The sequence below is a fragment of the Lagenorhynchus albirostris genome, chromosome 7 (assembly GCF_949774975.1).
Source record: "Lagenorhynchus albirostris chromosome 7, mLagAlb1.1, whole genome shotgun sequence".
NCBI classification, from domain to species: domain Eukaryota; kingdom Metazoa; phylum Chordata; class Mammalia; order Artiodactyla; family Delphinidae; genus Lagenorhynchus; species Lagenorhynchus albirostris.
Window position 1 is genome coordinate 89799102 of NC_083101.1, and position 121896 is coordinate 89920997.

Here is a 121896-nt window from a genome sequence, read left to right on the forward strand (position 1 = left end):
ATTTTGAGTGGCAAGAAAAGCCACAGTCATTTTGTCTTTGCACTTTGGATACTGAAATCTTACTGTGTAACATAGCTACATCTAGATAAATGTGAGCTTTTTCTTCTATGAAAATTATTTCCAATGTCTATCAAAATGCTTTCTTTTATAGAATGTTTCTGACCCATAGTGGCCTATAAAACATGTATTTGGAATAATATTTGGAAAAAAGTAAATAGTTTTTTTTCAAAATGAAAAAAAAAAGTAACAAGGGAAAAACAACAAATACCATACCAGGGAATCCCATAAGGTTAACAGCTGATCTTTCAGCAGAAACCCTGCAAGCCAGAAGGGAGTGGCAAGACATATTTAAAGTGATGGAAGGGAAAAACCTACAGCCAAGATTACTCCACCCACAAGAATCTCATTCAGATTTGACGGAGAAATTAAAACCTTTACAGGCAAGCAAAAGTTAAGAGAATTCAGTACCACAAAACCAGTTTTACAACAAATGCTAAAGGAACTTCTCTAGGCAGGAAATACAAGAGAAGGAAAAGACCTACAATAACAAACCCAAAGCAATTGAGAAAATGGTAATAGGGACACACATATCGAGAACTACCTTAAATGGATTAAATGCTCCAACCAAAAGACATAGACTGGCTGAATGGATACAGAAACAAGAACAGTATATATGCTGTCTACAAGAGACCCACTTCAGACCTAGGGACACAGACAGACTGAAAGTGAGGGCATGGAAAAAGATATTCCATGCAAATGGAAACCAAAAAAAAAATGGAGTAGCAATTCTCATATCAGAGAAAATAGACTTTAAAATAAAGATGAGGGCATCCTTGGTGGCACAGTAGTTGAGGGTCTGCCTGCCAATGAAGTGTACATGGGTTTATGCCCCAGTCTGGGGGGATCCCACATGCTGCGGAGTGGCTGGGCCCGTGAGCCATGGCCACTGAGCCTGTGCGTCCGGAGCCTGTGCTCTGCAACGGGAGAGGCCACAACAGTGAGAGGCCTGTGTACCACAAAAAAGAAAAAAAATTAACAAATAAAGCTGATTACGAGAGACAAAGAAGGACACTACATAATGATCAAGGGATCAATCCAAGAAGAAGATATAAAAATTGCAAATATTTATGCACCCAACATAGGAGCATCTCAATACATAACGCAAATGCTAACAGCCATAAAAGGGGAAATTGACAGTAACACAATCACACAAGGGGACTTTAACACCCCACGTTCACCAATGGACAGGTCATCCAAAATGAAAATAAATAAGGAACACAAGCTTTAAATGACACATTAAACAAGATGGACTTAATTGATATTTATAGGACTTTCCTTCTAAAAAACAACAGAATACACTTTCTTCTCAAGTGCTCATAGAACATTCTCCAGGATAGATCATATCTTGGGTCACAAATCAAGCCTTGGTAAATTTAGAAAATTGAAATCATATCAGGTATCTTTTCTTACCACAACGCTATGAGAATAGATATCAATTCAGAAAAAATCTGTAAAAAATACAAATACATGGAGGCTAAACAGTACCTACTAAATAACAAAGAAATCACTGAAGAAATCAAAGAGGAAATCAAAAACACTTAGAAACAAATGACAATGAAAACATGATGACCCAAAACTTATGGGATGCTGCAAAAGCAGTTCTAAGTGGGAAGTATATAGCAATACAATCCTACCTCAAGAAACAAGAAACATCTCAAATAAACAACCTAACCTAAAGCAATTAGAGAAAGAAGAACAAAAAACCCCAAAGTTAGCAGAAGAAAATAAATCATAAAGATCAGAACAGAAATAAATGAAAAAGAAAGGAAGGAAACAATAGCAAAGGTCAATAAAACTAAAAGGTGGTTCTTTGAGAAGATAAACAAAATTGTTAAACCATTAGCCAGACTAATCAAGAAAAAAAGGGAGAAGACTCAAATCAATAGAATTACAAATGAAAAAGGAGAATTAACAACAGACACTGCAGAAATACAAAGAATCATGAGAGATTACTACAAGCAACCATATGCCAATAAAATGGACAGCCTGGAAGAAATGGGCAAATTCTTAGAAAAGCACAACCTTCTGAGACTGAACCAGGAAGAAAGAGAAAGTATAAACAGACAAATCACAAGCACTGAAATTGAGACTATGATTAAAAATGTTCCAACAAACAGAAGCCTAGACCCAGATGGCTTCAAAGGCAAATTCTATCAAACATTGAGAGAAGAGCTAACATTTATACTTCACAAATTCTTCCAAAATACAGCAGAGGGAGGAACACTCCCAAACTCATTCTATGAGGCCACCATCACCCTAATACCAAAAACAGACAAAGATGTCACAAAAAAAGAAAACTAGAGGCCAATGTCACTGATGAACATAGATGCAAAAATCCTCAACAAAATATAGCAAGCAGAATCCAACAGCACATTAAAAAGATCATACACCATGACCAAGTGGGGTTTATCCCAGGAATGCAAGTATTCTTCAATATACACAAGTCAATCAATGTGATAAACCATATTAACAAGCTGAAGGATAAAAACCATATGATCATCTCAATAGATGCAGAAAAAGCTTTCGACAAAATTCAACACCTATTTATGATAAAAACCCTCTAGAAAGTAGACACAGAGAAAACTTATCTCAACATAATAAAGGTATATATGACAAACCCAGAGACAACATTTTTCTCAATGGTGAAAAACTGAAACCATTTCCTGTAAGATCAGGAACAAGACAAGGTTGTCCACTCTCACCACTATTATTCAACATAGTTTTGGAAGTTTTAGCTACAGCAATCAGAGAAGAAAAGGAAATAAAAGGAATCCAAATTGAAAAAGAACTAAAGCTGTCACTTTTTGCAGTTGACATGCTACTATACAGAGGGAACCCTAAAGATGCTACCAGAAAATTGCTAGAGGTAATCAATGAATTTGGAAATGTAGCAGGATACAAAATTAATGCAGAGGAATCTCTTGCATTCCTACACACTAAAGATAAAAAATCTGAAAGAGGAATTAAGGAAACACTCCCAGTTACCATTGTAACAAAAAGAATAAAATACCTAGGAATAAACCTACCTAAGGAGACAAAAGACCTGTATGTAGAAAACTATAAGACACTGATGAAAGAAATTAAAGATGATACAAAGAGATAGAGAGATATACCGTGTTCTTGGATTGGAAGAATCAACATTATGAAAATGACTATACTACCCAAAGCAATCTACAGATTCAATGCAATCCCTTTCAAACTACCAATGGTATTTTTCACAGAACTAGAACAAGAATTTTCACAATTTGTATGGAAACACAGAGGACCCCAAATAGCCAAAGGAATCTTGAGAAGGAAAACGGAGCTGGAGGAATCAGGCGCCCTGACTTCAGACTATGCTACAAAGCTATAGTAATCAAGACACTATGGTACTGATACAGAAATAGAAATATACATCAATGGAACAGGATAGAAAGCCCAGAGGTAAATCACGCACATGTGGTCACCTTATCTTTGATAAATGAGGCAAGAATATACAATGGAGAAAAGACAGCCGCTTCAATAAGTGGTGTTGGGAAAACCAGACAGCTACATGTAAAAGAATGAAATTAGAACACTCCCTAACACCATGCACAAAAATAAACTAAAAATGGATTAAAGACCTAAATGTAAGGCCAGAAACTATAAAACTCTTAGAGGAAAACATAGGCAGAACATTCTGTGACATAAATCATAGCAAGATCCTTTTTGACCCACCTCCTAGAGAAATGGAAATAAAAACAAAAATAAACAAATGGGACCTAATGAAACTTAAAAGCTTTTGCACAGCAAAGGAAACCATAAACAAGACGAAAAGTCAACCCTAAGAATGGGAGAAAATATTTGCAAATGATGCGACTGCCAAAGGGTTAATCTCCAAAATATACAAACAGCTCATGCAGCTCAATATCAAGAAAACAAAAAACGCAATCCAAAAATGGTCAGAATATCTAAACAGACAATTCTCCAAAGAAGATATACAGAATGCCAACAAATACATGAAAGGATGCTCAACATCACAAATCATTAGAGAAATGCAAGTCAAAACTACAATGAGGTATCACCTCACACCAATCAGAATAGCCATCATCAAAAAATCTACAAACAATAAATGCTGGAGAGGGTGTGGAGAAAAGGGAACCCTCTTGCACTGTTGGTGGGAATGTAAATTGATACAGCCACTATGGAGAACAGTATGGAGGTTCATTAGAAAACTAAAAATAGAACTACCATACAATCCAGCAATCCCACTATTGGGCATATACCCTGAGAAAACCATAAATCAAAAAGAGTCATGTACCACAATATTCATTGCAGCTCTATTTACATTAGCCAGGACATGGAAGCAACCTAAGTGTCCATCAACAGATGAATGGATAAAGAAGATGTGGCACATATATACAATGGAATATTCCTCAGCCATAAAAGAAACGAAGTTGAGTTATTTGTAGTGAGGTGGATGGACCTAGAGTCTGTCATACAGAGTGAAGTAAGTCAGAAAGAGAAAAACAAATACCGTATGCTAACACATATATATCTAATCTTAAAAAAAAATTAAATGGTTCTGAAGAAACTAGGGGCAGGACAGGAATAAAGATGCAGACATAGAGAATGGACTTGAGGACACATGGAGGGGGAAGGGTAAACTGGGACAAAGTGAGAGAGTAGCATTGACATATATACACTACCAAATAGCTAGTGGGAAGAAGCTGCATCGCACAGGGAGATCAACTCGGTGCTTTGTGACCACCTAGAGGGGTGGGATAGGGAGGGTGGGAGGGAGACACAAGAGGGAGGGCATATGGGGATATACGTATATATGTATAACTGATTCCCTTTGTTATACAGCAGAAACTAACACAACATTGTAAAGCAATTATACTCCAAAAAAGATGTTTAAAAACATGTGTTGGATGAAGGTAGAATAGTGTTAATGTGGAAATTTATAGCATTGAATGGTTATGTTTGAAAAGAAGAAATGTCTGAAATCCATCATCTGATCTCCAACCTTGAGAAACTAGATTAAGAAGAACAAAATAATTCTAAAACAAGGAGAAAGTAAACAATAAAGATAACAACAGAGGGACCATAACTCAATATTTTGTAATAACCTATAAGGGAAAAGAATCTGAAAAGGAATATGTGAATCACTTTGCTGACCACCTGAAACTAACACAACATTGTAAATCAACTATTTCAGTTTTAAAAAAGAAAAAAAAGATACAGCAGAATTCAAAGAGATTGAAAACAAAAACATTAGAGAAACTTGATAAAACCAATAGCTCGCTCTTTAAAAATATTAACAAAATTTTGAAAAATTTAGGAAGACTGGCAGAGAGAGACAGGAGATGTAAACAACCAACATCAGGGATGAAAGTGGGACTATAACTACAGAACCTACAGACATTGAAAGAGGAGTCAGAAAAATATTATCTTTTCTTTTGAAGTATAGTTGCTTTACAGTGTTGTGTTAGTTTATACTGTACAGCAAAGTGAATCAGCTATATGTACACATATATCTCCCCTTTCATGGATTTCCTTCCCATTTAGGTCACCACAGAGCACAGAGTAGAGTTCCCTGTGCTATACATTAGGTTCTCATTAGTTATCTGTTATATACATAGTATCAATAGTGTATGTATGTCAATCCCGATCTCCCAGTTCATCCCACCCACTCTTCCCCCTTGCTATCCCTACTTCTGTTCTCTATGTCTGTGTCTCTATTTCTACATTGCAAATAAGATCATCTATACCATTTTATTAGATTCCATATATATGCATTAGTATTTTTTTTTCTCTTTCTGACTTACTTCTCTCTGTGTGACAGTCTCTAGGTCCATCCACATCTCTACAAATGACCCAGTTTCATTCCTTTTGATGGCTGAGCAATATTCCATTGCAAATATGTACTTCGTCTTCTTTATCCATTCCTCTGTTGATGGATATTTAGGTTGCTTCCATGTCTTGGCTATTGTAAATAGTGCTGCAATGAACATTGTGGTGTATGTGTCTTTTTGAATTATGGTTTTCTCTGGGTATATGATTAGTAGTGGGGTTGCTGAGTCACATGGTAGTTCTACTTTTAGTTGTTTAAGGTACCTCCATATTGTTCTTCATAGTGGTTGTATCAATTTACATTCCCACCAACACTGCAAGAGGGTTCCCTTTTCTCCACACCCTCTCCAGCATTTATTGTTGGTAGATTTTTTGATGATGGCCATTCTGGCCAATGTGAGGTGATACCTCATTGTATTTTTTATTTGCATTTCTCTAATAATTAATGATGTTGAGCATTTTTTCATGCATTTGTTGCCATCCATGTGTCTTCTTTGGAGAAATGTCTATTTAGGTCTTCTGCCCATATTTGGGTTGGGTTTTTTGGTTTTTTGATGTTGAGCTGCATGAGCTGTTTGTATATTTTGAGATTAATCCTTTATCCATTGCTTCATTTGTAAATACTTTCTCCCATTCTGAGGGTTGTCTTTTCGTCTTGTTTATGGTTTCCCTTGCTGTGAAAAAGCTTTTAAGTTTCATTAGGTCCCATTTGTTTATTTTTGTTTTTATTTTCATTACTCTTAGCGGTGGGTCAAAAAAGATCTTGCTGCGATTTAAGTCAAAGAGTGTTCTTCCTATGTTTTCCTCTAAGAGTTTGATAGTGTCTGGCCTTAACATTTAGGTCTTTAATCCATTTTTAGTTTATTTTTGTGTATGATGTTAAGGAGTGTTCTAATTTCATTCTTTTACATGTACCTGTCCAGTTTTCCCAGCAACACTTATTGAAGAGACTCTTTTCTCCATTGTATATTCTTGCCTCCTTTGTCATAGATTAGGTGACCATAGGTGTGTAGGTTTATCTCTGGGCTTTCTATCCTGTTCCATTGATCTATATTTCTGTTTTTGTGCCCATACCATACTGTCTTGATTAATGTAGCTTTGTAGTATAGTCTGAAGTCAGGGGGCCTGATTCCTCCAGCTCCATTTTTCTTTCTCAAGATTGCTTTAGCTATTCGTGGTGTTTTGTGTTTCCATACAAATTGTGAAATTTTTTGTTCCAGTTCTGTGAAAAATGCCAGTGGTAGTTTGATAGGGATTGCATTGAATCTGTAGATTGCTTTGGGTAGTATAGTCATTTTCACAATATTGATTCTTCCAATCCAAGAACATGGTATATCACTCCAGCTGTTTGTGTCATTTTTGATTTCTTTCATCAGTGTCTTATAGTTTTCTGTATACAGGTCTTTTACCTCCTTAGGTAGATTTATTCCTAGTATTTTATTCTTTTTGTTGCAAAGGTGAATGAGATTGTTTCCTTAATTTCTCTTTCTGATCAGAAAAATATTATCTTAAAGACAGACAGCAATAGAGAACCTCAAAGGACTAATGAACTCCTATCCACCCCACAAATTCAGGGGGAAAAGCTGTCTGTCCTCTAAAGCTTTCCTTCAATACAACAGCATTTCATTCTTCAATACAACAGCATTTCATTTCATTCTGACCCCCCAAAATATGTTTTATCTATCCTACTTTTTAGCAACTTAACTACCAATACAAGGCACTGCTGTGAGCAAACAAGTCTTAGGTTCCAAAATGGCTTTTATTGTTCTTTTCTGTATACCTGTATCTCCAACAGAAACTGTTTAAAACAATGTTTCTCAGATATTGGGGACCAAAAGTGATTTTAGTTGAGTAGAGGGAGGTGGCACTTCAGTAACATCAAATCATTTCTCATTTATCCTTCTGATTAAGGGGAAAACCCTCATGTTAGTGTGAACTTTTAACACCTAACACTTGTCAATCACCCCTTCTTATTTTAATTAACATCAAGCTTGAGACCCACCACCTTCAGCAGACAGTACTAGTTAGCAAGAATAAAACCATTACTTTGCTTCATTTATATATTCTTTCTCTCACTTCTATTTGTGGAAGTGATATTAGTTTTTCATTTCACTGTTGGGATATAGCTATATAGCTTCTTTTTCTTTCTTTCTTTCTTTTTTTTTTTTTTTTTTTTTTTTTTGGATATGTTGGGCCTTCATTGTTATGCACAGGCTTTCTCTAGTTGCAGTGAGTGGGCTGCAACTAGAGCACTCTAGTTGTTGTGGTGCATGGGCTTCTCCCTGTGGTGGCTTCTCTGGTTGCAGAGCATGGGCTGTAGGTGCAGGGGCTTCAGTAGCTGCAGCATGTGGGCTCAGTAGTTGTCGCACACAGGCCATAGAGCCTGCAGGCTTCAGTAGTTGTGACTCACAAGCTCTAGAGCACAGGCTCCATAGTTGAGGCACATGGGCTTAGTTGCTCTGCTGCATGTGGGATCTTCCCAGACCAGGGATCTAACATATGTCCCCTGCATAGGCAGGTGGATTCTTTTTTTTTTTTTTAACATCTTTACCGGAGTATAATTCCTTTACAATGGTGTGTTAGCTTCTGCTGTATAACAAAGGGAATCAGCTATTCATATACATATATCCCCATATACCCTTCCTCTTGTGTCTCCCTCCCACCCTCCCTATCCCACCCCTCTAGGTGGTCACAAATCACAAAGCTGATCTCCCTGTGCTATGTGGCTGCTTCCCACTAGCTATTTATTCAACATTTGTTAGTATATATAAGTCCATGACACTCTCTTTGTCACTTTGTCCCAGCTTACTGTTCCCACTCCCCATGTCAGCAAGTCCATTCTCTACGTCTGCATCTTTATTCCTGTCCTGTCCCTAGTTTCTTCAGAACATTTTGTTTTCTTTTTTTGTTTTTTTAGATTTCATATATATGTGTTAGCATATGGTAATAGTTTTTCTCTTTCTGACTTACTTCACTCTGTGTGACAGACTCTAGGTCCATCCACCTCAATACAAATAACTCAATTTCGTTTCTTTTTATGGATGAATAATATTCCATTGTATATATGTGCCACATCTTCTTTAGGCAGGCAGATTCTTAACCACTGCACCACCAGGGAAGTCCCTACTTTCTTTTTAAAATATGTTGAAGTAAAAAACAGAGAAACATTTAAAAAAATCATCCCATTTCCGTACAAATAGTACTTGGATATGGCAAAATTATAAAGGTACTTGAAGAAAAGTTGGTGTAAGGAAATAATTGAAGTCTGTGGAAAATTGAATTAAATAATATTATCAATATGTCAATTTTACCTAACAGATATTTAAGTCAATTAAAAGGAAAGTAATATTTAATAGTAGGGCTTCTTTCTTTGTCTCCCCATTAAGTTGGAATAAAAATCAAACGTACTTGCTGAGTCTTTAGCATTTCATTAAAAGACACTGGAGCAATAGTGAAAATAAGTGATTTTAAATGTCATTCCAAAGAATTCTGGAGAATCTGTGTTAATTTGCTATCTTGATAGCTTATAAAGCCACTTGACATTATCCACAGTTTTAGTAATCAATCTCTCTAGGTAATCTATCCTAGATCAAAAACCTAACAAAATTTCTTTTTGAATTTTATTTTATTTATTTTTTTATACAGCATGTTCTTATCAGTTATCCATTTTGTGCATATTAGTGTATATATGTCAATACCAACCACCCAATTCATCACACCCCCACCCCCACCGGCTGCTGCTTTCCCCCCTTTGTGTCCATACGTTTGTTGTCTACATCTGGGTCTCAATTTCTGCCCTGCAAACCGGTACATCTGTACCATTTTTCTAGGTTCCACATATATGCATTAATATACGATATTTGTTTTTCCCTTTCTGACTTACTTCACTCTGTATGACAGTCTCTAGATTCATCCACGTCTCTACAAATGACCCAATTTCATTCCTTTTTATGGCTGAGTAATATTTCATTGTATATATGTACCACAACTTCTTTATCCATTCGTCTGTCAATGGGCATTTAGGTTGCTTCCATAACCAGGCTATTGTAAATAGTGCTGCAATGATCATTGGGGTGCATGTGTCTTTTTGAACAGTTTTCTCTAGGTATATGCCCAGCAGTGCGATTGCTGGGTCATATGGTAATTCTATTTTTAGTTTTTTAAGGAACCTTCATACTGTTCTCCATAGTGGCTGTATCAATTTACATTCCCACCACCAGTGCAAGAGGGTTCCCTTTTCTCCACATCCTCTCCAGCATTTGTTGTTTGTAGATTTTCTGATGATGCCCATTCTAACTGGTGTGAGGTGATACCTCACTGTAGTTTTGATTTTCATTTCTCTAATAATTACTGATGTTTAGCAGATTTCATATGCTTCTTAGCCATCTGAATGTCCTCTTTGGAGAAATGTCTACTTAGGTCATCTGCTCATTTTTGGATTGGGTTGTTTGTTTTCTTAATATTGAGCTGCAAGACCTGTTAATATATTTTCGAGGCTAATCCTTTGTCTGTTGATTCGTTTGAAAATAATTTTTTCCCATTCTGAGGGTTGTCTTGTCATCTTGTTTATAGTTTCCTTTGCTTTTCAAAAGCTATTGTTTCATTAGGTCCCATTTGTTTATTTTTGTTTTTATTTCCATTACTCTAGGAGGTGGATCAAAAAAGATCTTGCTGTGATTTATGTCAAAGAGTGTTCTTTCTATGTTTTCCTCTAAGAATTTCATAGTGTCTGGCTTTACATTTAGGTCTCAAATCCATTTTGAGTTTATTTTTGTGTATGGTGTTAGGGAGTGTTCTAATTTCATTCTTTTACATGTAGCTGTCCAGTTTTCCCAGCAACACTTATTGAAGAGGCTGTCTTTTCTCCATTGTATATTCTTGCCTCCTTTGTAATAGATTAGGTGACCATAGGTGCATGGGTTTATCTCTGGGCTTTCTATCATGTTCCATTGATCTATATTTCTGTTTTTGTGCCCATACCATATTGTCTTGATTGCTGTAGCTTTGTAGTGTAGTCTGAAATCAGGGAGTCTGATTCCTCCACCTCCATTTTTTTCCCTCAAGACTGATTTGGCTATTCGGGGTCTTTTTTGTCTCCATACAAATTTTGAGATGATTTGTTCTAGTTCCATAAAAAATGCCATTGGTTATTTGATAGGGATTGCAATGAATCTGTAGATTGCTTTGGGTGGTATAGTCATTTTCACAATATTGATTCTTCCAATCCAAGAACATGATATATCTCTCCATCTTTTGGTATCATCTTTAATTTCTTTCAACAGTGTCTTATCGTTTTCTTCATATACCTCTTTTGTCTCCCTAGGTAGGTTTATTCCTAGGTATTTTATTCTTTTTGTTGCAGTGGTAAATGGGAGTGTTTCCTTAATTCCTCTTTCAGATTTTCCATCATTATTGTATAGGAATGCCAGAGATTTCTGTGTATTAATTTTGTAAACTGCAACTTTACCAAATTCATTGATTAGTTCTAGTAGTTTTCTGGTGGCATGTTTAGGATTCTCTATGTATAGTATCATGCCATCTGCAAACAGTGAGAGCTTTACTTCTTCTTTTCCAATTTGGATTCCTTTTTTTTTTTCTTTTTCTTCTGTGATAGCCATGGCTAGGACTTCCAAAACTATGTTGAATAATAGTGGCAAGAGTGGACATCCTTGTCTTGTTCCTGATCTTAGAGGAAATGCTTCCAATTTTTCATCATTAAGGATGATGTTCGCTGTGGGTTTGTCATATATGGCCTTTATTATGTTGAGGTAGGTTCCCTCTGTGCCCACTTCCTGGAGAGTTTTTATCATAAAAGGGTGTTGAATTTTGTCAAATCTTTTTCTGCATGTATTCAGATGATCATATGGTTTTTATTCTTCGCTTTGTTAATATGGTGTATCACATTGATTGATTTGTGTATATTGAAGAATCCTGGCATCCCTGGGATAAATCCCACTTGATCATGGTGTATGATCCTTTTAATGTGTTGTTGGATTCTGTTTGCTAGTATCTTGTTGAGGATTTTGGCATCCATATTCATCAGTGACATTGGTCTGTAGTTTTCTTTTTTTGTAGTATCCTTGTCTGGTTTTGGTGTCAGGGTGATGGTGGCCTCGTAGAATGAATTTGGCTGTGTTCCTTCCTCTGCAGTTTTTTGGAAGAGTTTGAGAAGGGTTGGTGTTAGGTCTTCTCTAAATGTTTGATAGAATTCACCTGTGAAGCCATCTGATCCTGGACTTTTGTTTGTTGGAAGATTTTTAATCACAGTTTCAATTTCATTACTTGTGAGTGGTCTGTTCACATTTTCTATTTCTTCCTGGTTCAGTCTGGGAAGGTTATACCTGTCTAAGAATTTGTCCATTTCTTCCAGGTTGTCCATTTTATTGGCACAGAGTTACTTGTAGTAGTCTCTTAGGATTCTTTGTATTTCTGCAGTGTCTGTTGTAACTTCTCCTTTTTCATTTCTAATTTTATTGATTTGAGTCCTCTCCCTCTTTTTCTTGATGAGTCTGGCTAATGGTGTATCAATTTTATCTTCTCAAAGAACCAGCTTTTAGCTTTATTGATCTTTGCTATTGTTTTCTTTGTTTCTATTTCATTTATTTCTGCTCTGATCCTTATGATTTCTTTCCTTCTGCTAACTTTGGGTTTTGTTTGTTCTTCTTTTTCTAGCTTCTTTAGGTGTAAGGTTAGATTGTTTATTTGAGATTTTTCTTGTTTCTTGAGGTAGGCTTGTATAGCTATAAACTTCCCTCTTAGAACTGCTTTTGCTACATCCCATAGGTTTTGGATCATCATGTTTTCATTATCATTAGTCTCTAGGTATTGTTTGATTTCCTCTTTGATTTCTTCAGTGATCTCTTGTTTATTTAGTAATGTATTGTTTAGCCTCCATGTGTTTGTGTTTTTTACGTTATTTTCCCTGTAATTCATTTCTAATCTCATAGCATTGTGTTCAGAAAAGATGCTTGATATGATTTTAATTTTCTTAAATTTACTGAGGCTTGATTTGTGACCCAAGATGTGATCTATCCTGGAGAGTGTTCCATGTGCACTTGAGAAGAATGTGTATCCTGCTGTTTTGGTTTGGAATGTCCTATAAATATCAATTAAATCTCTCTGGTCTATTGTGTCATTTAAAGCTTGTGTTTCCTTTTTAGTTTTCTGTTTGGATGATCTGTCCATTCGTGTAAGTGAGGTGTTAAAGTCCTCCACTATTATTGTGCTACTGTTGATTTCCTCTTTTATAGCTGTGAGCAGTTGCCTTATGTATTGAGGTGCTCCCATGTTGGGTGCATATATATTTATAATTGTTATATCTTCTTCTTGGATTGATCCCTCAACCATTATGTAGTGTCCTTCTTTTTCTCTTGTAACATTCTTTATTTAAAGTCTATTTTATCTGATATGAGTATTGCTACTCCAGCCCTCTTTTGATTTCCATTTGCATAGAATATCTTTTTCCATCCCCTCACTTTCAGTCTGTATGTGTCCCTATGTCTGAAGTGGGTCTCTTTTAGACAACATATATATGGGTCTTGTTTTTGTATCCATTCAGAAAGCCTGTGTCTTTTGGTTGGAGCATTTAATCCATTCACGTTTAAGGGAATTCTTTCCAAAGAATTCTGGAGAATCTGTGTTAATTTGCTATTTTGATAGCTTATAAAGCCACTTGACATTAGCCACAGTTTTAGTAATCAATTCTCTCTAGGTAATCTCTCCTAGATTAAAAACCTAACTAATTTTTTTAAATAAAAAATAAATTCAGTAGCTGAGACACATGTATTAGAAATAATACATGCTCAAAAATCACAAAAGTTTTCTACAATATAGAGAAATCAGTACACTTATTGAGCCTTCCTGAATATTATAATTTCAATCCAATGAAAATTTCACACATTAAAAGGTAAGTAGAGGGCTTCCCTGGTGGTGCAGTGGTTGAGAGTCTGCCTGTTGATGCAGGGGACACAAGTTCGTACCCGGTCTGGGTGGATCCCACATGCCACAGAGCGGCTGGGCCCGTGAGCCATGGCCACTGAGCCTGCACGTCCAGAGCCTGTGCTCCGCAACGGGAGAGGCCACAACAGTGAGAGGCCCATGTACTGCAAAAACAAACAAACAAAAAAAGGTAAGTGGAAATGAAACAGACTTACACAAATTATTTATCCCTGAATTTCTTGATCATTTCCCCCAAATAAATAAGATTTGATTCACATTATAGTATTATTTTGAGTTGCATACCAGAATTTATTGAACAGATATTTATTAAAACTAGAGTTATTTGTAAGTAGAGTTCTCAAAATTAATCTATTAGTTGATGAACTTATTTATCAGTAAATTATGCGAAAAATTAAAAATGCCCACTGCTAAATTCTCTGCATGGCTCATGACTGAGCCCCCCTTCATATCAGTGTCTGTTATTCTTCCCACCTATTAAGTGGAGGAGAAAGGTAATAAGCCAATAGAAAAGACAGACAGAAAAAAGGAAAATGTGACTGAGAAGAGAATGACACCAGAAACTTCATGTCTCCTAGAAGATCTCCTTTAACGCCTCAGTTCAAATCCTTCTTTTTAGAAACCTCTTAAATGTAGGGGACCCTGGACTTTGAACTAAATTAGATCCTAACTTCTTATTTTTTAGTTATATATTTACTTGTTTTTACATCATAAAAATGTAAAAACTCCATTACCACACATAAAAATAAAAAAATGTAAAAACTCCATTACCACACATAAAATATAAAAATGTAAAAACTCCAAAATGTAAAAACTCCAAAATGTAAAAACTGTAAAAACTCCAAAATGTAAAAACTCCAAAATGTAAAAACTCCAAAAATGTAAAAACTCCATTACCACACATAAAAATATAAAAATGTAAAAACTCCATTACCACACACTTCAAACATCATTTTTTTTAATTTTCAAAAAGATATAAATTGAAAAATATTCTCATTGGCTTTGCTGATAATTTACTGACAAATAAGTTTATCAACTAGCAGATTAATTTTTCCCACCCACAATACAAATTTTAAAATCACCTTAAATAGTTAAAAACAACTACTACTACAAATATTCCTAATGACATTTTTATTTGAGTTGAGTTTAATCTAGGAAATTACCAGAGAAGTTTAGTATTTTTATTATTTTGAATCTCCCTATTCAAGAGCTTAGTAACTTTCCAATTGTACAAGTATTTGTTCTTTTTTTCAAGTCTGCTTAACAGTTTTCTTTATAGGTCTTTGTGTTGGGGGGGTCCCCACGACCACGCTCAGGTTAATGATTCACTAGAATGACTCACAGGACCCAGGAAAGCTGTTATACTCATGGTTACTGTTTATTACAGCAAGAAGATACAGATTAAAATCAGCAAAGGAGCACAAAATAAGTCTTAATAAATTTTAAAAGACTAAAATCATACAGATATAATTTCTGTTCAAAATGAAATAAAACTAAAAATTAATAAGCATAAAGAAAACTGAAATTTTCAAAACCATGTGAAAATTATAAAACACACCTGTAAATAAACAGTGAATCAAAGAAGAAATCACAAGGGAAATCAGAAAATACCTTGAGACAAGTGAAAAACCCAAAAAACGCAGCATAACAAAACATATGGTATGCAGTGAAAGCAATGTTAAAGGAAATATATGGCTCTAAATGTGTACATTAAAAAAGAATAATCTAAAAAAATCAATAAACTAACAGTATATTTTAAAGAAAAAGAATAAACACAAAGCTAGGAGAAGGAAGGATATAATAAAGAATAGAATGGAGCTAAACAAAACAGAGAGTATGATAGGATATCATATGATATTGCTTATATGTGGAATCTAAAAAAATGATACAAATGAACTTATATACAAAACAGAAATAGAACCATAGACATAGAAAACAAACTTATGGTTACCAAAGGGGAGTGAGGGGGAAGGACAAATTAGGAGTTTGGGATTAACATACACACTACTATATATAAAATAACAAACAAGGACCTACTGTATAGCACAGGGAACTATACTCTCTCTCTCTCACTCTCTCTCTCTCTCTATATATATATATATATTTTTTTTTTTTTTTTTTTTTTTTTGCAGTACATGGGCCTCTCACTGTTGTGGCCTCTCCCGTTGTGGAGCACAGGCTTCAGACGTGCAGGCTCAGTGGTCATGGCTCACGGGCCCAGTCATTCCACACTGTGTGAGATCTTCCTGGACTGGGGCACAAACCTGCATCCCCTGCATCGGCAGGTGGACTCTCAACCACTGCACCACCAGGGAAGCCCTATACTCAATATTTTGCAATAACCTAGAAGAGAAAAGAATCTGGAAAAAAAATATATATATATATACATATATATATGAATCACTTTTTTGTACACCTGAAACTAACACAACATTGTAAATCAACTACACTTCAATTTAAAAAATAAAAGGGGGCTTCCCTGGTGACCCAGTGGTTAAGAATCCATTTTGCAATACAAGGGACACTGGTTCAATCCCTGATCGGAGAGCTAAGATCCCATATTCTGCAGTGCAACTAAGCCCGCGTGCCACAACTACAGAGCCTGAGTTCTGCAACTACAGACCCCATGATCTCTGGAGCCCATGCACCACAACTAGAGAGAAGCCCGCCTGCCACAACGAAGAGCCCATGAACCACAACAAAAGATCCCCAATGCAGCAACTAAGATACAGTGCAGCCAATAAATAAATAAATAACTATTTAAAAAATTAAAAATGAAAGGATATGGTTAGCCCTAAAAGAATAAACCACTGACAGAATCAACAAAGTTGAAATTTGGTTCTTTAAAAGATCAACAGAATTGACAAATTGACAGAATCAACAAATGTTTAGCTAGACTGACAAAGAAAAAAGAGAGAAGACAAATTACTAAAATCAGAAATGAAAGTGAGGACATTACTACTGACCTTACAGAAATAAAAAGGATTATAAGAGAATATTATGAACAATTTTACAAACAACAAAGTGAATAACCCAGATGAAATGGATAAATTCCTAGAAAGAACTATGAAAACTGACTCAAGAAAAAATAGAAAATCTAAATAGACCTACAACTAGTAAGGAGATTGAATCAGTTATCGAAAACTTCCCAGAAAGAAAAGCCCTGGACATAATGGTATCACTGGTGAATTCTATCAAACACTTAAAGAAGAACTAATACCAATCCCTTTCAAACTCTTAAAAATAAAAAAGGAGGACACACTTCTTAACTCATTCTATGAGTCTAGCATTACACTGATATTAAAGCCAGAAAAAACACTACAAGAAAATTACAGGCCAATATCCTTTATAAATATAAATGCAAGGGAAGAGATATGGGAATATATGTATATGTATAACTGATTCACTTTGTTATAAAGCAGAAATTAACACACCATTGTAAAGCAATTATACCCCAATAAAGATGTTAAAAATAAAATAAAATAAAATAATTCATGAAAAAAATATATATAGATGCAAAGATCCTCAATAAAATACTATCACGTTAAATTAAGCCGGACTTCCCTCGTAGCACAGTGGTTAAGAATCTGCCTGTCAATGCAGGGGACATGGGTTCAATCCCTGGTCCAGGAATATCCCACATGCCAAGGAACAACTACGCCCATGCACCACAACTACTGAGCCTGTGCTCTAGAGCCCGCAAGCCACAACTACTGAGCCCATGCACTGCAACTACTGAATCCTGCGTGCTCTAGACCCACGTGCCACAACTACTGAGCCCGCATGCTACAACTACTGAAACCCATGTGCTTCGTGCCTGTGCTCCACAACAGAAGAAGCCACTGCAATGAGAAGTCCACACACCACAAGGGAGAGTAGCCCCCACTCGCTGCAACTAGAGAAAAGCCCGTGTGCAACAACAAAACCCAATGCAGCCAAAAATTAAATTAAAAATTAAAAAAACCTAAATTAAGTCACATTTTAAAAGGATTATATACCATGTCAAGTGCAGTTTATCCCCAGAATGCAAGGGTGGATCAAAACATGAAACCCAATCAATGTAATACACCACTTTAATAGAATGAAGGGAGGAAAAAACACTTTATCATCTCCATTGATGCAGAAAAAGCATAGAAAAAAATCCAACACCCTTTCATGATTTAAAAAAAAAAACCCTCAACAAACTAGAAAGAAACATCCTCAACATACATGAAAAACCTACATTATACACAATGGTGAAAGACTGAAAGCTTTTCCTCTAAGATCAGGAACAAGACACAGATTCTTATTCTCACCAGTTCTATTCAACATAGTACTGGAACTTCCAGCCAGAGCAATTAGGCAATATAAAGAAATAAGAGACTCCCTCTTGCGAGAACACCAGAATCACAACTAGCTGCTGGACAGTCATCGACAGGAAGACACTGGAACTCACCAAAAAAGATACCCCACATCCAAAGACAAAGGAGAAGCCACAGTGAGATGGTAGGAGGGCACAATCACAGTAAAATCAAATCCCATAACTGCTGGGTTGGTGACTCACAGACTGAAGAACACTGATACCACAGAAGTCCACCCACTGGGGTGAAGGTTCTGAGCCCCACCTCAGACTTCCCAACTTGGGGGTCTGGCAACGGGAGGAGGAATTCCTAGAGAATCAGACTTTGAAGCCTAATGGGAATTGATTGCAGTACTTCGACAGGACTGAGGGAAACAGACTTCACTCTTGGAGGGCACACAAAAAGTAGTGTGCACATCGGGACCCAGGGGAAGGAACAGTGACCCCAGGGGAGACTGAACCAGACCTACCTGCTAGTGTTGGAGGGTCTCCTGCAGGGGCGGGGGGGAGGGCTGTAGCTCTCAGTGGGGACAAGGACACTGACAGCAGAAGTTCTGGGAAGTACTCCTTGGCATGAGCCCTCCCAGAGTCTGTCATCAGCCCCACCAATGAGCCCAGGTAGGCTCCAGTGTTGAGTTGCCTCAGGCCAAACAACCAACAGGGAGGGAACCCAACCCCACCCATCAAGAGTCAAGTGGATTAAAGTTTTACTGAGCTCTGCCTACCAGAGCAACAGTCAGCTCTATCTACCACCAGTCCCTCATATCAAGGCCCTTAGATAGCCTCATCCACCAGATGGCAGAGAGCAGAAGCAAGAAGAACTACAATCCTGCAGCCTGTGGAACAAAAACCACATTCACAGAAAGATAGACAACATGTAAAGGCAGAGGGCTATGTACCAGATGAAGGAACAAGATAAAACCCCAGAAAAACAACTAAATGAAGTGGAGATAGGCAATCTTCCAGAAAAAGAATTTAGAATAATGATAGTGAAGATGATCCAGGACCTTGGAAAAACAATGGAGGCAAAGATCAAGAAGATGCAAGAAACATTTAACAAAGACCTAGAAGAATTAAAGAACAAACAAACAGAGATGAACAATACAATAACTGAAATGAAAACTACATTAGAAGGAATCAATAGCAGAATAACTGAGGCAGAAGAATGGATAAGTGACCTGAAAGACAGAATGGTAGAATTCACTGCTGCAGAACAGATTAAAGAAAAAAGAATGAAAAGAAATGAAGACAGCTTAAGAGACCTCTGGGACAACATTAAACGCAACAACATTCGCATTATAGGGGTCCCAGAAGGAGAAGAGAGAGAGAAAGGACCAGAGAAAATATTTGAAGACATTATAGTCGAAGACTTCCCTAACATGAGAAAGGAAATAGCCACCCAAGTCAAGGAAGCACAGGGAGTCCCATACAGAATAAACCCAAGACACATAGTAATCAAGTAGGCAAAAATTAAAGACAAAGAAAAATTATTGAAAGCAGCAAGGGGAAAATGAAAAATAACATACAAGGGAACTCCCATAAGGTTAACAGCTGATTTCTCGGCAGAAACTCTACAAGCCAGAAGGGAGTGGCATGATATACTTAAAGTGATGAAAGGGAAGAACCTACAACCAAGTTTACTCTACCCAGCAAGGATCTCAATCAGATTTGATGGAGAAATCCAAAGCTTTACAGACAAGCAAAGGCTAAGAGAATTCAGCACTACCAAGCCAGCTCTACAACAAATGCTAAGGAACTTCTCTAAGTGGGAAACACAAGAGAAGAAAATGATCTACAAAAACAAAGCCAAAACAATTAAGAAAATGGTCATAGGAACATACATATCAATAATTACCTTCAACGTGAATGGATTAAATGCTCCAACCAAAAGACACAGGCTTGCTGAACAGATACAAAAACAAGATCCATATATATGCTGTCTACAAGAGACCCACTTCAGACATAGGGACACATACAGACTGAAAGTAGGGGATGGAAAAAGATATTCCATGCAAATGGAAATCAAAAGAGAGCTGGAATAGCAACACTCATATCAGATAAAATAGACTTTAAAATAAAGAATGTTACAAGAGACAAGGAAGGACACTACATAATGATCAAGGGATCAATCCAAGAAGAGGATATAACAATTATAAACATATATGCACCCAACATGGGAGCACCCCAATACATAACACAACTGCTCACAGCTATAAAAGAGGAAATCGACAGTAACACAATAATAGTGGGGGACTTTAACACCTCACTTACACCAATGGACAGATCATCCAAAATGAAGATAAATAAGGAAACAGAACCTTTAAATGACACAATAAACCAGATAGATTAAATTGATATTTATAGGACATTCCATCCCAAAACAGCAGATTACACATTCTTCTCAAGTGCGCATGGAACATTCTCCAGGATAGATCACATCTTGGGTCACAAATCAAGCCTCAGTAAATTTAAGAAAATTGAAATCATGTCAAGCATCTTTTCTGATCACAACGCTATGAGATTAGAAATGAATTACAGGAAAAATAATGTAAACACAAACACATGGAGGCTAAACAATACATTACTAAATAACCAAGTGATCACTGAAGAAATCAAAGAGGAAATCAAACAATACCTAGAGACTAATGATAATGAAAACATGATGATCCAAAACCTATGGGATGTAGCAAAAGCAGTTCTAAGAGGGAAGTTTATAGTTATACAAGCCTACCTCAAGAAACAAGAAAAATCTCAAATAAACAATCTAACTTTACATCTAAAGGAGCTAGAAAAAGAAGAACAAACAAAACCCAAAGTTAGCAGAAGGAAAGAAATCATAAGGATCAGAGCAGAAATAAATGAAATAGAAACAAAGAAAACAATAGCAAAGATCAATAAAGCTAAAAGCTGGTTCTTTGAGAAGATAAACAAAATTGATAAACCATTAGCCAGACTCATCAAGAAAAAGAGGGAGAGGACTCAAATCAATAGAATTACAAATGAAAAAGGAGAAGTAACAACTGACACTGCAGAAATAAAAAAGATCATGAGAGATTACTGCAAGCAACTCTATGCCAATAAAATGGACAACCTGGAAGAAATGGACAAATTCTTAGGAAAGCACAACCTGCCAAGACTGAATCAGGAAGAAATAGAAAATATGAACAGACCAATCACAAGCACTGAAATTGAAACTGTGATTAAAAATCTTCCAACAAACAAAAGCCCAGGACCAGATGGCTTCACAGGCGAATTCTATCAAACATTTAGAGAAGAGCTGTCACCTATCCTTCTCAAACTCTTCCAAAATATAGCAGAGGGAGGAACACTCCCCAACCCATTCTACGAGGCCACCATCACCCTGATACCAAAACCAGACAAGGATGTCACAAAGAAAGAAAACTACAGGCCAATATCACTGATGAACATAGATGCAAAAATCTTCAACAAAATACTAGCAAACAGAATCCAACAGCACATTAAACGGATCATACACCATGATCAAGTGGGGTTTATTCCAGGAATGCAAGGATTCTTCAATATATGCAAATCAATCAACGTGATACACCATATTAACAAATTGAAGGAGAAAAACAACATGATCATCTCAATAGATGCAGAGAAAGCTTTTGACAAAATTCAACACCCATTTATGATAAAAACCCTGCAGAAAGTAGGCATAGAGAGAACTTTCCTCAACATAATAAAGGCCATATATGACAAACCCACAGCCAACATCATCCTCAATGGTGAAAAACTGAAAGCATTTCCAGTAAGATCAGGAACAAGACAAGGTTGCCCACTCTCACCACTCTTATTCAACATAGTTTTGGAAGTTTTAGCCACAGCAATCAGAGAAGAAAAGGAAATAAAAGGAATCCAAATCGGAAAAGAAGATGTAAAGCTGTCACTATTTGCAGATGACATGATACTATACATAGAGAATCCTAAAGATGCTACCAGAAAACTACTATAGCTAATCAATGAATATGGTAAAGTAGCAGGATACAAAATTAATGCACAGAAATCTCTGGCATTCCTATAGACTAAGGATGAAAAATCTGAAAGTGAAATCAAGAAAACACTCCCATTTACCATTGCAACAAAAAGAATAAAATATCTAGGAATAAACCTACCTAAGGAGACAAAAGACCTGTATGCAGAAAATTATAAGACACTGATGAAAGAAATGAAAGATAATACAAATAGATGGAGAGATATACCATGTTCTTGGATTGGAAGAATCAACATTGTGAAAATGACTCTACTACCCAAAGCAATCTACAAATTCAATGCAATCCCTATCAAACTACCACTGGCATTTTTCACAGAACTAGAACAAAAAATTTCACAAGTTGTATGGAAACACAAAGACCCCGAATAGCCAAAGCAATCTTGAGAACGAAAAACGGAGCTGGAGGAATCAGGCTTCCTGATTTCAGACTATACTACAAAGCTACAGTAATCAAGACAGTTTGGTACTGGAACAAAAACAGAAATATAGATCAATGGAACAGGATAGAAAGCCCAGAGATAAACCCACGCACATATGGTCACCTTATCTTTGATAAAGGAGGCAGGAATGTACAGTGGAGAAAGGACAGCCTCTTCAATAAGTGGTGCTGGGAAAACTGGACAGCTACATGTAAAAGTATGAGATTGGATCACTCCCTAACATCATGCACAAAGATAAGCTCAAGGTGGATTAAAGATCTAAATATAAGGCCAGAAACTATCAAACTCTTAGAGGAAAACATAGGCTGGACACTCTATGACATAAATCACAGCAAGGTCCTTTTTGACCCACCTGCTAGAGAAATGGAAATAAAAACAAAAATAAACAAATGGGACCTAATGAAACTTAAAAGCTTTTGTACAACAAAGGAAACCATAAACAAGACCAAAAGACAACCCTCAGAATGGGAGAAAATATTTGCAAATGAAGCAACGGACAAAGGATTAATCTCCAAAATTTATAAGCAGCTCATGCAGCTTAATAACAAAAAAACAAACAACCCAATCCAAAAATGGGCAGAAGACCTAAATAGACATTTCTCCAAAGAAGATATACAGACTGCCAACAAACACATGAAAGAATGCTCAACATCACTAATCATTAGAGAAATGCAAATCAAAACTACAATGAGATTTCACCTCACACCGGTCAGAATGGGCATCATCAAAAAATCTAGAAACAATAAATGCTGGAGAGGGTGTGGAGAAAAGGGAACACTCTTACACTGTTGGTGGGAATGTAAATTGATACAGCCACTGTGGAGAACAGTATGGGGGTTCCTTAAAAAACTACAAATAGAACTACCATATGACCCAGCAATCCCACTACTGGGCATATACCCTGAGAAAACCATAATTCAAAAAGAGTCATGTACCAAAATGTTCATTGCAGCTCTATTTACAATAGCCCGGAGATGGAAACAACCTGAGTGTCCATCATCGGATGAATGGATAAAGAAGATGTGGCACATATATACAATGGAATATTACTCAGCCATAAAAAGAAACAAAATTGAGCTATTTGTAATGAGATGGATAGACCTAGAGTCTGTCATACAGAGTGAAGTAAGTCAGAAAGAGAGAGACAAATACCGTATGCTAACACATATATATGGAATTTAAGAAAAAAAATGTCATGAAGAACCTAGGGGTGAAACAGGAATAAAGACACAGACTTACTAGAGAATGGACTTGAGGATATGGGGAGGGGGAAGGGTGAGCTGTGACAAAGTGAGAGAGAGGCATGGACATATATACACTACCAAACGTAAGGTAGATAGCTAGTGGGAAGCAGCCGCATAGCACAGGGAGATCAGCTCGGTGCTTTGTGACCACCTGGAGGGGTGGGATAGGGAGGGTGGGAGGGAGGGAGACACAAGCGGGAAGAGATATTGGAACATATGTATATATATAACTGATTCATTTTGTTGTGAAGCTGAAACTAACATACCATTGTAAAGCAATTATACTCCAATAAAGATGTTAAAATGAAAAAAATAAAAGAAAAAGAAAAGCTGTTACAGTGGAGGATTACTGGACTGAATGTCAATATTATGACATAGTATGAGTGTGTTTCGTGTTTGATAATTGCAATCATTGTTGCTTTTGTTGTGGTCATCCATTTACAATGCTTGGTGTCTGTTTATTTATCTCTTGTAAAAATAAAATACAGTGTGTGTGTGTATGTGTGAAAAAAAAATAAAAATAAAGCCAAAAAATAAATAAATAAATAAAAGCCACCCAAATTGGAAAGGAAGAAGTAAAATGATCTGTGTTGATGATATGATCTTATATGTAGGAAACCACAAAGATTAAATAAAATCAGAAAAGTTTTAGGAATCAAAACCAGGAGTGAATCAGGGCTGATCCAAACTCTGGGATACTCAGAGTTTGAGTATCCCAACCCCACTGAGTTAATCCTTTACTGCACAGGCCATCCCCTGACATTTAGCCTAGATTCTCTTACAACAAAATGATCATATTTGTCTGAGCATCTGTATCTAGTATAGCATTTATGAACCAGATAGCAGAAGTCTCAATACAAATATGCCGAACATTTGGGGGAGTCAGTGTGGGGTAGGGGTAGATTGAAAGAACAACTAACTTATTCTAGAAAGCCATTACATACATTTTCAAATTTCTGTACTAATTTACTGACATTTCTCCCCTTGATCCACCAGTATTTGCACCTTAAGATCATCTGAAATAGACATTTAGCATAGAAATTAGCTTATAGCTAACTAAATCCAGTTCTTCCTCAAGCCCATCATTTTTCATTGGTATTACATCTTGAGGAGGTTTTAACTCAATTTCCCAATACTTTTGATCATCAATATGAGGATTATCACATGATTTATCTGAGTACAGTTGTTGAATCTTACCAACAATGCCAGTGTGACACCTTATTGCAGTGTGGATGTAGTACCATTCAGTTTCACTAAAGAACAAACAGAGTAAGAATTTCAGTGGCATTTACTAAGCCTTCTCAACAAAATAGGCCCATGCCCGCATACCAGATAACATTATGGACAGGCGTCATTACAACTGGCCATGACTCAATTATTTCTGGGTCCCAAATCAACGAGGATGTTGTGGGTCACTCTGCCTCCGTTGACAGACTAGACTGAGACTGGTTTCCATTGCGTGCTTTTATTACTTCTTTTCTTCTTTTGAGACTAGTGTGATCTTTTTCTTCTTACTGAGGTATACCTGATTTACAATATTATATAAGTTTCAGGTGTACAACAAAGTGATTCACAATTTTTAAAGGTTATACCCTATTTAAGTTTTTGTAAAATATTGGTTATATTCCCTGGGCTGTACAATATATCCTTGTAGCATATGTATTTTACACATAGTCGTTTGTAGCTCTTAATTCCCTACATCTATCTTGCCCCTCCCCCTTCCTTCTCCCCACTGGTGACCGCTACTTTGTTCTCTATATCTGTGCTCTATATCTGTGGATGAAGACGGTTTTACTACTTTTTCTTTTACTCTTCCTACTATCTTTGTGCATAGATGGTTTTCTACCTTTTACTGTATATTTGCCTTTACCAATGAGTTTTTTCCCTTTCATAGTTTTCACGTTTCTAGTTGTGGCCTCTCCTTTTTCACTTAGAGAATTCCCTTTAACTTTCTTGCAAAGCTGATTTAGTGATGCTGAATTCTTTTAACTTTTGCTTGCCTATAAAACTTTTGATCTCTCCATCAGACCTAAACAAGAGCCTTGCCAAGTAGAGTATTCTTGATGGTAGGTTCTTCCCTTTCATCACATCCCACTCCCTTCTGGCCTGTTGAATTTCTGCTGAAAAGTCAGCTGAGAGACTTATGGGAGTTCCATTGTATGTAACTTATTGCTTTTCCCTTGCTGCTTTTAATATTGTCTCTTTAGCTTTAATTTTTGCCATTTTAATTACAATGTGTCTTGGTATGTTCCTCTTTGGGTTAATCCTATATGGGACTCTCTGTCCTTCCTGGACTTGGATGTCTGTTTCCTGTCCCTGGTTAGGGAAGTTTTCAGTTATTATGTCTTCAGGTATGTTCTCAGCACCTTGCCCTCTCTCTTTTCCTTCTGGGACCTCCATAATGTGAATAGTAGTGTGCTTGATCTTGTCCCAGAAGTCTCTTAAACTGTCCTCATTTCTTTTTTTCTTTTTCTGTTCAGTGTCAGTGATTTCTACTACTCTGTCTTCCAGCTCAGGGGTCTGTTCCTCTGTATCATTTAATCTACTGTTAACTCCTTCTACTGTATTTTTTATTTCAGTTATTGTATTCTTCATCTCTGTTTGATTGTTCTTTATATTTTCTAATTCTTTGTTTAAAACTTCTAACTTCTTGTTCTGTGTATCCATTCTTCTCCTGAGTTCTTTGATCATCTTTGTGATTATTACCCTGAACTCTTTCTTGGGTAGATTGCCTATCTCCACTTCACTTCTTCTTCTGTGATTTTATCTTGCTCCTTTGTTTAGAGCATGTTCCTCTGTCACCACATTTTGCCTAACATGCTGTTTTTATTTCTATATATCTGGAAGGGTCGGTTATGTTTCCTGACCTTGGAGAAGTAGCCTCTTGTAGGGGACATCTTATGCATCCCAGCAGCACACTCCCCTCTCATCACCAGAGCCATATGTTCTAGAGGTGCCCCTTATGTGGGCTGCATGGGTCCTTTTGTTGTGGTGAGCTGACTACTGTGGGCAGTCTGGTAGGCTTTGTTGGCCCTTGGTCTAGTTGGTTGCCAGGCCTTGCCTTATGTGGAGGCTGCCAGCTGCTGTTTGGCAGGGGCAGGTCACAAGGCAGCTGACTGCAGAACCCCAGGGGAGTCTGGGGCTAGTGCTGGCTCACTGGTGGGTGGAGCTGGGATCCAGGAGATCCTGGTGCTGGTTCCCACCCACTGGTGGATGAAGCCTGGAGCTAGTGCCTGCCCACTGGCAGGCAGAGCCAAGTCCTGGGATCTGGCTGCAAGGCTCAGGGGTCCCAGCACTGGTGTCACACTGCTGTGGGTGTGGCTGGTTTCTGACACAGCTGGTTGTGGGGTCCAGTGTGTCCTGAAGCTTGTGTTGGCCTGCTAGTAGGCAGGGTCAGGGCTCAGCCAGTCCCAGGGCTGGTGCTGGCCTGCTGGTGAGTACACTGGGTCCATAGGTTGTGGGGCCATGTTTGTCCTGTGGCTGGTGTCTGCCTGATGCTGGGTGAGGCTGGCCCTGAGACTAGAACAGGTTTGCTTATTGGGTGGAGTCTGTGCCCAGCTGGTCCCAGAACAGTCCCAGAGCAGGATTTGGCCTGTTGGTGGGTGGGCTTGGTCCACAGGTTACGGGACCGTGTTTGTCCTGCAGTGAGTGTCTGCCCACTGTTAAATGAGGCTGGTTCAGAGGCTAGAAGAGGCTTATTGGTGGGGGCAGGGATCTGGAGCTGGTACCTGCCCACTGATGGGTAGAGCTGGGTCCTAAGTTCTCTGGCTGCAGGTCCCTGAAGGTCCCAGTTCTAATGCCTGTGCACTGGTGTGTGGGGTCAGATCCCGGGCCCTCTGGTAGCCGAGGCTGTGTCCAGGGACAGCTGTGGGCTCAGAGAGTCTTCAGGCAGCCTGTTTGCTGGTTGGTGGAGCTGTGTCACCACCCAGTTAGTTGCTTGTCCTGAGGCATCCTGGTACTGGTGCCTACAGGCTGTAGGGCAAGGGTGGGGCTTGGTCTGAGGCTGCTAAGCCAGAGGGAAGATCCAAAATGGCACTTGGCAGCAGCAGTGTCCCAACAGAATAAGCTCCAAAAAGGGGCTTCCACTGGTGCCTATGTCCTCAGAGTGAGCTGCAGTTGCCTCCTGCCTCTCTAAGAGACTCTCCAGATCAGCAGGCAGGTCTGGCCCAGGCTCCTTTCAAATTACTGCATCTGCCCTGTGTCCTGGGGCATATGAGATTTCGTGTGCACCCTTTAAGTGTGGAGTCTCTATTTCCCCCAACTCTCTGGGACTCTTGAAAGTAATCTCCACTGGTCTTCAAAGCCAAACATTCTGGGGGCTCATCTTCCCAGTGCAGGACCCCCAGGCTGGCCCCTCTCACTCTTTTGGGAGGACGTTTGCAATTGTAATCATTCTCCTGTTTGTGAGTCACCCACCCAGGGGTATGGGACCTGACTATATAGCAACTCTGCCCCTCCTACTTGTCTTGTTGTGGTTCCTTCTTTATATCTTATATCTTCTTTATATATTGTCTGATAGGTTGTGGTCTTTTTCATCAATTGTTTGTCTATAAATAGTTGTAATTTTGGTGTGCCCATGAGAGAAGGTAAGCTCAACGTCTTTCTATTCTGCCCTCTTGGCCAATCCCTCTTGTGTGTTTTTAAATACCAGGGCTTTTCCCTCCTACAGGAACAAAGAACTATCAATTCGCTATTAAACCGCTGTTCTGAGGATTGTATGCAACATTACATGTCCACTTCTTGAGGTGTCTCTTTGCTTATGTGGGTCGTAAAGTGAGTTCCTTGGTCTGAAAAATGTGACTTGGCAGTCAAAATGGATACAGTATCTTCTGTTTGGTCCCTTTATGGTATTTTGAGCATTTGCATCTACCAAAAGGTAAGCAAAGCCCAGTCCAGAGTCAGTGTCTATTCCTGCCTGGACCCATTTATACCCCCTGAGAATACTGGCAGTGATCTCATATAGTCCACTTACAGCTGCATGTGGGATCTCCAAATGGGCATCAACATGTTCTACTTTAATGTGCCCCTTTAGTTCCTAGAGTGGTTTCATAGGGCCATGCCCTACATTAACATACATTTAATAGTCCAATTTTCCATGGCCCTTCTGCCTAGTTATATGTCAAGTTTATTGGCCACTGCCCATGAGTCAGTAAAAACCCACACTGAAGGGCTTTTATCATTTGTGTTTCAATTATTTCATTACAACAAGAGAACAGCATGCGGTTCAGCCCATTGAGCTGATTTGTTCTCCAACTAGAGTTTTTCCATCAGTCAATCGTAGTGCACTGACCTTCCAGCCACTATGCTGTCTGTCTACCTTGGCACTGCCATTTGTAAACTAAATGGCTCTTTATTAGTCAATAGAGAGCTGTGGAGCCAGCAGGTGCTCAGGTGGTTCCAAAGCTGCCTTAAAGGAAAGAAGGCCACCTGCCCATGAATATGATGAGTACTTCCTTCCCTTCCCCCACAGCACATTCCTGTATAAACCATTTCCATATTATTTTGGAACTCTTCTGGGCACTGCCTTTCTTGTATTAGAGTGTGTCTCTAATATCACCCAACATATTATGGGTATTTCAGGTTTCAAAATTATTTTATACCTTCACTCATAGGGGTAGTGTCAATTAATAACAAATCACATGCTAGTAATTGTGTCTCAAACAGAATACATGGTACCACCATGTCTGGAAATTTTCCAGTCCAAAATCCCAGTGGTTGCCACTGGGTGGCACTCATGGGCTTTTGCCATGAGCTCCAGTCTGTGTAAATGCTCCCATGAGCAAGCAAGCCATCCTCCTTCTCCATGGGCCACACAGGGCTATTGGACAGAGAATTTTTAGGTTACCAGGACTCCAACTTATAATACGTCACTAAAGTGGTCATCTCTTTGTCCACCAGACATCCAATACTGTTTCAAATTAACAACCTGTATGGGCTCAGACAATTCCATATTTCCCATTAATACAGTTTTATGTCTTCTGTTTTACAATACTAGGTAGGGGAAATGACTTCCAGTCAGACATATTATCCATTGATAAATGCATTTAGGTAAAAGAGATGCAACCACTTCACATAAAGTCCATTCAAACGTTCCAATTTTCCTCCAAATTTTCATCTATCAAACTATCAATCATTTCTTCCTCTATCCTCCCAATCTAACTGTAGCCCCCATCAGGACCTCACCACCAAGTTTTGAATCACAGTGCACAGGGGTCCCAATGTCAGGATGTCCCAGAAAAGTTTCTTCTCCAATGCCCGGCCAATTTTCCCCCATATATCTGCATGGCCTTGAGACCCTAAGTGGGGACTGGGTCAGAAGACACTGATCAATACTGATCCAGAATAATTTGCTGGACCATCACCTCCAGTGACTCAAGATTAGATTTCTCATAGTCATCTTTGCCTTCTGGTTTTTAATTCCTCCAAAGTAGAGTAAATAGAGCATATTTGTTTAGGTCTCTTCAATGTTGGGGGAGTAGCAGGGGTTCCTGTTGGTCCATCCAACCTCCATTAGTGTTGCATTAAGACTTTTGTTTCAACTCCATCAATGTTCATTTTATTCATTCTATTTCTTAACTGTTTAAAGATTTCCATGCTTCTGGGAAAAATCCCTTGACTATCCCCAAATTACTGGTTTCAATAATTTCTCTGTGTTGTCTCCCTGCCACCTGGACTACCTTCTTGGTTGTCAGGATTCTTAGAAGTGCTTGTTATTTTTTGTTCCAAAATAATTTTTCCCTTTGGTCATGTCCCTGAGGCTAGTAGCCATAGCTCAGATCAGCTGAAATACAAGCTTGACAAACAGCATCAGGTTCCCCATTCAACACTTTCCTTTAATTTCATTTTAGCTATTCAGACAATTGTATAATTAACTTGTTTTTCTCATTATTTTGCATTTTCTTATATATTTAGTAAGCCAACTTCTCAGGCATTGGGTCTATCAGTTCTAAATTCCATTGGTAACTTTTACCTCCAGTAATTGATCACAGCACAGCTACTGCTTCATACCATGGGTATCCAAGTTTCATCAACACCACTCCTTCAGCCTTCCTCTTCCAAAAGGATGCTTTCATAGTGTTTCAGTAAGTCAGGATCACTACAGCCCAAACCCCACTTCTGATACCGAGTGTGTCAGGGATTTCCCAAGGCCACCCTCAGGTTTGGTGATTTGCTAGATGATCTTACAGGACATAGAAAAGTTGCTATACTCACAGTTATAAATTATTATAGCAAATAGATACAGATTAAAATCAGCAAAGGAAATAGGTACATAGGTAGAGTCCAGGAGAAACCAGGTGCAAGCTTCCAGTTGTCCTCTCTCAGAGGAGCTGCACAGACAGCACTTAACTATTCCTGCAATAATGAGTGACAACATGTGTGAAGTGTTACTAATCAGGGAAGTTCACCAGAGCCTTGGTGTCCAGGAATTTTATTGAATGTCTGTCATGTAGGCAGGGAGCACCTTAGTCTTCAGCCCATCCGGATATCAGACTGACATAGCATATCCCAGAGCCCCAGGCAAACAAAAATAGGCATTCACTATAAACCACACTGTTAGCATAAATTATCTAGCATGGCCCAAGATCCTGGGTAAACAAAGACATTCTTATCAGACAGGATAGTCCAAGGGCTTAGAAGTTATCTGCCAAGATCCAGTCAAGGGCTACTCATTTCCTTGGAATGTGCCAAGTTTAAGCATCCCAAGATTTCTGAGTTAACCCCTTACTACACAGTCTTGAATACTTGTGGTTAGCTTCCTACTAGGTATTATATATTTTTATTTGCTAATTCTATTATTTATATTATTAAAGCTATTTGTGCATATATATTAATATACCACACTACTTTCTGAATTCCCTTACTAGTTGTTAAATCTGGTTTTCATGGGTTTCCCAGGTACACAATTCTGTCACTTCCAAACACTTATAGTACAAGTTTTCTGATTGCTGCCATAGGCTAAAGTAAAAAATCAAGAAAGTATAGTTCCTGATATTTATGTTACAAATTCTTATCATAAGATTATTTTATAATCATTGATATTCTATTAATTTCTAGAATGCCAGATATCACTTTCATTCTTTAAAAGTACAGGAAGGCATTGAGACCAACACAGTTCATGAGTTTTCACTACCTTTAGCTCCTGTGTGAATAACATTTTTGCTGCTTTCAAGTTCAACCAGAGTCTGTATATTTAATGTTAGATGGATAAAAATAAGCCTCTAGAAAGGTTACCTTGAAAATAATAAAATCTAAACCTACAGAAGAACATTTTAAATACACAGATGATTTGACCATGCCATCTGCATCCTTGTCTCCTTCTCCAATGTCTTGGCTCACCCCCTTTCTAGGAAATCAAATCATAGCCTTAGCCGGCCTCTATTTCTCTGGGCCTTTACATCTAAATAATACTCCTTTATGCTGTATCCTATATGTATTGCCAGAGCATCATTCTAAAACACAAGTCTGATTATGCTCCAAATTCTCTATTTCTTATGTAAAATTTAAATCTTAGCACAGTACAGAACTTTACAACCTGACACTAGCTTTGTCCTATCCAGTACCTACTCTTATCATACCAACCTACTCGATATTCCCCAAACATTTCATGCATGTTGCTATGGACTGGATTGTGCCCTCCCCCATATTCATATATTGAAACCCTAACCTCCAAAGTGATGGTTTTGGAGATGGGGCCTTTGGGAGATAATTAAATTTAGATGAGATCATAAGTGTGACCCTCACAATGGGATTAGTGTTTTTACAAGAAGAGACACCAGAGCATTCTCTCTCTCTCTTCCATGTGAGGACACAGTGAAAAGACAGCCATCTATAAGCCAGGAACAAAGGCTTCACCAGAGAGTAACCATGCTAATACTTTGATCTTGGGCTTCTAGCCTTCAGAACTGTGAAGAAATAAATTTCTGCTGTTTAAGTCACCTAGTCTATGGTAATTTTTTATGACATCCTAACAATTTTCTACCAATTCCAATGTGTGTGTGTGTGGAGGGAGAAGAGTGGTTTCACCACCAACAAGCAACTCTTGGACACCAGCTGAAAGTCCTACAGTTTAACCCAATTCTGACACTATTTACTTGGAGATAGCAGCAGATTCCACAGGGTAAGAGCTCAGTCCCACATGACCGCCCTCTAGTTCAGTGTCAATTGCAAGCCCGTGTTGTCACCTGCACTTCTAACCATCTGGCTACAGAATGGAGGTTCCCATGACTCCCTCCTAAGATTTGATTAACTTGCTAGAGTGGCTCATAGAGCTCCAAAAACCTGCTTATTCACTGGATTACCAGTCTATTACAAAGGATATAAATCAACAGCCAAATGAAGAGATACATAATGTGAGGTCCTGAACAAGGAAGCTTCTGTCCCCGTGGAGTTTGGGATCCAGCGTGGTGGCGTGTGGAACCATTCTGGTTCTCCAACCCAGTTCTCCAAAGCCCCTCTTTTTGGGTTTATGTGGAGCCTTCATTATATAGGCATGATTGATTAAATTGTTGGCCATTGGGTTTTTCTTATAAATCACAATAGTGCACAGCTGAAGCTGACCAAGAAACATGTTTATATCCCCCAGAAGGAGTGTTTGCTGTTCCTCCTGTTTATTTCTGCCTAGAGGTCCCTACTCATTTTCAAGACCCAGGTCAAATGTTACCTCCATGATGTAGCTTTCCTGACTTTATTTTTCCTCCCACACATACAGGACCTGCAACATAACTGTGGCCCAGTACAAATGAAAATTCATGACCTCATATTCAGCAAGCAGCAAAAAAGTGCTGTGAAAGGTACCAATACAGAAAGTGCTTTTCTTTCTTCTGCTTTCTCTCGCTTGTTTTTATTTGCTACCTAATGTCATTCTAAGTAAAGAAAAAATAAATTTTAAAATTATAGTATGAATTTTACCATTTGTCTTTATATTATGTGATGCCAGTTTTAAATGCAAATATAAGAACATTCAGCTCATATGTAGAATCACTGAAATTACACAATCCATTGCTCATACGTGCGTACAGATTCCACTCTTACCTGGGCAGAGGAAATGCTACACAAACTTAGGTCAACTGTTTCTATTTCACTTCTTGATACACTCTCATTCTGCCAACTCTTTCATCTTTCTAGTGAGTGAGGGAAAACTAAAAGAAAAGCATCCGTGAGCAGCCCTGTCTTCCCCTTTCCTTCCATGGCATCATTTTCAGCTAAGTGGTTGGCCAACGTGGGGGAAGAAACACAGATAAGAAAGAATAATGATAGGTCATTGATGTTTCCTTGAAGCCACTGTCTTCTTTCTGTGTTTGAAGCAAGTTCTGTATTTAAAGAAAGTTCTGCTTGAAGTAGCTCTCAGGCAGTCCCCTCAAAACCCAGTTCACCCAGCTGTAACCTTCACAGGCTTATCTCATACTTCTCCACTTGGCTCCTTTGGCTGTACACCCAAGCCCTCTCCATGCACGACTACACCAGACTTGTTCTGTTGGGCAAGAGATGCGTCTTTCACTGGGCTTCTCTGAGGGCCTGGCCCTGTCCTTCCCTTCATGTGCCAGGCACTGTGCTAGGTATGGGCATGCAGCTGTCAGCAGCATGACCAAGGCCCTGCTCTCATGGGACTTGTGTTCTATAAGGACAAGCTGGAGGTCGATGGAAAGGAGAAGAGAGAGAAAATAGATAAACAAAAAAGCATGGTAAGTGCAGTACCACTGCTCCCCAAACCATGCAGGGTGTCGGGAGGACAAGGCAGCAGCAAGAGGTCCCATGAAGCTCGGACAGGAAGGCAGAGAGGAGGAGCCATCAGAAAGGTTGAGATGAGCATCCTGCTGGAGGAACACAGCACCCATATCCCTAAGTGAGTGGCAGCTGGTGAAGTGGAGCATGCAGGAGGAGAGGGGTCCGTCCAGGCCAGGCAGGACCTCTGAATAAGGATAGGACCCTCGAGCTCCTTCTCAGAGCAGTGAGGGCACTGAGGGATGTAAGCTTCAGGCCTTCCACCTGCCTTATTTTTTGTGGATCACGGTAACTCCTGGTGGGGAAAGCATGGAGAGTCAGCTCAGGAGATCTTGATGGTGAGCTGGCTGAAGAGGTGGCAGTGGAGATTAGAGAAGGGGAAGGAATCCTGTAGTCAGCACACTGTGGGCACCACAAATACTCTGAGTGCATCGCAGTAAGGTCAGAGCTGTCAAGCACTTCTCTCTGGGTAGACTTTCTAAGTTGGGCAGGTAGTTATATACTCCTGTCTTCAGTCCTCCCTCAGATGCTTCTTCCTCCAAAATAGGGCCAGAGCCAGCCTGCCACCTGTTTTGGTTCTACCTGTGATATAAAATGATTTTTACGTTTTAAAATTGTTGGAAAAAATTAAAAGAAGAATATTTCATGAGGTGGGAATTATATGAAATTTAAATTTCAGTGCCTTTAAACAGTTTTATTGGAACACAGTCACACCCATTCATGGACGTACCGCCTATGCCGCTTCGTGCTAAAAGGACAAGTTGAGTAGTTTGTGGTCCACAAGGCCTAAATATTTACTCCCTGGCTCTTTACAGAAAGTTTGTCAATGCCGCTCTAAAACCCTGGGAGAAGGCAAATCTTTCCTTCTCACTTAGTAACGACCAGAGATGAACATAAGGAAAGAACACAGTGGTACAGAGGACGGCATGCACTAAGGCATGGAGATAGGAATGAGGTCAGTATCCACACACACCAAGAGCTCACTCTGTAAGAAAGACCCTATGGGGACTTCCTTGGCAGTCCAGTGGTTAAGACTCCATGCTTCCAAAGCAGGGGGCACAGGTTCAATCCCTGGTCAGAGAACTAAGATCCCACATGCCACAGGGCATGGCAAAAAAGAAAGAAAGAAAGACAAAAAAAGATAGGCCTTGTGGAGGAGGGAATGAGAGTAGATGGGGTGAGTGGGCCATGTCTTTTCAGGAAGGGGCAGAAGAAGGTGGTGTTGTGGTACCATTTGCAATCTGAACCATGGGCTTAATGTGGAAGCCAAGCCACAGAAGGTCTCAGGAGGCCACTATGTCATTCCAGCAAGATGTGAGATCCTAAAGGGGCAGATGAAAGATGTATCCAAAAGTGGAAGCAATAAGAATTGGTTCATCTTCAAGGAATTCATGGAAAAGACTCTGACAAGTACAGGTTTCTGGTAACTGACTATACTGCTGAACTGAATGAATAAGCATTTTCAGAACTCTAATGGAAAACTGATGAATTCATAAAAGTGCTAACAGAAGATCAAGATGAAAAAAAAAATTAATTACATGAGACTGAGTGAACTGATGAGGATGATTATAATTTTTGTGACTTTCTGTTTGAATAAAAAAAAAAATCCCACAAGGACTCAGAGGCAAAAACTATACAAATCAATTTTCACTGCAAAGTAAAGGCGCTGTTACAGTGGAGGGTTACTGGACTGAATGTCAATATTATGACATAGTATGAGTGTGTTTCGTGTTTGGTAATTGCAATCATTGTTGCTTTTGTTGTGGTCATCCATTTACAATGTTTGGTGTCAGTTTATTTATCTCTTGCAAAAAATAAAATACAGTGTGTGTGTATGAGTTGTGGAAAAAAATTTTTAAAAGGTTAAAAAAAAAGAATTGGTAACTGACTGCTTAAAGGGAAAGAGAAAGAATTGAGTCAAAATTGACTCTAGTTTCTAGCCAAGTTTGAACTGGGGAAAAAGGATTCGCCACAGAGAGAAGAAATAAAACTGGTTTAGGTACAATGGAGGTGAGGTAACAGTGAGACAATTAAAAATATCCTTTAAGCAGACATGAACTAGAAGTCAGGACAAAGAGTCTAGATAAAATTCTAGGCAGCCATCAATTAAGAAACAAATGCAGTCTCCAGGGCAAGAACTTGAAGCAAGGAAAGCCACAGAATAAGCCCTGGTTTCTATTAGAAGGTTAGAGGGGAAATCCATAGGAGGAAAGAGAAGAAGCAGAGACCAGAGAATCTGGATATTATCACAGCACAGAGGCAGAGGGAAAAGACCCTCAAGAAAGGGCCATCACTGTAGGGGTCAGAAGGCATCCTGCAAGGAAGACTTCCTGTCAACACCTTGCAGTTAAGTGTGAGAAGGAAGGTGGAGCAGACAATATGGAGGTAGATAGTCGTGACCAATGATGGCACATGGAGAAGAATAAGGGGGAAATCACCAACACGAATGCATGTGTGTGAAAAGAATATTAAAGTTAAATTACTAAGTGAAAAGTTAAAATTGTAGTCTAATATCTCACAGTAGAGGAGAAAAGCAAAACAGATTAGAGTTTTTGTTTTTTGTTACTAAGAAAAAGATTAAAGTCACACTATAACAAATTTTAGACTTCCATAAGAAAATAACTGACAGAGATGAAGGTTGAATTGAACATTACATAATTAAGAATCCAATTTTACTGGACCTGATACGAATAAATAAAACATATACCAGGTTTATTACTTTTTTCCCTTAAGTTTTCAAATTGAACAGGGTAATCTTAAGTTATATCCCACATTAAACTAAAGAATTTAGGTTTAAAAGCTGGAAAATAAATTAACAAGTGATAAGGGATAGGACAGAGGTCAAAGACAAAGAGAGAACACTGATATCACATAGAGAGATGGAGAGGGATCACTCACATGGAAAGCAGAGTATTTGCATAATGCTTACTTGCTCTCAACACACATTCACTGAATGTGAACTACACACAATGTACAAATTAAATGAGATATTGCTCTTCCTTCAATAGATTTACTGTCTAAAATGCTGTATTTATAAAACAGAACCTATTTTCTTAGTGAATCTGAGAGAGAACTCTAGTAACCTGATTTACTTTATAATCATTCAACCTAGGTTTTTGTTGACTCCATAATAGCAAATCTACTGGTTGGAACCAAGGGGGTAAAAAAAGCACAGTCTAAAACGTAAATTCCATAATGATTTTAACTCTCAGCCGTGTATGAAGAAAAAATCTTCGTTTTGTGCCAGGAAAAGCCTAAACTCCTAAAGTTCTTACATCTGAATTGTGGAAGACAGAAGCCCTGATGTTATCCATATTCAGCAAGAGGAACATCTTGAGAGCTCCTTCCCAGTTAGAAGCTTTGCTCTTCTCTCTACTTCTCAAATACAGGCAGAAAAGATAACTTGTAAAATGTAAAAACTAAGTAATTGGAAGAGAGAGAGAGAGAGGAAGGGAAAAGGGAAAGAAGGGGGAGGAGGAAGAGAAGGAGAAAAGAAGAGAGAACACTACCTAACACCCTAAAATGATCTGACGAGGACTTTTCCTTAGATTTATTTTTGTTTCCTTACCATTTCTGTGGTCTTCAAAAATGAGTCATAATTCAGCTGCACACATTAAAACCCCCACAAAAACACTACATTTTATTTCAGCTTGAAAGTAGACATGTGATTTGGAGTTTTAAAGTAATATAGAACCAAGTCATACTTTCTCCCTTCAAGATCCACTTCAAAGCTATTTATGATGTGTCAGCTCTGGTGTGAGGTCAGCCATTTGCACATCATATGACACAAGTTTAATTATGGGAATGTTAGAGAAATATAAGTAAATTAAAACTGTGCATCTCAGAAAGAAGGTGCACATTCCCACAGAATTCATTTATGATTCTTTTATGGAAGTTATGTCACTGAGTCCAAGCTCACACTGCACGCTGCATGACAGGCCGATAAATCGGGAGATGAGGTGTTGAGGCAAGGAATAGGACTTTATTTGGAAAGCCAGCAGACCGAGAAGATGGCAGACTAGGGTCCCCCACAAAAAAATCTTACGGGTTCTGGATGCCAGTTTCTTTTATAGAATCACAGAGAGAGAGGCGATGAATAAGTTAAATAAAAAGGGCCATCAGTCTTGCAAAACATCTCCTGGAACGGCCAGCCTTGGGGAGGGGATGTGTTAATTTCTTCCTTTCCGCAGCCATTCACAGGTGGGCAGGGTCAGATTGTCTCCCTGTGAGCTGAACAAAGGCACTTTAGTTTCATACTCAGGCAGAGGGGCAGGGTTCCCTGAGGCAGACCATTATGTATGATTATAATAACAAAAGGAATGAAAAGCAAAGGTTAAAGTCAAAGAAACAGATCCAACATGGGGTCGAAATTGGCTCATCCCTGTTACAGTTAGACATTGAAAATGGGATATATTAATCTGTAGAAAGATAATTGTCCAATCTATGAATAGTCACAATTTATTTCCTATACTAAGGAATGCCAAATCCTAATTAGATGCTCCCCTTTTGCTGTTTTTAGGCATTTATACAAAAATACTAAAACTGTCAGATTTTTTTTAAATGGAACATAATTTTTAAACTGTGCTTAGCAGCTAGATCTCTGAAAACACCTTTCAAAATAGAAATAGGACATTTTTGAAAAGTGATATAGAAATTAAAATTAGCTGTTTAAAGAATTATTTCTGCTTCTAAAATGGAGTAACACAACAACAGATGAAGTATATGAAACAATTATTTTTCTGACATTGGCTCTCAAAGGTGAAGGAAAATGACCCTGAGAGAGGGGAGGCAAATAAGGAGAGACTTATGACTGCCCACAGTTCACTGCCTGGAGAGACCATCCAGGGTGCAGCAGGAGGAGGTGACTCCAGGGGGCACAGGTGGTCCACCTGAGTTGAGGAGAAGGAACTGAGAGTCTGGGGAGAACCAAGCCACTAGAGTTTACAGAGCACAGTGCACAAGAGGAGAGAACTACATGGAGAAAGAGCTCTGAAGAATTCCAGAAGGTTCCCTTAGAATACTGAGAACTGAGCAGTGTGTGAGTGTGGGGATGCCAGCCAAGGCTAGGGAAAGAAGCACGAGTGAGGAGTGAGAGAACAATCACCAGAGATTTGCAAGCCTGGGAATAGTTCCTGCTCCACCAGTCAGAAGAGAAAACATTGCAATTCTCAGGCTATTAGATAGGGTACTCAGGAGGGTACTTCCTTGGTGGTATAGTGGAATCAGCCCTAGAACAAAGGTTGCTCCGGTTGTTACCGAATGCAATTCATGTGCCTGACTCACAGTGAGGCCAAATATACCAATACATCAGGATTTAGAGCAGAGAAAAGTTTATTGCAAGGCCAAGCAAGAAGAATGTGTGGCTCATGCTCAAAATCCCTGAACTCTCTGATGGTTTTTAGGGAGAAGTTTTTATAGGCAAAATTTGGAGTGAGGGCTGCAGGGTGTGTGACTTTCTTCTGACTGGCTGGTGGTGAGGTAACAGGGCAGTGTTCCAGGAATCTTATGTTTAGCCTGAAGTTACCATCCTCTACCTGGGTGAGGGCCTTAGTTCCTACAGAAGAACTCAAAGATATTGTTATGTATATTCCTTGAGGAGGAACCAGGACACTTCCTCAAGGTTACACTATTGTTTCTTGACTGCTCCTCCTTTCTTTCTGCATTCCCTCCCTTCCCTAATTAGCAACAATTTGAATCTTCCCTTTGGAACTCAGGGAAAGTCAAGGAGGCTGAAGCCTTTTGCCTGCAAATAAGAAACGGGGGACACAGAAGGGATTTGTACCAGGGAAGGTCCCACAGGGTCTTGCTCCATTTCATGGTCTTACATAACATCTCTCAAGAGCAAACCTTGAAAGATCAAACTGTTACCAAGTGACTTAGCTGCATCTCTAAACAATGTTCACTAATGTTCACAGGAACCCAAAATTAGCCAGCATTCAGCAAGGTAAAACTCACAGTGTCTGGCATGCAAAGAGTTAGGAAAATATGACCCATAATGAGAAGAAAAAACCCAATTAATAAAAATAAGCCCAGAGATGATACAGTTATTAGGATTAGCAGATAAGGACATTGAAATAATTATCGTAGCTGTATTCCATGTTCAATGTTCAAGAAAGATTGCACAGGTTATTAGGGATAGGAAAAATATGAAAAATACCAAAATCAAGCTACCTAAAATGAAAATACAATCTCTGAGATGAAAAATACTGGATGGGACTAACAGCAGATTAGACAATAAAGAAGAAAAAATGAGTGAACATGAAGAAATAGGAGCAGAAACTATCCAAAGTGAAACACAAAGAAAAAAGATTGAAAAAAATTAATGGAGCATCAGTGAGCTGTGGGGCACATTCAGTCAGATTAATACACATATAATCGGAATGAAACAGGAGGGAAGGGGGCAGGGCACAAACTTTAAAGGAATGACATAGCCCAAGGACATGACATAAACTGATTAGAACAAAATGGGTCCAAGATGGCCGACAAGTTGACTTCCATTAGACCTGAGCCTCAGTATATGCTCACTGTAACACATCAGCAAGCTAAATGACACACCCACAGGCACCATGACAGTTCCAAGGCCGACCATAAGGATAAAAAAGTGGGCAGTGCCCCATTTGCTGGAAATCCCCACCCCTTCCCAAAATGGCTGGAATACTCCTCCCATTTATTAGCCAATGAAATTATCCACCCCTATAAAAACTGAAAACCCCATACCCTAGTGCCTTTCTCACCTTCTGAGATGGCCCACATTCTGTCTGTGGAGTGTGTTTCTCTCTAAATAAATCCACTTCTTACCTATCACTTTGTCTCTCACTGAATACTTTCTGAGATGAGACATCAAGAACCTGAGCTTCATTAACTCCTGAAACCAGGTGTGTGATTTCGGTTGGCAGACTGTGGGTTTTGGCCGGGTTCGAGCCCCAGTCAGGGTTTTGGCCAGGTTTGCGTCCTGGCCACATGGGTTTGAGTCCCAATCAGGGTTCTGGCCGGGTTAGAGTCCTGGCCTCGTGGGTTCAAGTCCCAATCTGAGGTGCACAGTTTCAGGAGTCCCTGTAGGAAAAAAGAGGTAAGGGGAACATTATTGGAAACAATAACATCCCCCAAATTTCCAAATCTGATAAAAACTCTAAACCAGTGGTGCTCAACTGGGGGTGACTTTGCCCTTGAGGACATTGGCAATGTCTGGAGTCATTTTTGGTTGTCACAGAGGAGAATAATACTGGAATCTAGTGGGTAGAAGCCAGGAATGCTAAACATCCTATAATGCACAGACAGCCTCCACCAGGCCCCATAGTGCTGAGACTGAGAAACTCAGCTCTAAATCCGCAGGTCCAAGAAGCCCAATCAGCCCCAAGCACAGAGAGAGAGTTGGGGAAAGAGAGAGAAGAGAACAACATGAAGGCATGTCATAATTGGATTGCCTTAATCTGTGATAAAGAGAAATCTTAAAAGTAGCCAGAACAAAAAGGCATATTATGTCACAAAATCAAAGATAAGAATGATAATGAACTTCTCTTCACAAGCAATGAAAGCCAGAAGATAGTGCAGCAACATCTTTAAAGGACTGGGGTCTAAATGTGGGGCTGTAAACCTACATTTCTATAATCAGCAAAAATATTTAGAAAACTTAGGCAAAACAAAGACTTTTTATGATATAGTGAAACTGAAAGAATTCATCTCCAGCAGATTTGTAGTATAGGACATAATTTTTAAAGTTCTTCAGGAAGAAGAAAATCATACCAGGTTGAAATCTGTGAGGAGAAATAGACAAATCACAATTGTAACAAGAGATTCCAACACCCCTCTCTGAACAACTGAAAGAATGAGTAGGCAGAAAATCAGGAAAGGCATAGAAGACTTGAACAAGACTTGAACAATATTATCAATCAGCTTGACCTAGTTGACATTTATAAAATACTCCACCCAACAACAGCAGAATACGTATTTTTCCAAGTGCACATGGGATGTTTACTGAGACAGGCTACATCTGGGCTATAAAACAAGTCTTGATAAATTTAAAATAATTTAAATCATACAAAGTATGTTCTCTGATCACAATAGAATTACCTTAGAAATAAATATTAGAAAGATATCTAGAAAATCACCAAATACTTATGAAACCAAGCAGGACCCTGTGGGACTCCTGGGCACAAAAGACTTTCTATGTCCCCCATTTCTTGTAGGGAATAGACTCCAGCCTCCATGACCTTACCTGAGTTCCAAAGGGCAGATTCGAACAGTTGCTAATCTGGGAAGGGAGGGGATGCAGAGACAAGGGAGGAGCAGCCAAGAAACAATAGTGCAGCCTTGGGGCAGGGTCCTGGTTCTGCCTCAAGGGACACACATAACAACACCTTTGAGCTATTTACAGAGCTAAAACCCCCAACAGGTAAAAGATGTTAGCATTCTTCATTCCAGAGAAGACCACCTGAGGCCAGATTAAAGGAACCAGAGAAGTTCATCAGGAGACTACTTGAGACCAGATTAGAGTGCAGGCCCTGCACACACCCTAATCCTTATCAGCAACCCTGCCCTTGAACCGTTACTATAAAACTCCTCACCAAATCCTCCTGGGTTGGGACACACAGTTTTGAGAGGCATGAACCCACTGTGTCCCCCTTTTCCTGGCAAAGCAATAAAGCCATTCTTTTCTACTTCACCCAAAACTCTGCCTCTGAGATTTGATTCGGCACTGGTGCACAGATGCCGAGTTTTCAGCAGCAGTTCTAAGTCAAGGTTAATTTTTTCCTATGGATATCTGATTGCTCTAACACCATTTGTTGGAAAGACTATTTTTCCTTCATTGAATTGCCTTTGAATCTGCATTAAGAATCAGCTACCCATACTTGTGGGGTTATTTCTGGAGAATCTCTTCTGTTCCATTGACCTATGTGTTTATTCTTGCACCAGTACCACATGGTCTTGGTTACCATAGCTATGTAAAAATCTTAAGATTGCTTCCCAATTTATTCTCCTTTTTCAAAATTTTATTAGATATTCTAGTTCCTTTGACTTTCCAAATACATTTAGAATAATATCATCTATATTGACAAAATCTTGCTGGGATTTTGATAGAAATTGCCATAAATCTGTATATCACTTTAGAGGCAATTGACATCTTTACTATGTTGAGTCTTCCAAACATGAACATATTATATCTCCATTTATTTAGATGTAGTTTGATTTCTTTCTTCAGAATTTTTTAGTTTTGAGCATTGAAGTTCTGTGCATGTTTTCTTATATTTACACCTAAATATTTCACCTCATCTTGAGCTATTGTAAATGCATCCTTAAGTATGATCCTGTCTGTAGGTTTTGTAGATAACTTTTATGAGGTTGAAGAAGTTCCTTTTACTCCTACATTGCTGAAAGTTTTTATCATGAATCTGTATTGGGTTTTCTCAAATGTTTTATTTTTTGCATGAATTGAGATGAACTTATGATTATATATTATTCTATTACATGAATTGATTTTTAGATATTAAAATCACTTTAGAATAAATCTCACTTGGTCCTGGTGTATAACCCTTTTTATGTATTGCTGAATTTGACTTGGGAATATTCTGGCTGTGATAAGACTGGATATTGTACTAAATTTTTTTCTTATGATTTCTTTGTCTGGCTTTGGTATCAGGGTAATAATGCCCTCATTGAAGAAGTAGGGAGTCTCCCTCCTCCTCAACTCTCTGAAGAATTTGTGATATACTATTATTATTCTTTAAATATTTGATAAAATTCATCAGTGATGCCATCTGGGCCATGCTTTTCTTTGTGGAATTTTTTTATTCCTAATTAAATAATTCCTACTTTCCTTGTTATAGGTCTATTCAGATATTCTATTTGTTCTTTTTTTAAAAATATTTTTCACCTCCTTTATTTTAGCATTGGTGTTTTGACTATAGGTTTTTTTTTCTTTTTTTAAGAATTGGGGACTTCCCTGGTGGTCCAATGGTTAAAAATCTGCCTTCCAATGCAGGGGACGTGGGTTCAATACCTGGTCGAGGAACTAAGATTCTACATGCCATGGGGCAACTAAACCCATGCACCACAACTAGAGAGCCTGCATGCTGCAACTACTGAGCCCATGCACTCTGGAGCCCGTGAGCCACAACTAGAGAGAAGCCCACTCGCCACAGTAAAGAGCCCACTCGCCACAGAGAGTGGTCTGTGTGCCACAATGAAAGATCCTGCATGCTGCAAGGAAGATCCGGCACACCACAACTAAGACCCAATGCAGCCAAATAAATAAATAATTGAAGTACAGTTGAATTACAATCTTGTGTTAATTTCTGCTGTACAGCAAAGTGATTCAGTCATATATATATATATATATATATACACATACATATATATTCTTTTCCATATTCTTTTCCATTATGGTTTATCACAGGATATTGAATATAGTTCCCTGTGCTATACAGTAGGACCTTGTTGTTTGTCCATCCTATATATAACGGTTTGCATCTACTAACCCCAACCTCCCACTCCATCCCTCCCTACTGCCGTTGGCAACCACAGGTCTGTTCTCTATGTCTGTGGGTCTGTTTCTGTTTCGTAGGTAGGTTCATTTGTGTCATATTTTAGATTCCACATATAAGTGATATCATATGGTATTTATCTCTCTCTTTGTGACTTACTTCACTTAGTATGATAATCTCTAGTTCCATCCATGTTGCTGCAAATGGCATTATTTCATTTTTTTTAATAGCTGAGTAGTATTGCATTGTATATATGTACCACATTTTCTTTATCCATTCTTCTGTCAATGGACATTTAGGTTTTTCAGATATTCTATTTCTTCTTGACTCAATTTTGGTTATTTGCATCTTTCTAGGAACTTGTCTATTTTAACAACGTTGTCTATTTGTAGTTATAATTAGTTCAGAATATTCTCTCATAATTGTTTTGATTTCTGTAAGGTCAGTTGTGAAGTCCACTCTTTCATTTCTGGTTTTGGTAATTTGTGTCTTGTCTCTTATTTTTTTGGTTAATATAACTAAGTTTTGTCAATTTTGTTGGCCTTTTCCTAGCATCAAATTTGGTTTCCTTGATTATCTCTATTAATTTTTTTCTGTGTCATTGATTTCTGCTTTTAATATTTATCATTTCTTTCCTTCTATTTGCTTTATAATTGTTTGCTCATTTTTTCTAGTTTCCTATGGTGAATGCTTGAGTTGTTGGGTTGAGATACCTTCTTTCTTTTTTGACTTAAGGCAGTAAATTCCCCTTTAAGCACTGCTTTCACTGAATCCCCTATATTTTGATTTGTTGTGTTTCTGTTTTAATTGAGTTAAATCTTTAAATTTTAATCTTCTGCTATCTTTTTTGGGGCCATGAATTATTTAGAAGTTTAATTTACAAATACTTGAAGTTTTCCCAGATTCTTTCAGTTATTGGTCTCCATTTTAATTCCATTGTGTTCAGAGAACATACTTTGCATAATCTTTATCTTTTTCAACTTAGTGAGGCTTGTTTTGTGTCTCAACATATGATCTATGCTGGAGAATGTTCCATGAATTCTTGAAAAGAATATATATTCAGCAGTCATTGGTGTATGTTCTGTAAATGCTACTTAAGTCAAGTTGGTTGATAGTGTTGTTAAAGTCTTCTTCATCCTTTCTGATTTGCTGCCTGGTTGTTCTTTCAATTGCTGAGAGTAGAGTACTGAAATTTCCAACTATTATTTTTGAATTGTGTATTTCTCCTTTCAGTTCTGTCGAGATTTGATTCATGTAAATGGGGACTCTGTCATTAGGTGTGTGTATTTTAAAATTTTTATATGTTCCTTGTGTATTGATAATGAATTGCCTCTCTTTGTCTCTAGTATTATTTGTTTCCTCAAATTCTACTTTGTCTGATTTCAAGACAAACTAGAATATAGGCCTTCCGGTTCGCTTGTGGTTATTATATGCCTACTATATGTTTTCCACACAAATTTGTTTGAATCTAAGATGTGTCTATTGTAGAAAACAAAGTTATATCTTGATTCTTCATCCAGTCTCACTATCTGTGCCTTTTAAGTTGGATGTTTAACACACTCATATTTAATGTAATTATTGATATGCTACCTTTTTCTACCTTCTTTTTGCTACCTTTTTTCTATATGTCTCATATCTCTTTTCTTCTTCCATTCCTCCTTTACTATCTTCTTTTGTTCTAAATGAAACTTTAGAGAGCACTATTTATTCCTCTATTGACATTTTAACTATTTTTTTAGTTATTTTATTAATGATTGCTCTAGGGATTACAATATGCATCTTACCTTATCACAGTTTACTTTAGAATAATACTAACTGAAGTTTGGCCAAATAGAGAACATCTGCTCAAATTTATCATTTCTTTCCCTGGCCTTTACACTATTATTGTGACATTTATTGCATTTATATATATTATAAATCCAATAATATAGCTTTAAAATGTTATGCATTTTAATTAAGAGAAGAAATGAGAAAAAATACATATAGAGCCTTTGATATTTACTTATGTATTCCTTCCTTTCTTCCTGTGTATTTCAAGTTACTATCTGGTATCATTTTCTTTCAGTCTGAAGAACTTTTTCTGTATTTCTTGTTAGGCCAATATGCTAGCTCCTCTTGATCTTTATTTATCTGGAAAAAGCTTTTCCCATCCTCATTTTTAAAGGATAGTTTTGCTGGATATAGAATTCTTGTTTGGCAATCTTTCCTTTGGCACTTTAAATATGTCATTCTACACTTTTATGTTTTCCATTGTTTTTGATGAGAAGTCATTTTCTCATTCAAGTGTATGTCATTTTCCTCTTGCTTTCAAGATTTTCATTTTGTATTTGGCTTTCAACTGTTTGGCTATGAAGTGCATGGTGTGGATCTCTTTGTGTTTATCCTTCTTCGATCTGTAGGTTAAAGTTTTTCATCAAATTTTTGAAATTTGGCCCATTATATCTTCAAATATTTATCTGTCCCTTTCCCTTTCTCCTCTCCTCTGAGACTCCCATTACAATTATGTTGGTACACCTGATGTTGTCTCACAGATACCTGTGGCTGTCTTTAACTTTCTTCAATCTTTTTTTATCTTTGTTTTCAGATTAGACAATTTTTATTGATCTATTATGCTTGCTATTTCTCTTTTAGGCATCTTAATTCTGCTTCTGAGCCCCTTTAGTAAAAGTTTCATTTCAGTTATTGTAATTTTCCATTCAAGAATTTCCATTTGGTTCTTTTGTATAACAACATCTTTATTGAGAGTCTCTAGTTGTTGAGTGATTGCTGTAATGCATTGCTCTAGTTATTTAAATATGGGTTCCTTTAGCTATTTGAATTTATTTACAATAGCTGTTTTGAAGGCTTTGTCTGCTATATCCAATATCTGGGGATAACCAGAGCCAATAGCTATTGACTCCCTTTTTTCTGAGTATGGGCCACACTTTGTTGTGCCTTTGCCTGTCTTATGATGTTTTATTGAAAATATAATGTATTGTAGCAACTCTGGATTCCAATTCCCTTCTCTCATGCATTATTGTTGTTGTTTTGTTTGTGTACTCTGTCTCCCCAACAGTGTATGGTTGCTGATGTATCTGCTCAGTTGTTTGTTCTTATTTTTGTGTTTAAGCCCTCTTTCCCAGGTTTTGTCCTGGTGACTGCATAGCTTAGCATTCAGGTAAAGGTTAATCAGATTGTTCTCAGAGCTAATGAGGTTTCCACCTTCTGCTGATGGGTCTGTGTGTGGGCAGAGGAGCACCTTCTAAGCTCAAGTGACTTTCAAGTGTACCTTGGCTTTCACGTTCCACTGAAATCTCTTGCATCTTCACTCCATAAAAAGGCATACTGTGATGGCTGGAGATGTGCAAATGTCTTCAGTCTGCTGTAGTCTTTCTCATACAGTCTTTCTGCACACACTCTGGGATATGTTGAGTTATCAAGTTCCCATTGCTGTCTCACCTCCTGGAGCTCCCTAGTAAATTCTCAGCTTTCCTTCTGGTCCATTGCTTGCTCAAAATGGTCCTGAACTGTTAGCAGAGCTTCAGGTCTTCCCTGATCACTTGCTAATGAGATCTACTTTAACTGAAATAACTCCAGATCAAGTGAGATCTCTCTAGCAGTGGAATCAAAGGTGATAGTTTTCTTGCCCTGCCTCCACATTTTAAAAAATAAATTTATTTATTTTTGGCTGCATTGGGTCTTCGTTGTTGTGCGTGGGCTTTCTCTAGTTGTTTCGAGCAGGGGCTACTCTTTGTTGTGGTGTGCAGTCTTCTCATTGCAGTGGCTTCTCTTGTTGTGGAGCACGGGCTCTAGGTGCACGGGCTTCAGTAGTTGTGGCCCATGGGCTTAGTTGCTCCGCGGCATATGGGATCTTCCCGGACCAGGGCTCAAACCAGTGTCCCCTGCACTGGCAGGCAGATTCTTAACCACTGCACCACCAGAGAAACCCCTGCCTCCACATTTATTGAACTATGATGATGGGAGGTGACAGCAGCTTCCCCAAGAAAGAACGTCCATGCTCTTGCTGTTTGTAACTGAATTTCAGTAGTTTTCATTGATAAAATTTTCTCAGTTTGATGTGTGCACTTGGTGAATTTCCAAGCACTGAAATAGTTGTTTGACAGTTCTGACAGTTTTCTCCAGCTTTGATAAATGATTTTTGGGAAGAGGATGTGTGGACTTGCTAACAGGATCATGTCAAAAATCCAAATAGCAAGTGTGCAGGCCTATCCCAGCGGTCAGGGGGCAGGCAGGGCATGGGCATCATGTGGCTCATGTACCTGCTGAGCTGGCTGTTGCTCTTCATCCAGGTGGCCTTCATCATGCTGGCCATTATAGCCGGACTCTACTACCTGGCAGAATTGATAGAAGAATACACAGTGGCCACTAGTAGGATCATAAAATACATGACCTGATTCTCCACAGCTGTATCGATTGGCCTCTACATTTTTGAGTGCTTCCCCACCTGTATGATTGGCATGGGTCTCTGCACCAACCTTGTCTACTTTGGTCTCCTCCAGACCTTCCCCTTAGTCATGCTGACCTCGCTTAACTTCATCCTGTTGTATGGGTTAGTGGTGGTGAATCATTACCTAGAGTTTCAATTTTTTGCAGAGGAATATTATCTTTTCTCAGAGGTCCTGGCTTATTTCACTTTCTGCCTGTGGATAATCCCATTTGCATTCTTTGTGTCACTGTCGGCTGGGGAGAACGTCCTGCCCTCCACCATGCAGCCAGGAGACGATGTGGTCTCCAATTACTTCACCAAAGGCAAGTGGGGCAAATGCTTAGGAATCCTGGTTGTCTTCTCCTTCATCAAAGAAGCCATTTTACCCAGTCGGCAGAAGATATACTGACCCCCTGGGGAGGGGATGCTGGGGCAAGATCAGGAGAGTCAGGCCCCTGGGCCTCTGCACTAAGTGGGGGCCAGTAGCTAGAAGGCACCTTCCCCCAGCCCTGGCCCTCCTTCCCTGACTCCCCCAGATGCCCCCATCCCCACCCTCCTCAGGAGGTTCAGCTTGGCTCAGATCTGATGCTGCCAGAGGCTGAGACTTCAGAGAGCACTAGGGAGGATGCTGTGCCTGCTTAGCCAGGAGGCCGTGGTCCACCTTTGGAGGGCAAAGGCTGAGCTCCTGTGGCCCTCCCGCCCCCTCCTGTGATGGGTCTGGAGTTCTGGCTCAGCCAGGGCAGGCAGGGCAGGGGCCGTGAAGCTGAAGAGCAGATGGTGATAATTGCTGTGGCAGATGGCCGTAGGGAGGGGCCGTGGCTTAGCACTCGTAAGAGAAAGTTTCTGCTGTTGAACTGCGATTTCTGTCCAAGTGCTGATTGCCATTTGAATAAAGATGCTAGATGGCACTGTTTGCCATAATACCCTGAAAAAAAATATCCAAAGAGTACTTTTGTTGCAAGAATTCTCTTGCAGTGCTAGACATTGTTTATCTTTACTCACCATCCATTTCTACATTTATTCTTCTACTCCTTGTGAAGGGTGGGAAGGTTAAAAACTACATCTCCCAGAGACTTTTGCCCTTAGGAGTCTGGATTGATTGACTTGGGTTCTGCCAATAAGATGTGATTGCATGAGATATGGAAGGCAGAAGGGAGGAGGGTGCCATTCTCTTGGCAGAGATGGCACTGATGTGTAGGTTCTGGCAGATGTGAACTTTTGCAATGGCCCAATTCCATATCCCACTCACTTTCACCCAGTTTCATGGGTGTGGCAGCTGTGACCTTGGCAATGGTTTCATGCAGCTTCTTGATCTCTGGATTACAGCTGCTATGGCAGGACTCTGAGGCCTAGTCATAGCCCCACCGACTTCAAATCTTAAAGTCCTTTCCATGATTTTGCAAGCAACTGATTCCCTGTATTAAATCCCTATCTGTTTGAAACATCTAGAGTGATTTCTATCTCCTGAACTACAACTTCATCTATACAATTATATTTTGGAGACTTTGGGATGATTAAACTCTTCTTTTAGGCAATGGTTACTCTCCCTTGAGGGGCTATTATCCAGGTCTGACTGAGAAAATCACATATCACCCATAGTTCCTGGACTGGGATGTGGCAACCATATGAGACTTGGATTGTCTTCATTGGGCAGGGTTGATATGTATTTTATGTAGGTGTGGGCATTATTTAAAGTGTGTATATGGGAAAGGGGTGGTGAGAAGAGTTGTTTGTTGGTGAAATCTCAAACATTTCAGCCCAGATGCCCAGATCCCAGCTGCATGGAGCCTGGGAGGTGAGGATTGGCCCCTTGTTTGAGCTTCAAAACTGGGAGGTTGGCCCATCTTCCATCAAAACTCACATGATGGGGGAATTCTCCCAACACAGGAAAGGGTTCTGATCCTAGAGGCCCAGAAATAACACAGATTTTTCACAGTGGTAGTTGGATGAGAGCCTGGAAAGATGGGGAGGCCACATGGGGGAGCTATGTTTAACACAGCCTTGGAAATTCATCTGGAAATGCCATGTTGGCTGGGGATCCAGGAGGACCCAGAGGTGGAGTAAGACATGAAGAACAGTTTAGGTGGCAGTGGGGTGATGATGATGAGTGAGAGTGTAGATTCCCCTCCCGATCTCCCAGAGCTCAGGGGTTCAAACCCATGGCCATATCATTCTCTGTTCCTCAATTTCCTCATCTGAAAAATGGGGATAATAGCTAGGCCATTAGGCTTTTGTAAGGATTAAATAAGATAAAGCAGGCACATGAGAGCAACCAATGGATTCATTTAAAACAAGAAGTAGGTCGAAGCAGGAGGTCAGAATTCATGTCCACTAGCAGGGACAGCCACCCAGAAGTCAAGTGGCACTCAGATGATAGCTATTCAGAGACAGGTAAATGACTTTTTTTTTTTCGTCTTCTCATGTTTTATGAAGGTAATATCATTACAACATTAAAACACTTGAAATTTTTTATCTTAAAAATTTCAAAATAGACCCAAAAGTCAAGAGCATAATGTAGCACCCACCCAGCTTCAACTACCATCAACAACTTCTGAAATTTCATTATCCTCATCTCCCCTTTTTTCTGGAGTATTTGAAAAAATATGTTAACCATCATGTTCTCCACTTGTACATACTTGCAGGTGTATTTACATCCAAACAGTCATTTTTCTACATAATCACACTTTAAATTAACAATAATTCCTTTATCAAAAATGTTTAAAGAAAAATAATTCCCCATACTCCCATCACTATTTAAACCACAGTGACTCCACTTCTCTTCCAGTTCTGCAGGAAGTGTGCAAGGCCCAGCTCCAAAGTTCCAAGCACAGGAACTCTCTCTTCTGTTTCTTCCCCCTCTTAAAATTGTATCATGTTCAGTTCCATGTAGCCCCACTATCTTAACCAGGGGAGCTGGGTGAGTTAATATACCTTTAAAAATACCTTACGACCATTTAGCTCTTATGAATATTGATGCAAAAATCTACAACGAAATACTAGCCAACCAAATTCGGCTGCATATTAAAAGGATTACACCATGACCAAATGGAATTTATTCCCAGAATGCAAGGATGATTCAACATATGAAAATCAACCAATGTATCACATTAACAGAATGAACAGGAAAAAGAACCCACACACATGATCATTTCAATTGATGCAGAAAACCTTTTGACAAAGTCCAACACCCTTTCATGATAAAAACACTCAACAAACTAGGATAGAAGGGAACTTCCCCAACATGATAAAGGCTATATATGAAAAAATCCACAGTGAACATCAAACTCAATGATGAAAGACCTAAAGCTTTCCCCCTAAGATCAGAAGTAAGACAAGGATGCCTACTTTTGCTACTTCTTTTCAACATAGTACTGGAAGTTCTGGCCAGAGCAATTAGACAAGAGAAAGAAATAAAAGGCATCCAAATTGGTAAGGAACAAGTAAAATTATCTTTGTCCATATCTTATACATAGAAAATGCTAAAGATTCCACACCAAATAAACAAACCCCGAAACCTATTAGTGCTAATAAGCAAATTCAGAAAAGTTATAGGATACGAAATCAACACATAAAAATCAGTTGCATACAGTAACAATGAACAATCTGAAAAAAATATTTAGAAATTAACTTAACCAAAGTGGGTAAAAACTTACAGATCGAAAATTACAAAACACTTCTAAAAGAAGTTAAAGAAGACATAAATATGGAAAGACATTCTGTGTTCATGGACTGGAAGACAATATTGTTAAGATGTCAATGCTACTCAAAGCATCCTATAGATTCAATGCAATTCCTATCAAAATCCTAATGATTTTTTTGCAGAAATTAAAAAAAAAATCCTAAAACTCATATGGAATCTCAAGGGACCCCAAATAGCCAAAGCATTTTGTAAAAGAACAAAGTTGGAGGATTCACACTTCCCTATTTCAAAACTTACTTCAAAACTACTGTAACCAAAACAGTGTGGTACTGGCATAAAGATAGACATACAGACCAGTGGAAAAGAAATTCTAGGGAATTCCCTGGTGGCTCAGTGGTTAAGAATCTGCCTGCCAATGCAGGGGACATGGGTTTGATCCCTGGTGTGGGAAGATCCCACATGCCGCGGAGCAACTAAACTACTGAGCCTGCACTCTAGAGCCCATCTGCCACAACTACTGAGCCCACACACCACAACTACAGAAGCCCACACACTCTAGGGCCTGTGTGCTACAACTACTGAAGCTGTGTTCTGCAACTACTGAAGCCCACGCACCTAGAGCCCGTGCACCACAATGAAGAGTAGCCCCCGCTCGCCACAACTACAGAAAGCCCATATGCAGCAATGAGGACCCAATGCAGCCAAAAAAAAAAAGGTCCACATCAAAAAAATAAAATTAAATTAAAATAAAAAAATAAGAAGAGTGTAAAAAAAAAAAAGCAAAAAGAAAAGAAAAGAAATTCCAGAAACAACCCCTTGCATATAAGGTTGATTGATTTTTGACATGGGTGCCAAGACCATTTAACAGAGAAAGGACAGTCTTTTCAACAAATGGCACTGGAAAAACTGGATATACGGTATATGTCTGAACCCCTAAGGCCTGGCACAGAGTTTATCAAATGAATGACATTTGGGTCAAAGACTCATCCTACATTACACAATATGAATACGTGAGGGATGCCATGCCATTTACTCTGCTGTCAGTTGAGCTAAGTATGCCTAGGCAGGGAGTCACCAACAGGGGATGGCTTTGCTCCTTGGTCTACAACCAAGGATAGCCACAGGCAGAGAGGAGACAGGATTCCAGGAGGAGGAGGGACGTTTGTGAGCACCCAGAGCTCCTGAGCAAATAGCAAAAAAGGGAACCTAATAGCAAATAGCCTTTGAGCAAATAGCTTTGGTAGCAAAAAAGTGGCCACATCTAGGCCAGGTCCCAGCCCGGACACTTGTGTGCATAAGCATCCTGCCCCTTTGCCCTGGATGGGAGGAGTGGGGGACCCGGAGCCTTTGCTTATGAAGGTAGAGCGGGTTTCTGAGAAGATATCACTTACCTTTGCCTCCAGGCTAATGGTCACCCAGTCATTCTTGGCAGGGGGGTGCACCATGGGCACCCAGCACCCCAGTGTGACAAAGGCCTCCATTCTCCCATGTCTTCCATCCTGGTGAAGGGGTATAGGGTCCAGGGAGGGGGATAATAAGGACAGCCTGGTCTCTGCTGAGTCCTGAGCCCCTGCAGGACCCTGGCTGGAGGCCCTGGTGTGTGGGTCAGGAGACTGCTGAGGCCTGGTCAAGGTCCCTGCCTCCTGGAGCTGACATTCCAGGAGGAGACAAAGGTGCAAACGTGAATAAGCACAACATGCAGGATGCCACGGAGGAAGATAAAGCCAGGAAGGGGAACAAGTCATGAGGGCAGAAGGGCCACTTCCCAGAATGTGAAGTGTCTTGGGGGGTGGCTGCTGTAATTAGGCTTTGCCTCTGGGAGGGGGCTATGATCTTAAGTTTTGTGCCCCACCAAATTCACACATTAAATCCTAACCCCCAAGGTGATGGTGTTAGGATGGTGGGGTCTTTGTGGGTGATTCGATCATGAGGGTGGAGCCCCCATGATAAGTGGCCTTATAAAAGAGACCCCAGAGAGCTGCCTCACCCCTCCTGCCATGTAAGGACACAGTGAGAGAAGAGGAAGCCAGTTCTCACTAGACACTGAATCTGCTGACACCATGGTTTTGGACTTCCAGCACCTTAAGAAATAAATGTCTTTTGCTTATAAGCCTCCCAACCGTGGTATTGTTACAGCAGCCTGAATGTACTAAAGGAAAGAGTTTTGAGCTGAGGGGGTATGACTTGCCTTGGGCTAAGGATCCTACTGCTGCTGTTAGAGAAAATATAGGGTGAGGGGGCTGGGGGAAGGCCAGTGAGAAGATGACTACAATAGTCCAGTTGGGAGGCAATTGGGTTCGAGCCAAAGAGGGGGCAGTCAGGAAGGCAGGAGGCCAAGGCTAGTTCTGAGTCTGTCGTTTGCTCACAGATTGACAAGTCAGATGGAGTGTGTAAGAAGCCAAAGGTGATAACTAAGGATTTTGCCCTGAGCCTGTTTTCTCATTTGTAAAACATGTAGCATAAGTCCCACATCCCGGGGTATTGGGAGGACTCGATGAAATGATGGAGGGCAGGCACCTGGCAATGTTGGAGGCCCAGTTGGAGCCCAAAAAGCAGCAGACCTGCTTCTCTTATCTTTGCCAATCCCCTATTCCAGCAGCCTCACTGGCCACTTCCTGTGCATCTTCTGGGTCTCCACTCAGGTGTCATATCCTCAGGGAACCTCTTCCTGATGACTATTCCCCCAACACTGTCACACATCATGGCTCCTCCAGTGACAGGTCCTCTGTCCCCAGCACCTATGAGAGTCCTTGCCTGTCCCCTTCCACCACCACCCTGTCTCCAAGTTCTAAGCTCCATGGTCAATGCCTGCCTGCACCAGATTCCCACAGCCTTTTCTCTTCTCCCTCCTCAGGCCAGCCTCATATGAAGGCATGGAGTTGGGTGGGGGTTTGGAGTTTGGCCAGTTTGGGTCAGAAGGGGCCACCAATTCTCAGAGCATCTTCCTCTTATGTTCCTTCTCCCTTCTTTTCCCTAGCATCTCTCGCACTTAGACTGAATGGTGAGCCTAGGCCTGAGGGTTTCCTAGGACTTGGGACTCTCAGCTAAGACAAGGACAGACAGGCTGATTGGGCATCTCACTCCTACTGTGATTGAATGCCCTAAAAATTATTTTTTAATTTCACAAGTAAAATTATGACATATTCTCCTCATACAAATAAAACATGAAACCACTAAAAGGAATCAGGGCTCCTTGGAGAAATGGCTGATTCCAGGTCTGGGCCCAGAGTACAAGATGATCCTGGAACAACTTTGCTAGAATGTAAGAAAATTCTTAAAAATCGTGACATGTTGAAAGGATACAAAGCCAGCTGGTGGAGCTCCCACTGGCCAAATCTGCCACATCTGAGCATCTAAGTGAATATGGAGAGTAATGGATTATAACTCATTAAGTAAAATAAGAATCCACAGATCCATACCACTAATGAATGTAGTATCTTCCCTAGAGTACAAAGTTAGTAGGTGGGAAAGGAATGATGGAAATAGAATAGTCTGATATATACACAACCAAATATAAAATAGATAGCTAGTGGGAAGCAGCCGTATAGCACAGGGAGATCAGCTTGGTGCTTTGTGTCCACCTAGAAGGCTGGGAGGGAGACGCAAGAGGGATGAGATATGGGGATGTATGTAATATGTATAGCTGATTCACTTTGTTATACAGCAGAAACTAACACACCATTGTAAAGCAATCATACTCCAATAAAGATGTTTAAAAATAATAATAAATAAATATATAGAAAAGAATAGGCTAGTAATAATTCCTTTAGGCAAGAAATATCAATGAAAACTACTGAGTTAAAAGTTTAAGGAGCTCAGCCTAAGCCATTTTGTGATCTAATCCTGGCTACAATGCTTGCCCTTGAACAGGTCTCAGTAATTAATGATCTTAAGGGAACAAAAGAATGCAGAAACATTACCTGCTATCAGGCAAGGGAAGTAACAATAGCAAAGATAATATATCAGTTGTGAAGACTGCCAGTTATCTTTCAGTGGTAAAGGTTAGCCTGAAGCACTCAACCACCAGATCAACCAGAACCTAAGGGATGATGATGTTGACCTTTTCTGACCCTGGTGACTTCAATCAACTAAAGTTTGGATTCTGTCAACTGTCAGCTGAGCCCCTTCATGAATATGCATGTACCCTCAGCTTACAACCTCCCCAATTTTACTGTTCTGGGATATGCTGCTTTAGGAAAGATCCCCGGTGTTCTCCTTACTTGCTGCAAGTAATAAATCCTTTCTTCTCCTGATTAAAAAAAAAAAAAAAGTCTGAGGAGCTCATATAACTCAATATCAAAAAAACAACCCGATTAAAAAATGGGCTGGAAACTTGAATAGCCATTTTTCCAAGGAAGACATACGGATGGCTTACAGGCACATGAAAAGATGCTCAACATTGCTAATTATCAGAGAAATACAAATCAAAACAACAGTGAGATATCACCTCACACCTGTCAGAATGGCTAGCATCAAAAGACCACAAACAACAAATGTTGGTGAGGATGTAGAGAAAAGGGAACCCTTGTACACTGCTGGTGGGAATGTAAATTGGTGCATCCACTGTGGAAAACAGTATGGACGTTCCTCAGAAAACTAAAAGTAGAACTACTACGTGATCCATTAATTCCACTCCTGGGTATATATCCGAAGAAAATGAAAACACTAAATTTGAAAAGATACAAAGTGCCCCAATGTTCCTAGCAGCATTATTTACAATGGCCAAGATATGGAAACAACCTAAATGTCCATCAACAGATGAATGGATAATGACAATGTGGTGTATACACACACACACACACACACACACACACACACACACACACACACACACACACACCAATGGAATACTATTCAGTCATAAAAAAGAATGAAATTTTGCCATCTGCAACAACATGGATGGACCTAGAGGATATCGTGCTAAATGAAATGAGACAGAGAAAGACAAATACTGTATGTTACCACTTTTATGTGGAAACTAAAAAATAAAACTAGTGAACATAACAAAAAAGAAACACTCACAGATGTAGAGAACAATCTCTACATCTGGGAGAAGGATGTACATCTGGGGAGAAGGAAGGGGGGAGGGACAGGACAGGGGTAAGGGATTAAGAGGTACAAACCACTACGTATAAAATAAAGCTACAAGGATATATTGTACAGCACAGGGAATATAGTCAATATTTTATAATAACTATAAATGGAGTATAATCTTTTTTTTTTTTTTTTTTTTGCGGTACACGGGCCTCTCACTGTTGTGGCCTCTCCCGTTGCAGAGCACAGGCTCCGGACGAGCAGGCTCAGCGGCCATGGCTCACGGGCCCAGCCGCTCCGCGGCATGTGGGATCTTCCCGGACCGGGGCACAAACCGTGTCCCCTGCATCGGCAGGCGGACTCTCAACCACTGCACCACCAGCAAAGCCCGAGTATAATCTTTAAAAATTGTGAATCACTACATTGTACACCTGAAACTCATGTATTATAAATCAAGTATACCTCAATAAAAATTTTAAAAGCTTGAGGAGTGACAGGATATTTGCAAAGTCTGAATTGTCTTCTCACAGGATAGTATCAATGATTACAAAGGAGTATCCAGCAGCATCCGGGCCATGGGTTTGCGAGTCTCCTGACAGGATTCTGTGAGAATTTAGCACCACCTCGTTGATATTCCAGCCAAAGTGCATAACCTAATGTAACCGTGGGGATGCATCGGTGTGTACATCTCTGGCCTGCACGCCTCAGAAAGGTCAAGGTCATAAAGACAAAGAGGGAGAAAGTCTCCCAGGTTGAGGGACAGTAAGGACACCTGACTGCCATTTGAGGCGTGACCCAGGACCGGGTCCCGGACCAGAACCCACGCTACGAGGGTAGCGCAGGGAAGCCATGCTGGATTCGAGGCCCCGTCAGTGTCGGCGGTCCTGAATTGGATCATCGTAGGACGCATGGAAATGCCTAATTCTTAGGAAACACGCACGAGGCATTTCGTATTTAGCTGGGGCGAAGGCGTCTCTTCCGCTAGCGGTTTGACCATCTCCCCAACTGGATACGTCCTGGGCTCCGCAGGCCTCGCCCGTCTGAACCGTCGGGTTATAGTCCCCACCGCCACCCAGCCCGCCGTCCCCGCGACGCCCCGAGCGCTCCACGTAGGGTGGTTCAGACCGGTGGCCGGCTCCACCCAGCCCCTGCACATCGCAGTCCACGTCCTGCCGATGATCTACCGCACCACCTACCCACACCTCGCAGGCCCGGGGGCGGGCACCGGAAAACACCAGTTTCCGGCTCCGCGACGGCGGATGCCCTGGCCAATCACGGGCGGGGGCGGGCGGGCGTGTGGAACTAAGGGCCTTGTAGTCGGAGCGCTGGTGGGACTACGACCCCCACAATGCTCCGCGTGGCAGCAGCGGAGGCTACAGCATTGGAAGGGGCCTCCCGGCACGGGGCGCGGGCCAATCACGGGCGGGGGAGGACGGGCGCTGGGCGCGACGGGCCTTGTAGTTGCCGCGGGCGGGACTATGGCCCCCACAGTGCCCCGCGCGGCGGCGAGCTCACGGCGGCTGCGTGGCGGCGGCGGCCGGGGCGCCGTCGGGTTGGGCGGCGGCGGCGGTGGCGGCGGCGGTGGCGGTGGGGAACCCGGCCTGAGCCTCGGAGCGAGTGGCGTGACTCCGGCCGTGGTCACCATGTCCGCGCCGTCCGAGGAGGAGGAGTACGCGCGGCTAGTGATGGAGGCGCAGCCGGAGTGGCTGCGCGCGGAGGTGAAGCGGCTGTCGCACGAGCTGGCCGAGACCACGCGTGAGAAGATACAGGCGGCCGAGTACGGGCTGGCAGTGCTCGAGGAGAAGCACCAACTCAAACTGCAGTTCGAGGAGCTCGAGGTGGACTACGAGGCCATCCGCGGCGAGATGGAGCAGCTCAAGGAGGTAAGGAGCAAGGGCCGCCGGCGCCACGCCCTCCGCGCCCCTGGCCAATCCCGACCCCGGACTGACCTCAGCTCTGACCCCAGAGCCGGCCCTTGACCGTGGCCAAGACTACCCCCGAGCGGACCCCCAACCAGCCTCCGACGCAGGCCAAACTGACCCCTGACCCTGGGCCGGGTCGACTCCCCAGCCGACCCCTGACCCCAGGCAGCCCGGATCAGCACCGGGGCGCCCAGCGTCAGTGTGCTTGGCCGGCCGGGAGGCGGCCCTGCGGTGGGTGGCGGGCCCCAAGTGTGGTGGGCGATGCGCGTTCTAGAAACTCTGGCCTCCGCGGCAAGGGCTGCGGTGGAACCGTGTGGTCAGCTTTTCTGCTACTGATGGCAGGTCTCGGGCACGGTGGGATGGCGTCCTCTGCGGTGTTTGATTTTCTGAGTGCGGGGGATGGGGACGTGGGATGGATGCAGGTGACCGGCTGGGAAGGACCGGGCGTGTGTCTCCATCGTCTCCAGGCACATCACCTCCTTTCTCTGGGCGCAGCTGCCTTCAGAGGTTTCAGCGCCGGGAGACCAGGAAAAGGCGAAGTCGGGGGCTTGCCTTGCATGTGTTCATCACAGCTGGCGGGAGTACCCCACAGCCTCTCCCCATGCTCAGCTTGCAGACCACCCCGCTAGTTACTTCTCTGTGATGCAGTGCTTCTGTCCACTTCCCGTCCTGGTTGCCCTCCCAGGCCCTTCCCTGAAGTTGGGGGACAGGTCTGTGGGTGTTTGTCATGGATAAGCCTTGTGTCTCCTGTGTGATTTTTACTCCGGGGTGAGCAGATTGGACCCCCAGGCTGCCAAAGAGCCTTGCAGCGAGAGAGCTGTGCAGTCCTGCCGTGAAATAATTCTCTTGGGTGATTTAAGCACCATTTTCTCTCAGTCCTCCTTGCCTCCCCAGCCTTGTTGTGGGGGTGGGGAGGGAGAAGTTGCTTCCTGGGTGGAACACCCAGGTTTGGATCCAGGTCTTGCCTTTTGCTGGTGATGTGGCTATGAGCAGGAACCTTAGCTTCTTCCTCTGCAACATCCCACCCAGAAAGGGTTCGTCTGAGGCATATTTAAAAAGCCTGGACAAGGTGTTAGGTATCTAGCCTGTCAGTGCCTGAGATAGTCTGCCCCTTCCCTACTTGATTCTTATCTTGTCCAGGTAGGCTCCTGGCCCTTGGTCTCAGGATCCACCATGCTCGCTGCTTCCCGGACTGCCCACCTCCCAGCACCCCACTCCCAGTGGCCTCAGGAAGGTGCCTGGGCTATTTTGAGCCTCCATGTCTCACTGGGTAGACCAGTTGGGTCCCCTTCTGATAGTGCAGGGAATTAATTCATGAAGGTACTTAAATCTATGCTTGGTGGAGCAGGTGCCCTCTAGAAGACAGATAGGGGCCCCAGGGAGGGTGATGGTGGAGCTCATTCGACCCGAGGTCTTGTATCTGTCAGCAGGTATTGGTACCTACTCCAAGCCAGGTTTACCTGGCACTAGATCTACAAGAGGGGTGACATGTGACCCCTCTGGCAAGGGCCTCATCTTAGTGTGTGGGGTAGGGGAATGTGCCCAAGATGGAGGGATGCTGAGGGGGCCTTGAGAATATGGAGTGGGAGACATTAGGCTCACCCTCTGCAGCTCAGAGGTGAGCCTGGTCTTCCCTAGCCTCTCCCCTCAGAGTTCATAGTGAGCTCCCACTGGCAGCATGTGCAGTCCCCTTCTGTGTTCACAAGCTCGAATTCACGTCTGCTGTAAGAGCAGACCAGAAGGGAAAGTTGAACAGGAATTAATCATTCCCTGCTTAGGGACCTTTCAGTTGTCAACTCTTTACTGTCACAGACATTTGGCCAGTGTAAGAATCTTGACTCAGTTTTGTGGCATGTGTCTGGAGGATGGGTCCCCAGGGGAATTGGGAAGATGGTATATCGGTCTCCACAGGTGTTCTTCAGGTGGCTGCTTGCTTAGTTTGATGTTACCGTCTGGCTCTCGCACACACTGGCCACACGGCCTTGGACACATTGTCCCACTGTCCTGAACTTCAGTTTCCCTCATTGTAGGTGGGATGAGAACAGTTCAGCTGGAAGTCTCAGCAGAACTAGAGGAAGGTGCATCAGAGTCTCAGTAGATGTTGCCAGAAAGCTCACACCAGTTTACTCAAAGCCATGCCAACACAGGCTCTTGTCAGCCTCTCTTAATTCGTGTTATTATTATACTTGGAAATATTTACTCTTATTTTAAAAATCAAGATTTAAGGAGACCATATCTGTTGGGTCTTTTTAAAATTTTATTTGTTTTCTCCTGTAGAGAGATGAGCCATCTTCATTCTTTTAAAACGTTATTTCTTTAACTAAAGTGGGTTCAGTTACTAACAAATTATGCTACGAACAGAGGGGCCTGTATTCCTGTTGAGCATTTGTAGATAATACTGTTTTAGAGGGAGAGAAGCTGGCTGGTCTGTCCCAGGTGACTGGGTTGTGACCAGACCTGAGGGAGGGTCCTCTGTGGGGCCAGTGGCAGTGGTGCTGGCCCTGCAGCCTTTCTCACATGGTGAGTGTATGTGTGTCTGTGTCCTACTGACACCATGGTGTGCGGGAGGAAGGGTACCCACTGGCCCATTTTGCCTAACCATTTTGCTAGTGATTGAGCTTGGCTTAATAAGGGCGCTGTATGTCACAAGTTCTGCTGTGCTCCCTTCCCCACCATGGTGACAGATTTTGGTCAGCCATGTGATGTTTCCTGTCCTCAGTAGCCATGGAACATCTCACTCTGTGTCCTTAGCTGCAGTTTGAAAAGGACAGGTGTGCTGCCCTTTTCAAGACAGTTCCTGCCTGCATGGCTCAGGCAGGTACCAGGAGTGAGTGGTCCTTGTAGGTTGGGAATGTGAGGGCTGGAGGGCATGCCGCAGGCAAGTGGTGGGGGTCGTGGTGCAGTCTCAGCCCCACCCTCGCTTGGCTCCCAGAGAGAGCAGGAAGACAAAGTCTGGATGCCCTTGCTGACTTATGTGCTACCTCGGGATCTTGTCTGTGCAGTATACTTATATCCCAGGGAAGCCGCGGGTGGAATTTGGTGAGCTGAAGCCTGTCACAGGCTGGGACTGGTGCCTGGCACACAATAAGTGATTACGCAATAAGTATGTGTTGGCTGGTGTCATTAGCTCCTTCCTTCCCTCCACCTCACCCAGGCCTGGATCCCCTCCCAGCTGTCTCTGTAGTCACCTTGTCTCTGCTCCTTGTTCTCGCAAGGTCTGGAGTGGCCCTGCTTCGTGTCCAGAGGGCGGCCTGAGCCTGCTGCCTGGGGCTTCTGGCCTGGCTCAACCTACACTGCTCTCTGCATTCTGGTTGCCTTCACTGCCCTCACCATCCCTGCCTCTTCCCAATCTTGGATCTTGGAAGCTCTGCCTGCCCTTCAAGGCTTGGACACTTTTCAGAGCCTCCTCTGGACTTGCCTGAGCCCAGCTCCCAATACCTGGATATCCCTCCCATCCTGCAGGCTCTGGCTGCATGAACAACTGTGGCAGAGCTGGTGGGAGCAGCTGCTCTGTCCTCTTTCCTTCCTCCTTCCCATCCCTCTTGTAATTTCCTCTCTCAGAGGATGGGGAAACCAAGGTAGGGATGGGTGTGAGTGATTGAGGAAGGTCCAATAGCTCAGACCAAGTTGGAAGTTTTCTTTGGGCACCAGGTTCCTGTCCAAGTCTGTGTAGAAGTTCCGGCCATGAGCTGGCTTCACAGAGGAGGGTGGTGTGAGGGCTGCCGCTCAGGCCTCGCCCCTGTTGGTGAGCTGTTCCTGCCATAACCTCCGCATGCCCCACCGACTCCTGCAGTCCTCATGCCATCCCTTGGAGTCACCACCCTGTTATGTCTGTTGTACTGCTGGGGAAACTGAGGCATAGAGAAACTGAGTTTCACTCAAGGCTCTGAGCCTAGGAAGCCTGTCCCCAAGAGAGCAGGCACCTGTGGAGGAGGGAAGGGCAATTGGAGGCCTCTGTGCAAGGCGCATCCTTCTCAAGTGTTTGTTTTGAGACAGGAAAAGTCCTGATTTGGACTAAACCCTGTGAGGATTCTGCTCATCTGATACCACCCTAGAACTTGGAGCAGAGAGCCATTGGGGGTTGGGAGACTCTAGGAGACCTGTGGGCCTTTCAGGGCAAGCTGTGTGGTGGTCTGCTGTCAGCATGAAGAAGCCTGACTTGTGGTGGAAGTGGGGATCCAGGGAATCCTGGAGGTGCTGAGACAGCCCTGCTCCCAGGGGTCTAACAGCTGGGAGAGGCAGCTACCAGCATCCAAAGGCAATGACCACACGCCCCACTGTGGCTGCATTGCTGGGCATTCCCCACTTTCCTGCCTGCAGAGCTTGTGTCTGGCAGGGCATTGTGAAGCAATCTTGAGGGCTCTTCCATTTTTAAAAATTCCCAAGACTCCCGTGTCACCTGGCATTCTGTCTTCCTGCAGGGCCTGGGGGTTAAGCAGCTGTGTACCTCAATGTTCTCAGGGTGTGACTTTGGATGGGTGGTTGGACACACTATGAAGGAGCTGCTTTTCCATAACTGGTGCAGGAGGGAGGCCAGGCCTAAGAGTGGCACTGCCTGGGCAGGTGAGGAGGTACTGCATGTGCTGTCCAGGGCTTTGGTTTCCACACTTTGGCTCCAAGGGAGCAACTGGACCCTTCCTGGGCCCTCAGGAGCTATGTGGCCCTGGAGGAATGGCTCTTCCCTCAGGATCAGGCTGGTGTACCTGGGGCACTTGGGCAGGTAGTGACCGAGGCTCCTTAAGTTTGAGCAGCTGCCTCAGAGAGAGCCACGGCCAGGTAGACACAGACTGTTGCTGGGCCTTCCCACCTCAGGGACCCCAACCCCTTACTGTGAGGGAGGAGAGATCAGTTTACCCTTGTCAGTTTGGGGCAGCCACCCCTCAGTCAGACCTGCTTCTCCACATCCGTGCACTGGATAAAGGGCCACTACACATGCTGAAGGTAAAGAAAGATTTGGTTTCTTCTTAGACAGCGAAGCGAAGGTGGCTAGCAGGCAGGGGCTGGCCAGGACCCTGCAGGCTCTGATGGATGAGACTCTCCTGGGCCCCAGGCCCCATACTGTCCAGTGTTTGACGTGTGGCCCCTCAAGCTGTCCCCCAGAGCCGGAGAGGGCCCCGTGTGACTGCCCAGCCGCTGTCCTGGGCATCAAACCTTTCTGTCCCAGCCCTGCTGTGCCATGGGAGGTGGACTGACAGATGGGGCTGCAGGGGCAGGGTGTGTCTCGGGGACATGTGGTAGAACAGGCAGTCCAGGCTCAGGTAGGTGATGACATCAAGGAGTATCGGGGCCTGGCTTCTTCTTTAGAGCTTAATATGCTTAAAAAAAATTGTTCATTCACTTTAAGAACATCAAAATGTAGAAATGAGCATGTCTGTAGGAATTATGGAGTATGTATGGGGAACTATCGGGTTTTTCTACTTGCCAGCTTTTTTCTTCCTGTGTATGTATGTGAGATACATATGATCTATAAAAACTAGAAAGTGCTTTGAGCATCTATAACAGTTGTTTTTAAAAAGACACAGAGTTTGGTGTTATTCTTTGAGTTGCAGAAAAGTAGGTTTCATTCAAGTGGTCGAAGACCTGGAGGTTTCCATGGGTTTGGAAGGTTCTGTGCACTTCCAGTCTATTGTTGTATCATGTGAAATAATTGTCGTAGTTTGAGTTTTATGGGTTTGCTTTTTTAAGGCAGTTTTTCTGCACTGTTCCCCTCCTAAAGGTCTTCCATCTTTAGGGGAAGTTTTAAGCATAACCAGAGCAGAGAGATTGGCCTGTGTGTTTTCGCGCCCACTTTGGCAGCTCCAGCTTTGGCAGCCTCCGTTCTGTGCCTCACTTCTACTGTAAGTACATTGGTGTGTTGTGTTGAGAAAGTAATCTGTGATTCTGTTTTTTTATAAAAACAGAATCACAGATTAATTTTCATACCTCACAAGATTAACAGTGACTCTTTAATGTCATCCTCTATCTGGTCAGCGTCCGGATTTCCCTGTTTGGCTCATAGTCGCTTTACAGTTGTTCTGTTTGCATTGGGAGCCAAGCAGGGTCCACTTGGTGCACCTGGCTGAGGGCGCCACTGCTTACAGGGCCTCATGTGACCATCCTGAGGCTGCCCGTCCTGCTTCCCCACTGGCAACCTGGAGTAGCTGTCCCCGCCCCCATGCAGGCCAGGCATCTCACTCTTGTCTTGTCTTTCCTTTCTCTTTTTTAGGAAATTGGCCACAGTGCTACCTTCAGCTGATACATGTCCTTGCCCTTGCACTGCTGGGTCATTGTTGCCCATCCAGTTCATTCATTAGACCAGCTTTTATTGTGCCGCTGAGGCTCGTGGTCACCTGTCAAGTGTATTCTGACTGTGGTGCTGAGAGGTGTCCAGCTCTCTCTGAACCAGGAGGGAGGAGCTCTCTTTGTCCCAGTTCCATAGGTGAGGATGCTGGGGCTCAGAGTGAGGGCTAACATCCCACACTGTGTGCTAGCAAGGCTTGACATGATCTTGAGTGGTCCTCTCCCTGGGCCTTGGTTTCCTTGTTTTAGGCCAGCACATCCCTGAAGCCCTAGCAGTGGACCAGATTCTCGCTCAGTGATGGTGTCAGGGCAGGCCTGGGACCTCACCCTTCTAGCTCCTGGGGTCCCCTGGGCATTCTCCTCCCACCTTCCCCCTCACATCCTGCCCCAAATTCTCTGCAGGGGTCCAGGCTTCTCCACCGACCTGAGAGATTCCCTGGGTATTGTAGAACTGTGACCCAGGATGATCAGAGGGGATGTAGGCCCCTGGAGTTGCTGCGCCCAACAGTCATGAACCCGAGGCAGTACCTAATGTTGCCCCATTGCCGGTTTGGAGAGGCTGGAATTGCAGTGAGTCCAGCAGCAGCTGACAAGCAGGTCTGCATTCTCTTCAGCACTTAGTGTTGTTGGTTTTGTCATCGTGGCCAGCATGGTGAGGGAGAAAGGGTGTCTCAGAGGGTTTGATTTATTTCTTATGGGAGCAGTCAGCTCTGCCATAACACTGTTTTTTTTTTGTTTTTTTTTGTTTTTTTTGCGGTACGCGGGCCTCTCACTGCTGTGGCCTCTCCCATTGCGGAGCACAGGCTCCGGATGCACAGGCTCGGCGGCCATGGCTCATGGGCCCAGCCGCTCCGCGGCATGTGGGATCTTCCTGGACCGGGGCACGAACCTGTGTCCCCTGCATCAGCAGACAGACTCTCAACCACTGCGCCACCAGGGAAGCCCCATAACACTGATTTTGAAAATGCAAATTTTTTCCAGAGTGATTGATATTTGAGGGAACAATATGAGCATAATAAGAGTTATGTGTGATTTTGTCCTCAGAAAACACCAGGTGAACACAGAACCTGCACCCAGTGACCCACCCACCTGCATCTGGTGTGACTTTCCATCTCATTTCAGAAGGCCTGCTTTCCCCCTCTGGAGACATCATATCCACGGGCAAACCTCAGGGTTTTGTCAAGATAAAGTGCCATGTGTTGCAGCATTTATGTGTTTTTAAACTACCTGACACTTCTAAAACTCTGCTGCCTTTTTTCATTAATTTAAAAAAATAAACTGCTTTAGGGCTTCCCTGGTGGCTCAGTGGTTGAGAGTCCGCCTGCCGATGCAGGGGACACGGGTTCGTGCCCCAGTCCAGGAAGATCCCACATGCCGCGGAGCGGCTGGGCCCGTGAGCCATGGCCGCTGAGCCTGCACGTCCGGGGCCTGTGCTCTGCAACGGGAGAGGCCATGGCAGGGAGAGGCCTGTGTACCGCAAAAAAAAATAAAAAATAAAAATAAACTGCTTTAGATCCCCTGGCTGAGGCGTTTGTCAGGCATCCCCACTTCAAGGTGCTCTTTCATCCTTTCCAAACTGCACAGCTACCACCCTAAGGAGAAGGCGGGGGCAGGAGAGGGTCATGCTCACTGCCTTGAGGGGAAGCATGTACATACATTGTTCGGAATTTTTCCCCATGGGAGACATGTCTCTTCCCAGTTTACTTGTTTATTCATCCATTCATTTATATTGGTATGGACTCACGGATATTTATTTTATATTTGGGCTTTATTTTGTTGCTTAGCTTGTTACAGCTTTGGCCCCTGGCAGCTCTTTCATTTGGCTCCTGTGCCCCTTCAACATACCTATCATTGTGATTGTTTCCTTCCTTCCTCCCTTCCTTCCTTCCTCCCTTCCTTCCTGAGAGCCTCTTTACTTTCTGGTGCTACAGGGTTCTCCAGAGGCATCCTGTATGTTCCCTGCCCCAGTACAAGAGTAAGCATTCTCCAAGGAGTCCTGGTTCCTTTTATTGGAGAATGGTATTAGAAGCCAGGATCTGGGTGCTGGGTGTTTGTTGCTGCTGGAGTGTCCCTGCTTCTAGGCCCTCTCAGCCAACAGAGGCAGGAGATAGATCTGGCCCACATATACACACACATCTATAAACATTTCTAGATGTAGTCACATGTATTTATATTAAGCTGAACATGAGTTCCTACTGATGTCTCCAGCTCTGATCTATCACCACGTAGATCATTCCCACCACCTCCCCTTGCTTATCTGTATGTAACCTCCCTCCACCAGAGAGACACCTGGCTTCCCCGTTCCCCACACAGCTCCATTCCAGCACACATCACAGTAGTGTCAGAACTGTTGACGTATACCCCTTTGTGAAATAATTTATCAACTAGAGTATAGTGCTCACGTGCTGTTCTTTTTGACTTCAGTCTTATATACTCCACTGATTTCCAAATACATTACTTAAGCAAGCACCTTATTTGCTATCCCCTTCAGTGAGGTGGTTTCATCTATCTGTAACACAGTTAGATTGTTTTACCACATTCTGTGTTCCAGCCTAGGATCCCCATATGTCCTAAATGATTTTTTAAAAAAATTTTATACATTAAGGTTCACTCTTTGTGCGGCAAAGTTATCTGGGTTTTGACAAACAAGTAGTGTCATTTATCTACCATTACAGTATCATACAGAATTGTTTCACTCTGTTAAAAAAATCCCCTGTGCTTTATTCAACACCACTCCACCCCAAAAAAAGAACCCCTGGCAACCGCTGATCTTTTACTTTCTCCATAGTTTTGCCTTTTCCAGAATGTCATATAACTGGAATCATATAGTATGTAGCCTTTTCAGATTGGCTTCTTTCACTTAGCAATATGTGGGTTTTTTTGTTTTTGTTTTTTTGCAGTACGCAGGCATCTCACTGTTGTGGCCTCTCCTGTTGCGGAGCACAGGCTCCGGAGGCGCAGGCTCAGCGGCCATGGCTCACGGGTCCAGCCGCTCTGCGGCATGTGGGATCTTCCTGGACCAGAGCACGAACCCGTGTCCCCTGCATTGGCAGGCAGACTCTCAACCACTGCGCCACCAGGGAAGCCCCAGCAATATGTGTTTAAGATTGATCCATGTCTTTTCGTTGCTTATTAGCTCTTTTTTTTTTTTTTAAATCACAGAATGATATTTCATTGTTTAGATATACCACAGTTTGTTTATCCATTCAAAGTGGGCATCTTGGTTACTTCCAGCTGGGAGCAATTATTAATAAAGCTGCTATAAAACATCCATGTGCAGGTTTTGTGTGGACATAAGTTTTCAGCTCCTTTAGGTGAACACCAAGGAGTGTGCGACTTGCTGGATCACAGGGTTAAGAGTATGTTTAGTTTTGTAAGAAACCGCCAGACTGTCTTGCAAAGTGGCTGCACCATTCTGTATTCCTACCAGAAATGAATGAGAGTTCCTGTTGCTCCACCTCCTCACCTGCATTTGGCAGTTACTAGAGTAGGTGTATAGGGGCATCTCATTGTTCTCATTTGCATTTCTCTGCTGACATATAATGTGGAACATGTTTTCATGTTTGTTTGCTGTCTGTGTATCGTCTTTTGTGAGGTGTCTGTTCTGATCTCTTGCTCATTTTAAAATTGAATTGTTTGTCTCCTTATCATAGAGTTTTAAGAGTCTTTTATCTATTTTAGATACAAGTCCTACTTTGCAAATAAATAACCCAGTCTGTGGTTTGTCTTTTCATTCCCATAATAGTGCCTTTCACAGAGCAGTTTTTAATTTTTTTAAATTTATTTATTTTTATTTTTGGCTGTGTTGGGTCTTCGTTACTGCCAGTGGGCTTCTCATCGGTGGCTTCTCTTGTTGCGGAGCACGGCCTGTAGGCATGCGGGCTTCAGTAGTTGTGGCTCGCAGGCTGTAGAGCTCAGGCTCATTAGCTGTAGCTCATGGGCTTAGTTGCTCCGTGGCATGTGGGATCTTCCCGGACCAGGGCTCGAACCCGTGTTCCCTGCATTGGCAGGCGGATTCCCAACCACTGCGCCACTAGGGAAGCCCGAGAAGTTTTTAATTTTAATGCCATTTTGTTTTCATGTTAAGATTGTCCTCACCAAACCCAGGTCATATAGATTTTTTGCCTATGTTTTTATCTAGAGGTTTTATTAGTTTTGCATTTTATATTTAGATCTGTGGTTCATTTCAGGTTGATTTTTGTGAGAGGTATAAGGTCTTTGTCTAGATTCATTTTTCGCACATGGATGTACAGTTGTTCCAGCGTCATTTGTTGAAGAGACTGAACTTTCTTTATGAAGTTGCTTTGCTCCTTTGTCAGTGATCAGTTGGCTGTATGTGTGTGGGTCTACTCCTGGGAGTTCTGTTCTGTTCCAATCATCTGTGCAATTATCCTTTTTCCAACACCCTGCCCTCTTGAATGTATGTTGCTGATTTTATTAGGTTTCTGTCTTTTTATGTGTTAATGGTGAATCTTTCCCTTAAGCCCTGTGGTTTTTGTTATGTGACTCGGCACACCTGACTGGGATCTGCTGGCCTAGGTCTTCAGCCCTGGGTTGGCAGGGTTGGTCCTGGTCATCATCAATTGGTGGTCCTTTTTTTTTTTTTTTTAATCTTGAGAAAAAGTAAAAACAAAAATCACTAGTACAGTTGGTTAGATTTTTGATAGAAGATGAGTATGATACTTCTCTGTGTCTTTGTGTCACTGTTTTTAAGGTGGTCCATGGGACCTTCTGTTTGAGCAGCTCAGTCAGGGTTGACTTTACTCCTGGGAAACCACCCAGAAAGCTGCTTAACTTACTAGCCTTATGCATTTGACCCAGGCAGTAGTTAGGGGAGGGGTGTGGACTCAGCCACTGCTCAGACCTGGGATTGGGTCCCAATTGGCCGTTTACTAGCTGCTTGCCCCACAGGCAGAAGCTGGTGGCTAGGTCCCTCCAAAACTGTGACAGACGCATCCCCATCTTCGTTTCAGGTACCTTCACTATTATTTCAGGTGCTCACCACCCTATGTGAGCCCCTTTCCAGCCTGCCAGGCCTCTAGGTCTGGCCCTCTTCTCTGGTGCTAGGGTCAGACTCCACCCCAGAGATGCCCGCCCAGCCTTTCCCTATGCCAGCTCTGACTCTTCACTACCTTTGGAATACGTCTGTAGGGACCCACAATGGATTTATGGTAGGTGTGGGTGGTGTTTACGTGCCAGGCCGCCAAGTCTGCATCTCTCGCAGACTCTCACTACCAAGCACACCTCTTTTTCCTCATGTTCTCTCAGCATCAGTGTCTCACCTCCACTGTGGGATGCCCCTTTGTGCCTGTACTGGTTGAAGTCTGGAACACATCTCTGTTTTCAGGACCCACAGGAGCCTGTGAGGCTTTGGGGAGAGGTAGCGTGCCTGGGCCAAAGGCGCAGGGCGGAGGGTCAGGTCCTGATGTGGCACTTTCTTTGGCTGCGATTTGCACAGTGGCTGCTGCAACTTAAAGCAGTGTTGGTGCTGTTGTGATTGGGCTGAGAAATGGCCCCGGGCAGTCTACTGGAGGGTGTCCAGGATGAGTCAGGAGTGTTAGGCTTTCATGCCCAAGCTATGATGAAGTGAGCCATGTGTGCGCATGTGTTCACATGTGTGTGTGTCACAGACAGCACAGGAAGGATCCCTGCAGGCCTCACTCTTCTGGGTGACCTCGATGTGTGCAGGTTGGAGGGGCGAGGCTGGGAGACCAGGTACCTGGCTTCAGTACAGGGTCGCAGCCGCCCACCCTGAGCCTCAGATTCTCACCTCTTTTCATGAGCAGTGCAGCATCCTTGGTTCCTTGGGGTGTGGGAGTCCTTCATGACGGGGACTTACCCTGCCAGGGTGACTGTGACAGAATGCCAGACATGGGGGACACTTGGCTCCTGACACCCTTTATCTCATCATGGCTACAGCTGCTGACAGGCCCGTCTGCCTTCCAGAGCCTCTTAGGGCAGATGTGAGAATTGAATCATCATTGCGGCCCATGCCCATACATAGTTCCATTGGCTCCACTCTCGTCTCTAAAGCTGCAGACCTCTGGGTTCTTGAAGGGACATGGCCTGAGTTAGAGTCTCTGGCTACTTGCTGACTGTGAGGCTTGCTGGATGTCCCTTCCTAAATGGGGCTAATAACGTGAGGACATGTGTTGAGATTAGAGATGAGGTGAGAAACCGCAATCCACTCTCCTGGTGTTTCCAGCCGGGTATAGTCCCGGCTGCTCTGCCTACCAAATGTATTCTGAGGCTTGGGATAGATGGGAGCTGATCAGCTCCCTCGACTGCAGGCCATTGAATAGAGGTTTGTGTCGGGTAGCCAGCTGCCTCGGAAGACAAGGGCTTGTCCCCAGACCCCAGGATTGACAGAGGAGCCAGGGTCTGTGGGGAGTGCCACTGGCTACAGGGCTCAGCTGGCCAGAAGCCTGTCTGCTGACACTGGGGCAATTAGAGTGTAATCTTCTCTAAATGGCACCGATTCTGGCTAAATCCCTCCTGCTCAGGAGTGGATTCCCAGTTTTCTAAAAGCAGCTTAGTGTTTGGACACTGCCCAGGGCAGCTGGGCTTTGTGGTTGGTGATGGGATGGATGTGGACCTGTGGGACAGGCGTGGGGGTTGGGGGTGATCCCTGGGTGAGTACCACACCTTGGGGCCAGGTTTTCTGATCCCTACAGCCAGTGTGCAGGTGCTCTGACGGGAAACTAAGACAGGAAGCCACACAGTGGGAAGGGCAGGCCAGTGGAGAACAGCTGTCACACACGTGCCCCTCCTGGGCCTTTGGAGGGAGTCTGGGACAGGGTTGGGCCCTTGGCATGCTGATCTGATGGATGAGGCTTGTTTGCTTGGGCAGGGTCTATGCAGGTGTGCTTGTAGCCTCTGTTCTGCTCCAGTTCCCAGGTGGAACCCTCATCCCCAGGAGGCCCCCATCCTCTCCTGCAGGGGAGATGTGTGCAGCCTTCCCCAGCTCCTCCCTGCCCTCCTGCCAGGTGAGGCTGCTGGGGGCTCCTTGGAGCCCAGCTCCACCTTCATCCCACCCCGCCCTTCCCAGCTCTGGGAACTACTTTGCTGCAAAGAAGAAAAGTTGTTTTTGGAGTGAGAAGCCCTGTGGTGCCATTCAGGGGAATCATCTGACCTCGCTGAACCTTGGTTTGCTCAACTGTGAAATGGGAGTGATAAGTTTCTACTTTGCTTGGCTGTTGTGAAGATCAAATAAGATTCACACCCACCTCGGTCACCTTTGCTGGGTAGCCAGGCCTTCCCAGGCTGCCTCCAAAAATGTCTAGAGGCCTGGGGCCATGCCTGCCACCACCTGTGTGTTCAGGAAACCTGTGAGACAGGGAAGAGGGAGTGGGTCTGGGGTAGGTCCTTCTTGGAATGGAAGGTGGGAGCAGATGAGAAGAGCTGGCTGAGGGTGGTGAGCTGAGTTCTCCCATGGAGTGCATGGGGTGTCCTTTTGTGTGGGTTTGCAGGTCTCTGAGGGCCTGTGTAGGGAATGGGTCTGTTTCTGGTTTCTCAGCTGGCTTGGGTTCCCTGGGAAGCTCATGCAGAGCCAGTGTGGTGTATTGAATTTCCTGCACGCCAGGATCACCAGGGAGCTTTCAGAAATTCCAAAACATTGGCCACACCCAGAAGGATCAAACAGTTTCAGGGTGGGACTTGAGCATCAGGAGATTTCATGTTTCTGGAAGGATCCCAGTGGGAAGATGCATCTGGGAAACCTATCATGTTACTGCAGCTTATGCTAGGGATCTGAACCCTCCCTGGCCACATGGGTGGACTGTCATTCTGTACTTCTGCACAGCTACAGGATTTATCCGCATCTCTCCACCTTGGTGCACAGTGAGGGCCCAGGAATGCCCTTGGCTGTGTCCACGTGCTGGTGGGAGGGTCTGCCTCTTTGTCTGCTTCCCACGGCCAGGTCATGGGCCACTGGCTACCCGGGGCTGGTCCTGGAAAGGACCCCTCTCTGGAGGTGTGCATGAGCCACAGGCAGACCCAGGTAGAGGGGTGAGCCTAGGAGCTATTCCTGCTGCCAAGTCATGGGGGTGTGTCTCCTGCTGGCTGGGGAAGAGTGGTAAAGAGGAGATGCCTGCAGGACCCGCTTCCCAGCTCCCGCAAGCACCAAGCCTCACCCAGCACCCCTACTACCTGTCCATTCACTGGACCTTCTGTCCCTGTCCACCCACTTCTGATGTAGCCCTGTCACCCCCTTGCGGTGTCCCCACATCCTCCCTATTCTCCTGTCAGTCCGCATATATTTACTGAGTGCCATTCTCTCGCTGGGAGTGGGCTTGCCCACTCCAGGCCTATACCCAACTTAGGAGGCACAGACTCCTTAGGCACAGGCCAGGCATGGGGTGCCGTAAGGTGCACCACTGCTTGCATTCCCACAGGCCCACCTTCCTTGTGTGAGAAGCCACCTCACCCCCACTGCCCTGGCCTGCACTATGTGTCCAAGGGGTTTGAACCCTGCCTCCCCCCAGCCCAGCTCTGCATCTGTGAACTCAAATGGTAGAGCACCAGCCCTAGGATGGCTTTCTGTAGGGAAGGTGGAAGGTCCCAGAGTAGCCCCTGACACTTTTTTTTGCCTGTCCCCTGCTGTCCCTGGGGCTGACTGCCCTGAGTGGCCTGCCCCCAACCCAGGCCCCCTTGACCCCTGGTGACACCCTAGGTCTGAGATATGGCCTGATAGGGACCCAGTGGGGATGTCACAGGGCTCTGTTCAGCCCTCCAGAAGGTTCTGTCCTTGTGTGTGAGTTTGGCATGTCATCCTCCCTCCCCACCTTGGTTTCTCTTCCTGGAAGCTGCTCCTGGCCAGTTTGGTCTCACCCACCTGTCGGAATTTGGGTGATTCACTGCGAGGCGAAGCTGAGCCCCTCTTCCAGTGGCAGACTGCATTGTTCAGGTACACCTCTGACAGATGCTTCTGGAGTGACAACTCTGGCTACTGCCCAGAGGATTCTGTCTGTAATCAGCTCTCATTTTAAAATTGGGGCATAATTTACCTATTACAAGACACAGAGTTGTTTGTGCTCCTGTGGCTGCCCTGCCTGAGGGTTGTCCTCACATGCCTTCCAGTCCACCCCATCCAAGACAGCCCTGCCGACTTTCTGCTGCAGTGATTAGGTTCTTTTCTAGACTTGCATATTGACGGGCTGCACCCAGGTGGCCTTTTTGTCTGGCTCCTCTGAAAGGCATCAGAGCTGTGAGTGAGTGTTGGTGGTGGCTGTTCTCTCTGAGCAGCAGTGCCTGAGTCGTATGCCTGAGTCACCAACACCTCCCCTTGGAGGACATCAGGGTCACCTGTGCAAGGCTCTGTGTGGACCTGCATTCTCAGTTTCCTCGGTGATACCCGAGGAACAGAACTCACTTCCTTTTGTCTAGGACAGATACACACAGTTGGCCACCCTGGTCCCTTGGCCAAAAGGCCAGCTCCTCTGCAGGCTCTGCCCCTTTATTTAGCTAGTGCTTGAGGGTGGCAGGGCTGTGCCAGGAGAGAGGTAATCTCCATAAGCTATGTGAAGTAGGACCAAGGACCAGCACGACCAGCCTCAGCCAGATCTGGGGATTAACAAGCACTGCCCCAGTAAGCTGAAACATTCCAGATTCCAAGCTTGAGACTGGCAGGGCTGACTGGCAGGTGGACCTGTACTTGGGAAGGTACATTTCTGGCTCCTGGTGTGATTCTTAGGTGTGGGCAACTGAACAGCAGAGTCATGGGTCCAGGTGCTGGTTCTGCCTTCCAATCTGTTACGCCTCTTTCCTGCCTTTTCTGGCAGTCCCACCTGGGAAGTCATATGGAGTTGCTTGTTCTCAGAGTTCAGTTTCTTACCTGTGAAAGGAGATCCCTCCTGTGAGAGAAGCTAATGGGCTCATGTTGACACAGATTGTGAAGTGCACAGGCCTCGGGTTATTGCCCACCCTCCTGGGCCTCTCCCACCTGGTTCATCTCTTCCCTGGACTCCATCAGAGCTGGAAGAGGGGCCTGGGAAAATGGGCCTTGGAGCCACTCTGTTTCTGTGTGCTGTGTGATTCTCAGGGTCTTTCTCAAGGACATCTGTCCTGGATGCATCCTTATTGATTGCCAGCTCTAGCCCTTTTTATGCCCCTCTCTCCCTACCCCATCCGGTCCCCCATCCAAGCTGGTACTTTGTAACTGTTGTAACTTGTTTCTCTCCAGTTGCCAGCAAGACTGTGTTCCTGCATGGGGCAATTGGAAGCATATGGCCCAGAGTGAGCATGCAGTCCATTTTTTTGTCCCATTTCCTGGCTGGACCTTGCATTCTTATGTCAGGTTTTTGCTGAAGTGCATTTATGGAAAGTTGATCTCTCATTGTCTCTCTGATACCTTGTTTCATTAGTAATGAGTAATTGGTCTCCATGGGTTATATTGAGATCTGGGGTACATTTGGTTTGTGTTTTGTTAATCTTATAACTGTACAACATACAGTAAAATGCACAGACTTTAAGTGCATGTGCACACCAACCCAGGCACATTTGCATCCTGCTTCCTGTTCTTTCTCATCACCAGGAGTGGTGGTAGCTAAGGTTCTGAGCATCTCACCTCTAGCATTGTACATTTAGATAACATTGCAGATGTTGCATCTTTTCAATGGTTTGTTTCTATTTCAGTATGCAGTTTCATAAATCATTTTGTTTACTTTTTGAGATATAGTTTACTTCCTATTTATTTTTAAGCCCTATTATAGTTTTGACAATGGTTAAAATTAGTTTTTATTGGAGTATAAAATATAGAAACTACACAGATCATACTTTTACAGTTTGATGTTTCCATGCAGCTCCACAGATGGAGCAAGGAGCATGTTGTCAGCATCCCAGAGACTGTTCTCTAATGCTTGTTCAGGGTTAATAATTCAGACACTGCCCCATACATTGATCTTACCTGTTTTCGACTTACTCTAGGCAGTCCTACGGACCTTGGGTTTTGTGTGTTCACTCAGCATTTTCTATCTAGAGACACTGTTGCCTGAATTTGCAGATTGTTGGCACTCATCACTGGCAGGGTTCCATGTGGACACACCATGCTTCCTTACCCAGGTTTGTGCTGTTGGACTCTGTGCCTCTGTGAGCATGCATGTAGATAACACCCAGGGTGGGCACTGGCATTTTCCATGTTAAATTCTGGCCTTTCTGATCTGTGTGTCCTAGTCGCCATCCTGATGCTAGTTTGCATTTCCCCGTGGACCTTTCCTATGTTGACTGCCTATTTGGAAACCCTCTTTTGTGAGGAGCCTGTTCAGGACCTTTACCCTTTTTTCTGTGGGATGTCCACTTTTTTCTTCCTGGTGTGTCAGAGTTCTTAATATATTCTGGACATGGATCTTCCTGCCCTCCAGCAATAGTTCTGACACTGGTGCAGCAGAAGGAGCTGGTGTGAGGGGTTAGGGATGGCCCAGAGTCCCAGCTGTGCTTCTGCCCAGGATAGCTGAGCATGATAGCTGACAGCTTGACATGGCCCTGGCCTCTGGGACCCTTAGTTTCTTCCTCCATAAAATGGGAACCAGAATTCTCCTGAGAACTTTGAGCTAGGCATTAAGTGAAATAATAGATTTAAGGAAAATTATAAGAGTGGTAGCTATTATTGTTACTAATATTAATCTTTTTTTAAATGGGAAGAGACCTTACACCTACTAGGACGGGTAAAATCAAAAGACCAACAGTAACAAGTGTTGATGAGGCTGTGGAGAAATCAACACTGGAATGGAAAATGATACGCTGCTTTGGCAAGCAGTTTGGCAATTCCTCAAAGTGTCAGACATCGAATTACCATGTATATGTACCATCGGTTCACTCCTACATATATACCCAGGGAAATGAAAATATGTGTCCACACAACAACTTGTATGTAAGTGTTCACAGCAGCATTATTCATAGCAACCCTAAAGTGGAAACAACACAAATTGTCCATCAGCTGATGAATGGATAAATAAATGTGGTCCGTCCACATTTACTGTATTGTAATACTACACAATGGGATAGTATTTGACAGTAAAAAGAAGTGAAGTGCTGGTACACGCTACAACATGGATGAACCTTGAAAGCATTATGCTCAATGAGAGAAGCCAGTCACAGAAGATAACGTGTTGTGTGGTTCCCTTTATATGAAATATCCTGAATAGTCTAAGCCATAGAGACAGAAAGTACATTGGTGGTTCTTAGGGTCTGGGGGAGGGGAGCTGGGGAGTGAATGCTAATGGGGAATGAAAATGTGGGTTATGAAAATGTGAAATTAGATGGTGGTGATGGTTGCTCAACCCTGTGAATCTACTAAAACCCACTGAATTGTACATGTTAAATGGGTGAATGTTATAGTATGTGAATTATACCTTAAATTTTTTTTCATTGGAGGCAAAGGGGAGAGAGTCTCTTTGTTAAATCAGCTGGATAAATTGCACTATTGCTCTCAAGTAATCCCAGAGGATTTGGGGCAGCTTCCTTCAGCCTTATAGCTGTGGTGTCCCAGACACATGAGCTCCAAGTGACAAGTCAGGCACCTTACTTACCCTTTTAGGTTCAGCCCTTCTTGTTAGCCTATTTATCATTTTCTTTGAATATCATTTTCTGGTTAAATTAATATTCAAGGTTAATGTTTTTTGATGTTGAGATTATAAATGTAATTTTTTTTTTTAAAGTACGTTTTCCTAGCCTAATTTAACTTGGGAGGATTGGAGATTTCTCAATGACCTTTTTGGAGGTGTTTCTTAGCGCATTTTCTGGAGAAAATTAGACAATCAGACCTGCAGACAATACGGAATTAACATGTCCTTTCTTCTGTTTCTTTCTTCCAGTCTCTGAAGTGTGGTGGGAGGTTATCTTGCCTTGTCCTTTTAAGTGGAGTGGCTCTAGTGCTTGTCCATTATTTATTAACGCGTTCTGTTCCTTGTTAAGTTGGCTCTCATTTTAAATCTGTCTAGGTAGATTTACTGCAGCTATAGGTGCTCTTTCTATGAAATTAAGAAAGAAAGTTACCATATCCATTTTTCTAAAACTTCAGTTGAGGAGTGGATTGAAAGCATCTTTGTGCAGATGACATTCTTACATCCTTTCTAAACATTAGTTTGTCTGTGACAGGGATGTTGATAGTTCACCTTCTGACAGCACTATATGGTTTACTTACTGTGCTTGCTTATCCTGATCCTGGACAGGCGCCAAAGCAATATTTTTAAATTGAATTAAATTAGTGCCTCTGGTTTTGTGTTCCTGGGGCAGGTGACTGATTCTCAAGGTGGACTGTTGGCTTCTGTTTGCTGAGGTCTCACCTAAGTTTTTGCATGCACAGTCAGCCCAGGTGTCCTCGGACACCCCCCCACCCCCACCGGCTTTTGAAGGAAGGATTTGTGGAGCTCCTCTGAGCTCCACAGGGTGTCCATTGAGCCTGTGATGACTGCCCCTCCCTCCCCTCCCCCCATCCTGTCTTGTGCTGTGAGTGGATGTGGAAGTGGACAGAGAAGTCCCAGGTTCCAGTCCTGCAGCACAGTTCAAAGTTCCAGGGGGTGGGGCAGCAGGGCAGAGGGGACTGGCTTACAGCTCCCTATTTTAGGGGCATATGCTTTTCCTATGGCTATGATCATCACCAGCTTGAGAAAATACACTAACTTAGTGGCTTTTTTTTTTTCTTTTGTTTTGGGTTTTTGTTGTGTTACTTCCCCTTTCTAAGACCTTTGCCTCATTACTTTGTTCAGTTTCTGTTTCTTTTTATCATTAATATGGATTTTTAGTGTAACCCCTCCCGCAGCACGGTACTGCTTTGGCAGTGATCCCAAGTTCTGATATGAGATGTTTCTATTTTTTGTTTATTTGGTTTCCTGTTGTTTGTTCTGTATGCCCTCTCTGGTCCAGACATTACTTAAGAGATCAATTTCCATGTGTTTGGGTGTGAACTGATTTTATTTAATAGCTTTTATCTTCTAGAACAGTTTTAGATTTACAGAAAACTTTTTGAAATATATTTAAAAATTTTTCTTCTACAGTGATGCACACGTGTATGTAGTTATATTCCCTTTGTCAGATTACTGTGATATCACTCTGTCCCATTGTGATACCATTTCCTTAGGAAAAAGCTTGAAAGGAAGCGTGTGCCCTTCAGCCTTCTGTTGAGTCTTCTTTACGTTGATGCTAATTCTGACTCATTTGAACCCCAGTCGAGTTCTTTGCCAGTTGACACATTCTTGCATGTCTACCATTATACGGTATTTTGTACCCGGCTGTTTTGGCCAGTGAATTAAGTGTTGATAGGTTTAATCAACCTTTGAGAGACTTTAATCTCCTAATGCTATAAAATCTTTATCTCATAATGTTATAGAGCTTGTTATCTGTGTCCAGTTCATAAGCCTTAGTCCCGTTTTGAGGTTAATGAGGCTCACGTGGTTTCTTGGGGCTGACAACCTCGCACAGAGAGTGTGTGGCCCCATATCACAGGTCCCCCCATCATGTCTTCTTTCCATTTCTCAGAGTTGCCAGATCCCCCTTGACTCAACCGAGTGGTGAAGCCCTGTGGTTTGTATGTACTAGTTTTGGGGTAGGGGGAAATCCATCAGCCGTCAGTATCTGCTGAACAACTTCTGCGGCAGTCTGCACTGAACTTGAGTTACTGGTTCCTCTTCCTTACCTAGCTCCCTGCATAAGGATTGGGAGGGAGGGCAGCTCCCAAGGCTGCTCCTTCCTGCCTCAGAGCAGAAGCAGACAACTACGGCTTTCTACTGATTAGTAAGTGCTCTGTGCTCCAGGTGGGGCTGAGCCTGGGCTGCCAGGTCCAGTAGGCACAAGTGTGCCAGCAGATGGTGACCATGTGGAGTGATGACTGGAGGGAGTCCTCCCTCCCTGAGCACCAGCTGCCATGTGGCCCAGCTCTGCCCCAGGCTGGTGCCCTGCACCTTGGGGTTCTCAGCACACATTTGCTCTGAGGAGCTGCTTCCCAGGGTGAGGTTCTGGTAGGGACACCACTTAGAACCAGAAAAGAAGTGAGGGACACTTTAGGGACTTCTCACTCTGGTTGGAGGATAGAGAGAGGCTGTGGTGCTGACTGGTTATAGTAATCAAGACCATTCGTGAGCTGAGGGTGGGCGGTGTTTCTGTCCATTCAAGTGGTTCCCCAGGATGCCAGGCTTTGGAGTCCCAGCTGGGATAGAATTGGGTCCTGAGGGCCTGACAGTGTTGGCTCTCCTGGTACCACTGGCACCCACCTGAGGCCAGACACTCAGTAAGCATGCTCTTGCTAAAGGCAAACTGAATGCTACCTGGAAAGGTCCTTGTGAAGCTAGCCGGTGGGGTTTCCTATAAGCCTGCACAGGAAGACGATGTGGGGTGGGTACATAATGACCATCCCCAGCCCCTGGTCCCAGGAACAGGATTAGGAAGGAAACCCAACAGAGGGGCTTGGATGGGCAGCTAACAGAAGTCGGGAATTTCCGGGATGCCCACACCCTGCTTGGTAGCCCTTCAGGAAGAGGTGGGAACTGCTGTGAGTGGATAGGGCTGGGTAAGCCCAGGAATTCCAACAAGCAAGTTGAGAATCCCAAATCCCAAGCTTCATTGTGAAAACTGCTTCCTGGAATCACGCCTTAACTCCTGGAAATGCTTATTAGTCCGGTTCTCCTCGTTTGACATGTATTGTGCCTGCTGTATCAGATCATCACCCGAAAAACTGGTTCACCTCTTGGTGGATATCAAGCCAAAAGACACGACCAAGCCAAAGAGCAGGAGAAGGAAGGGTTTATTACTTGGCAGCAAGTAAGGAGAGTACCAGGGATCTTTCCCAAAGCAGTGTCTCCCTGAACATCAAAATTGGGGAAGTTTTTTGTTTTTTTCTTTTCTTATTCAATATTATTTTCACTTTATTACTCAAGAATATTTCTGAGCTGGATAGTGTGGCAGAACCCCTATCAGATTTGTCAGTGAAAAGAGGCAAGAGGAAATGTAATTCTGCAGGCAATATAATAAAGATACAGTTTTAAAGAAAAAGGGCAAAGAAAATGTAAATGTGGTCTGTCTTCTTACCTATAAAGAAGGTAGGCACAGGAGTAAATTATTTTTTATGTTACATTTATTTCTAAAGGTTTATAAGATATGATTTTAAAATGGGTGTATTTTATGGTTTCTATATTAATTGATACAGACATAGCAAAATACCTATGTGTATAAACTATTTGGCCAGTATCTGTTCACTTCATACCTTTAAGAAAGAGAATATAAGGTTATTTGCAATAATAATTAACTAGTTAATAATATAAAGCAAGCCAAGATTTTTTTTTTTTTTTGTGGTACGTGGGCCTCTCACTGTTGTGGCCTCTCCTGTTGCGGAGCACAGGCTCCGGACGCGCAGGCTCAGTGGTCATGGCTCACGGGCCTAGCCGCTCCGCGGCATGTGGGATCTTCCCGGACCGGGGCATGAACCCATGTCCCCTGCATCGGCAAGCGGACTCTCAACCACTGCGCCACCAGGGAAGCCCAAGCTAAGATAATTTTTAAAGAATGTTGACCTGAAAAAGTGTAATGATTCTCAGTGTAGGCGTTCCTGTGTGGAACAAATTATGTGTGAATTACAATACAGTTTAAAAGTACACATGCATATAACTATCCTCTAAAGAGCCTTATAATTTTTGAAGATAAATCTACCACATTTCTGAATAATGTGTTTCAGTCCATAATAATCATCAAAAAACGATCAAGGCTGCCTTCCACATAAGGCGCCCTCTGCTGGACAATATGGGGAAATGAAGAGCTCCGTCAAAATGACACTTTGCCATATGCATTGTGAGATTATGCTGCACAGAAAAGAAGTTCAATTCCTAAGTGATGTTACACTGTATTGAACAAATATAGAGAATTCAACAATCATAAAATTCCCTCAAAAATTGAGGAAGTTTTGGGCTTCCCTGGTGGCGCAGTGGTTAAGAATCTGCCTGCCAATGCAGGGGACACAGGTTCGAGCCCTGGTCCGGGAAGATCCCACATGCTGCGGAGCAGCTAAGCCCGTACACCACAACTACTGAACCTGCGCTCTAGAGCTCGTGAGCCACGACTACTGAGCCCATGCGCCGCATCTCCTGAAGCCCGTGCGCTCTAGAGCCCGTGCTCTGCAACAAGAGAAGCCACCGCAGTGAGAAGCCCGCACACTGCAAACGAAGAGTAGGCCCCGCTCGCCGCAACTAGAGAAAGCCTGCACGCAGCAACGAGGACCCAACACAGGCAAAAATCGTAAACAAAAATAAATAAATTTATTTTTTTTAATTGGGGAAATTTTAAGATAATATCACATGCATATTCATGAAGGGGCTTGGGCAGTGTATGCATATTCATAAAGGGACCAGAGCAAAGGAGAAATCAGCATAGAATTGGGGCACAGATCGATAGAGTCCAAGCATTAGTTGGAAGTCACAAGGGTCAGAAAAGGTCCATATCATCATCCCTTAGGTTCCATTTGATCTGTTGGTTGAGCACTTCAGGCCAATCTTTACTATTGAAACAGAACTGGGAGTCTTTACAAATATATATTATCTTTGTTATTATTACTTCTCTTACTTGATAATAGGGAATAATTTGTTCCCGCATTCTTTTCTTCCTTTAAGATAATTACTAAGACCTGCTCAAGGACAAGCGCTGTGACCAGGCTTAGATCACAAAATGTCTGTGGCCAAAAATGGCTTCTCTTATGTCAAGAAAGCCATGCCTGATTCTTTCTCCAGGGACCCCCCTACCCTCTCTGCTAACAAGATGGCCAGGCTGGGTCAGGAAGAAAGGTCCTCCAGAGCAGCCCTGTTTGCAGCCTGGTTCCCACTGCTGCTTCTGCCCTGCTAGGGTCAGGAGCCAGGCTTGTGCTCAGTCCCCTCATGCAGACTTGTTTCTGGCCCCTTGTAGGTGTGTCAGAGACTAAGGATCAACCTCTTTGAGCTAGGACTGGTAACCCGTGCTCATTGCAGAAATGCTCACATTGTTCTCTTGATGGGAAGGGGAGTGGGCAGTGAGGACACTGCAGAGCAGACTCTCACCCAGGGTCACTCTTCAAGCCCTGGCAGTCTTCATAAGTGGACTCAATGGGGCTTATTTCACCTGGGGCTCAGGGCCCATCAGCTGGCTTGGGACTGGACATTCTACACACAGCCCAGTTTACAGTTGGGCTCAGCGAGGGGAGGGACTTGTCCAGACTCACAGCCAGGATGGAGCAAAGGCAGCAGATGCCACAGTACTCATACCTTCTTTCCTGCCCAGTGAGTGCTAGGGTCTGCCATGGCCGAGGAGGAAGGGGCCTTCTTGTTCAGGGCTCAGAGGCATGGCATAAGGACCCAGCTCTCCTCCTAGCCCACCTTGTCCTGCCCTGGGCTTTCGTCATGGCCATCCCTGCACCTGCAGCACCCCTCATCCTTCCAGGCTCTGATCCGATGCACATTTTCTCCTCTGCACCTGGCTTAGGGATGGGCCCCTTCAACATACACTTAATAGTTTTTCTATAGTGAGCCACAGAAAGTGGATGCCAGGTGATGACGAGGTGCTGGCCCAGACTAGGGGTCAGCAAACTGCTGCCTGAGGGCCATATTTGGCTTTCAGTCTGGTCTTGTAAATAACATTTTACTCATTTTTGCCTCTGTTGTCTACGGCTGCTTTCACACCACAGCATCAGAGTTGAGGGTCCTTGCAACACACCCCATGCCTGTGTGACGGTTAATTTTGTGTGTCAACTTGGTTGGACTAAGGGATGCCCAGATAGCTGGTGAAACATCATTTCTGGATGTGTCTGTGAACATGTTTCTGGAAGAGATTAGCATTGATTCAGTAGATGCCTCCTCAAGTGTGGGCGGGCATCATCCAATCCATTGGGGGACTGATTGGAACAGAGTGTGGAGGAAAGGTCAGTTCACTCTCTGCTTGAGCTAAGATGTCCACCTTCTGCCCTCAGGCACCGATGCTGCTAGTTCTCTGGGCTTTGTACTCAGACTGATGACGCCACAGGTCTACAACTTGCAAACAGTAGATTGTGTGACTTCTCAGCCTCTGTAACTGCCTAAGCCAACTCCTATAATAAGTCTCCTCTTATGTATATCTACGTATATTCTCTTGCTTTCATTTCTCTGGGCATCCCTGACTAATACAGATTTTGGTGCTGAGAGTATGGAGCTGTTTCAGCTCTCTTCCTGTTTGACTCCCTGTTCCCTCCCTCCTGTCCTTGTGTCTGCCCTGGATGCCCCACCCAGAGAGCCTGTGTGGCAGCCGGGGCTTCTCTGGAGGGACCTTCTGTGTCCGAGGGGTCCTGAGGTCTGTGCCCTGATCCAGGCAAGTTAGGGAGAGGCGGATGGGGCCTTTTACCTGGAAAGTCCACAGACTCCCTGTGGACACCAGGCTCTTGGTCCCTGTCCAGTCGCTGACCCCCGTGTGGGCCATGTGGGCCTCACACCCATGGACTGAAGGCAGAAGCCCCAGCGTCATGCTAGCCTGCTTCAGCTTTCCCATTTAGCTGTGCTCCAGTACAACTTTAGCTGTAGAATGAGGCTTGGACCAGACATGGGCCACAGTGTGCTGACCTCCATTCTTCTCATCAGGTGGAAGAGGCAGGAGGGGGGCTGTTTGTCTACTGGTGGGTCCCAGCCCTTGGTGGAAGCAGAGGTTTGGTTTGTTGCATGAATGTCCTCATGGGAGTCTGCTCCCTGCCAAGACCCCACCCTCATAAACAGTTGATGGTCCGCTAGTTGTCACCCTCCCTGCACTCACTCCATCCCCTCTGTGTCCTGCTCTCTGGGTGCCCTGTGCTCTGGACCATGCGGCCCTCGATGCCTCACTGCCAACACACCGAGATTGGTGGCTGCACTGGACAGCAAGGTGGGGCCACCCAGAGCCTGAACTTCGTGACAGGAACTCATCCTCTCTTGTCTCTAAGGGCTCCCGCAGTGAGACTTCAGGCTTGAGGGAGGGAGGGTCAGGGTGGTACCGGTCTCGTTTACCAAGGTGTGCAAGTGCCCTGGTCTCTGAGCCCTCACCACTGTTGCCACTCCACAGAAACTAGGCAGCATGCTAAGTTACTTGGGGAAGCCTCCAGGCCTGACTCCCATCCCCACCCAGCCCCTCTGCTCCCCACTTGGGTCTTCCTGCCCAGGCTGTCCCTGTGGTCTCTGAGACTCTCAACTCCTCCATTCTCAGAAAGTGGCTCCTGATACTTCCCAGAGAGCCTGGGATCTCCTGCCTGGCATGTGCTCACACCGTTCCCCGGGCTTTGGCCCCTCTTCCCACCACATTTGGCTTTGAAATCTTACCCCTGGAACCCTGCAGCTCCCCTTCCTGGGCTGAAGCTTGCCCTTGGCCCCCTCCCCATTTGACACATGCAGCCTCCCCCACCATGTCTGATTCTGGCTCCAGGTGTCCACATAAATGTGGATGTACTTGAAGCAAGGCCCAGCGTGACCTCACAACTGAGCTCACTGGACCTGGGAAGCTTCGGAGCAGTGGGCAGGGTATGGGCTGCAATCCTGTGTCAGGAACAGCGTCAGCCGGCTCGCAGCTGGAGCAGCCCTGAGGGGACATCACAAAGGCACTACCACCGCCGCCTCAGAGTCAAAACAGGCACGCTGTGGTCCAGGAGGTCGTTGCTTTTCTTCCCCAGAGTGGCCAGGGAATTTTGTGGACAGACCTGGGATGGAGGCCAAAGCTGGGCCCCTGAGCTGCCCAGAAACTTTTGGAGGCCCTCCAATAGGCACCGGCCTGGGAAGTGTGCAGTGAGGCGAGGACAAGCATATCCGCAGCTGGACACCCCAATCACATGGTAAATGGTGCTGCTCTGAGCGCTTCCTGGGATAGGGAGGCAGGTTTTGAGATAGACTCAAGCCTGCACATGATGGTGCAAGGTGGGAGTAAGGATGCTTTGGTCAGAAGAAATTCAGACAGGTGGGCTGAGTGACCAGGGGCATAGATAGTCTCCACTTCTCCCAACTTCAGCCTCCTGTCCTGTGAGCTGGGGCAGTGAGCATAAGGGTGAGGTCTCCAGGTTGATGCTTCAAAGACATCCAGGTTTTTGTCTTAGCTTTATTGAAGTATAAGTGAAATACAATAAATTGCATATATTTAAAGTATTCAGTTTGGTAAGTTTTCATATAGGTGTATACTCATGAGGTCCAAGTGTGATCGAGATAATGAAGGTATTCATCATCCCCATGTTTCCTCATCCCCATTTGTAATTTCTTTCCTCCTCATCCCCAGGCAACCATGACATATACATTTGTTTGCACTTTCTAGTTTTAAATAAATGGAATCATACAACACATACGATTTTTTTTTTTGGTCTGGCGTAATTTTTAGGTGTACCTTTGTTAACGTGCATATCAATAGCTATTCCTTTTTGATTGCTGAGTAGCATTCCATTGTGTGGCTGCTCCACACTTTTTTTTTTTTCCCCTACACTTTAAAAAATCTATTTTCCTATTGATGATCATTGGGTTGTTTTGAGTTTTTTGTTTTGTTTTGGCTGTTACAGATATACACATTCCTATATGAGTCTTTGTATAGACAATATGCTTTCATTGCTCTTGGGTAAATACCTAAGAGTGGATGGCTATGCCATATGTCAGATGTATGCTTAACTTTTTAGGAATCTGCCAGATTCTTTGCCAAAGTGGTTGAACCATTTTACTCTCCCCATCAGCAGTGTAGGAGAGTTCTAATTGCTCCACCCTCATGCCAACCTTGATAGGGTCAGGCTTTTTTTTTTTTTTTTTGCAGTACGTGGGCCTCTCACTGTTGTGGCCTCTCCCGTCGTGGAGCACAGGCTCCAGACGCACAGGACCAGCGGCCATGGCTCACAGGCCCAGCCGCTCCGCGGCACGTGGGATCTTCCCGGACCAGGGCACGAACCCGTGTCCCCTGCATCGGCAGGCAGACTCTTAACCACTGTGCCACCAGGGAAGCCCCTCTTCTGCCCATTTTTTATTGGGTTATTTTTCTTACTGAGTTTTGAGAGTTCTTATATTCTGGGTACAAATCCTTTATCAAATGTCTGATTTGCAAACATTTTTTTCCCAGTCTATGACTTGTCATTCTCTTAACTTGCCTAACAGCATAAATTTGTAGTTTTGGAGTCCAGATTACCAGTTTTCTCCTTCTGTGGGTCATGTCCAAAGTCACCAACATTTTATCTTGTTTTCCTCTGGAAGTCTTATATTTTCAATGTTTGAGCCTATGATCCATTTTAAATTACTTTTCATATATGCTGTAAGGTATGGATTGTAGCTCATTTTTTTATATAAGGATATTCATTTATTCCATCATCATTTGTTAAAAGATTATCCCTTCTTCACCAAATTGCCTTTGTACCTTTGTCAAGTCAGTTGGCCATACGTATGGGTCTATTTCTTGATTCTCTGTTCTGTTCAGTACCTCTGTTTGTCCATCTTTATGCCAATAGTATGCTCTCTTAATTACTATAGCTTTATAATATTGAAATCAGTTAATGTTAGTCCTACTCCTTTGTTGTTCTTTTTCAAAGTCATTTCGGTTGTTCTAGGTCCTTTGAATTTCCATAGGAATTTTAGAATGAGATGTTCAATTTCTACCAAAACAAATACTGGGATTTTGATTGGCATTGTGATGAATTAAAAGATCCACTTGTGGAGAATTGACATCTTAACAATATTGAGTCTTTTGGCCCATGAATAGGTATATCTCTCCATGATTTAAATTTCTCTCAGCAATATTCTGTAGCTTTTAATGTATAGAGGTCTTGCACATCTTCTGTCAGATTTAAGCATAAGCATTTAATATTTTTAATGCTATTGTAAATAACATTTAAAATTTTTTCACTTTCTGATTGTTCAATCCTAGCATATAGAAATAAGCTTGATTTTTGTATATTAATCTTGTGTCTTGCAGCCTAGCTGAACTCACTTATTAGTTCTAGTGGCTTCTTTGTAGAATTCTTTGGATTTTCTATACAGACTGTTGTGTGATGTGTAAATAAAGACAGTTTTACTTCCTCCTTTCCAATCTAGATGCCTTTGGTTTTTCTTGTTTCATTGCACTGTAGGCTGGGAACTCCAGTGCAAGGTTGAACAGAACCAGGGAGACTCAGTTTTTCGTCATTAAATATTAGCTGACAGGTGTTTGGAAGATGCCCTTTATCAGGTTGAGGATGCTCCCTTCTGTTTGCTGAGAGTGCTTATCAGGGATGAATGTCGAATTTTGTCAGGTTTTCCTGCATCTTTTGAGATGATCCCATAGATTTTCTTTTTTTGTCTTAATATATTGAATTACATTGTTTTTTTCCTAGTGATTGCTAATCAACACTACATTCTTTGGATAAACCCCTCTGGATCATGGTTCCTTATCCTTTTTATATATTGGTAGATTTTTTTTGTTTTGTTTTGTTTTGTTTTTGTTTTTTGCGGTACGTGGGCCTCTCACTGTTGTGGCCTCTCCCGTTGCGGAGCACAGGCTCCGGATGTGCAGGCTCAGCGGCCATGGCTCACGGGCCCATCCGCTCCGCGGCATGTGGGATCTTCCCGGACCGGGGCACGAACCCGTGTCCCCTGCATCGTCAGGCGGACTCTCAACCACTGCGCCGCCAGGGAAGCCCTATTGGTAGATTTTTGTACTGTCTTTGGTTTTGGTTACAGGGTAATGCTGGTCTCATAAAATTAGGTGGAAAATATTCCCTGCTTTTCAGTTTTCTGAAAGAATCTGTGTACAGTTGGATTTATGTTCTTAAATGTTTGGTAGAATTCACCAGTGAAGCCATCTGAGCCCAGAATGTTCTCTTTGGGGATTTTAACTACACATTCAATTGCTTTAGTACATATAGGACTATTCAGATAATCTATTTCTTCTTGAGTGGGCTTTGGTAGTTTTTGTCTTTCAAGGAATTTGTCCATTTCATCTAAGTTGTCATGTTTGTTGGCATAAAGCTGCTCATGACATTCCCTTATTATGCTTTTTAATGTTTGTGGTGCTCCTTACCCCCACCCCAGTTATTCTGGCTAGAGATTTATCAATTTGATTAATCTTTTCAAAGCACTTGCTTTTGAATTAATTTATTTTATCTATATTTTTTCTATTTCATTCGTTTCTACTCTGATCATTATTACTTCCTTTTTTTCTTTGAATTTCATGTGCTCTTCTAGTTTTTTGTTTCTGTTTTTACTTTTCATTGAGGAAAAACATACAAAGCACAAAGCATAAGTGTGAACTTCCAGATGCTAAACACACCCATATAACAAGCACCCAGATCAAGAATCAGAACATCTCCAGCCCCAGAAGCCTCTTTCAAGGGCCCTCCCCCAACCCAACGGTCACCACTGCCCTAATACCAGCAGAGATTAGTTTTACTTATTCTTGGAACTGTATATATAAATGGAATCATACAGTATATCTCTTTTGTGTCTGGCTTCTTTCACCCAATATTATATGAGATTCGTCTCTGTTGTCTAAATAGCAGTAATTCACTCATTTTCATTTCTGTGTGGTATTTCATCATGTGACTATATCATAATTTTTCCTTCTGTTGACAAAACTTGGGAACTTTCTGGGTTTTTTGTAAATAATGCTCCTATAAACACGCAGGGTCAGAGAACAGGTGTGTGCTTAGTGTTAGTAGATAATAGTTTTCCTAAGTGGTTGTACCGGTTACACTCCCACCACCAGAGGATAAGAGGTCATGAGGGCTTTAGGCAGGGCATAACAATATGTGTCCTAGTCCACCATCCTGCTATCCAGTGTTTGTTGAGCAACAACAAACAGTGAATACACAAGCACACAGCTGAAAAGAGAGACAGTTCTGACTGGGGCTGGCTGAACTCTCATCACATACCATGTGGGCCCAAAGACTAACCATAAACAAGAAACAGCTCCTCCCTAAGTAATACACAGTCTATAAGGAGGGTTTAAAACCATGCTCCCAGTGGGGTTTATAGGGTCTGTGTTTAGTACAGAATTTGTGTCTGGGACATAGAGGTGAGGAACATGGCAGCCACCAAGCAGGACTTGAAGGCCTTCATCCCTCGGTCTGTAGAAGGCCCAGAGAACATTTGGGCTAAGGCCTGGAGGAGTGTTGTCTGGAGAAGACGAAGCATGCATGGTGAGCTGGGGTGAACGTGGGGCTCTTAGGAGCTTTGCACCTGGGGCCTAGGCTCTTAGCCTTGTGAGCCTCAGTCGTCTCATCTGTTAAAAGGGCTTAACCCCACAGGGCTTTTAGCTGTACCTTGAGCTTTGTGTCCATTACCTGGTCTAGTTTTTAAGATGGAAGTGAGGTTATTGATTGGATTGGTGTTTGGTTTTGTTTTTTGGGTTTTTTTTCCTGTAACATACTCATTTAGTGCTATAAATATCCTCCTAAGTCCTTGCTATAGTGACATCCCACAAATTATCACATTCATTTCATTTTCATTTAGTTAAAAATACTTTCTAGTTTCACTTTTGATTTCTTCTTTGACCCATGTGTTGGTTACGTGCCAAATATAATATTTGAGGATTTTCTAGAGAGCTTTACATTATTGATTTCTCATTTAATTCCCTGTGGTTAGAGCAAATTCTCTGTATGGCCTGAATCCTTTTGGGGCATGTTTAATGGCCCAGAATATAGTTTGTCTGGGTAAATGTGTCATTGAAAAGAATGTGTGTGCTGCTGCTGTCGGGTGGGAGATTCTACACATGCCAATTAGGTCAACCTAGTTAATAGTGTTGTTCATGTCTTCTGTGTCCTTACTGATGTTCTGTCTACTTGTCCTATGAAATCTTGAGAGAAATATGAGGAGTTGGATGTTGAACTCTCCCAACTATAATTTTGGATTTATCTATTTCTCCTTGCAGTTCTATCAGTTCTTTTTAAATTCTATAGTTACTCTGATGTTTTTTTTAAGTTATCCTTTCTTTTTATGTATGTATGTATTTATGTATGTATGTATGTATGTATGGCTGGCTGTGTTGGGTCTTCATTTATGTGCGATGGCTTTCTCCAGTTGTGGCAAGTGGGGGCCACTCTTCATCACGGTGCGCAGGCCTCTCACTATTGCGGCCTCTCTTGTTGTGGAGCACAGGCTCCAGACGTGCAGGCTCAGTAGTTGTGGCTCACGGGCCTAGTTGCTCCGCGGCATGTGGGATCTTCCCAGACCAGGGCTCGAACCCGTGTCCCCTGCATTGGCAGGCAGATTCTCAACCACTGCGCCACCCGGGAAGCCCAGGTCTATCAGTTTTTGCTTCATAGAATTGTAAGGTTCTCTTTGTGACTTAGACTCCTTTTTTTGGCTGTGTTGGGTCTTTGTTGCTGTGCGCAGGCTTTCTCTAGTTGTGGCGAGCGGGGGCTGCTCTTTGTTGCGGTGCATGGGCTTCTCATTGCAGTGGCTTCTCTTGTTGCAGAGCACGGGGTCTAGGAGCGTGGACTTCAGTAGTTGTAGCACGTGGGCTCGGTAGTTGTGGCTCACGGGTTCCAGAGAGCAGGCTCAGTAGTTGAGTTGCTCCACGGCATGTGGGGTCTTCCTGGACCAGGGATCGAACCCGTGTCCCCTGCATTGGCAGGCAGATTCTTAACCACTGCGCCACCAGGGAAGTCCCTAGACTCCTTATTATTATGAAATGACCCTCTTTGTTGCTGGTGATATTCTTTGCTTTGAAATCGACTTTATCTGATATTAATAGAGCCATTTCAGCTTTCTTTTTTTGTTTTTTTTTTATTAATTAATTAATTTATTTTTGCTGTGTTGGGTCTTCGTTTCTGTGCGAGGGCTTTCTCTGGTTGTGGCGAGCGGGGGCCACTCTTCATCGCAGTGCGCGGGCTTCTCACTGTCGCGGCCTCTCTTGTTGCGGAGCACAGGCTCCAGACGCGCAGGCTCAGCAGTTGTGGCTCACGGGCCTAGTCGCTCCGTGGCATGTGGGATCCTCCCAGACCAGGGCTCGAACCCATGTCCCCTGCATTAGCAGGCAGATTCTCAACCACTGCGCCACCAGGGAAGCCCCTCAGCTTTCTTTTGATAAGTGTTAGCGTGGTTTATCTTTTCTCATTCTTTAACTTCTTTGAACAACTTTAACGGCTTTATTTATTAATATAATTCACTTACCACACAATTCACTCATGTAAAATGTATGGTTCATTGGCTTTTATATTCAAAGTTGTGCATCTATCACCACAACCAATTTTAGCACATTTTCATTAGCCCCAAAAGATACCCCTTTAACTGTCACCCACTCCAACCTCCCAACTCCACCCCCCGCCATGGGCAACCGTTGATATGCTTTCTATCTCTATAGGTTTGCCTGTTTTGGACATTTCATATAAATGGAATCATAAAATATGTGGCCCTTTGTGACTAGCTCTTTTCACATAGCAGAATATTTTCAAGGTTCATATATGTCATACCGTGTATCAGTAATTCATTTCTTTTTATTGCCAAATAATACGCTATTGTATGGATAGACCACATTTTATTTATCCCTTCATCAATTGCTGGACATTTGGGTTGTTTCCACTTACTGGCTGTTATGAACATTTGTGTACAAGTTTTAGTGTGGATATATATTTTCTTTTTTTTTTTTTGAGTCTATACCTAGGAGTGGAATTGCAGAATCATATGGTAATTCTGTGTTTAACTTTCTGAGGATCTGCCAGGCTGTTTTCCAGAACAGCTGCACCATTTTTCATTCCCACTAGCAACGTATGAGGGCTCCAGTTTTTCCATACCTTCACCAGCACTTGTTATTTTTCTTTTTTTTTTAATTTTATTTTTCAATTATATCCATCCTAGTGGGTGTGAGGTGCTATCTATTGTGGTTTTGACTTGCATTTCCCTAATGTCTGCTGATGTTGAGCATCTTTTTATGAGCTGATTGCCTTTTTTTTTATATGCTCTGGATACTAGACCCTTATCAAATGCAAAATTTAAAAATATTTTCTACTGTTGTATAGGTTGTTTTTTCACTTAATAGTGTCCTTTAATACACAGATTTTTAAATTTTTATGAAGTACAATTTATCTATTTTTTTCTTTTGTTACTCATGCTTTTGGTGTCACATGGAAGAACCCATTGCCAACAAGGTCATGAGGATTTATCCCTATTTTCTTCTGAGAGTTGTAGTTTTAGGTCTTCCATTTAGGTCTCTGATCCATTTTGAGTTAATTGTTATATATGATGTAAGGAAGAGATCCAGCTTCATTCTTTTGCATGTGGATTTCCATGTGTCCTAGCACCATTTGTTGAAAAACTATTCTTTCATCACTGAATTATTTTTGCACCTTTCTCAAAAATCAATTGACCACATATGTGAGTGTTTATTTCTGGACTCTTCTGTTCTGTTGGTCTATATTGTCTATCCTTATGCCAGTACCACACTGTTTTGATCACTGTAGCCTTATATTAAGTTTTGAAATCTTAAGTTTGAGAATTTCAAAACTTAATATGAGTCCTCCCACTGTGTTTTTTTTTCAATATTGTTTTAGCTGTACTGGGCCCCTTTCAGTTCTGTATAAATTTTCATTTCTGCCAAAAAAGGTCATTGGAATTTTGATAGAGATTGCATTGAATCTCTTAATTATCTTTTAAAGGGATTTACATAAGAAGAAGAACAAGTCTTTTATATTTACTCACGTAGTCACCATTTCTGGTGCTTTTAACTCCTTGTAAATCTAGATTTCCATCTGGTATTGTTTTTCTTCTTCTGAAGGATTTTATTTAGCACTTTGTAATGCATATCTGCTGGTGATGAATTCTTACAGATTTTGTATGTCTGGAGTCTTTATTTCACCTCTATTTTTGAACAGTTCTCACTGGGTATGGAGCTACAGTTAATAAGTTTTTTGTTTTGTTTTTTCAAGATGTTGCTCCTCTGTCTCCAGGCTTGTCAGAGAAATCCTGTGTCATCCTTATGCTTCCTTCTCTATAAGTACTGTGTCCTTTTTCCTCTGGCTGATTTTAGTTTTTTTTTTTTTCCTGCATCACTGGTTTTAAACAAGTCTGTGATATGTTTAGTGCAGTTTTCTTCTTGTGCTTGGAGGTTGATGAGCTGCTAAGATTTGTGGATTTATAGTTTCCATCAAATTTGGAAAAATTTCAGTCATTATTTCTTGAAGTTTTTTTTATCCTCATCTCTTCCTCTCCCGTAGGGACTCTTAACTACCCGTGTGTTGGGCTCCTTGCAGTTATCCCACAGCTCGCTCACACTGTGTTTGGTGTTTTAGTCTTTTTTTTGTCTATGTATTTTATTTTGTGTAGTCTTATTGCTGTTTCTTCAAGTTTACTAATCTGTGTTGTGCAGTTTTCCGTTAGTCCCATCCAGTGCCCCTTTCATCTCACACCTTGCAATTCCATCTCCTCTATCTTTGGTTGCTGCTTGGCATGGCTCAGTGTTCCTGAGCCTGTAGAAATCAGTCCTGCCCCGTTTCCCGGCTCTGTCACTGTGTCACTCTGTCCTCTCCTTTCCTCGTGGACTGGCTTCTCTGCCCCTTTGCAGGCCCAGCCACCAGTGATTGGGTGCCAGGTTCTGGGTTTCACTGTGTTGGGAGATGGTGCGGTTGTTCCTGTGTGTGTTCATGTGCTTTATTCTGGGATATAGTTTGATCCTTTCAGGTTTTGCCCTTAAGCTTTGTTGGTCGGGACCAGAGAGCATTTCCCCAGCTCCACTTTGCCCTGACCTGCAAGGGCTCTACCTGCTGCCTGTGGGTTAGGGCTTCCCTCTTGCTGGTAGGAACAAGTGCTGCTTACAGCCTCTGTCCCTATGGGTGGCCATTTCCTGGCTTCGGTGGCTTCCTCACAGGCTTGCACTGACTGTCCCCTGCGAGGACTGAGGGCCCCTCTGTTCAAAGGTCTACTGCCTTCACTGCCTTGTCCACTCACTGTCTTCCAGTACCACCTCCTTCTCTCAGTCCTGCCAGGCCTCAGTTTCTTTCTGCACGGTGGCTGAAGTTCCTTCCTGGAGGAGTGGGGGGTGTCACGGAGCTTACCTGTGCCCTGCCTCTCACTATCTGGTGTTCAGTGACTTGAGAACTATTGCTTAGTCACATAAACTTCCCAGTTGTTTTTAGTTTTCCACATGGGAGGGAGATCCAGACTCTGAGTGTCTTGTCTTGGCAGGGAGGTGTAAGTCTCCAGCTCCATTGTCTTTGAAAAGCTGCCTGGGTGCTCATGGGCCCCAGGCTGGGAGCTGGGTGGAGGTGAAGATTCAGGCCAAGGTGTGAATGTGTGTGTGTGTGTGTGTGTGTGTGTGTGTGTGTGTGTGTGTGTGTGTGTGTGTGTGTGTGTGTGTGTGTGTGTGTGTGTGTACACGCGCATGTGTGTTTAGCCATCCCACCTCAGGATAGCCTCTGAGGATGACATGGTGCCTCAGGAGATGTTGGTGCTCCAGCTCGAGATTCAAGGGTGTGTTCTGCTCTGTTTACCCCGTTAGGCTTGTCTGGAGGTTTGGAGAGACACCCATGACCTGGCTGATGCTTTCCAGTACACCTGCCCCATGGGTTGGGTTCTTCCTGCACTTCTGGCAAGTTCTGGTTCGCCCAGGGCTGGTGTGCAGCTGGGGGTTGGGGCTGCCACCCAGGATACGGCAGGTCCTATGTAGACACAGATTTATGCTTTAGTCTTTCCCTGGGACCAGGATGGAAGAGGTGGAGGACAGCAACAGAAATCATAGAGCTGAGCTGACTTGATTTAAAAAGGAGCCTGTGTCTTCACAGAGCAGGTTGTCAGTGGCTGAGAGCAGATGAACAGGACTCACTCTTGGGAGGGAGAGCAGTTACCCTGACCATACCCTACCCTACTTTATTTAGCCAGTCCCCTGCCGACAGAGAAACAAGACACTTTTTACATTTTGATTTTTTATATTACAAACAGTCCTGCTCAGTAACATCCTTATACATGGCGTTGCACGTTTTCCCAGTTGTTTTCTTGGAGTAAATTCCTGGACTTCGTATTAAATAATAAGTGAATGAAAATGTTTCTCTTTCTCTCAAGAGATAAAGGCATCATTTTCTTTGCTCTTTAGGAGCCCTCTCTTTTATTTTTCTTCTGTGAGCCAGGAGCCCTGTAAAGAGACAAGGTCTCCCCTCAGAGGTCTGCATGGGGTGGCCAGTGGGAAGGGAGCCCCTGGGGAGGACACACACTACAGGCCTATGTGGGTCACGTCCTGGCTACTGTGATGGTGCGGGTGAGAGGGAAAGAGAAGCAAAAGTGCTTACTAGGGGCCGTGACACCTGGGGGGACACGGCACGATGGCAGGTCCAAGCCAGCCGGGACCTGGGGCGTGGACTTGGGCAGGCCAGCACCAATCCTGGTTGTACTTGCCCATGGGGGCTCCTCCCTGAGCCAGCCACATGCTCCTTTGCCTCTTACAGCCCAAAGCTCCTGCTGGGTCTGGGGATGGTGGGTCCTCTCTCCTCTGGTATTTTTATCTCTGTGCTCAGGCCCTGGACAGGTGGGCAGGGTCTCCTGACTAGGACACACATGGGGACCTGTTGGCTGATTCTGAGTGTTCTGGTTCACACTCCTGTCCCCTCACTTGTGCCAGGCTTGGGCTTCCGCCTTCCCAGGCCTCCCCAGGCACAGGTGTCTCCCAGGATGAGTGAATCAGGATCAGGCAGGGGAAGGGCACTTCCCTGAGTCTCGGTTTCCATATCTGGAGGGAGACCTCAGACCCACCCTGGTTCTGGGGGCTTCCCTTCCTGGCCCCGAAGTGGGGCCAATCTGCTGATGGGGGCCACACTGGCAGAGATGGTGGCTGGGGCTTCCTATCCCTGCCTCGCCCCAGTTCCTCCAGCCCGTCCCTCTATCCCATCCCACCAGGGCTCCTCATTAGCTCCACTCCCAGCTCTTCTGTAACCTCACAGCCCTCGTGTAGCCCTTAGGTATCTTGCTCCTCTTGTGTCCCCTTCTTCCCCCACGTGTCTGGCCACAGGGTTGCCTCCAGGCTCCCTCTCAAGAGCATCTCATCTCCTGCAGGCATTTGGACAGGCCCACACGAACCATAAGAAGGTGGCTGCAGACGGCGAGAGCCGGGAGGAGAGTCTGATCCAGGAGTCAGCTTCCAAGGAGCAGTACTATGTGCGCAAGGTGCTGGAGCTGCAGACAGAGCTGAAGCAGCTGCGCAACGTGCTTGCCAACACGCAGTCAGAGAACGAGCGCCTGGCCTCAGTGGCCCAGGAGCTGAAGGAGGTAAGCAGCAGAACTAGGGTGGGCTGCTTGACTGTGGGTGGGTGGGAAAACAAGCCAGTGCTTCCTGGGGGCAAGGCCACCCACAAGTTGTTCCACTCCCAGCCCAGTTTTATGTGGTTCATGGTGGTCCAGGAAAGGCTGAGGGTGGCAGGATCCCAGCTCTGCCCTTGGGCTGATGTGAATCCTGGGTTCCTCATGTGAACAACAGAATTATAGTGTCCACCTGCCAGCTCATGACAACAAAATCAGAAGGGACCACCACAGATAGCTCCTAGGATCAGCTTGGCCACTGACAGGGGCCTGGCCATGAGAGGCCTGGGCCGGTGGAGAGGGGAGGGCAGGCATCTAGTGCCCTCTGAGAGAGGTGGGAGGGTGGACCACCATTCACAAGATGGGGTGGGATAGCATCAGGGGAGCAGCAGAAGTCTACGTGAGCTGCAGTCCTGGCTGTGGCCTTGAGGGGGGATCCCTGGTTGTTAGAGCCCACAAGTTCTCATTAGGAAGGGCAAGAGGCCTTGTTCTGGGCTGTGGGAAGACCCACTCTCTGGCCTCTATTCTCCTGGGTTGGGGCGGGGAGGGGGGAGCAGTGACAAGTGACCAGAACAGCAGATGGTTCTGAGCGGTGGGCAGCTCTGAGGTCGACACCTCAGATGTGAGGATGTATGACAGTCAAGGTCCCACAGGGCTGGGAGGGGACACTGGCAAGGTTTGGGGCAGAGCCCAGGATCCGGCAACAGTGGGGAGTAGTCACCCACCCTGGTTTGGGATCAGAGATCACCAAGGCTTGTGGGCCTGGGAGGAACTTGGCTGGATCCAGGGGGAGTGCATGATCTCATTTCCTCCCACAGGAGCATTCTAGTCAGGGTGGGGAGAAGGGGCCATTGGAGCTGTAGATTTGACCACCCAAGTTAGAGACTAGACTCTTTGCTGGCTAAGCACCCTTTTCTGGAAGAGCCAGTAGAGGTGCTCTGCCCAGCCCAGACTCATTCTGCTCCTTCCCCCTTCTAGAGGGGGCAGTCAGGAGCGTGGCGGGGGACTTGCTGACTACTGGCTTTGGTGTCAGGAAATGAGCTCAGCCAGTCCCACACACTGCTATTAAAGAACAGGTCTGGTTGGGCCAGGATTCCTGCTGTTTCTGTTAGTGCTTCAGGAGGAAGCCTTCCACTCCCCACCCCCATACACCCTCAGTTCATCTTTCTCCTGAGGCCCCACCTGTGCCCCTGATCACTGTAGGAGCTCTGTAGGATCACTGTGGAGCCATGCCAGGTTCTTGGTTGGAGTGGAGGCTCTCCATCACTGCCTACTCAGACTAGAGCCCTGGTCAGTGTCCCCATGATTGCTGGCTCTGTCTGTACTCTGCGCCCATCCCACTCAAGTTACTCTTCTGCTGGTCCTGGCCCTGCTGCTTCTGCCTGAGCTGCTCTGCTGAGCTCCTCCATGGCCGTCCCCCATCCTACAGGAGGCTTGCGCCAAGGCTCGGGCCTGGCTGAGGAGGCTGGATCATGAGGACACAACACCAAGCACTGTCCCTGATAAGCACCAACCTGTACCTGTCTTGGTGTGACCCAGCTGAGGAGGCTTTGCACAGTCGCCATGGGAGATGCCCCTTCCACAGAAGGTCATTTCCCTCCCTGTGCCTGGTCCTGCTTCCGTCCATGTTCAGTGACTGATGGGCCAGCTGTGCTGTGCCCTCTGACCCCCACCCCCATCCCCATCCTTCCACCCTGCGATAACTGGCTTAGGGGTTCAATCCCCCATGCCCAACTCTCCAAGAGGAACTTGTGGCCTCCATCATGTGACACGTGTAGCAGACATGCTCAGCATGTGAGACAGTTCCAGCTACCCCATAACTTGTCCTCTCAGTGACGCTGTGGGCATCCACTTACTTCCCCCATCTCACAAATTGGGAAGCCAAGGTGCAGAAGGTTTGGCTGCATGCCTAAAGTCAGTGGGTCCTGACCTCTGCACTGTGAAAGGACGGGCCCTGTTGACTTCTGTCCTGGGACATGGCCTTGGGCCCCATTTTGCAGATGGAGAAGCAGAGACCCAAGGAGCTGGGCACAGCCACAGCTGGCTGGAGGCAGAGTCAGGTCCTTGGCACATGCCAAGGCCTTCCACGGATTTGCCTTGGGAATGGAGGAGTGAGGGCTTCCTGGCGAAGCAGGACTGTGAGTTGTGGAGGGGTCAGCAGCATCTGCCCAGTGGGACCCCCCACTAGGAAAAATCTTTCTGTCCCATTGGACCCTGGCCTTGCTTTCCTGGTGGACTCTGCACATGTCAGGCCCTGCACAGGCCCAGGAGTAAGTGACAAAGATGTCCCAGCAGAAGTTATGTCGGCTGTCATCTCCCCTGTCCTGGCTAGGAGCCAGGAAAAGGCTTATTTCATGCTGTGGTGGCATCTGGGCCACCAGGAGCTGCTGGAAGAAAGCAAGGTGTTTGGCCACAAAGTGAGGTGGTGGGTATTGGGTGAGGGGCAGCAGCCCCGTGCTCCAGCGTGGAGTGGACAGGCTTGGACAGAAGGACACCTGGCTCCAGAGCCAGGGCATGGAGTTGTCACATGGGCAGACAACCCAGAGGTTGCTAATCATCCAAATTCCTCGCTTACTAATTCTGCCTTCCACCCAGCCCTGGTATACAGCTCAGTCTGGTTTTCTACCGCCTTACAGCAAGGACCGCCTTTCCACTGTTTCTTGTTCCCTCCTAAGGTCTTACTGGGAGCACTTCTAACTACCATTCGTATCTCTTCTAGTGTTATTTTGTGATGGTATATGCATTCCCTAAGGCAGCTGAAGATTTCTCTGTGACTCTTCTCTGAGCCTCACCAGAGTCACCTGAAACAATTACATTTCTCCCAATAGTCTCAAGGCAGTCTGGCCTTTTCCTGTCCTCCTCAAAGCTCTTCCAGCTTCTGGCCATCCCCACCTCCACAGCCACTTCCACATATTCAGGTATTTGTTACAGCAATGTCTTTTTCCTGGTATTAAACCTATATTTGTATATTTGTTCTTTCGGGCCACCATAATAGATTGCCACAAACTACTGGCTTAAAAACCACAGAATTTTATTCTCTAAGATTTTCTGTATCTGAAATGAAGGTGCTGGCAGGACCGTGTTCCAGGTGGAGCCTCTCCAGCTTTTGGGTGCCGGCAACCCTCAGTGTTCCTTGTCTTGTGTTCACGTTGCTCCGGTCTCTGCCTCTGTCTTCACCTTCTCCCTGTGCAGGCTCCACAGCTCTGACGGGGCTGGGGCATCCCTCCCACCTCCACCCTGGCCTTACATGGGGCCACAGGCCTTTCCTGGGGCTTGGGCTATGGCCTCATGGCTAAACATCTTGTCCTTTCCTCTGAGGGAAAATACTGACCAGCTTTGGAGCGCTCCTGTGCAGGGCGGTGCTCCCTCCCTGTGCCTTAGTTCCAGCTGTGCCGTGATGGGGCTTCTGCAACATGGGGTACTGGGTGCTCTGCATTCCAGACTCCCAGACCTGACTTCAGTACAACACCCCTCCTCACTTACTCAGGGCCTCACTCAGCAGCAGCTGACACCAGTTGGCCATGTGTGTGCTGTGCGTGGGCGACTATACACGTGCCTCAGTGAACAAGACAGAGCCTAGAGCAGCACCTAGCACAGTTGGTACTCAGTAGTGAAGGAGTGGGTGATGCCCCTCGGGGCGGTCAAGCACCAAGTGCAGTGCCAGTATGGAGACAGCGCCAGTGAAAGGTTTTCTGAGCCACACAGAGGCCACATGTTGTTCAGGTCCATTTCTGTGAAAGGCAAATCCACAGACTGAAAGAAGATTGGTGGTTGCTAATTGGTGTGTGGTTTCTTTTTAGGGTGATGAAAATGTTCCAGAACAGGTAATGGTGCACAGCTCTGAATAAGCTATAACCACTGAATTGTACACTTTCAGTGGGTGAACTTCATGGTATATGAATCATATCTCAATAAAAAAAAACAAAGACGATTCCTGTGCAGGAAGACTGTGTAAGGGTTCAGCTCAGCAGAGGTTTCTGGTGCAGCCTGGGCACATAGGTTCCGGGGTGCAGAGGGCTTTGGCCTAGGCAATCAGGCTGGCCCGTGGTCTTATCTCTTTCTGTGTTCTTTCTGTCCACCTCAGGACCACTTGTTTTATTGAGGGGAGTTGTTAAATTTTAAATAAAGCCCATTTACATTGTTCGTGACCAACAGCTGCCCCTGCCCGCTGCCCCTGTCTCACCATCTTACCTCCTGTGTCCTCCCATACTGAGAGTGGGCAGGTGGTCTCAGCAGGTGCATCAGGCCAGAGTGGGCTGAACCACACCAGGTGGGGAGCAACCAGCTTGCCTTACACAAGGTGGATGCAGCAGGCATGGTTCTTGTATAGCAACCATTGTGTTAGTGAGGACTCTCCAGAGAAGCAGACCAATAGGGGTGTGTGTGTATATAGAGAGAGATTTATTGTAAGGAATTGGCTCCCTCAGTTGTGGGAGCTGGCAGATCCAAAATCTGTGGGTTGTGCCAGCTGGCTGGAGGCCCAGGGAAGAACTGATGTTGCAGCTTGAGTCTGAAGGCTGTCTTTTTTTTTTCCTCAAGGCCTTCAACTGACTGGATAAGGCCCACCCACACTATGGCACGTGATCTGCTTTACTCAGTGGGTCTACTAATTTAAATGTTAATCTCATCTAAAAGATACCTGAATGGCGACATCTAGACCGGTGTTTGACCAAATATCTGGATGCCAGGACCTAGGCAAGTTGACGCTAAGATTAACCATAACAGTCAGTTGGGTGGTTAACAAGGGAAATGGCCAGAGTCGAGGTGTATGCAGAACTTTGTTAGGAAGCAAGTAAGTATATGTTTCTTCCCATTGCCACTCACACTGTTATTTTGTTTATTTTTGCCTAATAGGAGTTTTGGTTTCCGGGGGCCTTGCATTTCTCCAGTCAGTAACTTGGTGTGTTTTTTCTGGTGTTGGCTCTTGGGTACCTCCTTGGGTCACTTATTGAGAAGACTGCATCAGTCCATTTACTGGAGATTTTGGTAGTGAGCGTTTGTCACGAGTGCTTGATACATATAATGACTCACTCCCCTCTCTGTTGCTTTCTTGAACTTTTTTTCTTATTGGTCCTATTTCATTTTACCAATCCAACATTGCCGTTCCGTGTGTACCTATATGGAATCTTAGTGTATGCACGGATGTGATCACAGGAAACCTCAGCACCAGCAGAGAGGCCAGTGTGCTGGGTGAGGAGGACAGAGTGAGCTATGGGGCCCAGTGGGTGATCGCGCTTCTAGCCGAGGGTCCAGGTGGGGCGGTGTTGGCCTGGGTGGGGGGGTGTTAGGTCTTTGCAGGCATGTGGGGGAAGCTGCTTGGATTGTTGGGAACAGGGATGTGGGGAGAGATGGAGAGTTTGTCTAGGGGATGATTCTGCCCCCATGGCACACTGGCCATGTCTGGAGGCAGTTTCAGTGGTCACAACAGGGGTGCGGGCTGCATCCAGTAGGCAGGGCTCAGGTCGCTGCTAAGCATCCTGCAGTATACAAGATGGCCCCAGAATGTGGGCCAAGGGACCCAGGTCCTGGCACACGGCGCATAGTAGCAGCCGGTTGAGAATTCCCACCAGTCTTGAGTGCACAGTTAATGACAGGTCTGCACTGGCCTCTCTCCGTGCATGGTATCTGAATCCTCAAGGCACCTCGGAGGCAGGAACTCTTTTTTTAACAACTTTATTGAGATAATTCATAGCCCTTACAACTCACCCACTTAAAGTGTACAGTCAGTGGATTTTAGTATAGTTACAGATTTATGCACCATCCCAAATCAATTCTAGAATATTACATCATTCCAAGAAGAAACCCCGTTAGCAGTCACTCTCCATCCCATCTTCTCCTTGCCCCCCAGCGACCACCCATCTGCTTTCTATCTCTGTGGATTTGCCTATTCTGGACATTTCATGTAAGTGGAATCTTACAATACAATACATGACCACTAACACCTCTTCTTTTACTTATGTTGTTTTCAAGATTTATTTGTGTTACAGCATGTTATCTCATCAGTTGGGGGACATTTGAGTTGTTTCCACCTTTGCTATTGTGAATAGTGTCTGAACATTTGTGCACAAGATTTTGATGGACGTGTGTTTTCCTTTCTCTCGAGTGCATGCCGAGGAGGGGCATTGATGGGTCAGATGTTAACTCTGTGCTGAACTGTTCGAGTAGCTGCAGACTGTTTCCACAGCACTGCACCATTGTACATGCTACCAGCAGCATGTGACCGAGGAACTACCCTGAACCCCATTTTACAGATGAAGAAACCAAGGGTCAGAGCAGGCTGAGATCCTGCATTGTTCACTGCAATACCTCACAGCCCAGGGCCCCAGCTCCTCGCCAGGTGGCCACATCGGGCACCAGAGCAGGCCTGGGATTCCAAGTCCCAGCTGTATGACCACTATGGTGGGCCTGGCTGCACTGAGCTCCTCCTGCCCCAGGGGTGGTGAGACCAGCTAGGGCAGGCTGCTCACACCTGCCTTCCTCCTGGCAGATCAACCAAAATGTAGAGATTCAGCGTGGCCGCCTGCGGGATGACATCAAGGAGTACAAGTTCCGGGAGGCCCGCCTGCTGCAGGACTACTCGGAGTTGGAGGAGGAGAACATCAGTCTGCAAAAGCAGGTGTCTGTGCTCAGGCAGAACCAGGCAAGTATCTGGGCTGGGCAGGTGGGACAGGTAGGTTGGCTCTGGGCCACGGCCCTGGCCTAACCCTCACTTTCACTTGGCAACACTTTAAGTCACCTGACAAATTGGCAGTGTGGATGTGTTCTGATTTCCGTGGCATCTCTGGTGATGAGCAAGTCTCATGCTTCTGCACTGTTCATACCACGTGCACGTGTGTCCCAGGTGTGGGCTGACCATTTCCTGTGTGCACCTCATGCCTGTAACCCTCTAAGCATCCGTGTCTTCCCAGCTGTGTAGTCAGCACAATGGTGCTTCTTCCCCATTCCTCAGGCATAGAAGAGTGTTGACCTCTTTCACAGGTGGAGTTTGAGGGTCTCAAGCATGAGATCAAGCGTCTGGAGGAGGAGACCGAATATCTCAACAGCCAGCTGGAGGACGCCATTCGGCTCAAGGAGATCTCGGAGCGGCAGCTGGAGGAGGCGCTGGAGACGCTGAAGACAGAGCGGGAGCAGAAGAACAGTCTGCGCAAGGAGCTGTCGCACTACATGAGCATCAATGACTCCCTCTACACCAGCCACCTGCACGTCTCCCTGGACGGCCTTAAGCTCGGTGATGACGCCGAAGCCCTGGCCAATGGCTTTGAGCACGGTGGCCTGGCCAAGCTGCCGCTGGACAACAAGACCTCCACACCCACCAAGGACGGCCTTGCTCCACCTTCCCCCAGCCTCGTTTCTGACCTCCTCAGTGAGCTCAACATCTCTGAGATCCAGAAGCTTAAGCAGCAGCTAATGCAGGTGAGCGGGTGGGTAGCCCCACCCCACCCAGGTCTTGTCACAGCCCCGGGCCTTGGGCCCACATGCACCATTCCCACCTCCACTCCTGTCCCCCATGGTGTTGGCCAGACCTGCTCGTCACCAGGACAGCGCTTTCCTGACACTTTGTCAATGCTATGCACCTTCTTTTACTTACGTTTCTTTTACATAGGTAATTCTGTATTGTTAACCTAAGTGGAATTGCAGCATTATAGGTGGAAGGTGCCCAGAGAATTAGGTTTCTGGTTACAAGTTTGGGCACCACCAGAGGTTTTCTTACGTCGCTCTGAGGTCCCTGTGTGTAGTTTCCCATGCTGTGTCCTGTAGACACGTCACGTCAGGGTTTCCTGCCCCGACTGAACAGAATCCCAGGGTCTGCACCACAGCCCCTTGGTTCACTGCATGTCTCTGAGGAGGGACTCACCAAGCCCCGCAAGCATCTGGGCAGGGGGAAGAGCCATCATAGCCCCACACATGACACCTCCACCCGAATTTATCACAGAGAGGCTAGCAGGGTGATGGTCATGGCATGGATGGGGTCACTCCTGGGACTGTCCAGGGGTCTTCTGAGCGCAAGTACTCCTGTGGGCTGTTGACGGGCCTTTTCTGTGCCTTCGCAGATGGAGCGGGAGAAGGTGGGCCTGCTGGCAACGCTGCAGGACACACAGAAGCAGCTGGAGCAGGCCCGAGGGGCCCTGTCGGAGCAGCACGAGGAGGTGAGCCGCCTCACAGAGAACCTGAGTGCTCTGCGGCGCCTGCAGGCCAGCAAGGAGCGGCGGACAGCCCTGGACAGTGAGAAGGAGCGAGACAGCCATGAGGATGGTGACTACTATGAGGTGGACATCAATGGGCCTGAGATCCTGGCCTGCAAGTACCGTGTGGCCCTGGCAGAGGCTGGTGAGCTTCGGGAGCAGCTGAAGGCGCTGCGCAGTGCACACGAGGCCAGCGAGGCCCAGCACACCGAGGAGAAGGGCCAGCATGAGGCCGAAAGCCAGGCGCTCACTGAGAAGGTCTCCCTGTTGGAGAAGGCCAGCCGCCAGGACCGCGAGCTCCTGTCCCGGCTGCAGATGGAGCTGAAGAAGGTGAGCGACGTCGCAGGCGAGACACAAGGCAGCCTGAGCGTGGCCCAGGACGAGCTGGTGACCTTCAGTGAGGAGCTGGCCAACCTCTACCACCACGTGTGCATGTGCAACAACGAGACGCCCACCCGTGTGGTGCTGGACTACTACCGAGAGGGCCCGGCTGGCGCCGGCAGCTGCAGCCCTGAGACCCGTGGGCGTCGCTCACCTGTCCTGCCCAAGGGGCCGCCTGCCTCAGAGGGTAGGGCCAGGGACAGCAGCCCCTCACCTGGCTCCTCACTGCCCTCGCCCCTGAGTGACCCACGCCGGGAGCCCATGAACATCTACAACCTGATCGCCATCATCCGTGACCAGATCAGGCACCTGCAGGCAGCTGTGGACCGCACCACAGAGCTGTCGCGGCAGCGCCTGGCCTCACAGGAGCTGGGCCCAGCTGCGGACAAGGACCGGGAGGCACTCATGGAGGAGATCCTGAAGCTGAAGTCGCTGCTCAGCACCAAGCGGGAGCAGATCACCACGCTGCGCACGGTGCTCAAGGCCAACAAGCAGGTGTGCACGGCGCTCGGGTCCATCAGGGGCGGGCACGTGGGCGGGGGGTTTCTCACCCTCCCTGGCCTCCTGTCCGTGCTGTTCCTGCTACTGAAGGAAAGATGTGAGAAAACCTCACCTCAGTGCTGCGGGGAGGGGCTGAGGCCTTTGAGAGGGCTGGCTGGGGCCTTGGTCTGTGGCACTGAGGCAGCAGACCTCTCCTGGCGCCCCTCACCTGCCCGTCTTTTGCATCTCTGACCCCCTAGACAGCAGAGGTGGCCCTCGCCAACCTAAAGAGCAAGTACGAGAACGAGAAGGCCATGGTGACCGAGACCATGATGAAGCTGCGCAACGAGCTCAAGGCCCTCAAGGAGGACGCGGCCACCTTCTCCTCACTGCGTGCCATGTTCGCCACCAGGTAACGCTCACTGCTCCTTTCGCTGCTCAGCAGCCCAGGGGCCCAGTTTTGTCTCCACTTTACGCCTAAGATGAGAAAGTTGGAAGCAGAAAGCTGAAAGAGTGGGTCCTTATGGCCAGGCTGGAGGCATGAGCTTCGAAGGAGAAACAGGCAAGTGGGCAAGCCAGTGATAACAAATGAGTTTGCCCCCAGAACTTGGTGGGAAGTTCATGTATTTAGAAGGAAGGTTTCCCTCCCAGCAGGGGCGGGGTCCCAGTGCTGCCCCTCTGACCCTACCAGTTAAGAGTTTGTGGGGGTGGCAGGCGGCGTCTTTCTTTAGGCCAGTCCTGTGGTCAGGAAGCCGGGCAGGTGCAGAGCTGGAGGCTGCTTTTGGGGCCTGCTTCTGGGTGTTTCCCTATTCAGAGAGGCATGGTGCCATCTGCTGGCCAGTGTCAGGGTTGGGAGGCTGAGGCTCTGGGTTAAACAGCGTTGAAACTGAGCTCAGGGCCTACTTTGCCTTGTGCCAGGGTGCTGGGCACTCCCTGCATTTCAGCGATGTGGGAGGAGGGGGCAAAGACAAAGAAAGAAGCTTCCAGGCCTCTCTGGAAGCTTTCTTTCCTCCTGGGCAAAGTGCTTGGGAAAGATCTCAGTTAGTCCTCAGCACATAGTATGTTGACCCTTGCTTCCTCAACTTGTTTTATTTAAAAGCCTGACTTGTCAGATGGTGCCAAGATTGCAAACCTCGGGGCAAGGGTTAAAACTTGCTGATGGTCCTTGGCCTTGGTGGATGGGGGTGTAGGGTGGGTGTGCCCACCATCCCCTTCACCCAGGCCGCACTCCCTCCCTCAGGGACAGGCCCAGGATGGGCATTTCTCTCCCAGCTCCTTACCTAGGTGGGGAGCATGTGCCACAGCTCAGCAGATACTAAAATAGGGCTGTTTATGACATCCACATGTGCTTTTCCCAGGCTCTGGTTAGCCATTTGTTCTAGACTTACTAAGCACCTACTGTGTGCCTGGGCTATTCCGGGAGCAAGCCAATTCCTGCCCTCGGGTTTATCCCCACATCCTGAGAGCCAAGTGATATCACACCTCCAGCCCGCCTGCCCCTGAGCCACCTGGAGGCCTTGAAGGGCAGCCACCACCTCCTTTAGTGAAAACTGGCTTCAGAGAGCCCCTCCCAGAGAAAGCCAAACCTCAGAGGGGCACATCCTCTTCGTTTCTAGCCCAGTGAGCAGATGGGGTCTGCTCACCTTCTGGAGCCCTCAGTACGGGAGCCATGATCACACACGCCGCTGGCTTTCCCAGGTCCTTCAGCCACGCCCTTGCCTCTTGCGTCCCCGCAGGTGTGACGAGTACATCACACAGTTGGATGAGATGCAGCGGCAGCTGGCAGCTGCTGAGGACGAGAAGAAGACACTCAACTCGCTGCTGCGCATGGCCATCCAGCAGAAGCTGGCGCTGACCCAGCGGCTGGAGCTGCTTGAGCTGGACCATGAGCAGACCCGGCGAAGCCGCGCCAAGGCCACCCCCAAGGCCAAGCCTGGTACCCCGAGCGTAAGTCACACCTGCGCCTGCGCTAGTGACAGGGCTGAGGGTGCTGGGCTTGCTGCCCAGGTGCTCTGTGGCGAGAAATATAACGTTTACTGCGATTAGGCCCGCAAGGGTACACGCTGCAGCTAATAACCTGCCGCATATCACCTGTCCGCTTCACCTCAACTAACCTGGCAGCAGCGGGACCATGGTGCTAGGCTGGTCTTAACTGTGACTAATGCACAGAGGGAAGAAGTTAGCAGAGGCAGCCTGCTTCTCCACCTGGACACTGCAAGCTTTGTGTCTGTTTCTCACCCCTCGGGACCACCCTTCACAGCAGCTGCTCTCTTGGAGGGGTGGTCAAGGTGGGGTTGGAGCCATCTGTCCTCACAAAAATGTGGCTTCCCGGGGCCCGCGTGCCATTGGCTCTCACTGGGAGGGGCAGAACTTGCATTGAAACTTGCATGTTCCCTGCATGTGTCTAATGCAGTTGTACTGCCCCGGCACCCAGAAACCAGTGTTAGAGGTTCCAGCCTGAATCCCAGGTGCGGCCTCGGAGGACACTCTGTGCTTGGTACAGATTACGGAGACAATTATTTTGTAGTTTGCGCGGCATCTCGTTACAGTTTATATTTGGGACAGAATTACAGAATTCCTTCCCCTAAACCCAGAGGAAGAGCAGCCCTGTGTCCCATGTCCTCCAGCCCAGGCGTACACGTGCTCAAGAGGCCCAGGCATACCTAACCACACCCCAGACCAGAGCTCAGCAGCCTCAGCTTCTCTTTCTGAGATTTGTACGCTTGTCCGGTGGCCTGCAAGGTGACAAATCGGCAGGCCAAAGGCTTGGGTTTTTTCTAATGAGAAAAACTTCCCAAGTGCCTGGCCAGACCTCTGTCCTCACAGGAAGCCCATCCTTTTGTACTTAGAGTGTCCCCAGCTTCCAGTTGGATTTTTTCACTCTCTGCCCATTATCAGGCCTTCCTCTCAGGGGGCTTCAGACTACAAGAAACAGGGCTGTGGAAACCCCCAACCTGAGCTTGAGTTACCAGCGGGCCAGGCTGAAATGAGGGACTGGGTTCCACACCTATTAACTGAAGCCCAGCCTGGTGTAGGAAGGGAACCTTGAATGGACCCAGGGCTAGTTTCAGGATTCACAGTAGGAGGAATATGGTTCTTGATCATCAGTGCAATTCCAGAGGTGGTGACAGGCAGGAAAGGCAGCCATAGTACTCCCCCATGCTCAGAAGCTGCACCCACACCAAGAGCTTTGGCAGCCGAACTTCTCTCAGTGTTTCTCTCCATGTCATCCTTGGGCCCACCAGTCATGAAGGTGCACTCTTCCTGAATAGCTCTTTGCCTCCTCTCTCTGGGGCCCAGAGGGGGAATTTTCATTGTCCCTGCACACTGGTATCTGCCCTCATTCCACTCTTTCCCTTAATGCCCAAGCATGTCTCAATTCCCACCAGATGCCAGGTGCTACCCAGACCAACTTGGATTTGGCAAACTGCGGAGTGAAGATACACAGGATGGACCATACCTGTCCCTTCTGTGTGCCTATACCCAGCTCCAGGCTGTTTTGCAGATGGGATGTCAGATCTTGGATTCCCCTCCCACTTGAGAAGATGTCAGGCCATCTCCCCTCTGCAAGCAGGACTTCCAGGGGCGTGGCTGCCTGCTGGTGCCGCATACTGCTTCTGCCTCCTTGCCAAGCCTGGCACACAGCTTCTCTCCATACTTGTAAAGTAAAGGGTCTTCATGAGGTACTCGGGGCCAGCGGCGCCCCCTAACACATGCAGGTCTTCTCTGCTGCCAACTAACACACCCATGCCCTCACAGCTCGGTGAGAGCTTTAGTTGTCTGACGGGTGACCGGTTCTAACGTTGTCTTGTTTTCTCCCATTTTCAGCTGTAGAGTAGCTGCTGGGAGGACTCGGCCGCCGGCCCTGTCACACTGCAGCCCCCTCCCCTCCTCTCCCATGGGCCCACGCAGAGGAAGGAAGGGCAGCCTAAAAGTCCACTTAGAAACGTTTTTGGATATGCTACTGCAATTCTTTTCAAAATAGCATTCCCCAAGTTTTTAATGGCAGAGGAAATAAAAGCTTTAATGTTGAGAATGCCGGCAGCTGCTGCTTGGAAAGGCCTTTGTACAGGCGCTGAAGAACCTGCTTGGACAGCGACCACCAGGCTTGCTTAGGAACCCTCTAGAAACACTCACCACTGGGGTCTCCCTATTACAGATACTCCTTTTTTACCCAATCCACCTGTGCACTTTTGATATTATATTTGCTTCCTTCATCCCTGGCGTAGAGATGGTCTCAGATGCCATAGTCTGTCTCGTGGTCCTGTAGCTCCCAATGGTGTGTTGATCTGTTATCAGCACATGGCACAGGTGTGTCCTCCTAGCGTGTAGCTCTAGACTGTTTAGGTGAAGGCTTCAACTTGGTAAGGAGCCCGGCTAAATGTATCCATGCTGTGGTTCAGCAGCCTTTTAATTATACGGCATTGTGGTTCGTGTTTGAAATTACAGATTTTAAATGCCATTGTTCATTAAGAAATCCAGGGTATTCGGATTCTGGGGTTTTTCATATTGTATTATTATTATTCTTAGGAATAGTTCAATGTAACAAGAAGAAAACTTGACCTTTGCTCTGGTTAAACAGTAAAAGGCACTTGAAAACAAAAAGATAAATTATTGAATGAGTAGTATTACCTACAAATTCCAGAATTTTCTGGGTTTTAGGACATTGTGAAGCATGACTGATTAACAGAATTTTATACAACTGTACCAGTGAAATTCCAAATTGGAATTGTTTTGTTACTCCGGTTGTTGTGCCAAATTGTGGTACACTTAGAAAATTCTACAGTCGTCGATTTTTAGGGTGTTATATTTCAACGCCTTTTTGTTAGTAATCATTGCCAGTAGTGCCTTCATCAGTTTAGGGAGGTGTTCCAGCGTAGTTTATTCTCTAAAATGGACAGTGAAGAGCTAGTTGGGAATGTTGAAGGCCAGTGTGGACCAATCAGTGTGAACAGGTGCACACCTTCTAACCTGACCCTGGGCATCTTCATTGAGGGAAAGAAAACAGCAATTGTGCAAAATTCTGTTAGTCAGTGATTCTTTACTGTGCAGATCCTTGCAAATTCAGGGGCTGAGAAAACGAAAGTGAACACAAACCTTGAGTGTGCTTTGGGAACCAAATGGACTTTATGGGACAAGCTAAGCAAGCTATGTGAACAACACGCCACGTTTGTGAAGAGTGGGGCGGGTGGCAGGGGAGCCGGCACTGTCGGCCTCGTGCATTGGGGTGAGGGCTAGCCATAGTATTCTTTGCAAATGTGAGAGAGAGACATTATATATTCTCTTGCTTGGTGTAACTAATCACTGTTAATTTCAGGAAACAGAAGTCACTAAAGCTCCTTAGCAAACCAGATCTATGTCCTGTCCTGATTTGCTGAGTGAGGTTGTGCAAGTGGTCAAATTGGTACTCAAGGAGGAGGAAGAAAAAGTGTCCTCTCTCCTCCAAAATACAGGACAAATTATAATAATATAAGTAGCAAGAATAGAAGAATTCTGTTTCCTGGAATAAGCATTTTTATTCCTAGTTGTAGGGACCCCTATTTTTACCTTCTCTTACAGTGTTGATTCATAAGAAATAATGTTACATTTACAAAAACTTCATCTGTACGGGGTATTTATTTGCAATGATGTCTGTGTACTGTATTTTTTCTGTGCATTACCTTAGTGTCAGAATGTCTTTATTTTAAGATCATATGCATGTTCTCCTGCCAAGGAACCTTTACACAGACCCAAACAAACAAAAATGCCTTCAGATTCTGAGAAAATGAGGCACTGCATGGAAAAGGAATAGGAAGGAGAAATCAGTCACAACTTGGGACACAGACATATGGTGCAAATGTCTGTAAAGCCAGTGCACATAGGAACAGTGGGCCTGGGTAAAGGGTCACGTTGGTAGGACCAGTAAATAAAGAATAATAAAAAGACAAAGCACAAAACTTGTTCTCTGTGGCTGCTCCGACCCCCTGCTCCAGATGACTGTGGGTCCAGCAATGCACTATAATTCCAGCACCTAAAACAAGAAAACCAGCCTGTCGTTAACCCTGGTGGTGGAAACTGGAAGCAACCTGAAGCCCATCTCAGGAGGCGTGGGGGGAAGGGGAGACAAGGGGTGCCTCCCGTGACGGGCGTCAGGTGTCATGAGCACCCAGCAGCGTGGCAGTGAGAGCACATTGCCTTTGCATTGTACTGACTAGGAAGCAAAGAGATTTGCATGACGAGGGATCCTTTGCCCTCCAAACTCTTGCTCTTTGTGCCCAGGAATGAATAGGTGCAGGCAACAAGAGTTACTTGTTTGTCAACACAAAACCATGTTCACCTGCAGGAATGTGTTCAAGGCACGCTGAGCCCGTCCCAGTGATTGCTTGTGAGTGTGAGCATAGGGTACAAATCATGTCTGAGGGAATAGGAAGTCTTAGGGACAGTTTGCCACCTCTCCTTCTGATGGTCTCAGTCAGGCCTGAGTGATTTCACCCAAATCTCAGGGCTTCCCTTGGGGAGGCTGTCTGAGGTCAGGATCCTGCTACCCTGGCATCTCCTCTCCACCCGGAGTCTCCCTTGGCTTCATGGTCACTGAGAGGCCCCCTCCTTCTGACAATCCCCACCCATCCCACTTTAGTAGCATGGACCCATGTTCAGTTTGAACCTTTCTTTCCAAAGAGAATTGTTTTTGTAACTCAGGAGCTAGAAGGAGTCTTCTTTCCCTACTGTCCTGTCATCCCAGCAGTTCCCTGGAAGAGGTTGGGAAGAGAGCCTGCGACAGATCTGGAGGAGACCCCCAGGAGGAGGGGGCATTGGCAGTGAGCTGAGCAGGGCAGGCTCTTTTTCAGGTGGGGATACCACCCGGTCCTCGGCCCAGTCCTGCTTTTTGGGGTGTTTGATTTGCACAAGCGCATATGCTGAGGCCTTCCCTACCCCTCAGTGTGCTTCAGGTCCTTGAACATGTGCTTCTTCAGGAGTGGCAGGCTCCTGAGTGGGTGGGGTCCTGGGGAGCCTGTGGGAGGGGGCAGTTGGAGCTGAAAGGCTTTCCACTTGGTCTTCCTTTCCGAGAGGGAATGTCCCCATTCCTGCCACCTCCTCCATCTCCCTGCAGTGATTTTCACCCCCACACACCCAAGCAGGTTACCAGAGCTGGAAACAACAGCGCCAGCTTGGAGACACTGCCTCCTGCCTTTGGGAGCCTCCTGGAAAAACAGATATGCCTTCAGTCTGACATCACCTGGTGTGGAATTTTGGCAGGGATCAGATGCCATCAGGTTCGCCTCTGTGCTCATCTTTCATGTGTGCCCAAACAGAGCTGGAAGAGCGATGTGTTATCATTTTGTCAGGTTTCTTGTGGGAAAGCACACTGGCTCTTGTGAGTTCACCTCAGTCATCCATGAACTTGCCTTGGTAAGCCTAGGTCCCTGGAGCGGAGGCTCCCTCCTCCCCGCCACCCCCCCACCCACACCCACACACAGCTCCTCCTCCTAAGCAAATGGCAGTGCCACAGTACCTTACCCACAGAAAAGGCCTCCCTGCCTGGATAGTATGAGCACACCCCCTCGTGGGCCTCCATGAGAACAATAGGAATCAGTGGTCACACCCACACACACCAGGATCCATTTTCATCTCTTAAGGAATCAAGATTTGTTTTATTTACCCTAAAGTGTTTGTGAAGTATAGCACACATACATAGGAGTGCAAGCAAGTGTCCAGTGGCTGTATATTTGCAAAATGGACACACTCTGCAGCCACCATCCAGATGAGAAAGCAAATGAAGGCAGGCAGTCCCCCAAAGCCCTCGTGCTTTCTGCACCCACTCCCTTTCAGGGATAACTCCCTGAGTCTGTCAGTTCAGGCCACTTGTGCCATTTTCTGTACTTTATATAAATGGAAGCATACAGTAGAGACCCAGACCTATAATAGATTTGCTTACCAAACTACATTTGATTTCTCACACCATCATCGAACTATGGTTGTCTCACTTTTGGTTCAAAGACATAAATCAATTGACTGTAAAATGACGGGAAAAGTTATTCCATGCAAACAGTATCCAAAAGAGAACAGGAGTGATTCTACTAATATTAGACAGAATAGACTAATTAAGACAAAAATTGTTACAAGAGACCAAGAGGAGCATTATATAATGATAAAAAAGTCAATTCACCAATAAGATATAACAATTATAAACATATGCAACAGACAACCGAGCCCCCAAATACAGTGATAATACAAATTACAGAATACAAAAGAATAGACAAATAGATTGATGGAACAGATTAAAGAATGGTACTGGAACACCTGGACATCCACATGCAAAAAGTTAATCTAGACTCAGACCGTAAACGCTTCACAAAAATTAACTAAAATGGGGCTTCCCTGGTGGCTCAGTGGTTGAGAGTCCACCTGCCGATGCAGGGGACGCGGGTTCATGCCCCGGTCTGGGAAGATCCCACATGCCGCGGAGCGGCTGGGCCCGTGAGCCATGGCCGCTGAGCCTGCGCATCCGGAGCCTGTGCTCCGCAACGGGAGAGGCCACAGCAGTGAGAGGCCCGCGTACCAAAAAAAAAAAAAAAATTAACTAAAATGGATTGAAGACTTATACATAAAACTCAAAATTGTAAAACTTCTAGAAGATAACATAGGAGAAAATCTAGATGACCTTGGGTTTGGCTCTTTAGACACAACACCAAAGGCATGATCCATGAAAGAAATAATTGATAAGCTAGGCTTCATTGCAATTAAAAACTTCTCCTCTGCAAAAGACATTGTCAAGAGAATGAGAAGACGGCTGTCTTCTGGAAAGAAGCTATTTGCAAAAAACATAAACGTTTCATTTTGGATAAAATAAAAGGGAATACTCTTACACTGTTGATGAGAATGTAAATTGGTGCAGCCACTATAGAAAACAGTTTGGAGGTTCCTTAAAAAACTAAATACAGAGTTACCATATGATCCAGCAATCCCACTCCTGGGCTTATATCTGGAAAAGACAAAACTCTTAATTTGAAAAGATACATGCATCCCAGTGTTCATAGCAGGACTACAGTAGCCAAGACATGGAAGCAGCCTAAGTGTTCATCAACAGATGAATGGATAAAGAAGATGTGGTGTATATATATATGCAATGGACTATTACTCACTATAAAAAAGAATGAAATAATGCCATTTGCAGCAACATGGATGGACCTAGAGATTATCATACTAAGTAAAGTAAGTCAGATAAAGACAAGTATGATATCACTTATATGTGGAATCTAAAAATTAGTATAAATAAGCTTATTTACAAAACAGAAACAGACAGACAGAAAACAAGCTTATGGTTACAAAAGGGATAGGGGAGTGTGTGTGTGTGTGTATTCTAATCACTTTGCTGTAAACCTGAAACTAACATGGTATTGTAGGTCAGCTATACTTCAATAAAAATAAATACAAAAAAATTTCAGAATACCTTAATACTGTAATGGTAGTGTGTAAATCACTTAACTCTAGTATAAAAGCTAAAAGACAAAATTTAGCCACAATAATTTGTTAATGGTACACAATATAAAAATATGTAAATTGTGATATCAAAAACATAAAATGGGGGTGTAAAGCAGTACAGTTTTTATGTGTGATCAAAGTTAAATTGTCAATTAAAATTAACTGTTTTATGTAAGCCTCATGGAAACCACAAAGCAAAAACCTATAGTAGAAACACAAAAGATAAAGAGAAAGGAATCAAAGCACAACATTACAGACATTATCAAATCACAAATGAAAATAGGAAGAAAGGAACACAGGAATTACAAAGCAGTCAGAAAACATTTAGCAACATGGAAATAGTAAGTCCTTACCTATTAACAATTACTAAGTGTAAATGGATTAAGTTTTTTAATCAAAAGATACAGAGAGGCTGACTGGGTTAAAATTGAAGGAAAAAAAAAAAAAGACCCAACACCTTACAAGATCCTGCCTGTAATCAGTCCAGCTTTAATGACAGTTGTAGACTGAAGGCAAAGGTATGGAAAAAGATATTCTACGCAAATGGAAACCAAAAGAGAGCAGGGGTAGATATACTTCTGGCAGACAATATAGACTTTAAGTAAAAAAATGTGACAAGAGACAAGGTCATAAATAATGAAATAATGATAAAGGGGTCATTAAGAAGATATAACAATTGTAAATAGGTATGCACCCAACATTGCAGCATCTGAATATATAAAGCAAATATTAACATGTGAAGGTAGAAATAGATAGCAATGCAATAATAATAGACTTTAATATCCCACTTTCAACAGTAGAGCATCCAGACAGGAAATCAGTAAGGAAACATTGGACTTGAACTGCATTTTAGACCAAATGGACCTAACAGATACATACGAAACATTCCATCCAACAACAGAAGATATACGTTGTTCTTAAACACACATGGAACATTCTATCATACATTAGGTTACAAAACATAAGATCTTAACAAATTTAGGAAAACTGAAATCATAACAAGTATCATTTCTGACCCTAATGGCATGAAACTGGAAATGATTGACAGGAAATTTCACACACACAAAAAGGGAAGTTAACACACACCTGTACAACCAGTGGATCAAAGAAGAAATCAGAAGGAACATCAAAAAGTGTCTTGAAACAAATGGGAAAAAAGCATACCAAACTTATGGGATACAGAAAAAGCAGTTCTGAGTAGGAAGTTTGTAGTGATAAGTGTGTACATTAAATAAACAACCTAGGACTTCCCTGGTGGTCTAGTGGATCAGACTCTGTGCTCCCAATGCAGGGGGCCCGGGTTGGATCCCTGGTCGGGGAACTAGATCCTGCATGCATGCTGTAACTAAGAAGTCTACATGCTGCAACTAAAACCCAGTGCAGCCTAAATAAATAAATTTTTTTTTTTGCTGTACACGGGCCTCTCACTGTTGTGGCCTCTCCCGTTGCGGAGCACAGGCTCCGGATGTGCAGGCTCAGCGGACATGGCTCACGGGCCCAGCCGCTCCACGGCATGTGGGATCTTCCCGCACCAGGGCATGAACCTGTGTTCCCTAGCATCGGCAGGCGGGCTCTCAACCACTGCGCCACCAGGGAAGCCCCAATAAATAAATATTTTTAAAAAATAACCTAACCTTACATGTCAAGGAACTAGAAAAAGAAAAAGCCCAGCATTAACAGGAGGAAGGAAGTAGCAATTATAAGAGTAAAAATAAATGAAATGGAGATTAGAAAACAATAGAAAAGGTGAACAAAACAAGAGCTGTTTTTTGAAAAAATAAAATTGACAAACCTTTAGCAAACTTACTTTAAAAAGAAGATGCAAACAAAGTCAGGAATGAAAAAGGAGGCATTACAACTGATACTACAGAAATACAAGAATCATAAAATACTACTATGAACAATTATATGCCAACAAATTGGATAGCCTAGAAGACAGATATAAATTTCTAGAAACACAACCTACCAAGACTGAATTGTGAAGAAATATAAAATCTGAACAAACCAGTAACAAGGAGATTGAATTGTAATGAAAAACACCCCAACAAAGAAAAGTTCTGTACCTAAGGTTTCACTGGTGAATTCTACCAAACCTGTCAAGAATTAATACCAATCTGTCTCAAGCTCTTTCAAAAAATTGAAGAGAAGGGAACACTCCCTAATTCATTCTATAAAGCCAGCATTACACTGATACCAAAGCCCAACAGGGACGCTATAAAAGAAAATTACAAGCCAATACCTCTGATGAACATAGATGCAAAAATCCTCAACAAAGTCCTAGCAAACCAGATTTAACAGCACATTAAAAGTTCATCAAGTTGAATTGGGATTTATCCCTGGGATGCAAGAACAGTTCAACTTACATAATAAATGTAATATACAACATTAACAGAATGAAGGAAAACACATGATCATCTCAACTGAGGCAGAAAAAGGGACTTCCCTGGCAGTTCAGTGGTTAAGACTCTGCGCTTCCACTGCAGGGGACGTGGGTTCAATCCCTGGTTAGGGAACTAAGATCCCACATGCTGCACAGCATGGCCAAAAAATAAATAAAAAATATAGAGGCAGAAAAGGCATTTGACAAAATTCAGTATCCTTTCACAATAAAAATAGCCAACTAGGAACAGGAGGAAACTACCTCACCATAATAAAAGCCATATATGAAAAAGCGACAGCAAATATCCTACTCAGTGGTGTAAGACTTGAAAGCTTTTCCTCTAAGAGCAGGAACAAGGCAAGGATGCCCACTTTCACCACTTCTATTCTACAGAATTGGAAGTTCTAGCCAGAGTAATTAGGCAAGAAAAAAATAAAAGTCATCCAAATTGGAAAGGATGGATTAAAATTTTGTCTGTTTGCAGATGATATAATCTCATATGTAAAAAAACTGAAACGTTTGCACAGAAAATACTGTTATAATTAATAAATGAATTCAGCAAAGTAGAATACAAAGTCAATACACAAAAATCAGTTTTGTTTCTATACACTAACAATGAATAATCTGAAAAGGAAATTGAGAAAACAGTCCCATTTACAATAGCATCAAAAATAATAAATACTTAGGAATAAATTTAACCAAGGAGGTGAAAGACCTGTACACTGAAAATTATAAATCACTGATGAAAGAAGTTGAAGAAGGCACAAACAAATGGAAGGAAAATCCTGTGTTTATGATTGCAATAATTATTCTTAAAGTATCCATACTGCCCAAAGCAACCTATAGATTCAGTGAAATCTTATGAAAATTCTAATTTTCACTGAAAAAAAAATCCTAAAATTTGTATTGAACCACAATAGACTTCGTGTACCCAAAGCATTTTTGAGAAAGAAGAACAAAGCTGGAGGACTAACACTTCCTAATTACAAAGATATAATAAAATAATATCATACTGGGACTTCCCTGGCCGTTCAGTGGTTAAGACTCCATGCTTCCACTGTGGTGGGGCACAGGTTCAATCCCTGGTCAGGGAACTAAGATCCCGCCTACCACATGGTACAGCCAAAAACAAACAATATGATACTGTCATAAAAAGACACACTGACCAGAGAACTCTGTTCCATTAGAAAGTCCATAAACCCACACATATATCGTCAACTAACCTTCAACAAGGGCGCCACGAACACACAATGGGGAAATGATAGTCTCTTCAATAAATGGTGTTGGGAAAACTGGATACTTACTACAAAAGGATGAAACAGGACACATATCTTTCATTATTTAAAAAAAATCAACTTGAGAGCGATTAAAGACTTAAATGTAAGTAAGTCCTGAAACCATAAAACCATAAAAAAAGCTCCTTGACATTCATCTTGGCAGTCATTTCTTGGATATGACACCAAAAGAACAGACAACAAAAACAAGTGGGATTACATTAAACGAAAAAGCTTCTTCACAGCAAAGGAAACGGTCAACAAAATAAAAAGGCAACCTACATAATGGGAGAAAATATTTGCAAACTATATGTCTGACAAGGAGTAATATTCAAAATATGTAGGGAATTCAATGGGGAAAAAAAGTAACCTGATTAAAAAGTGGGCAAAGGACCTGAATAGACACTTTTCCAAGGAAGACATAGGTATGCCATTAGGTACATAAAAAGTTGCTCAACATCACTAGTCATTAGGGAAATTCAAATCAAAACCACAATGAGATATCACTTCACACCCATTAGAATGGCTATTATAAAAAGACAACAGATAACAAGTGTTGTTGAGGATGTAGAAAAAAGGAAACCTTTGTACACTGTTATAGGAATGTAAATTGGTACAGCCATTAGGGAAAATGGTACGAAAATTCCATAAAATTAAAAACAAAACTGCCGTATGATCCAGTAATCTCTCTTCTGGGCTTTTATCCAAGGGAAACAAAATCAGTATCACATAGAGGTTTGCAGTCCTGTGTTTATTACAGTATTTTTCACAATAGCCAAGATATGGAAACAAGTTAAGTGTACCTTGGCAGATGAATGAAGGTAATGTAGTATATACATACAATGGAATATTATTGATCCGTAAAAAGAAGGAAAGCCTGCCATTTGCAATGACATGGATGAACCTGGCAGGCATTATACTAAGTGAACTAAGCCAGGTAGAGAAAGATAAATACTGTGTGCTGTCATTCATATGTGGAATCTTAAAAAAAAAAAAAAATGTCTCATAGAAGCAGAGTAGAATGGTGGTTGCCAGGGGCTGGGGCTGGGGAAAATGGGGAGATATTGGACAAAGAGTACAAACTTTCATTTATAAGATGAATAAATTCTGGGGATCTAATGTACAGTGTGCAAATTAAATATGTAAAGCTGTATATAATTGGATCAGCATATAGTATAGATTACTATAGTTAGGAATATTGTATATATAAAATTTGC

At 44.1% G+C, this 121896-nt stretch overlaps 1 protein-coding gene and 1 pseudogene across 2 annotated transcripts; both read left to right on the forward strand.

Moving 5' to 3' along the window:
- The first annotated feature begins 49315 nt into the window (after positions 1 to 49315).
- On the forward strand, positions 49316 to 50016 carry LOC132522985 (protein TEX261-like; annotated as a pseudogene).
- Positions 50017 to 59733: 9717 nt separating this feature from the next.
- BICD2 (BICD cargo adaptor 2) lies at positions 59734 to 113494 on the forward strand. Of its 2 annotated transcripts, none has more exons than XM_060155470.1 (8): positions 59734 to 60054; positions 98277 to 98489; positions 105007 to 105159; positions 105498 to 105932; positions 106571 to 107578; positions 107824 to 107975; positions 109300 to 109510; positions 110953 to 113494. In XM_060155470.1, exons 1-8 carry the CDS (start codon positions 59815 to 59817, stop codon positions 111271 to 111273), a joined length of 2733 nt encoding a protein of 910 aa, XP_060011453.1. In that variant the 5' UTR covers positions 59734 to 59814; the 3' UTR covers positions 111274 to 113494. The 2 variants fall into 2 exon arrangements, with proteins under 2 accessions (XP_060011453.1, XP_060011455.1); XM_060155472.1 differs by having other exon boundaries at positions 111392 to 113494.
- The last annotated feature ends 8402 nt before the right edge of the window (positions 113495 to 121896 follow it).

Coding starts and splice junctions, on each gene's coding strand:
- BICD2 (XM_060155470.1), top strand. CDS start 59,815: ATGTCCGCGCCGTCCGAGGAGGAGGAGTACGCGCGGCTAGTGATGGAG. Junction 60,055..98,276: donor AGATGGAGCAGCTCAAGGAG/GTAAGGAGCAAG, acceptor CATCTCCTGCAG/GCATTTGGACAGGCCCACAC. Junction 105,160..105,497: donor CTGTGCTCAGGCAGAACCAG/GCAAGTATCTGG, acceptor CCTCTTTCACAG/GTGGAGTTTGAGGGTCTCAA.